This window comes from Lathyrus oleraceus, chromosome 7 (genome assembly GCF_024323335.1).
Source record: "Lathyrus oleraceus cultivar Zhongwan6 chromosome 7, CAAS_Psat_ZW6_1.0, whole genome shotgun sequence".
Lineage (NCBI taxonomy): Eukaryota > Viridiplantae > Streptophyta > Magnoliopsida > Fabales > Fabaceae > Lathyrus > Lathyrus oleraceus.
The window spans coordinates 255156559-255300737 of NC_066585.1; the positions used below are offsets into that span (position 1 = coordinate 255156559).

General features: G+C 40.1%; 1 protein-coding gene across 1 annotated transcript; it reads right to left on the bottom strand.

The window, feature by feature from the left end:
• Positions 1 to 106797: 106797 nt before the first annotated feature.
• Positions 106798 to 107493, bottom strand: LOC127103283 (uncharacterized). The gene has a single exon (XM_051040554.1). The coding sequence runs from the start codon at positions 107491 to 107493 to the stop codon at positions 106798 to 106800; it is 696 nt and encodes a 231-aa protein (XP_050896511.1).
• Positions 107494 to 144179: the final 36686 nt, after the last annotated feature.

Genomic DNA, 144179 nt, shown 5'->3' on the forward strand with positions numbered 1-144179 from the left:
TGTAGATGTAAGGATTATTTATAGTCATAAAATATAATAAATATATAGGTTAGAGTTTTAATGGGTGATTGGACAGTTCATGAAATGCATGCAAAATATTTTTGCAAGGATTCCTGCAAAGAAGAGATTCCCACGCTGATTAGAAATCTCACTGCCCAAAAGCCTGCTTTCAGACTCGTCACTTTGATGGACGAGTTAAGCTTTGGTATGTATGAGCTCGTCCAATGGAATGACGAGATAATTCATTTGCCGTATGGGCTCGTCCAATGGAATGACGAGTTTATTCTTTTAGGGTTATGGCTCGCCCAATGAATGGACGAGCTAGTACAACCTAGGGATCACGCTTTCTCTCTCTTCCTATTGAATGAATATCTGCATGTGATTTGTATAAGGTTTGGTTTCCTATAAATACCATTAACATCTTCATTCATTCTCACCAAACCAAATCTACTACATTTATATCTTTACTTCTTTTTATCAAACAAAATATTCTACATTCATATCTCCTAAATCAAATCAAATATTCCACATTCATGGTTCAAAGAAATTTAATTGTGTCTATCCATTCCGAAGGGTTCCTTTTCACATATCCAAGTGAGGGATTCTCATTTTGCAATACGAATTTGCATATGTTCAAAATCCACATCAACTCCGACTTCCATCATTTAAAAGACCGTATTGAAAAAAGTTACAATGTTATGTTGAAGACATCATTTATCGCCATCCATTATTTAATGGAGATGATAATACCGTCTTTTACATAATGACACCCATTGAGACCGACAAAGATGTCAAGTCGATGTTTCAATGTCATGTAACATTGTCTCAATTACCCACCATTGAGATATATGTTCGTCTAGTCGAAAATCTTGAAGAACAACTGAGTCACAATGAAAATGTTGAAGAACAACCGACTCACAACGAAAATCTCTATTATCCAACGCAATATGTACAGTCACACGACCATGGAATGAGTCAAGCCATTGACGAAGAACCGACTCAAAATAATGAACCTTTCATACCAAATGAAGAGGTAGGCGAGAATAGTGAGGATGATCTTGAGGAGGTTCAATTTGAAGATCTATTTGGTGTTAGCGATGACGATGGCAATGAAGACATATTCGACACACCGACCGTTGCATTAAGAGCGCAACCAATTAGTTTGTACAACCCACCTGTGCACATGCAAAACATAAGTTTGGATGATGTTGAACCAATCTCCATTTTCGGAAGTTTCATACCAACTCACAATTCTGACGAAATAGAGGAGGGCATCGAGTATGGAAATAAGGAAGAGTGTGTTCTGGCGTTGCAATAATGGCATATAAAACGTAGTCTAGATTTTTCTGTGGTTAAATCTGACAATGTACATTTTGTCATCAAATGTAGAAATTCAACATGCAATTTCAAATGCAGGGTCTCTTTGCGTAAGGGCAACTCAAGGTGGAGAGTTGGTAAGTCTGGTGGGCCTCATACGTGCACAACCACTTCCATGTCACAAGACCATACAAAACTCAGTTCAGAAATGATTAGTAAGAGCATAATGGAGATAGTAAATCGGGACGCTTCTCTTAAGGTGAAGGTTATCATCGCTCATGTTGCTGAGAAATACAGGTATATCATATCCTACAAAAAGGCATGGATTGCAAAGTGTAAGGCAATTGAGTCGTTGTATGGAAATTGGGAGACATCTTACAACGATCTGCCGCAATGGATACTGGTAATGAAAACATATCTACCAGGTACCATTATAAAATTACAATCCTTACCTATGATTTCAAATGATGGTTCATACTTGGGTGACCAAAGGATATTTCATCGTCTGTTTTGGGCGTTTCGACCATGTATACGTGGTTTCGCGTATTGTAAACCAATTGTGCAGGTTGATGGAACATGGTTGTATGGAAAGTACAGAGGGACTCTGTTGATGGCTATGGCATAGGATGGGAACGGGAACATATTTCCGATAGCGTTCGCATTGGTTGAAAGTGAGACAAAGGAAGCTTGGAGTTTATTTCTTAAGAATTTAAGAATACACGTTACCCCCTAAGCAAATCTATGCCTAATATCAGATAGGCATGAATCGATAAAGAGTGCATACAACAATCCGGAAAATGGATGGCAGTATCCTCCATCATCACACGTCTATTGCATTAGACACATCGCGCAAAACTTCATGCGCGAGATTAAAGACAAGGATCTGCGCAAAATAGTTGTTAACATGGGTTATGCGTTAACAGAGGCAAAATTTAACTACTATCGGGGGGAAATCCGAAGAACAAACAAAGATGCTTTATCATGGATAGACAACATCCCTCGGGAGAAGTGGGCAAGGGCATTTGACGGAGGGCAACGCTGGGGTCACATGACAACAAACCTAGCAGAAGCAATGAACTCGATGCTAAAAGAAACCCGGAACCTTCCAATCACTGCATTGGTCAAATCTACGTACTATCGTTTAGGATCACTATTTGGTAGAAGAGGCCATCAATGGACAAAAATGTTAGCCTCTGGGCAGGTTTTCACTGATAACTGCAACAAGGGGATGACTGAGGAAGTCATCAAAGCTAACACGCACAACGTCATGCAGTTCGATCGAGAGAGATTTTATTTCATGGTCCAAGAGAAGATTAATCATAATGACGGTCGACCAACCGGAACATTCAGCGTTGATCTGAGGAAACAACACTGTGACTGTGGGAAATTTCAGGCATTTCAGGCATTTCACTTACCTTGCTCCCATGTAATCGCAACATGTTCGAGCATACGCCAGGACTTCTTCATTCACATTCCAGACGTCTTCAAAATTCTTAACGTCTTTGTCATACGGTGAACTGACTTGGGGTATTTTGCTTTTTATCGCAATGTCGCGGATAGCAAGAGTCGCCACCGACTTTTCTTTTATCCAATAAGGAAAGGTGGAAAAGAACAGGAAAGACCTCAATAGATTTTGGGTTCGGGAGGTACATTATACAAAGGGAAGGTATTAGCACCCTTTGTATCCATGGTTATCCATGGGCTCTTAATTGCTGGATCACTTATATTTTTGTCTGGAAAAAGTGTTGGTGAATTGCTTAAAAAATGTTTGAAAGAGAGTTTAACTTTGTAATGATTCTCGTATGAATGTGTCATACCCCAAAATTTGCCCGTTGATATTACAAAGCATTTTCCAAGACCCTCTGACTTGTTCTGCAAGGCACTGATATCAAATGGACAAAAGCCCACTCACAACAGGCCCAATCCACAGGCGGCCCAAAATAACTGGCTCGCTAGGCGAGCAGCTCCTTCGCCTAGCGAACATTGCCTCATGCCACTCGCCCAGCGAAGAGTTGGACCCAGGAAAAAGCCCAGACCTAGTTTGCTCGCTAGGCGAGCAATTCCTTCGCCTAGCGAAGCTCGCGAAAGTTTGAAGTTTTGGACCTCATTCTAAGCCCATTAGGTCACCACTACCACTACTATAAGTACCTACTCCTCTGCCACGAAAAAGAACACACACAGACGGACAGAGACGGACTCACCCACACGGAGACATTCACACAGAGACCCGGAGGAAACCCTAGCGCCAAAACCCTGCTGATCCAAAGAGTTCAGAAGGCGGAAACCCTGAAGGCCGCTTACCCGCTCCGAAGCTACCGCCGCCCAACTCAATCCGGCTCGCCAATTCAAGGTTGCAACCCGATTTGCAAACAGGTTTGCATCACTATTATCGCTTTAGTTTCTTACTTGGCATATGATTTAGGATTCTTAATCTACATATGATTATCACTTTGTGTCCTTATTTTGCATGTGGTACCACTTTAGTGTCTTAATTTGCATATGATATCGTTTTGTACTCTCATTTGGCATATGGTACCACTTCATGTTCTTAATTTGTGGAGGATATTATAATTGAATTCATAAACATTTTGAAGTTTTGCATGAGAATTTAAATGTGCTTGAATATTGTGAAACTGAACCATATAATTATGTGTCGGATGCCATAAGCCATGCTGCAGGTTGAGGTCATAATGTTCTCAAATTTCAAACCCGTGGCCGCTCGCTAGCTCATCGCTAGGCGAGCCCGCAGCGAGCCTTCGCTGAGCCTTCGCTAGGCGAAGCAGAGGCGACCGGACCAGGGGCTGCTTTGCCTTTTTGCTGCCCATTTCATGTTTACCTGATGATGATTCTGCATTATTTGGCTTAAATTTCTGACTGTTATATTTATTTTATGGGGCAATTTCCAATTGTATTTTGCCCCAATGCTCTAATCCGTGTGTTGCATGATGTAAAGGCCAACATACTTCCAAAGAAATAACCGGCTAGCCGCTTTAGGTGTGGACATTCTTGAGGAGATGGCTTTTGGATGACCTAAGTTTAATATGGGGATTCATCTTGAATCACCAAGCTTGATTTTTAATGTATTGATTTCATTGATTTCCTGCGGACCTAATTACCTAACTGATTACGGCTATTTAATTAATTGTTAAAATCCGGACTTTAAATAAATAACATCGGACCTCTCTTTATTACCCCACGATTACAATATTACGGTCATGTCCCGCGAATATGGGGATATCCTTAGCAAAGACCCTTCGGTTAAATCATCATAGTCCCTCGGATGTTGCCTTCGAAAATACGATTTTGTCCCTCGATGACCCTTCGGTGTAGCCTACGGTTAAATGATGATCGTCCCTTCGAATGCTAAGGTATCCTCACTACTGTTGCCTTCAATGACCTATCAATGACCCTACGATGACCCTTCTACATCCCAAGGATAAAACTACTTACTTCTCAATAGTCAGGACAGTTTTACCCTCATAAGGATAGGAAATGCCCGGAAAGACCTCGGACAGGTATAACCTTAATTGCTCATTCATAACAAAAAAATACTTTTCACACCTCACACCTTTCAAACATCTTTTGGAAAATCATCACTTAGCATACATCCGTACTAGGATCATTGCCGAGTTATATTTTTCTAAACTACTCTCAAAAACTATACGAGATAACCACTTTGTATACATTCATGCAAGAATCATTACAAAGTTAAATTCTCATTTTCAAAACATTTTTCACACATTTCTCAACCACCTTTTTCAAACAAGGAAAACATAAATGATTGAGCAATTAAGAGCCCATGGATAACCATGGATACAAAGGGTGCTAATACCTTCCCTTTGTATAAAGTACCTCCCGAACCTAAGAATTTAAAATTAAGGTCTTTCCTGTTCTTTTCCACCTTTCCTTATGGGATAAAAGAAAAGTCGGTGGCGACTCTTGCTAACCGCGACATTGCGATTAAAAATCCAATAAAGTCCAGTTCACCGTATGACAGAACTGGCGACTCTGCTGGGGACATACAAAGAGAGGTCCATCTTAAAAAAAAAAAAAAAAATCATTTATGTTTTATTGTTCCTTCTTTTAAGGGGGCTTTGAGTGAAAGATCCTACACCCGGATCTAGTGTACCTTAGGTAAGTAGCAATAGATCATCGCGACTATCCGGCGTATACTGGAATGGTTAAAATGATAGCTACGGTTAATGTGACACTTTGGTTGTCCTGATGTTCCTCATGTTACTTGAGGAAAAATTTGGCTTCCGCGTGGTGTCATCAAAGCATTAACCAGACCTTTAGAACCCTAATTGACTCATCCTAGCCATTAGAAAGTAGTGAGATAACTGGCTTCGGTTCCGACTGAGGTTGGTTGATACTCGATACTACGCTCTTTGAGATTGGACTTTAGGGAAGCTTCGGTCAACCACTTGGCGTTGCACTGAAGTGGACTTAAAGAAAGGTCGATGATCTGAGATCCTTCTAGAACCCGGTTACTATTCTAGGACAGGTTGAACCAACCAAACTTCAGTGGGGAGGGTACTTACCTATGGAACTCATGCAAGCCTTAAAACCTAGGAATAATTGTTGTGTGACATGCTTGCGCTTGCATAACATCATAACATCATAACATCATAACATCATAACATCATAACATCATAACATCATGGCATCATACTAACCATTTCAAGGACTTAGGATTTTAGCTTTGCTCTGTTGAACAGGTTATGGCTTCCAGGAAGACTATCCGGATCAATCTTGTAACGATCTCTCCTCAACTCAAGGATTTGGTGTTAGAACTTCCCGATCATGCTCAGTTCAACAAGAAACATGGTCATCTTCTCAACTTAGTTACCACTGGTTTCAAAGAAGATATGATGAGAGTCCTATTCCAGTTCTTCGATCCTAAACATCATTGCTTCACTTTCCCAGATTATCAGTTGGTACCCACATTAGAAGAATTCTCCCAGCTGCTCGGGATACCTATCCTGGACCAAATACCTTTCAGTGGTTTAGAAAAGATGCCAAAGTCTGAAGAAGTTGCCGCAGCTTTATGCATGACAAAATCTGACATTGAGACCAATTGGGTAACAAGGAGTGGAACGAAAGGTCTACTTGCCAAATTTCTGATAAGTAAGGCCCGAGAATTCCTAAAAGTTGTGAATGTCCATGCTTTTGAAGATGTTTTAGCATTGCTAATCTATGGTTTGGTGCTATTCCCTAATCCGGACCAATTCATAGATGTGAATGCTATTAAGATATTCCTCACACATAATCCTGTGCCTACCTTGCTTGGAGACGTCTTGCATTCCCTTCACACTCGTACTATGAGGAGGCAAGGGACTCTCATGTGCTGCGTACCTTTGTTGTCTAGGTGGTTTATTTCGCACCTCCCTCAATCAGTCTTGAAGAATGATCAAAATCTGAAATGGTCTCAAAGGACAATGGCACTCTCCCATTCAGACATCCGTTGGTGTTCCAATCTCAGAGAAAACGTCACCCTCATCGACCGTTGTGGAGAATTCCCTAATGTACCACTCCTGGGGATAAGGGGGGGTATCACTTATAATCCTGCCTTAGCCCTACGTCAGTTTGGGCATGCTCGAAGAGATGGTCCACATGAAATGATTATTCAAGGTACAGTGTTTGACTATGACAATGACTCTCAAGGTCTCTGCCAAAGGTTTGTACGAGCTTGGGGCATGGTGAAAAGAAGCAATTTAGGAAAGAAAAATTCTATTCCTATGGAGCCTTATCTCAGATGGGTGCGCGCCAGAGCTCGCGAACTTGTCATGCCATATCTTGCAGTCGGACCATTGACTGTTGAATCAGAGGCCGAAGGAGCTACTTCCCAGATCATTCCTTATCCAGATATGCCTACTGATGTTGAGGAATTGAAAAGATCCTGGACCCAGTTGAGAGAAGAGAGAGATACTTTCGAAGCTCAGTTCAATGCAGAAAGGAAGAAAGTGTTAGAGCTCACCAGTCAGCTTAATGAGGAACGAAGACTCAATGCATATCTTCGCCCGAAAAGAAGTCGCCCCTGGGAGACTTGAGCTTTGTATTTTTACTATTATTCCTTTTGTAATGAACATTGATCAAAAAAAGTAGCAATAAAACATTTCCCTCTTGTTGGGGATTTATGCGGAGTTAAATTCCAAAAGTCCTTGAAAACATTTCATACATTGCATCGCATAACATAACATTGCATAACAGGTGTTCTAAAGGACCATATTCTCACGGTCTGCCTCTTAAACAGAAAAATGGATCTCGAACAGACTGTCAAAGATCTCCAGACTCAGAATGCTCAATTCAAGGAGATGATGCTAAGCTTGTCCAAGGGGCAGGAGGAGCTGAAGGCTCTTTTGGCTGAAAAGAAGAAGGACAAGAAAGCTGTGAGCTTCATTAACCCGGGCAGAAGGCGTAAAGGACAGGCTACGGGAATCAAATTTGGAATCCCGAATGGCCCAGAAGAGGGGGCGGAAAATGATTCAGAGGAGGAGAATGTTGATTTCTCTAACCCTGAGGATGATGATGAGGAGTATGAAAATGAACAGTACTCTCCAAGAGATGATAAGTACAAATTGCTGGAAGAACGCATGCTAGCCATGGAGGGTCAGAAGACACCTGGTCTGGATTTCGAAAGTTTGGGTCTGGTCTCCGATGTGACCATTCCTCGCAAATTCAAAATCCCCACTTTCAATAAGTACGATGGTGCGTCTTGTCCTCAGATGCATCTAAGGGCTTATGTGAGAAAGATCCAGCCGCATACCACTGATAAGAAACTGTGGATCCATTTCTTCCAAGAGAGTCTATCTGGCACTCAGTTGGAATGGTATTATCAGCTCGAGAGCTCTGACATCCGCACCTGGACTGATCTAGCAACGGCTTTCTACAAGCAGTACCAGTACAATTCTGAATTAGCACCTACTCGGCTACAGTTGCAGAATATGGCCATGGGATCTAAAGAAAGCTTCAAAGAGTATGCTCAGAAATGGAGAGATTTGGCTGGCAGAGTCAAACCCCCTATGACGGACCGAGAATTAGTAGACCTGTTCATGGGTACCCTGACTGGCCCATTCTACAGCCATCTACTGGGAAGTTCTTCATCAGGTTTCACTGAACTTATACTGACAGGTGAACGGGTGGAGAGCGGCATTCGAAGTGGAAAGTTACAGGTGGCTACTTCTACAAGCAGTAAAAAGTCCTATCATGGGAAGAATGAATCGAATGCTGTGTATAGTCAAAAGAATCATAACAAGAAAAATGGTGACCATGCCATTGGAGCAGTGACGATCGCAGCCCCGCCAGCTCAAAACTTCCAGCAAAGACAAGACAGACCAAGAAGGCGGTTTACCAAGCTCAATATGACTTTAGCACAAGCACTGCAAAGTATGCTGAAGGTAAACCTAATCACTCTCAGAGGTCCTCCTGCAAATGTCAACACTGCTTCGCCTCGTTATAATCCCAATGCCAGGTGTGCATATCACTCCGATAGCCCCGGGCATGATACAAATGATTGTTAGCTGTTGAAGAATAAGATTCAGGATATGATCGATGCTGGGGAAATTGAGTTCGAGCCTCCGGAGACTCCTAATGTCATCAATGCACCTATGCCTAATCATGACAAGGTTGTTAATGCTCTCAATGACGATTCTCTCATCACTACTGTAGCGGACTTAACATCTCCTCTCCCGATCATAAAGCGGAATTTATCGCAAGCTGGTTTATTTCCAGGTTGTACTGAAGATTGCAATCTCTGCACACTTTGGCCCGAGGACTGCTTGAAATTGAAAAATGGCATTCAACGGCTGATGGACGACCGTACAATTCTCTTTGAAAGGGTTTCTAAAACGGAAAACCCTATTGAAGAAATATCTATGATTGCAAGGTCCAAAGTTCCGGTTAAGATTACCGCTCCCAGGGTACCTGTGAAGATCATTGCTGAGCCCAAGGTAGCTCCCCTGATCATTACTGCACCTGGCCCAATGCCGTACTCCTCAAGCAAGGCCATTCCGTGGAATTATGGAGGTGAGGTTTACATCCATGGCGTAAAGCAAGTTGGTGACTCTGCTAATCCTAATGACATTGTTGGGACTAGTAAAGTTACTCGAAGTGGAAGGATCTTCTCTCCAGAAATCTCACCCCCAGCTCCTGAGACTCGAGGAAAGGAACCAGTCAATCCTTCTCAGTCAGAGACACCTGTCGAAGATACTACTGAAGACGTTGCCAAACGAGAAATGGAAGAAGTGTTGAAAATCATCCGCAAGAGTGATTTTGATGTGGTAGAGCAGTTGGGGCACACTCCTTCCAAAATCTCGATGTTGTCCTTGTTGTTGTCTTCTGAATCTCATGCCAATGCCTTGATAAAATTCCTGAAGACTGCCCATGTACCTCAGGAGACCTCCGTCGATCAGTTCGAAAATTATGTTGCTAATCTGACTGTCGACGGTGGCCTAGGTTTTTCCAATGCTGACCTGACACCAGCGGGAAAGGACCATAATAAGGCTCTGCATATCTCCATTGAGTGTAAAGGGATCACCCTGTCTCATGTGCTGATCGATAATGGCTCTTCTTTGAATGTGTTACCAAAAACCGTGCTTGAGAAACTTGACTGCAAGAGCGTTGAACTGAAGCCTAGTGACATTGTGGTGCGGGCTTACGATGGTGCAAAGAGTGTTGTCCACGGTGAAGTTGTTCTCCCTATCAAGATAGGACCTCAAGTTTTCAACACTACCTTTTATGTAATGAACATTCGACCTGCCTACTCCTGCCTACTGGGGCGCCCTTGGATTCATGAGGCAGGTGCCGTGGCTTCGTCCCTCCATCAAAAGCTGAGGTATCCAATAGAGGGCAAGATCGTCACTGTGTGTGGGGAGGAAGAATACATTGTCAGTAGTGTGCATACCTTCAGATACGTTGAGATGGATGGTGAATTCTTCGAGACTCCAACTCAGTCATTTGAAGTGGTTTCTCCGCCCGATCCTGTCCTTAAGCCAACTCCCTGTGTGCCCAAGGTTACTCGTGCTCCTCCTGCTATGATTTCTCTGAAAGATGCTCAAGCTGTGGTTGAAGATGGTGGCTGTACTGGCTGGGGTCAACTGATCAACGTACCGTACAAGTCTGACAAAGCTGGTCTGGGATTCAACTCTGAGAAGACGGTCAAAGATCAAATCAATGTTGTAGAAGATGCTGACAGTGATTGCGACCTGGATAGTTGGATCTACCCAACAATTGGCGACGGACTCAATAATTGGAAGGCTGAAGACACTATCCCGATCTCCTTTAGTCAGGAGTAATTGTTATTGTCTATTTAGCATTGCAAATTCTAATTGAACTTCTTAAAGCATTGTGTCTATACCCAGGGCACAATAGCTAATTTGTTAAGGGTTTTGTCATTTCATAAGCATATTTTCATATTCAATAAATCAATGGACATTTTCGCATTCAAATGTTGCGCTCTTTATTTTTCCTGTCGTCTTTCAAACAAGCTATGCTTTCTTACACACACTCACGTAACAAATTGCAGATCCGTACTCACTCTGGATCCTATTGATAATAATTCCGCTACTGTTCATTATGACTTTGAAAATCCAATCTACCAAGCCGAAGATGGAAGTGAGGAAGATTGTGAAGTCCCTGGAGAGCTTGCCAGATTGTTACTGCAAGAGGAAAGGACTATACAGCCGCATGAAGAGTCCCTCGAAATTGTAAATCTGGGTACTGAGGTAGACAGAAAAGAAGTCAAAATAGGAGCAGGATTGGAAAGCAGTGTCAAGGAAAGATTGGTTCGGATGTTGCATGACTATGTAGAGGTTTTCGCCTGGTCTTATGAAGACATGCCTGGGTTGGATACTAATATAGTGGTGCATCGGCTGCCTACGAAGGAAGACTGCCGTCCTGTCAAGCAAAAGGTTCGCCGCATGCGTCCCGAAATGTCTGAGAAAATCAAAGTCGAGGTTATGAAACAATTCAATGCCGGTTTCCTAGCCGTTACTTCCTATCCTCAATGGGTTGCTAATGTGGTGCCAGTGCCAAAGAAGGATGGCAAGGTGCGAATGTGCGTAGATTACCGAGACCTGAATAAAGCAAGTCCCAAAGACGACTTTCCACTCCCGCACATTGATGTTCTGGTAGATAACACCGCTCAACACAAAGTATTCTCATTCATGGATGGATTCTCGGGTTATAACCAGATTAAGATGGCACCTGAGGACATGGAGAAAACTACGTTTGTGACGCAATGGGGCACTTTCTGTTACAAAGTAATGCCGTTCGGTCTAAAGAACGCCGGGGCAACATACCAGCGTGCTATGGTGGTTTTGTTCCATGATATGATTCATCATGAGATAGAGGTATATGTGGATGACATGATAGCTAGATCTCATACTGAAGAAGAGCATCTCGATCATTTATACAAACTGTTCGAGAGGCTGAAGAAGTACAAGTTGAGATTGAATCCGAACAAATGCACTTTTGGAGTAAGATCCAGTAAACTCTTAGGCTTTATTGTCAGTGGTAAAGGAATTGAGGTTGACCCGGCTAAAGTGAGAGCTATTCAAGAAATGACAGTTCCCCGTACGGAGAAAGAAGTCAGAGGTTTCTTGGGACGCTTGAACTACATTGCTCGATTTATCTCCCACTTGACCGCTACCTGCAAACCCATCTTCAAATTACTGAGGAAAAATCAAGAGATGACATGGAATGATGAATGCCAAGAAGCTTTTGACAAAATCAAGAACTACCTCCAGGAACCTCCAATTCTGATACCACCAGTTGAAGGAAGACCTCTAATCATGTATTTGACCGTGTTAGAAAATTCAATGGGGTGCGTATTGGGGCAACATGACGAGTCTGGTCGAAAAGAGCATGCCATATACTACCTGAGCAAAAAGTTTACCGACTGTGAAACAAGATACTCACTGCTCGAGAGAACTTGCTGTGCTTTGGCCTGGGCTGCTCGCCGACTAAGACAGTATATGTTGAATCATACCACTTTGTTGATTTCTAGGATGTATCCCATCAAATACATGTTCGAGAAGCCCGCTCTCTCCGGAAGAATAGCGAGATGGCAGATGATCTTAACAGAGTACGATATCCAGTACATTTCCCAGAAAGCAATCAAAGGAAGCGTGCTGGCTGATCATTTGGCTCATCAAGCGGTGGATGATTACCAATCTATGAATTTTGAGTTCCCAGATGAGGATGTCATGTTTGTTGCTGATAATGAAAAACCTAAACCAGATGAGGGATCCGAATGGGGATCCCGATGGACTATGGTCTTTGATGGATCTTCTAATGCATTGGGCCATGGTGTTGGGGTTGTACTCATTTCTCCCAAGGGTTACCATACGCCTTTCACAGCTAGACTATGTTTTCATTGTACCAATAATATGGCTGAGTATGAAGCATGTATTTTTGGGCTCAAAGCTGCTATAGATTGGCGAATCAAGTTTTTGAGTGTGTACGGAGATTCGGCCTTGGTAATCAGTCAGATCAAAGGAGAATGGGATACTAAACATCCAAATCTCATCCCTTATCGAGAGCAGGTAATGACATTAATCCCATACTTTGAAGAGATTACATTTGAACATATTCCACGAGAAGAGAATCAGTTGGCAGACGCATTAGCTACCATGTCATCTATGTTTAGAGTCAGATGGGACGGTGAAGCTCCCAGGATTACCATTGAGCGACTAGATGAACCGGCATACTGTTATGAACTTAACACTGAGGGAGTACGGGAAAAACCTTGGTTCCACGACGTAAAAAGATACTTAGAAGCTCAGGAATACCCTGAAGGGGCATCCATCAATGACAGAAAATTCCTGAGGAAGTTCTCCGCTAAATTCTTTCTGAGTAATGGAGTGTTATACAAACGTAATCATGACTTGACTTTGCTTCGCTGTGTGGATAAAAAGGAAGCGGAAAAGATTATGGAAGACATGCATGACGGTATTTTTGGGACTCATCCTAATGGACATACCATGGCCAAGAAGATTCTGAGATCAGGGTATTATTGGTCTACCATGGAAGCTGATTGCCACCATCACTCCAGAACCTGCCACAAGTGTCAGATCTATGCGGATAAAGTACATGTACCTCCTGCTCCATTGAACGTGTTGACAGCTCCTTGGCCCTTTGCAATGTGGGGCATCGATATGATCGGGGAGATTAAACCTACGGCTTCTAATGGACATCGCTTCATTCTCGTCGCTATTGATTACTTCACAAAGTGGGTAGAGGCAGCCTCATTCGCTTCTGTCACCAAGAATGTGGTGGCACGGTTCATCAAGAATAGTCTTATTTGTCGATATGGCATCCCTGAAAGAATTATCACTGATAATGGTACTAATTTGAACAACAAGATGATTACTGAACTCTGCACGCAGTTCAAAATTAAGCACCATAACTCCTCTCCGTACCGGCCAAAGATGAATGGCGCCGTAGAGGCTGCTAATAAGAACATCAAGAAGATCATACAAAAGATGACAGTAACGTACAAAGACTGGCATGAGATGTTACCATTTGCTCTTCACGGTTATCGCACTTCAGTACGCACTTCGACGGGGGCAACTCCTTTCTCTTTAGTCTACGGAACGGAGGCCGTTTTACCGGTGGAAGTTCAGATTCCCTCTCTAAGAATCATGAAAGAGGCGGGCTTAGATGAAGATGAATGGATTCAGACTCGGCTCGACCAAATAAACTTGATTGATGAGAAGAGACTTGCGGCTGTTTGTCACGGGCAGATATACCAGAAGCGCATGACCCAAGCATTTAACAAAAGGGTCAAGAGACAGGTGTATCAGGTAGGCGACTTGGTGATCAAGCGTATCACTCTACCACAAGGTGACCCCAGAGGCAAGTGGACTCCCACATACGAAGGACCATTTGTGGTTAAGAAGGTATTCTCCGGTGGAGCCATGATGCTTGCTACAATGGATGGCGAAGAGTTCCCGCATCCTGTGAACGCTGACATAGTTAAAAAATACTACGCATAAAAGAGACCCGCTAGGTCGACGTACCTAGGCAAAAGTAAGGGCATCCCGGCGAACCAAAAGGGTTCGGGCAAAAGTTAGGGATAAATATATAAAGACGTATACCCGGCAAGTCGAAAACCTGAAAAGGCGGCTTGGGCAAAAAGGGGTATCCCGGTGGACTGAAAACCTGGAAAGGCGGTCCAGGCAAAAATTAGGGATTAATGCGTATGACTATGTCCCGTTCTCTGCCACTTTCACCCAAGTTCAAGGGGCTGAACAAGCCAATCACCTCTATCCGACAGCAGGAGATGAGATGCTTGAAGACATAATGACAGTAATGGAGTCAAAATCAATAGGGCTTATTCTGCATAGCTTTCTTTTTGTTATCTTGACAACTTCCTCTTACTAGGATTTCTGTCTCCTTGTACACAAATTTCCTGTTTATAGGCCCTCTTTCAAAATCAATACAATTTCATTTCCAAAAAGATGCTTTTGTTTTTACCTTTTCTGTTTTGTTTGCGTAAACGTCCATTAATTTAACTTGAATTGACTTATGCACTTGAATATGACCCATGTTTACAAAAATGCATGCCTAAAATAGCAATAGCAATTACGACACGACTTCAGGATCGAGGAGAAGGTCTAACCACGCTTTCCAAGGAGGCTGTTACTAATTCGATTCCCCGGCAACGCCAATTATTCCCCAGAAGAGGTCGGCATCGCCCTACCGAAAGGTCATCCCTTCTATCCCCAGCCAGGCCCCGTTGGACAGAACCCGAATCCCCAGCTAAGGAAGGGCCATCAATACCAATGTCTCCGACCAGCAGACTGGGATCTATCTCCCCAGTAGAGTCCCCTGGAAGAATGTTTCAGACGCCTAATGCATTCATTACATCATTTCATATTACATACCTGCATACAACGCTCACATTTACTTCATTCCGCGTCATACACTTTACATCATTTCATGATATATACATGCATACACATGCATACCAGGTTTGCGAGCATAAAACATCTCATGCATCATGACAGTGCATAAAACTAACTTTATTTTTCAGGTCAATTATCCTCCTGACATAGCCAAAACAAAGGTCCATTCAGACGGACATCCTCATCAATTACATTCAAAATTCAACTATATCCCTCAGATACTGCCTAGCGTACGGTATATTCCGAGGTGTAGTCTAGCCCCATCCCAGATATTCATTGCAAATACAGCATACACAAATACAGCCCAACGTACGGCTCATTCTGCAACTCCAATACGGTCTAACGTGCGACCCATTTGGACCTCCAGCTCAGATACGATCTAGCGTACGATCCCTTCTGATCTTCAACAACTCAAGTATGGTTTAATGTACGACCAAGTTAAACCTCCATCTTCTCAGGTGCTACCTTCGGACAGGTACATTCCTGAATGGTAGTCTAGTATACGGCTACTCCCTTTCTCAGGTGCTACCTTCGGACAGGTACATTCCTGAATGGTAGTCTAGTATACGACTACTCCCTTTCTCAGGTGCTACCTTCGGACAGGTACATTCCTGAATGGTAGTCTAGTATACGGCTACTCCCTTTCTCAGGTGCTACCTTCGGACAGGTACATTCCTGAATGGTAGTCTAGTATACGGCTACTCCCTTTCTCAGGTGCTACCTTCGGACAGGTACATTCCTGAATGGTAGTCTAGTATACGGCTACTCCCTTTCTCAGGTGCTACCTTCGGACAGGTACATTCCTGAATGGTAGTCTAGTATACGGCTACTCCCTTTCTCAGGTGCTACCTTCGGACAGGTACATTCCTGAATGGTAGTCTAGTATACGGCTACTCCCTTTCTCAGGTGCTACCTTCGGACAGGTACATTCCTAAATGGTAGTCTAGTATACGGCTACTCCCTTTCTCAGGTGCTACCTTCGGACAGGTACATTCCTGAATGGTAGTCTAGTATACGGCTACTCCCTTTCTCAGGTGCTACCTTCGGACAGGTACATTCCTGAATGGTAGTCTAGTATACGGCTACTCCCTTTCTCAGGTGCTACCTTCGGACAGGTACATTCCTGAATGGTAGTCTAGTATACGACTACTCCCTTTCTCAGGTGCTACCTTCGGACAGGTACATTCCTGAATGGTAGTCTAGTATACGGCTACTCCCTTTCTCAGGTGCTACCTTCGGACAGGTACATTCCTGAATGGTAGTCTAGTATACGGCTACTCCCTTGCTCAGGTGCTACCTTCGGACAGGTACATTCCTGAATGGTGGTCTGGCATACGACTACTCCCTTTTCAGCAGATTCAGCCTAATGGACGGCTCATTCTGCTCAGATATGGTTTAATGTACGACCAAGTTAAACCTTCATCTTCTCAGATGCTACCTAGTGTACGGTACATTTCTGAAGTGTAGTCTAGTGCACGACTACCCCCTTTTATCATCAGATTCAGCCTAATGGACGGCTCATCCAATACAGTCTATCATAAGGCCCATTTGGATCTTCAACTCAGATACGATCTAACGTACGATCCATTCTGATCTTTCATCCCCAGCAAAGTCATCCGCCTAATGAATAACTCACTCTGGTATTCAGACACGGTCTAATATACGATCCATTCTGATCCCTCATCCCCAGCAGTGTATAGCATACTCTGACTCCCCAGCGAAGTCGACGGCATAATGGATGACTCACCATACGGTCGGATGTATGACCCGATGTGACACCCATGTCTCTAGATATCGTCTAACGTACGACACCATCTGGAAATCTCCTCGGCAAGTTTCTTGGATGGCATCTCTAAGCCCATCTCCGTCAAGACTGATGGACAAGCGCAAATTTTCGGGGCATTCTAGTGTTCAATAATCTTTCACCTCCAGACCACGAACGGCACATACCATTCTACTCTCTCGGTTCAAGAGTATTGAACAGGGGCAGCTGTCATACCCCAAAATTTGCCCGTTGATATTACAAAGCATTTTCCAAGACCCTCTGACTTGTTCTGCAAGGCACTGATATCAAATGGACAAAAGCCCACTCACAACAGGCCCAATCCACAGGCGGCCCAAAATAACTGGCTCGCTAGGCGAGCAGCTCCTTCGCCTAGCGAACATTGCCTCATGCCACTCGCCCAGCGAAGAGTTGGACCCAGGAAAAAGCCCAGACCTAGTTTGCTCGCTAGGCGAGCAATTCCTTCGCCTAGCGAAGCTCGCGAAAGTTTGAAGTTTTGGACCTCATTCTAAGCCCATTAGGTCACCACTACCACTACTATAAATACCTACTCCTCTGCCACGAAAAAGAACACACACAGACGGACAGAGACGGACTCACCCACACGGAGACATTCACACAGAGACCCGGAGGAAACCCTAGCGCCAAAACCCTGCTGATCCAAAGAGTTCAGAAGGCGGAAACCCTGAAGGCCGCTTACCCGCTCCGAAGCTACCGCCGCCCAACTCAATCCGGCTCGCCAATTCAAGGTTGCAACCCGATTTGCAAACAGGTTTGCATCACTATTATCGCTTTAGTTTCTTACTTGGCATATGATTTAGGATTCTTAATCTACATATGATTATCACTTTGTGTCCTTATTTTGCATGTGGTACCACTTTAGTGTCTTAATTTGCATATGATATCGTTTTGTACTCTCATTTGGCATATGGTACCACTTCATGTTCTTAATTTGTGGAGGATATTATAATTGAATTCATAAACATTTTGAAGTTTTGCATGAGAATTTAAATGTGCTTGAATATTGTGAAACTGAACCATATAATTATGTGTCGGATGCCATAAGCCATGCTGCAGGTTGAGGTCATAATGTTCTCAAATTTCAAACCCGTGGCCGCTCGCTAGCTCATCGCTAGGCGAGCCCGCAGCGAGCCTTCGCTGAGCCTTCGCTAGGCGAAGCAGAGGCGACCGGACCAGGGGCTGCTTTGCCTTTTTGCTGCCCATTTCATGTTTACCTGATGATGATTCTGCATTATTTGGCTTAAATTTCTGACTGTTATATTTATTTTATGGGGCAATTTCCAATTGTATTTTGCCTCAATGCTCTAATCCGTGTGTTGCATGATGTAAAGGCCAACATACTTCCAAAGAAATAACCGGCTAGCCGCTTTAGGTGTGGACATTCTTGAGGAGATGGCTTTTGGATGACCTAAGTTTAATATGGGGATTCATCTTGAATCACCAAGCTTGATTTTTAATGTATTGATTTCATTGATTTCCTGCGGACCTAATTACCTAACTGATTACGGCTATTTAATTAATTGTTAAAATCCGGACTTTAAATAAATAACATCGGACCTCTCTTTATTACCCCACGATTACAATATTACGGTCATGTCCCGCGAATATGGGGATATCCTTAGCAAAGACCCTTCGGTTAAATCATCATAGTCCCTCGGATGTTGCCTTCGAAAATACGATTTTGTCCCTCGATGACCCTTCGGTGTAGCCTACGGTTAAATGATGATCGTCCCTTCGAATGCTAAGGTATCCTCACTACTGTTGCCTTCAATGACCTATCAATGACCCTACGATGACCCTTCTACATCCCAAGGATAAAACTACTTACTTCTCAATAGTCAGGACAGTTTTACCCTCATAAGGATAGGAAATGCCCGGAAAGACCTCGGACAGGTATAACCTTAATTGCTCATTCATAACAAAAAAATACTTTTCACACCTCACACCTTTCAAACATCTTTTGGAAAATCATCACTTAGCATACATCCGTACTAGGATCATTGCCGAGTTATATTTTTCTAAACTACTCTCAAAAACTATACGAGATAACCACTTTGTATACATTCATGCAAGAATCATTACAAAGTTAAATTCTCATTTTCAAAACATTTTTCACACATTTCTCAACCACCTTTTTCAAACAAGGAAAACATAAATGATTGAGCAATTAAGAGCCCATGGATAACCATGGATACAAAGGGTGCTAATACCTTCCCTTTGTATAAAGTACCTCCCGAACCTAAGAATTTAAAATTAAGGTCTTTCCTGTTCTTTTCCACCTTTCCTTATGGGATAAAAGAAAAGTCGGTGGCGACTCTTGCTAACCGCGACATTGCGATTAAAAATCCAATAAAGTCCAGTTCACCGTATGACAGAATGTATACAAAGTATTTATCTCGTTTGATTTTGAAAGCGGTTTAGAAAAGGTTTTGAAAAGAGAGTTTAACTTTGTAATGATTCTCGTATGAATGTATACAAAGTGTTTATCTCGTTTGGTTTTGAAAACGGTTTAGAAAAATGTAACTTGGTAATGATTCTAGTATGAATGTATACCAAGTGGTGATTTTCTAGGATTTGCAAAGTGTGAGGGGTGGGAAATGTTTTAGGTTATGATCCAGCAATTGAGAGTTATACCTTCCTAAGGTCGTTATGAACGTTTCCTATCCTTATGAGGGTAAAACTGTCCTTACTATTGAGAAGTAAGTAATTTTACCCTTTGGATGTTTAAGGGTCATCGTAGGGTCATCGATAGGTCATTGAAGGCAACCGTTGTAAGGATACCTTAGCATTCGAAGGGACGATCATCATTTAACCGTAGGCTACACCGAAGGGTCATCGAGGGACAAAATCGTATTTTCGAAGGCAACATCCGAGGGACCATGATTTATTTTATGATGATTTAATCGAAGGGTCTTTGCTAAGTGTATCCCTACATTCGCGGGACATGACCGTAATACCGTAATATCATAAGGCAAAAGAGGGGTCCAAGATCACATATTTAAAGGCCACATTTTAAAGTTAATTAGGTGATTATGATGAAGCTCCACATTAAAATCAATACATTAAAAATAATACATTAAAATTAATACATTAAAATTAATTATTAGAATTAACACATTAAAATTAATTATTAAAATTTAGGGTGAGCCTCCACAAGGGTATCCCGCAAATAAAGTGGAAGACCTAACGGCGGTCTTTTTTTCTGGGACATATGAACCTTTGCAAAATTCAACAAACGGGTTAGCATACCAAATCAGGGTGCAATCGAGGATTACACCACAAAGGAAATCACAACAGTAATAGGATCAGATAAACAATGCCTGGCTATGATAAAACATGAATGAAGAGTCAGAACAGAAAAGTTGGCTACTGTCAGGTTCGCGCCTGCCTCGCCTAGCGAAGGCTTAGCGAATACTCGCTGCATGCTCGCTTAGCGATGTGCTAGCGAGCGGCTGCGGATTCCGGTTTTAATAACGATATAATGGCAGCAAGCTTCACACTTTATAGCATTCATTACAGAGATTATGTGGTTAGACATTCAAGTGTTCATGCATACTTAAATTCATATGTAAAACTTAAGATAGTTTCATAAATTCAATCATGATATCATATGCAAATTAAGAACATAAGGTAGTAATAGCAATGCCAACCTGTTTGTAATCGAATTGTAACCTTGAGTTGGCCGATCGGATCGAATTGAGCGGAAGTGACCTTGCTGCCGCCGGCTTTTCCTTCAGGGCTTCCTTTAGGGTTTTCCGTCTGTGAGCGCTAGGGTTTGCTTGCTAGAGTTCTCCTTTCCTCCTTTTTTCGTTCCCTTTTCATTACTGAAGTGCTGGTATTTATAATGCCCTTTTTCATGACCTAATGGGCTCAGAACGAAGCCCGAAATTTTTTGTTGTCTGTCAGCTTCGCTAGGCGAGCTGGTAGCGAACGTTTGCTTCGCTAGGCGAGCGTGTAGCGAACGTTCGCTAGGCGAGCGTGTAGCGAACGTAACGTTCGCTAGGCGAGCGTGTAGCGAACAGGCCAGTTTGGGCCATTTTCTGGATTGGGCCATTCGTGAGCTGGGCCTTTGTCCCTTTAAGATCAGTGCCATAAAATGAGTCAGAATGCCCCTGAAAAATGTCTTGAACTATTGATGGGCAAATTTTTGGGTATGACAGCTGCCCCTGTTCAATACTCTTGAACCGAGAGAGTTAGGATGGTATGTACGCCATTCGTGGTCTGGAGGTGGAAGATTATTGAACACTTAGAACGCCCCAAAAATTTGCATTCGTCAATTAGTTAGTCTTGATGGAGATGGGCTTAAAGATGCCATCTAGGAAGTTTGATGATGAGAGCTTCAGAGTGCGTCGTACGTTAGACGATATCCGAAGTCATGGGTGTCGCTGGGTCATACGCCAGACCGTATAGTGAGTCATTCATTATGCTGTCGACTTCGCCGGGGAGTCAGAGTGTGTTATACGCTGCTGGGGATAAAGAAATCAGAATGGATCACATGCTAGACCGTATCTGAATACCAGAGTGAGTTGTTCATTAGGCGGATGACCTTGCTGGGGAGGAAAGATCAGAATGGGTCGTACACTAGATCTTATCCAAGTTGCGGAATGAGCCGTTCGTTAGGCTGTGCTTGGGGATGAGAGGTCAGAATGGATCGTACGCTAGATCGCATACTAGGTAGCACCTGAGGACTTGAAGGTCTAATTGGGTCGTACATTAGACTGTATGTGAGCAGAATCAGCCGTCCGTTAGGCTGGATCTGATGATGAAAAGGGGGTAGTCGTACGCTAGACTACAATTCAGAAATGTACCGTACACTAGGTAGCATCTGAGGAGATGAAGGTCTAACTTGGTCGTACATTAGACTGTATTCGAGCAGCATCTGGTCTAACTTGGTCGTACATTAGACTGTATTCGGGCAGCATCCGAGGACTTGACGGTCTAACTTGGTCGTACATTAGACTGTCACTGAGCAGAATCTGGTCTAACTTGGTCGCACATTAGACTGTATCTGGGCAGAATCCGAGGACTTGACGGTCTAACTTGGTCGTACATTAGACTGTCACTGAGCAGAATCTGGTCTAACTTGGTCGCACATTAGACTGTATCTGGGCAGAATCCGAGGACTTGACGGTCTAACTTGGTCGTACATTAGACGGTATTTGAGCGGCATCTGGTCTAACTTGGTCGTACATTAGACTGTATTTGAGCAGCTTCTAGTCTAACTTGGTCGTACATTAGACTGTATTTGAGCAGCTTCTAGTCTAACTTGGTCATACATTAGACTGTATTTGATGACTGGAAGGTCTAACTTGGTCGTACATTAGACTGTATTTGATGACTGGAAGGTCTAACTTGGTCGTACATTAGACTGTATTTGCAGAATCTGACTTGAAGGTCTAACTTGGTCGTACATTAGACTGTATTTGCAGAATCTGACTTGAAGGTCTAACTTGGTCGTACATTAGACTGTATTTGATGACTGGAAGGTCTAACTTGGTCGTACATTAGACTGTATTTGATGACTGGAAGGTCTAACTTGGTCGTACATTAGACTGTATTTGCAAAATCTGACTTGAAGGTCTAACTTGGTCGTACATTAGACTGTATTTGCAGAATCTGACTTGAAGGTCTAACTTGGTCGTACATTAGACTGTATTTGATGACTGGAAGGTCTAACTTGGTCGTACATTAGACTGTATTTGATGACTGGAAGGTCTAACTTGGTCGTACATTAGACTGTATTTGCAGAATCTGACTTGAAGGTCTAACTTGGTCGTACATTAGACTGTATTTGCAGAATCTGACTTGAAGGTCTAACTTGGTCGTACATTAGACTGTATTTGATGACTGGAAGGTCTAACTTGGTCGTACATTAGACTGTAGTTGATGACTGGAATGAGCCGTCCGTTAGGCTGAATCTGGTGCTGAAAGGGGTAGTCGTACGCTAGACTACGCTTCAGAAATGTAAGGTCTAACTTGGTCGTACATTAGACCGTATTTGAGTTGTTGAAGGTCAGAATGGATCGTACGTTAGATCGCATCTGAGTTGTTGAAGGTCAAAATGGATCGTACGCTAGATCACATCTGAGTTGTTGAAGGTCAGAATGGATCGTACGCTAGATCGTATCTGAGTTGAAGGAGTCATATGTTGAGCTGAATCAGAATGAACCGTACGCTAGGCTATATCTGCTAGTATTTGTATATGTTGTATTGGCAATGAATGTCTGGGATGAGCTTATAGATGCCATCGTTAGGAGGATGTCAGAATGAATAGTGACATGAAGTATATCTGAAAGATGTATCTGAAGAAGAAAGTAGTCGTACGCTAGACCACACCTCAGAATGTACCGTACGCTAGGCAGTATCTGAGGGATATAGTTGCATCTTGAACGTAATTGATAAAGATGTCTGTCTGAATGGACCTTTGTTTTGACTATGTCAGGAGGATAATTGACCTGAAAAATAAAGTTAGCTTCATGCCATGTCATGATGCATGAGATGCAAATGTCGTATGCATGCGTATGCTGTGAAATGATGTAATGAGTGAATTATGCGTCTGGAATAAATGAGAGCATTGTATACATGTATATGTTATGAAATGATGTAATGTATATGATGCGGAACGAAAATTGTATGTAGGTATGTGATGTGAAATGATGTAATGAATGCACTATGTGTCTGAAACGTTCTTCCAGGGGACTCTACTGGGAAAATAAGTCTCATTCTTCTGGTTGGAGACATTTGTATTGATGACCCTTCCTTAGCTAGGGGTATTTGACTTTTATCTGATGGCAGGGATATTTAACCGAGCCTGGCTGAGGGTAGAAGAGATGACCAGTATGTCTGATGATGCCGACCTTTGCTGGGAAATAGCTGGTTCTTGTTGGGGAATAGGATTAGCAACGGATTCATTGGAAAGCATGATTAGCCCTTCTCCTCGATCCTGAAGTCTAGTAGTAATTGCTATTGTTATTTTATGCATGTATTTTGATAAACATTGATCATATTCAAATGCATATATCAATTCAAGTTAAATCAATGGACGTTTACGCAAACAAAACAGAGAAAGTAAAACGAAAGCATCTTTTTGGAAATGAAATTGTATTGATTTTGAAAGAGGGCCTATAAATAGGCAATTTGAGTACAAGGAGACAGAAATCCTAGTAAGAGGAAATTGTCCGACAAACAAAGAGAAAGCTATGCAGAAAAAGTCCTATCGATTCCAATTCCACCACTGTCATTATGTCTTCAAGCATCTCATCTCCTGCTGTCGGATAGAAGTGATTGGCTTGTTCAGTCCCTTGAACTTGGTTGAAGCAGACAGAGAACGGGGCATAGTCATACGCTTTAATCCCTAATTTTTGCCTGGACCGCCTTTTCAGGTTTTCAATCCACCAGGATACCCCTTTTTGCCCAAGCCGCCTTTTCAGGTTTTCGACTTGCCGGGTGCACATTTTTTATGTTTATCCCTAATTTTTGCCCGAACCTTTTTGGTTCGCCGGGATGCCTTTACTTTTGCCTAGGTACGTCGACCTAGCGGGTCTCTTTTATGCGTAGTATTTTTTTACTATGTCTGCGTTCACGGGATGCGGGAAGTCTTCGCCGTCCATTGTAGCTAGTATCATGGCTCCACCAGAGAATACTTTCTTAACTACAAATGGCCCTTCGTATGTGGGAGTCCATTTGCCCCTGGGATCACCTTGTGGTAGAATGATGCGCTTTACCACCAAGTCGCCAATTTGATACACCTGTCTCTTGACTCTTTTGTTAAATGCCTGGGTCATGCGCTTCTGATATATCTGTCCATGACAAACATCCGCAAGTCTCTTCTCATCGATCAAGTTTATCTGGTCGAGTCGAGTCTGAATCCATTCATCTTCATCTAAGCCCGCCTCTTTCATGATTCTTAGAGAGGGAATCTGGATTTCCACTGGTAAAACGGCTTCCATTCCATAGACTAAAGAGAAAGGAGTTGCCCCTGTCGAAGTGCGTATTGAAGTGCGATAACCGTGAAGAGCAAACGGTAACATCTCATGCCAGTCTTTGTACGTCACCGTCATCTTTTGTATGATTTTCTTGATATTCTTATTAGCAGCTTCCACGGCGCCGTTCATCTTTGGCCGGTACGGAGAAGAGTTATGGTGTCGTATCTTGAACTGCGTGCAGAGTTCAGTAATCATCTTGTTGTTCAAATTAGTACCATTGTCAGTAATAATTCTTTCAGGGATACCATACCGACAAATAAGATTATTCTTGATGAATCGTGCCACCACATTCTTGGTGACAGAAGCAAATGAGGCGGCCTCTACCCACTTTGTAAAGTAATCAATAGCGACAAGGATGAAGCGATGTCCATTAGAAGCAGTAGGTTTAATCTCCCCAATCATATCAATGCCCCACATTGCAAAGGGCCAAGGTGCAGTCAACACGTTCAATGGAACAGGAGGTGCATGTACTTTATCCGCATATATCTGGCACTTGTGACAGGTTCTGGAGTGATGGTGGCAATCAGCTTCCATGGTAGACCAATAATACCCTGATCTCAGAATCTTCTTGGCCATCGTATGTCCACTAGAATGAGTCCCAAAAATACCGTCGTGCATATCTCCCATAATCTTTTCTGCTTCCTCTTTATCCACACAGCGAAGTAAAGTCGAATCATGATTACGTTTGTATAATACTCCATTACTCAAAAAGAATTTAGCAGAGAACTTCCTCGGGAATTTTTTATCATTGATGGATGCCCCTTCAGGGTATTCCTGAGCTTCTAAATATCTTTTTACTTCGTGGAACCAAGGTTTTTCCCGTACTCCCTCGGTGTTAAGTTCATAACAGTATGCCGGTTCATCTAGTCGCTCAATGGTGATCCTGGGAGCTTCATGGTCCCATCTGACTCTGAACATAGATGACATGGTAGCTAATGCGTCTGCCAACTGATTCTCTTCTCGTGGGATATGTTCGAATGTAATCTCTTCAAAGTATGGGATTAATGTCATCACCCGTTCTCGGTAAGGGATGAGATTCGGATGCTTAGTGTCCCATTCTCCTCTGATCTGACTGATTACTAATGCTGAGTCTCCGTACACACTCAAAAACTTGACCTGCCGGTCTATAGCAGCCTTGAGTCCCAAAATACATGCTTCATACTCAGCCATATTATTGGTACAATGAAAACATAGTCTAGCAGTGAAAGGCGTATGGTAACCCTCGGGAGAAATGATTACCACACCAATACCATGGCCCAATGCGTTAGAAGATCCATCAAAAACCATAGTCCATCGGGATCCCCATTTGGGTCCTTCATCCGGTCTAGGTTTTTCATAATCAGTGACAAGCATGACATCCTCATCTGGAAACTCAAAATTCATAGATTGGTAATCGTCCACTGCTTGATGAGCCAAATGATCAGCTAGCACGCTTCCTTTGATTGCTTTCTGGGTAGTATACTGGATATCGTACTCTGTTAAGATCATCTGCCATCTCGCTATTCTTCCGGAGAGGGCAGGTTTCTCGAATATGTATTTGATGGGATCCATCTTAGAAATCAACAAAGTGGTATGATTCAACATATACTGTCTTAGTCGGCGAGCAGCCCAGGCCAAAGCACAGCAAGTTCTCTCGAGCAGTGAGTATCTTGTTTCACAGTCGGTAAACTTTTTGCTAAGGTAGTATATGGCATGCTCTTTTCGACCAGACTCGTCATGTTGCCCCAATACACACCCCATTGAATTTTCTAACACGGTCAAATACATGATTAGAGGTCTTCCTTCAACGGGCGGTACCAGAATCGGAGGTTCCTGGAGATACTTCTTGATTTTGTCAAAAGCTTCTTGACATTCGTCATTCCATATCATCTCTTGATTCTTCCTCAGTAGTTTGAAGAGGGGTTTGCAGGTGGCGGTCAAATGGGAGATAAATCGGGCAATGTAATTCAAGCGTCCCAAGAAACCTCTGACTTCTTTATCTGTACTGGGAACTGGCATTTCTTGAATAGCTCTCACCTTGGCCGGGTCAACCTCAATCCCTTTACCACTGACAATAAAGCCCAAGAGTTTACCGGATCTTACTCCAAAGGTGCATTTGTTCGGGTTCAATCTCAACTTGTACTTCTTCAACCTCTCAAACAGTTTGTATAAATGATCGAGATGTTCTTCTTCAGTATGAGATCTGGCTATCATGTCATCCACATATACTTCTATTTCATGATGGATCATATCATGGAACAAAACCACCATAGCACGCTGGTACGTTGCCCCGGCGTTCTTTAAACCAAATGGCATTACTTTATAACAGAACGTGCCCCAGTGCGTCACAAACGTAGTTTTCTCCATGTCCTCAGGCGCCATCTTAATCTGGTTGTAACCTGAGAATCCATCCATGAATGAGAACACCTTGTGTTGAGCGGTGTTATCTACCAGAACATCAATGTGCGGGAGTGGAAAGTCATCCTTGGGACTCGTTTTATTCAGGTCTCGGTAATCTACACACATTCGCACCTTACCATCCTTCTTTGGCACTGGTACCACATTAGCAACCCATTGAGGGTAAGAAGTAACAGCCAGAAAACCTGCATCAAATTGTTTCATCACCTCGACTTTGATTTTCTCAGACATTTCAGGACGCATGCGACGAACCTTTTGCTTAACAGGACGACATTCTTCCCTCGTTGGCAGTCGATGCACTACTATATCGGTATCCAGTCCTGGCATGTCTTCATAAGACCAAGCAAAAATCTCTACATAGTCATGCAACATCTGAATCAACCTTCTCTTGACACTGTTTTCCAAGCCTGCTCCTATTTTGACTTCTTTCTTGTTTACCTCAGTACCCAGATTTACAGTCTCAACTGACTCCTCGTGTGGCTGCATAGTCCTTTCTTCCTGCAGTAACAGTCTGGCAAATTCTCCAGGTACTTCACAATCTTCCTCACTTCCATCCTCGGCTTGGTAGATCGGATTTTCAAAGTCATAATGAACAGTAGTAGAACTATTGTCAACAGGATCCAGAGTGGGTATGGATCTGCAATTCGTTACGTGAGTGTGTGTGAGAAAACGTAGCTTGTTTGGAAGATGACAGAAAAGACAAAGAGCGCAATATTTGAATGCAAAAAGTCCATTGATTTATTGAATATGAATATGCTTATGAAGATGACAAAACCCTTAACAAATTAGCTATTGTGCCCCGGGCATAGACACAACGCTTGGAGAAGTTCAATAAAACACAAAAATTTGCAACACTAAAATAGACAATAACAATTACTCCTGACTAAAGGTAATCGGGATAGTGTCTTCAGCCTTCCAATTATTGAGTCTGTCACCAATTGTTGGGAAAATCCAGCTATCCAGGTCGCAATTGTTGTCAGCATCTTCTACAGCATTAATAGTCTCATCTTGATTAGGCAGAGGAGCAGTGATGACATTAGGAGTCTCAGGCGGATCAGATTCAAATTCTCCAGCGTCGATCATATCCTGAATTTTGTTCTTCAACGACCAACAATTGTTTGTATCATGCCCGGGGCTATCGGAGTGATATGCACACCTGGCATTGGGATTATAACGAGGAGAAGTAGTGTTGGGTTTTGCAGGAGGATCTCTGAGAGTAATTAAATTTGCTTTTAGCATACCCTGCAGTGCTTGTGCTAAAGTCATATTGATCTTCGTAAACTGCCTTCTTCCCGGGTTAATGTGACTCACATGTTTCTTGTCTTTTTTCTTTTCGAGCAAGAGAGCCTTCAGTTCCTCCTGCCCCCTGGATAAGTTCAAGATCATCTTCTGGAGTTGAGCATTCTGAGCCTGGAGATCTTTGACAACTTGTTCGAGGTCCATTTTTCTGTGTGGAGGAAAACCGTGAGAACGTTGATCCCTTTAGAGTACCTGTTATGCAATGTTATGTCATGCTATGCAATGTATGAAATGTTTTCAAGGCCTTTTGGAATTTAAATTTGTATAGACTACCAAAAAAAGGAGACTTTTTTTTTTTTTTTTTTTTTTTTTTTTTTTTTTTTTTTACAAAACAGAGCAAAGTTAAATCCCTAAGTCCTTGAAATGGTCAGTACAATGTTATGATGTCATGATGTTATGATGTTATGAGGTTAAATAAATAACAAGCACAAGCAAGTCACACAACCATCATTCCTAGGTTTTAAGGCTTGCATGAGTTCTATAGGTAAGTACCCTCCCCACTGAAGTTTAGTTGGTTCAACCTGTCCTAGAATAGTAACCGGGTTCTAAAAGGATCTCAGATCATCGACCTTCCTTTAAGTCCACTTCAGTGCAACACCAAGTGGTTGACCGAAGCTTCCCTAAAGTCCAATCTCAAAGAGTGTAGTATCGAGTCTCAACCAACCCCAGTCGGAACCGAAGTCAGTTATCTCACTACTTTCTAATGGCCAGGATGAGTCAATTAGGGTTCTAAAGGTCTGGTTAATGCTTTGACGACACCACACGGAAGCCAAATTTTTCCTCAAGTAACATGAGGAACATCAGGACAACCAAAGTGTCACATTAACCGTAGCCATCATTTTAACCATTCCAGTATACGCCGGATAGTCGCGATGATCTATTGCTACTTACCTAAGGTACACTAGATCCGGGTGTAGGATCTTTCACTCAAGAATACCCAAGCAATCCCTTAAAAGTAAATCAGACAATTTTAAATAAGTGATCTTGTTTTTAAGGTAACCTCTCTTTTTAAGTATCCCCAGCAGAGTCGCCAGTTCTGTCATACGGTGAACTGACTTGGGGTATTTTGCTTTTTATCGCAATGTCGCGGATAGCAAGAGTCGCCACCGACTTTTCTTTTATCCAATAAGGAAAGGTGGAAAAGAACAGGAAAGACCTCAATAGATTTTGGGTTCGGGAGGTACATTATACAAAGGGAAGGTATTAGCACCCTTTGTATCCATGGTTATCCATGGGCTCTTAATTGCTGGATCACTTATATTTTTGTCTGGAAAAAGTGTTGGTGAATTGCTTAAAAAATGTTTGAAAGAGAGTTTAACTTTGTAATGATTCTCGTATGAATGTATACAAAGTATTTATCTCGTTTGATTTTGAAAGCGGTTTAGAAAAGGTTTTGAAAAGAGAGTTTAACTTTGTAATGATTCTCGTATGAATGTATACAAAGTGTTTATCTCGTTTGGTTTTGAAAACGGTTTAGAAAAATGTAACTTGGTAATGATTCTAGTATGAATGTATACCAAGTGGTGATTTTCTAGGATTTGCAAAGTGTGAGGGGTGGGAAATGTTTTAGGTTATGATCCAGCAATTGAGAGTTATACCTTCCTAAGGTCGTTATGAACGTTTCCTATCCTTATGAGGGTAAAACTGTCCTTACTATTGAGAAGTAAGTAATTTTACCCTTTGGATGTTTAAGGGTCATCGTAGGGTCATCGATAGGTCATTGAAGGCAACCGTTGTAAGGATACCTTAGCATTCGAAGGGACGATCATCATTTAACCGTAGGCTACACCGAAGGGTCATCGAGGGACAAAATCGTATTTTCGAAGGCAACATCCGAGGGACCATGATTTATTTTATGATGATTTAATCGAAGGGTCTTTGCTAAGTGTATCCCTACATTCGCGGGACATGACCGTAATACCGTAATATCATAAGGCAAAAGAGGGGTCCAAGATCACATATTTAAAGGCCACATTTTAAAGTTAATTAGGTGATTATGATGAAGCTCCACATTAAAATCAATACATTAAAAATAATACATTAAAATTAATACATTAAAATTAATTATTAGAATTAACACATTAAAATTAATTATTAAAATTTAGGGTGAGCCTCCACAAGGGTATCCCGCAAATAAAGTGGAAGACCTAACGGCGGTCTTTTTTTCTGGGACATATGAACCTTTGCAAAATTCAACAAACGGGTTAGCATACCAAATCAGGGTGCAATCGAGGATTACACCACAAAGGAAATCACAACAGTAATAGGATCAGATAAACAATGCCTGGCTATGATAAAACATGAATGAAGAGTCAGAACAGAAAAGTTGGCTACTGTCAGGTTCGCGCCTGCCTCGCCTAGCGAAGGCTTAGCGAATACTCGCTGCATGCTCGCTTAGCGATGTGCTAGCGAGCGGCTGCGGATTCCGGTTTTAATAACGATATAATGGCAGCAAGCTTCACACTTTATAGCATTCATTACAGAGATTATGTGGTTAGACATTCAAGTGTTCATGCATACTTAAATTCATATGTAAAACTTAAGATAGTTTCATAAATTCAATCATGATATCATATGCAAATTAAGAACATAAGGTAGTAATAGCAATGCCAACCTGTTTGTAATCGAATTGTAACCTTGAGTTGGCCGATCGGATCGAATTGAGCGGAAGTGACCTTGCTGCCGCCGGCTTTTCCTTCAGGGCTTCCTTTAGGGTTTTCCGTCTGTGAGCGCTAGGGTTTGCTTGCTAGAGTTCTCCTTTCCTCCTTTTTTCGTTCCCTTTTCATTGCTGAAGTGCTGGTATTTATAATGCCCTTTTTCATGACCTAATGGGCTCAGAACGAAGCCCGAAATTTTTTGTTGTCTGTCAGCTTCGCTAGGCGAGCTGGTAGCGAACGTTTGCTTCGCTAGGCGAGCGTGTAGCGAACGTAACGTTCGCTAGGCGAGCGTGTAGCGAACAGGCCAGTTTGGGCCATTTTCTGGATTGGGCCATTCGTGAGCTGGGCCTTTGTCCCTTTAAGATCAGTGCCATAAAATGAGTCAGAATGCCCCTGAAAAATGTCTTGAACTATTGATGGGCAAATTTTGGGGTATGACAGTCTTCAAGGTCTATAACAAGAGTTTCCTAGGACTTCCCCATGAGGAGAATTGGCCACAATATGAAGGATTTACTCTTTGCCACGACGACTCTATGAGAAGGAGGAAGAAAGGGTGCCCAAACAGCACCAGGATTAGAACCGAGATGGACGGCGTTGAGATGGAAAAGAGAAGGTGTGGAATTTGCCGTGAAATAGGACACATGCGTAGGAAATGTCCTAATGTTGCAGGACCATCCCAGCGACCATCCAGATGATTATGTTGTTATTTTAAATATTCGTCCAGATGATTATGTTGTTTTTTTTAATTATTAACTACTATGCATGTAATATATATAAACCATTGTGTATTTCTAATGTCTTTTGGGAACAAACAATTATGAAATACATTTGATAATCAAAGGCTTCTGGTTACAAAGTACGACCACATTAACTAAACAACAACAACAACAACCAACACAAATGGTAATTAAAAAACTAATCAACAACAACAACCAACACAAGTGGACCTTCAACTCCTCTATTAACTTCACCACTATGTGCCGAAAACATACACTGAACATCTTCATCATTTTCTATACGATCCAGGTAATACATGTACGTACCATCGGGGCTTGCATCAGTCAACGTTATGTATGGACAACGATACTCTACTTTCCTCACCTTCATACGATGCCCGCCCAACTGTCGGAAACCAGTGTGGATGGCTGAAATCAGTGTTCTGAAATTCCATTGTGGATCAAGGCAAACACTGATTTTTTCACCTTGTCCATAAAGTACAAGACCCCAAACAGACATTTTGACCAAAAGAAATGATTTTGTGATCTGAGTAACATTTCTACAAGTTCTGCTATTTATAGAAAATTAATACTTGAATACTCGGCCAATCATTGGCCGAGACAGTACAAACACAAAGCAATTGCTCGGTCATTGAAATTTTGGAGGGAAACATATCATTCCCAAAAAATTATTGAAATTTTGGAGGGAAACATATCATTTTTATTATTAATATATAAGAAAATAATTATTTTTATTATTAATATTATAAAAAATAATCATTTTTATTATTAATATTTTAATAAAACAATATTAGAAAACTATTATTTGTATTTTATAAAAATATTATTATTATTTAAAAAAAAATCAATTATATTAATTAAATATAGAATTAATTAGAAAACTATTTAATAATAATTTTAATAAATATATTTAATTATATAATATTTTTTGAAATAATAAATAAATAAAAACTTCCTTCACTAGTTCGGCCAATGAATGGCCGAGCCTACCCAACGCAAAATGGACTTCACAAACTCGCCCAATGAATGGACGAGCCCAATAAAGAAAAGGGGGTAGATTGGGATTTTTTTTTTAAACTGGTGTATTATGGGATATTTATTTCAACTTTGGGGCATTTTGAGAAAAAAGTCTCCAAATTCTCAATCTTCTTAATCTCACAATCTTACTTCTCCCCATTCTTTTATTTTTCTTCTTTTTTTCTTTTACACTAAACACTAACACGAACCATAATTATATACAATAGTTGAGATTTAACAAGGATAACTTAACTCAACTACTTTAAATAAACTACAAGTACCTTTTTTTATCTAAAAAGGTAATAAGAGGAAAACTTTAAATTGAGTTTCATAATTCATCATAGGCCAACTTTAAATCAATCAAAGTTCAATTTTCAATACCCAAATCTGACACAAAAGTTATGCTAATCTAACTTAAATTACTTTTTGTAATAAAAAAATAATTTAATCAAATTAATCGAGGTTAGAGTCATGAACGCATTCACTTTTTTCCTTATAAGTATTTCAAGTATTCTCAAATGTCTTAGAGTTGGAACGCAGCAATACCCAAGATAATTCAACTTATACTCGAGTTTGCACAAGACCTATGAAAACTCAAATGTAATGAAGAGTATCTGAAATTTTAGTGAAGACGATGTATGTTTTTGTTATGGTTTTTTTCTGAATTCATAATGAATTATCTACCGGTCATATTGGTGGTGTTTCACAAGCTTGCGACTCTTGGTGAAACAACTTCTTTTTACCAAGGGTTACAAGCTTTTGCCAAAAACTACGTATTTTTACTTTCATTATGCAACACTTCACGAAATGTTGTCTATTTCTGAATTCAAACCTACTGCAACACTTCACGAAGTGTTATCTATTTCTGAATTCATACCCAATGCAACACTTCACAAGTGTTGCCTATTTATGAATTCAAAATTAATCTTCACTTGCATATTTTCTTGTCATTTTGGAACATACTTAAGATTATTAATTCTTAATAATTTACAACAATCCTCCACTTGTTCTAATAATGACAAGATCAATTTCAAAAAAAGAGAAATAAAGAATGTTAATACAATTAAGTATCTTTCGATTTAAAACTTAACCTTAGTGATGATAACGCAAAGTCTAATCGGAATGTTAGGTAGCGATACTTTTAAACCATTAATCCATATGGTTAGGCAGGCGTTAACTTACACATATTCTTTAAGGATTCTTCCCCTACATATCTCTCCTATCACTTATTTATGGCCATATGCTTTCCTGTTTCATGAATTTTTCGTGAGAGAAACTCCAACTATCACCTTGAGACGACACCATCTCGAAATTCACATAGGTGAAGTTTATATTGTATCCTTTTCCATGAGACACATACCCTCGGTATTGAAATTCATTAAGAGTTTAAATAAAAACTCAACCCTCGTTTTAAAGGTCAACATTATCACGAAATGTTCGACAAACATCCAAATCAATAACTTGTTGTTACCCATTGAATCTTGAGGTTACTATTCTGTTAACATAAGATTGGGTTGCCGCCGTTGTCGGAACTCTTACTCAAGGAGTTTCAACCCCATGTCTCTCGAGGTTATATTTACTAAGTCTCTCGTCAGTGACTTAGTAAATGGATCAAGCAAATTATAATTGAATGAAATGATTACATCCTTAATCAATTTTCTCACGCAAGAATGTCTAAGTCCTACTTGCCTAGACTTTATGCTATACATTTTTTGTACGCTTTAGGTAAAGTGGTTTGACTATCGCAATGTATCAACACCTTTGAAACATTCTCTTTAGCTAATGGAACTTCTAACAGAAGGTCCCTCAACCACTCAGCTTCTTCATCAACGTAAATATCCACATAAATACATATTTATGATATTCAACACTTGATATAAAACTCGTATATGTATATCTTTCTAATATGACAAGAAATCTACCATAATGAAGACCAAAATATTTTGTTTTCATAGGATAGTAAAAAATCCTAATTATGGCATTCTAGTGCCCACCATTTGGATTGTTAGTAAAATCTACTCATTTTACTAATTCAAAATGTCATATCGGATCTAGTACATTGCATGCACTTGTATATTCCAATTGAGTCACAACTCTTCCATCATTCTTTTGAAGTTTGACACTAGAATCAAATGGAGTACTTAATTTCTCGAAATGTAAGTGTTTGAACTTGTCAAGTAATTTTTCAACATAATGTGTTTGACTAAGTTCATAACCCCCATTATTTCACTTTACTTTGATCCCCAAAAGTGTGTCAACTAGTTCAAGATCATTCATCTTGAATGTGGAAGTTAGAAACCTTTTAGTTTCTAAAATTCCATTCATCTAGTTGCTAATGATCAATCATATAATCAATATGGAGACAAATGAATATCACAATATTCTCACACAACTTTGTATACACACACTTGTAATAAGAATTAGGTGAAGAAGATTTTTAGGTAATCATGCATGCTGATGCAAGAAGGTTTTAGATGAAGTGAGAGATGAAATTATGAGCAATTTAAAGTAGTATAGTATAAATTGAAATGAGCATCTTAGTTATGTTCATTGTCTCAAATCTTCACTTGAATTTTGATGTTAAACCTTCTTGATCGACTTCATCATTGACATGCATGACACTTTTGATCTTTTTCTTCTTTGATATTTTTGTCTTTATCAAAATTGAATCAGATATAAGATGTATTCCGGATAATCTCCCCCTTTTGATGATGACAAAATATTGTCTTCCCATAAACCTCCTCATTGAGATCTCCATTTTGGAATATCATTTTGACATCCATTTGATGAACTATAAAGTCATTCAAAGAAACTAATGCAAACAATATTTTATATGTCGTCGTCCTTGCTACCATTGCATATGTGTTGAAATAGTAAACATTTTTTTTGAAACCCATGACTACTAATCTAGTCTTGTAGGTGTTTAATGTCTCCTCACTATGATATTTTTTATAAGCACCCACTTGCATTTAATGGTTCTTGATCATTTAGGTAGATCAACATATTTCCATGTATGGTTTGATATTATTAAATCCATTTTATCTTGGATAACATCATTCCAAGAGAGGTAGATCCCTTGAAGTTACTCCTTCCTTGTAAATCTTATGATCATCTTCTACTTGAAGAATAATAAGAATCTTACTCACAAAATTCTCATTATTTTCTTCGGACCCTTATTAAATTTTGAAATTATTTTCAAACAAATATAGCATCGTGAAGCATAATAGTGCTTTTCCTCAGTAAGTAGAAAAAGTAAGTAGCAAGTAAAACCAGGACCGGCCTTGTAGCTGTGCAACCAGAGCAACAGCACAGGGCCTCATATTTATGGGGTTTCTACACACTTTAAAGTAACAACTACTGAATAAAATAATGGGTCCCAAAATAATTTACTTCATTATTTAACAAATATTACCGGGTGGTTGCTTTTACTTTGCTTATACATTGCTATATCATTAAAGTTTGGTTTATATTATATATTAATATTGAAACTTATCTCTCCAATGTTTGCCAACGTGACGTGGGACTTAAATATATCTATATATTATTACTACTAGTTACTATTGGTACATGATTTGGATAGAAAAAGAATGAGTTTTTAAATATTATACTCAATATTTTATCATCATTCTCAGAATATTATAGAATAAAAATTTTAATTTCATTTTTGGTTAACATATGATAGGTTAGACACCATAGAATAACAACAAGCTAGTTTAATTGAATTATGGTGAACTTTTTTTATTGCGAGTCTTAGTTTATTTATCTTAATTTAATTACTATTATTATTAATTATGGATACATATATCAGAAAGCTACATGACATTAGCTAAATAGAACATTGTTAGACTACATGTGCATAATAATTCCAACAATAAAATAGATGTAAAATATAAAATCAACAACGAACTTATATTACATTTCATTTATTTCCCGATCTTTTATCTAAGAACATGTATAATAATAAAAATTTCACTTATTTCTCGATCTTTTATCAAAGATTAAATATAATAATTTTAACAAATATATTTTTATTTATAACAAGTTCAATTTTTAAATTCGTCCAGGGTCTCCGAATTATTTGGGCCGGCGAGTAAAACATTCCCAAAGCTGCACAAACACTAAAGGAGACATTCATGTATGTATAACTTGTTCACCTACTGGAAACAATTTGATATCAAGTAAATCACTAAATCACATGACACAACCACTTCCTATTCCACTTATATTTGTATTTGTGTAGGTCATGTAGGAACAGTGATACAAGCATTTGTATCTACATTGTTCCAAACTAATATTCTCGTCCAAGCGGGTATTTGTACTATCTAGAACTTTGAACTTTCAAGCTTTTCATAGAAACAAATCCATCACTAGTGCAGTTCAATGGAGGATTTCTACCACACCCATGGGTCAGTCCATTGAATTCCTTTTCTTTTTCCTAGTATGTTTCATTCATAGCTTTTCATTTCAAATTAATTTAAACTTAATAATAATCCATGAACAGAAACTTTATGTGAAGCATCATTTTTTTTATACATCTATAATTATGAATCTATGATACTATGAAGTAATAAAAAACATAGCAAACCAATCTAAAATTCAATTAGATTATTGTTACCGATATGTTGTCATATGCGATATGGAGTATGTTATCGACATGGATGCATATACGGTCAATAATTGATTGCACCATTTTGTAGTTACTTGAAACTATATTTCCCATATGCATCATACAACGTTGACATTAAATATTCTCAAACCATACATTTATATACAAAAGTTATCAAACATAATTAATATTCAGCTAACAATGAATTATATGAATATAAACCATACTTTACTTTTAACATTATTGAATTTATATTAGAAACTAATTATCAACGACGTGTGTCATAGAAATACATATGCGTCCATATCAAATAAGGATAATGTTAACTTGTGTCCTAGGGGCACAAGTTAAGAACTAAAGAAAGTAATATTACGTTGAAAATTGTGTATTGATTTAAATAAACCATACTTTACTTTAACATTAGTTACTAAATTTATATTAAAAATTAATTATCAACTACGTACACCACACACATGCCATATAAATACATATGCACCCATATCAAATAAGGGTAATGCTAACTTGTGCCCTAGGGGCACAAGTTAAAAACTAAGGAAAGTAATGTTAAAATTAATTTTTAAATTGTTTTTTCCAATACAAATATTTTATAAATTGATTTCTTATCTTGTGCCCATAGAACACAAGTTAGCATTACCCATCAAATAATAATGCAAACAAAACTCAAATCCTATGAAAATAATTCCAAAAACAAATATAAGACCAATATAATTTTATGTCACATAATCACCGAAAGACATAATATTAGTATCATTACTCTAATACCAAATGCAAATATAATTTTATTTATGATTTTGACATTATGATTTCCACAATTCTATAAATTATTTACAGAAGAGTAATAAAACATCCCCGAATCAATGATTTTCAATCTCGTTAGATTTTTGATTTTGAATTTTTTTTCATTCTTCTATTTGATACTTGAAACAGAAGTTTCAGTGATCATTATTTGTATATACTTATAAGATTGTTAGAAAAAATTAATTTAATCAAATGGATCGAGACTAGAATCGTGAACAAAATCACCTTCCTTATAAATATTTCAAGCACTCTCAAATGTCTTAGAGTTGGAACGCAGGAATACCCAGGATAATTCAGCTTATACTCGAGTTTGCACAAGACCGATGAAAACTCAAATGTAGTGAAGAATATCTGAAATTTTAGTGAAGAAGATGTATGTTTTTGTTATTATTTTTTTTCTTCTGAAATCGGAATGAATTATTCATAGACCATATTGGTGTTGTTTTACAAGGTTGTGACCCTAGGTGAAACAACTTCTTTTTACCAAGAGTTACAAGCTTTTGCCAAACGTTACATATTTTTATCAAAAATTATATTGTTTCGCCTACTACAATATTCTTCAAGAGTTGCATACTTTTATTCTGCAACACTTCACGAAGTGTTGTCTATTTCTGAATTCAAACTTACTGCAACACTTCACGAAGTATTGTCTGTTTCCGAATTCAAACTCAATGCAACACTTCACAAGTGTTGCCTATTTCTGAATTCAAAATTAATCTTCACTTACATATTTTCTTGTCATTTTGAAACACACTTGAGATTATTAATTCTTAATAATTTACAACACTTTTAAATGAAATATAACATCTATCAGTGTAAACTTTGTATTCAGAATTCGTAAGAATTGGTTAACATAAAAATTAACCAATTACTTTTACCATTCTAAGCCCAATAGGTGCATAACATATATATGACAATTTCTAATAATACAAGCATGCAAAACCATTAAGCAATAACATTCAGACCAGGGATACCTCCAGAGCATGCCACACATTAACAAAGTTATGTGTTAATGCTTATACCGAGATCATTAAGCAATAACATGAGTAGATAAGAAATAAGAAATAAGAATTTTCTATAAGAATTCTGCAGAAATTTCATCACATCAACTTTCACCATTAATCAAGGTACAAGTACGTTAATAACAAATAAGATTTTTCTATAAAATATATGAGTAGATAACTAAATTGTTAGGTTCATAACAAAACACCACTACAAAAATTTGAAAAAATAAAAAATAATGTAAGGATACAATAACAAAAAAATTAAAACACATAAATATACTATATTGATATTTGAGAAAACCACAAATTTCATTCAAAACCCAATAATGAGAAAAAGTGTTAATATAGAATTGTGCAAAGTTGGTGTGGTTAAATTCTGCAGAAAACTGGTGTCTGGCTGGTTCACCCCTGTTTCGTCGGACGAGCTCGCCCCGAGGTCGCTCTGTCTCGTCAAACGAGCTTTGCAAATTCTGACCAGTTTTATTTACCACAATTGTTTTAAGTAAAATTTTATTTTTTCTTGTGGGCTTTTGTGTGTGCATGGACCATAGAAGAATATTTATGTGTGCTTAGTGTTTTCATTTGTTTCATTTCCCTCTCACTCACTCTATTCTACTCTAAACCCTAACTCAAGAGAATCCCAAAACATTTCACTTGCACAAGTTCTTGAAGCTTCAATCTAATTCCACTTGTGTTTTGTTTGATTCACTCATCTAACTAGGTATGTATTTGTTATGCTTTTCTCTTTGATAAATAATTTCTGCAAATTGGTAGTTTGGGTGTTAGAAAATTAGAAAGGTTTAGAAATTTCTAGGATTAGATTGATAGTTGATTGTTATACTTTATACTTCATGAATTTTATCTTTGGGGTTTCTAAATGGTAGAATGTATGTTTAGGTTTTGGGGATTTGGTTGTTTGTCTACCTGGCTTCTCACCTGGAGAAGACAGAATTTCGTGCCTTCGCCCCAGCTTCGTTGGGCGAGTTTGCCCTAGGTTCGTCGGGCGAGCATGGCAGAACTTATGAAAATTGTGATTTTTGTTGATGCATGATTGTTGCTTTGTTGTCTATTGCCTTCCCTATATTCCTAACAATTGTGTTTGCTATTACCGGTTGTTGTTCTTGTTTTGTAAATGGTACCTCTAAAAGTTCGCAGAGCCTCAAAGAAGCAAAAGACGGGAGGGAGCACCTCTAGTCAACCTAGGCCATTTGATTCGATCCGCTTCAAGGGGGTTGAACAGGCTAAGAGGTATAAGGAGCTTGAGAAAAGGAAGATATGGGCTGAGAAACTGTTTAATATTAATCGGCAAAAGACATATAGAGCGGTGGCAAATATTTTTGAGACAAAGAAGTGGGACGAGTTGATAAGCCCTCCAGAGCGTATTAACTTTGACTTGGTAAGGGAGTTATATGCGAACGTCCTTCCAAACGATGGGGAAACTTTCACTTGGACCACTTATGTGCGAGGAAGAGGTTTGCAGTTTGATAGAGACGCTATAAATGCGTTTTTAGGCAATCATCTCAATTTGGAACCTAGAGAGATTCATGAACACCATCTCTTGCTAAGCAGGCCTAAAAACATTGAGGTGATGTCCAGTTCTCTCTTGCTAGAAGGGTGTAGTGTACAATACAACGCATCTGGGGTTGGTGTGAGATTTTTGAGGAAGGATATGAGGCCCGAGGCTCAGATTATCTTACTCCTCTTCCTGCACAACATTAAGCCTATTATGCATATATCATCTGCTCCCTTAGACACTACACACTTGGTTCACACCATTCTCAGAGGTGGACAAGTAGATGTGGTTTGAAATATTGCTAACGAGTTCAAATTGGTGGCAGAGAGTGGAAGACAACGGGGGGCTAAATCTAATGGCCCTTTGGTTTTTCCCACTTTTATCAGAGTCATATGTGCTCATGGCCGTATTAATATCTCTTTGCAGGTTCATGATACTCTTTCAGGTACCATAGATGATCTGTATGTCACGAGACATTACGGGCCAAAGAAGAAGAAAGTTGCAACTGAAGCTTCTAGTTTTGGAAACTTAGATTTCTAGAATTAGGACTCAAGACAGAAGGCGGTTTGCAACTACACTTGGGACATGTTAGAGGCGAACCAGAGGGCCTTCATGTATATGCACGACTTGATGCAGCAGTTGCAACTGCAAGTGAGGGAGCCTACTGGTGACTATTCGATTGGTACGCGCGATCAATTCATTGCTCAGGCGAGTTGGCATGAGGGCAGACCATTTTCGAGGGAGGAGGTAGGAGTTGCTGCCAAACATGATGAGGATGATGGTGATAATGGTGTTTTTTTCTAATGAGGAGTATAATTTTTTATTTGATATGATCAAAAAGCTTGTTGGACAAAGTGAAGAATCTTTATAGATTTTGGTCATTATTATTATTATTATGATATGTTGTAGTTTAGATTTTAATGTAGTTTGGATAGTGTTATTATTTTAGTTGTAGTTTCAAACTTTTGGGATTTGTACTACTTTTGTTGGTGTTTACACCATAACATTTGTTAATTTGGTTGAATACATTATGTTTGAATGTTTTAATTAGTTTGTTTAAATTGTTTCTATAGTTTGCTTCTACAGTGAATTGATAGATGTTGTCTTCAAGATTGGTTGATATTTTGTTCAAAAAGTATCCAATGAAGATTCATTCAAGTTTGGATGATAATGATATAATTTTTGATATGTTGTACGCAAGAAAGGTACATGGTTACCACTTTCTAGAATGTTAGCATGCCTTAGAAATGTGTGCTTTACGCAAATGTCAATTCTTGCTCCATTTTGCGAATTTGTTTCAAATTCTTGAATCGCTTAGGTCTAAACCATAAATTGTGAGAAATTTTCCATTATTCACTATATTGCTTTGGATGACTTGTGACTTTGTTTTAACTCGGATAATCCATGTTTAATCATGTAATTGTTGTGAATTTGTGAAACCATAGAAATGATCAAGGCACTTTGTTGATTTTGAGCATAACCATAACAAAAAATAACTTACCTTATGAGTAGTGAGTATTTGATTAACCCCCATTTGAGCCTTAAAAGTTAGGACCCATCTTGATGATGAACTATGAATATATACATAAAAATTGGTTCATCATTAAATTTTATGGGATTCTAATTTTTTTTTATTGAAACATTTAACCTTGAAAATTATGTTGAAATTTTATCCCTTGCCATGAAAATCTAGGAGCATTCACATAAGATTGATTGTATTCAAGTTGGGGAGAAGGAAAAAATGGTAGGTTGTTAAGGAATGAAAAAGAAAGAAAAATTATGAATAAGAACATGAAAAAAAAGAGATTTTTGGAAAGAAAAGATGAAAAATAATTATGCAAAGGAAGTTTAAAAGGGTGGATGAATTGAGCAAAAGAAAAAGGTGAATAATGTTATGAAGTCTATAGAACTTGTTTAGTGAATGCTCTTTTTGAGTTGGTATTTTCGTTTCAAAAACCTCATATATGACCCTTTTTATGAAACCTGGCCAAGCTACAACCTTGAAAAGCCCTTAGTGAACTATGCTTCCATGTTTTCTTATATGATTGTTTAGATGAATGTATGAATTGATTAGGATATTAACAATGTTATCAGGTGAGAGTAAATGTCCCGCATATTCAAATTGCGTAAATATCTTCATTCATTTTATGAAGAGGAGAGTTAGAATGACTCAAGTATGAGAATTTAATTTCTTGAGAATGCATTGCATGATATTTGTGTTTAGAACTTAATTCTTAGTCATGAGTTTATTCTTGTAATACCCCAAAATTTACCCTTCATTTTTCCTGAAAAAAAAAAGTTAAAAATAAATAAATAAATAAAATTAATGAAATAAATAAATAAAATATAACAAATTTTTTTGGACTTGGGTCTCCCTCATTTGAGCCCACTACCCACAAAGCCATGGAATTCAGTCTATAAATACCAAGGCTTCACTTGAGAAAAGGAAGAGGAGAAAAATACTCTGAGGTTTCCTTGGAACAAAACCCTGAGGAAAAAGATAGTGAGAGAAGAACTAACAGAGTTCAGAGCAGCCTCAAAACCCTGAAGGGAACTCAACTGCACAGAATCACCTCTGCCTCACATAAACCCTAAAGATTGTTTTGTAAACCTCACGGGTGCAACTCAATTTCAATCAAGCTCCCAAATTAGGTTTGCCCTATATCCATCATCTTTATGCCTTTAATTTGAATGCTCTAAATGTATGAGGTATTATGGGTGAATTTGATTCCCTTTTGATGCATGTGTTTGACAAGAGGTTTAGGCCTCCTACCCTTGGTTGCTTTTTGTGAGCTTTTTGTGAATTGAAAGGGCATGATTCATGTGGTTACATTTTGATTTGGGGGGGCAACCCTTGATTACCCTATTATTTTTGTCTCTAACCTGTTTGTTGAGTTTTTGTGAGGGCTCACATGACGTTTGCAGGGATAACTTGCGTGGTTTCCCACTTTATTTATGGGATACCCCCTGGAGGTTCATTCCGATTACCTGTACTGACCCACTTTCTTTGATGGTGTTTAGCTTGGAAGGATCCCTGGGTTTCTCATTCCTCTAATTGCTGTTACTTCGGATCTTTATCCTCGTGGTACTTTTACATTTTTCCCGCATTTTACTGCTTTCTTAGCTGGAAGACCTCGATAGGAGGCAATGTTTGAGCCCCTTGGTGGCATTTTACTTTGAGATACATGTTTTGTGTTTTGTATTCATATCCCCACATGTAGCGCGGTTCCTTCGTCAAGGACTGCCTGTTTGCCCTCGAGCATCCCAAACCCTAAAACCCATAACACACGTTTACTCCTTCTACTACAGGCGAGTAAGTCTCCAAAGGTCGAGCATCCGGTAGATTGCGTAGTAATGTTGTTCGCCCAAAACCCAATCCATAACCCCGTAGTTAGCCGAACTACGGCTTGCTCTGATTCTCATTCCAGATGAGATACGTAGGCATAAGACGCGATGTCTTAGCGAGCACACATCCCCTCAACCCATAGGTCAGCCGAGCTACGAAGACTCTGATTCTCATATTCAGATGAGATACGTATGCAGTGGATGCGACATCCGCGCGAGTCATTTCTCTTAACCTTTTTAGTAAATAAACACATTAGGTAAACCCACACCCTTTAGACAAAAACCACAAAAGTGGATCCCGTAGAGTACTATGGATGCGTAGGGGTGCTAATACCTTCCCTTCGCATAACCGACTCCCGAACCCAAGATTTGGTTACGAGACCCCGTCTTGTCCTTTCCTTTTTCAGGTTTACTTCGAGCGTTTCCTTTCCCTCCTTTGGGATGAATAACGCACGGTGGCGACTCTTCTGTCTTTTTCTTTCGCCGATTGTTTTTTTCGCGCACTGTATTTTTCAGGTTGCGACAGCTGGCGACTCTGCTGGGGAGAAGAAGTTGACCTCTTGCTGGTCCATCTTCCCTAAGCGAGTCCCTCCTAGCTTTTGTGATTTCTTGTTCATTGGGTGTTCATGCTTTTGTACATTTATTTACTTACTTGCTTGCATTCATCTGCTGTATCTGTTGGAGCTGTTGTTTGTTTGTTGGGATGGGATGTTCTACGAGAGATAAGCCCATTACCCAGGCTTGAGTGTATACACAGGTTTTAGAGTGGATAATCATGAGGCTTGCGTGGCATGTTGCTACGTTAAGTCGTTCGTGAAGAACCACACCCAGACGAGGTTTCTTTTAGATATATTATGTCCTACGGATGTTCCGTAACGACATGATTTTCCTTTAGAAATCGTCGACTCTGGTGACCATTTCCCGAGAACTCAGTCGAGGCCTCTCCTCCGAGACGTGATTATGTTAGCTCTGGTGGGCGCATTCTCGCTGATCAATCCGAGGACCCCGAGACTGGGAACTTGCTATTAGGATGTCCTGTTGAGGGGAGTCAATGGAGGTCTTTTGTCTCGTAATAATGCCAAACCTTCAGTGGTAAACGTATTATTCGCGACTGAAGGGCTGAAGTTGACGAACTTCTGTTCTTAGAACCTACCAGTGAGGGGCGGGCTAAATTCAGGAAACCTTAACCTCCAACCAACCCGGTTTTCTGGAGAAGAGCTTTGATCTTGTATTATATTCCTCAGTGGTTTTCTCTTCAGACAGTGTAACCCAACAGATATTCAAGCAGATACAGCAATCCTGATTGACATGCCACTGCATTGCATTCACATCATCACATCATTTGCATTCATATCATTTAACACATGTTTATCCTTTTCAAGGGGGTTTAAATCTTCTTCTTGATTCTAGTCGGGGTTTTCTTCTTACACTGTTTATCAAATGTGAGACTGGAATCAAGGGGGTAGAATGCCTTTTGGAATTGATAAACATGTCATTGCATTTGCATAGTCATCCGCATGTCTTGCATAACAGGTACCGCCAGAGTGTTCTCAGTTTGTTTGGTGTCCCACTAGCAGGATAGCTGACTCAGGCATTCACCGATACGGTACCCGAAGGAATCAACAGATAGCGATGGAGAGCCTACAAGCAGAGCTCGCCGAGATGAAGATTCGCATGAATCAATTCATGGATTTGGTTCAAGGGGTGGCTCAAGGACAGCAGGAGCTTAGATTGTTGCTACAAAGGGATCCCCCTATTACTCAACCGCAAACGTTGGCTGATCCTCCAACTGGAGAGGCTAATGGTCCCAATGGACCGGGGCCTATCCCGACCCCGCATGTCAACCTAGATCAACAACCCATTCAGGATGGTCAGGATGATCAGTTCCCCTTGCTTCAGGAAGACTTTGGCATGGACCCCATGTTTAGAAGATTGGAAGAGAGGTTCAAAGCAGTGGAAGGACAGAATCTTCTAGGAGTAGATGTTGCTGACTTGGGGCTGGTCCCAGGTGTGAGAGTGCCACCGAAATTCAAGGTCCCGATATTTGAAAAATACAATGACAGCTCTTGCCCCAAAACTCACGTGCAAGCTTATTTCCGTAAAATGGTTGCATACTCTGATGACGAGAAGCTACTTATGTACTTCTTCCAGGATAGCCTAGCTGGGGCATCCTTGGAATGGTATATGAGGCTGGACAGAGCCCACATCCGTTGCTGGAGGGATTTGGCAGAGGCTTTCGTGAAGCAGTATCAGTATAATGCAGACATGGCTCCAGACAGAACTCAACTTCAGAATCTGTCTCTTAAAAGCAATGAGTGCTTTAGGGAATACGCTCAACGCTGGAGGGATACAACTTCCCGTGTCCAGCCTCCTATGTTGGAAAAGGAAATGGCCAACATGTTCATGAATACGCTGCCTGGACCTTATCTGGAGCGTCTGGTGGGTTGCAATGCCTCCAACTTTGCTGATGTAGTCTCTACTGGAGAAAGGGTGGAGAATTACCTAAAGACCTATAAGAGCCAGAGTGGAGGTGGATCCTCATCAGGGGTGAAGAAGTCGTTCATTCAGGGACAGAAGAGGAGAGAAGGGGATGCAAATGCCATATCTTCTTATCAGAACAGGGATAACCGGAGGAATAATTTTCAGAATTATCATCAGCAACCGTATGTTGCGGCTGTGACCATTCCAGCTGCAGCGCCACTACAACAACAACAATCACAACGTCAACCAGCTCAGTATCAACAGCAGCAGCAACCGGGTAACAGACCCGCTTATCAACAGAGGCAAAGGATGATGGACCAGTGTTTCGACACCCTTCCAATGTCGTACGCTTAGTTGCTTTCTAGTCTTCAACAACTACAACTTGTGCAACTGCGCACTCTGGCTCCTCCTATTGGTAGACTTCCGGTGGGTTACGACGCCAACGCTAGGTGTAGCTTCCACTCTGGGGCACCTGGCCACAATATTGAGAACTGCAAAGCTTTTAAGCACGTAGTTCAAGACCTCATAGATTCAAAGGCCATCGACCTTGCACCGGCTCCTAATGTCGTTAACAATCCCATGCCGCAGCATGGTGGTGCAAACATTAATATGACGGAAGGGGAAGCCAGACCCGTCAAAGATGTGTTGAAGTTGAAGACTCCATTGTTGGATATCAAAGGATGCTTGCTGAAGGCCGATGTTTTCCCCCGGTTGTGGGAAGGGTTGTTTGGATTGTGCCACTCAGAGTGGAGGTTGTTTGAAGCTACAGCAGGGTATCCAGGCCTTGCTCGACAAAGGTATCCTCCAGGTTGAAGATTTGTCTGTCCAAGAGTCTGTGAAAGAGGTTAAAGCGGGTGCCTCTATCTCATCCTTTAAGCAGGCACGGGCCGTGGTGGATTCGGGTGTTGCTCCCGGTTGGGGGCGTCTGTTGGAATTACCAGTGAAAGAAGATAAGTTCGGGATTGGGTATCAGCCAGTTTTGACTTCTACAACACTTCAGGGGCCGATCACTTTCTCCAATGCTGGCATCATTCAGTATGGCCAAGTCTCTGCGGTCAACGAAGGAGATGGGGATAGTGATTGTGACATTGACAACTGGGTGCGTCCGAGGATCCCGGGTGAAGTCATCAACAATTGGTCTTCTGAAGAGATTATCCAAGTCACTCTTCTTGAAGAGTAATTTTCTTTGTTTATTCATACATATTCAAGTCTTACGTTCCGCCCAGGGCGTAATGACTCATTGTAGGGCCCGTCTATGTGACACTTGCATTTTTATCATAAATAAAGGACGTATTTTTGCATTCAAATATTTCGTTCCCTGTCTTTCTATTTTTGCAGTTTTTCAAAATAAAAAAAATGGCAATGTTTTGTTTAGTTTTCACTTCTTGTTCACACTCATAAGCACATACCATCACTCATGCAGATGCACATCACCGGATCCTATTGATAACGGTTCTGCTATGGCTCGCTTCGACTTTGAAAATCCAATCTTTCAAGCTGAAGAAGAGGGTGATGAAGACTGTGAACTCCCTGAAGAGCTTACCAGGTTATTAAAACAAGAGGAAAGGGTTATTCAACCGCATCAAGAGTCTGTTGAAGTGATTAATCTCGGCACCGAGGACGCCAAGAGAGAAATCAAGATAGGGGCTGCTTTAGAAGACAATGTGAAGAAAGGGCTGATTGAATTGCTGCAAGAATACGTTGACATCTTCGCCTGGTCTTATCAGGACATGCCTGGGTTGGACACAGACATCGTGGTACACCGCTTGCCTCTCAAAGAAGGTTGTCCTCCGGTCAAGCAGAAGCTCAGAAGAACAAGACCAGAGATGGCTGTCAAGATAAAGGAAGAAGTGCAAAAGCAGTTGGATGCAGGGTTTCTAGCAGTCACCAATTATCCGCCATGGGTTGCAAACATCGTCCCAGTACCTAAGAAGGATGGAAAGGTACGGATATGTGTCGACTACCGGGATCTTAACAGAGCTAGCCCTAAAGATGATTTCCCATTACCTCACATCGACGTTTTGGTGGATAATACAACTCAGATCTCGGTATTCTCCTTCATGGATGGCTTTTCTGGCTATAACCAAATCAAGATGGCACCAGAAGACATGGAAAAGACAACTTTCATAACCCCATGGGGCACCTTCTGCTACAAGGTGATGCCGTTTGGTCTGAAAAATGCCGGAGCAACATATCAACGAGCTATGGTGACTCTGTTCCATGATATGATTCATCATGAAATCGAGGTTTATATGGACGATATGATTGCCAAATCTCAGACAGAAGAAGAACATTTGGTGAATTTGCAGAAACTGTTTGAGCGGGAAAATTGATGGGTTTTATCGTTAGCGGAAAAGGGATTGAGGTGGATCCTGACAAAGTAAAAGCGATACAGGAAATGCCAGAGCCAAGAACAGAGAAGCAAGTCCGTAGTTTCTTAGGGAGGTTGAACTACATTGCAAGGTTCATCTCTCACCTAACAACCACGTGTGAGCCAATTTTCAAATTGCTGAAGAAAGATCAGGCTATCAGGTGGAATGAAGATTGTCAAAGGGCTTTCGAGAAGATAAAAGAGTATCTACAGAAACCTCCGATCCTTATACCTCCAGTTCCTGGGAGACCTCTGATAATGTACCTATCAGTGACTGAGAACTCGATGGGGTGTGTATTGGGACAGCATGACGAGTCTGGTCGAAAAGAGCATGCCATATACTACCTTAGCAAAAAGTTTACCGACTGTGAAGTCAAATATTTGCAGCTTGAGAAAACTTGTTGTGCTTTGGCCTGGACTGCTCGCCGACTGAGGCAGTATATGTTGAACCATACTACCTTGTTGATTTCTAAGATGGATCCAGTGAAATACATATTCGAGAAGCCAGCTCTCACCAGAAGGGTCGCTCGTTGGCAAATGATTTTAACAGAGTATGATATTCAGTACACGTCACAGAAGGCCATCAAAGGTAGTATTCTGTCAGACTACCTTGCCGAGCAGCCGATTGATGATTATGAGCCGATGAAGTTTGAATTCCCTGATGAAGACATCATGTTCCTCAAGATGAAAGACTGTGAAGAGCCAGTTGTTGAGGAGGGACCTGATCCAAACGAAAAGTGGACTTTGTTGTTTGATGGGGCTGTCAATGCTAGAGGAAGTGGAATTGGCGCTGTCATTACTACTCCGAAAGGTGCCCACATACCTTTCACCGCTCGTTTGACTTTTGAGTGCACAAATAATGAAGCTGAGTACGAGGCCTGTATCTTGGGTATTAAGCAAGCCATTGATTTGAGAATCAAGACTTTGGACATCTTCGGAGACTCAGCTCTGGTGATCAATCAAGTGAATGGTGATTGGAATACTCTCCAGCCCACTCTGGTCCCCTACAGAGACTACACGAGAAGACTGTTGACTTTCTTCACAACAGTAAAATTGTATCATATACCTCGTAATGAGAACCAGATGGCAGACGCACTTGCTACTCTATCCTCCATGATCAAGGTAATTCGCAGGAACCATGCTCCCAGGATCGATGTGATGCGCCTTGATAGGGCCGCATATGTGTTTGCTGCTGAACTGGTAGTCGATGACAAGCCCTGGTATCACGATATCAAGTGCTTTCTGAAGAATCGAGAGTACCCTGCAGGGGTACCCAACAACGACAGAAAGACTTTGAGAAGATTGGCAGGAAGTTTCTTCTTGAACAAAGACAATGTGCTGTATAAGAGGAACTTCGACATGGTTTTGCTCAGATGCGTGGACAGACACGAGGCGGACATGTTAATGCAGGAAGTTCATGAAGGTTCCTTCGGTACTCATGCCGGCGGACATGCAATGGCTAAGAAATTGTTGAGAGCGGGTTATTATTGGATGACCATGGAGTCAGATTGCTTCAAATATGCTCGGAAGTGTCATAAATGCCAGATTTATGCTGATAAGGTGCATGTACCGCCAAATCCTCTGATTGTGATGACTTCGCCGTGGCCGTTTTCTATGTGGGGCATTGACATGATTGGAAAGATTGAGCCGACTGCTTCCAATGGGCATCGCTTCATCCTTGTTGCCATCGACTATTTCACCAAGTGGGTCGAGGCAGCGTCGTTCGCGAATGTCACCAGACATGTGGTTGCCCGTTTCATCAAGAAAGAAATCATTTGTCGCTATGGGATTCCCGAAAGAATCATTACTGATAATGATTCTAATCTCAACAACAAAATGATGAAGGAGTTGTGTCAGAACTTCAACATTCAGCATCACAATTCTTCCCCTTACACCCCCTAAGATGAACGGCGCTGTTGAGGCGGCAAATAAGAACATAAAGAAGATTGTGCAGAAGATGGTCGTCACGTACAGAGATTGGCATGAGATGCTACCCTTCACCTTGCATGGGTACCGCACTTCAGTACGTACATCGACCGGGGAAACCCCTTACTCCCTGGTGTATGGTATGGAAGCAGTCCTACCTGTTGAAGTGGAGATTCCTTCTCTAAGAGTCCTGTTGGATGTCAAGTTAGACGAAGCCGAATGGATTCGGACAAGGTTCAATAAGTTGAGTCTTATCGAAGAGAAGCGAATGGCAGCCATTTGTCATGGGCAGTTGTATCAGAGTCGGATGAAGATAGCCTTTGATCAGAAAGTGCGTCCTCGTTGTTTCCAAGTCGGAGATTTAGTGTTGAAAATGATCCTTCCTCCTCAGACAGATCACAGGGGCAAGTGGACTCCTAACTATGATGGACCGTATATTGTCACCAAGGTTTTTGATGGTGGGGCTTTAATGCTTGCAACTATGGATGGTGAAAACTTCACTTCCCCTGTGAACTCAGACGCAGTTAAAAAATACTTCGCATAAAATATACCCGTTGGACAGTAAAAAGAATAGTCCAGGCAAAAATGGGCATCCCGACGAATCAAGAAAATGAAAAGGTTCGGGCAAAAATTAGGGATTAAAAATGAAAAGATCGTACACCCGGTAAGTTGAAAACCTGAAAAGGCAACTTAGGCAAAAATGGGTATCCCGGTGGATTGAAAACCCGAAAAGGGCGATCCAGGCAAAAGTTAGGGATTAAGCGAATGACTGCGTTCTGAGTTAGTTCTGAATCTCATCTCATGTCGATGACTGGAAATTTTTGAAAGGTAGGAAACAGTCCAATCACATTTTCAGAAGGCTGATCATCTGGAGGATCTTGAAGACGAGCAAGTCATAGCAGAATTGGAACCCAATAGAAATCCATTTCACATTGCCATTAGATTAATTTCTGTTTTTATCTTTTGTGCGATTACCTCTTCCCAGGGATTGCTTCCTGATGTAAATGCCTATTCAGAGGCCATTCAATCAATAAAATCATGTTATTCAGTATATCTCTGTTTTCATTTTCATTTTACTGTTTTGTTTGCAAAAATGACGTCCGAATTTTTTATAAACATTGCATCATGACACATAAGGGCTTTACAGGTACATGCTCAATAAACATTTAAAACTGCTGTAAATTTTAAGTGCTTTGGATCGTCTATTCAGAACAGATACCCTCGGGGCATTTCCTTAAAATCCCCTGCAGATGACCGTGAATATCTTCCCCAGTGAAGTCACCAACAGACGAATTCGGTGTCTTATCCCTGCAGAGCTGATCAGAGTGTTAGATTCTTCAATCCCCAGCAGTTTCTCACCACCGTACTTCCCCAAGCGTTTGTTTCAGGACATACACTCCCCAGTAGAATTGACAGTGCCAGATTGTATACCCCCAGCGGAGTTGACAGTGCCAGACTGTATCTTCCCAGCAGAAGTGGCTGCTCCTTAGAGTTCGAGGCCAGATCGATAATCCCAATGCCAGATCCATGGTTTCTTTCCTTGAAGCAGAACCTCGGTACCGTATCGTTGTTTGCTTCCCTTGCTGAGTCATCTCTCGCAAATCGTGGTTGCCAAAACCACTATCGCTTTCCCCAACAGCAGGTTTTCAGTGTCGTTCTCTCCCAAGTCAGAGTCTCGGTATTTCGTCATTGCTAGAACACCGTGTGGCGGGTCATTTCCCCACAGAATTCTTTGCGTTGTGCATCTCCAACAGCCTTGCCAGGGTCCAGAAGATGGTGATCATTTCCCCAGTAGATCCCCTTGCCTCAGCTTGGCATTCTACCCAACATTTCGCATCCCTGCATGTAGAATCATATTGCATTGCATCCTCCCAAATCGCGTAGCATTTCCATTTTCATGGAGCATTACGCCATTGAAAAATTCAAACATATGCATGTAAGCATAAAACATTCTCGGTATCCCAAGTAATAAGCTAGAAGTTGTTTCCAGTACTCAGACTGAAGATTGTTCATGACTCACCTTGGTTATCCCCAGCAAGTGTCATTGGCCCATGCGTCGCCTTTATTATCATTCCCTATTTCTGCCAATGCTGACAGGCATGAAGTTTTCCGATGTTCAGATCGAAGAAGTTTTCGACGTTCAGGTCGATGCAACTTGTGGCGTTCAGGCCAGTTTTCCGATATTCAGATCGAAGTGGCGTTCAGGCCAATTTTCCGGTATCCAGACCGAAGTGGCATTCAGGCCAGTGTTCAGATCGAAGAAGTTTCCGACGGTCAGGTCGATGCGACTTGTGGCATTCAGGCCAGTGTTCCGATATTCAGATCGAAGTGGCATTCAAGCCAGTGTTCCGATATTCAGATCGAAGTGGCGTTCAGGCCAATTTCCGATATTCAGATCGAAGTGGCGTTCAGGCCAATTTCCGATATTCAGATCGAAGTGGCGTTCAGGCCAATTTCCGATATTCAGATCGAAGTGGCGTTCAGGCCAGTTTCTGGTATTCAGACCGAAGTGGCGTTCAGGCCAGTTTTCCGATGTCCAGATCGAAGAAGTTTCCGACGTTCAGGTCGATGCAACTTGTGGCATTCAGGTCAATTTTCCGATGTTCAGATCGAAGAAGTTTCCGACGTTCAGGTCGATGCAACTTGTGGCGTTCAGGCCAATTTTCCGATGTTCAGATCGAAGAAGTTTCCGACGTTCAGGTCGACGCAACTTGTGGCATTCAGGCCAACCTCTCGGTGTTCAGACCGATATTAATAATCTCATATCTCCCGATGTTCAGATCGAAGTCATTTCCAGTATTCAGACTGATGAGCGGCATTCAGGCCATGGTTATTTTTGTGTTACCATTTATTTTGGTATCCAAGTTAACATTCTTTTTCGGTATTCAGACTGACTCTCACCATACCAGACGGATTCTTCTTTCAAGGCCACCTCTTTGCCGATTCTGACAGACATTGTTACTTCACTTTACTTCAGTGCAAATTTTTGGGCTTTTATTGTATTCAATCCCTTGATACCTCGAAAGTACGAAAGCAGCTGCCATCTTCTTTCCGGGTCTCCAGTTGATTGAATAGGGGCAACTGTAATACCCCAAAATTTACCCTTCATTTTTCCTGAAAAAAAAAAAGTTAAAAATAAATAAATAAATAAAATTAATGAAATAAATAAATAAAATATAACAAATTTTTTTGGACTTGGGTCTCCCTCATTTGAGCCCACTACCCACAAAGCCATGGAATTCAGTCTATAAATACCAAGGCTTCACTTGAGAAAAGGAAGAGGAGCAAAATACTCTGAGGTTTCCTTGGAACAAAACCCTGAGGAAAAAGATAGTGAGAGAAGAACTAACAGAGTTCAGAGCAGCCTCCAAACCCTGAAGGGAACTCAATTGCACAGAATCACCTCTGCCTCACATAAACCCTAAAGATTGTTTTGTAAACCTCACGGGTGCAACTCAATTTCAATCAAGCTCCCCAATCAGGTTTGCCCTATATCCATCATCTTTATGCCTTTAATTTGAATGCTCTAAATGTATGAGGTATTATGGGTGAATTTGATACCCTTTTGATGGATGTGTTTGACAAGAGGTTTAGGCCTCCTACCCTTGGTTGCTTTTTGTGAGCTTTTTGTGAATTTAAAGGGCATGATTCATGTGGTTACATTTTGATTTGGGGGGGCAACCCTTGATTACCCTATTTTTTTTGTCTCTAACCTGTTTGTTGAGTTTTTGTGAGGGCTCACATGACGTTTACAGGGATAACTTGCATGGTTTCCCACTTTATTTGTGGGATACCCCCTAGAGGTTCATTCCGATTACCTGTACTGACCCACTTTCTTTGATGGTGTTTAGCTTGGAAGGATCCCTGAGTTTCTCATTCCTCTAATTGCTGTTACTTCGGATCTTTATCCTCGTGGTACTTTTACATTTTTCCCGCATTTTACTGCTTTCTTAGCTGGAAGACCTCGATAGGAGGCAATGTTTGAGCCCCTTGGTGGCATTTTACTTTGAGATACATGTTTTGTGTTTTGTATTCATATCCCCACATGTAGCGCGGTTCCTTCGTCAAGGACTGCCTGTTTGCCCTCGAGCATCCCAAACCCTAAAACCCATAACACACGTTTACTCCTTCTACTACAGGCGAGTAAGTCTCCAAAGGTCGAGCATCCGGTAGATTGCGTAGTAACGTTGTTCGCCCAAAACCCAATCCATAACCCCGTAGTTAGCCGAACTACGACTTGCTCTGATTCTCATTCCAGATGAGATACGTAGGCATAAGACGCGATGTCTTAGCGAGCACACATCCCCCCAACCCATAGGCCAGCCGAGCTACGAAGACTCTGATTCTCATATTCAGATGAGATACGTATGCAGTGGATGCGACATCCGCGCGAGTCATTTCTCTTAACCTTTTTAGTAAATAAACACATTAGGTAAACCCACACCCTTTAGACAAAAACCACAAAAGTGGATCCCGTAGAGTACTATGGATGCGTAGGGGTGCTAATACCTTCCCTTCGCATAACCGACTCCCGAACCCAAGATTTGGTTGCGAGACCCCGTCTTGTCCTTTCCTTTTTCAGGTTTACTTCGAGCGTTTCCTTTCCCTCCTTTGGGATGAATAACGCACGGTGGCGACTCTTCTGTCTTTTTCTTTCGCCGGTTGTTTTTTTCGCGCACTGTATTTTTCAGGTTGCGACAATTCTAGGAAGTGTTGAGCACTATTTGTATACGTTTATCTCTTGAATTTGAATCGTTTATTTCTCTCTTGTTGAATTTTACGCTTGAGCAATTCTTCTTGTTTTAATGAGAAGCATACTTTGCTTGAGGATAAACAATGATTTGAGTTGTGGAGAGTTTGTTGAATTCCAATCTTGACTAAATATTCACATTAAAACGTGGTATTTTTTGAACTATTTTGCATTTTTTATTGTTGAATTCCTTAAGTTTGTGTAAAATGTCATAATATTTGCATGTGACTTTGATATCCTTTATGTGTGTGCTGGTATGCAGGAAAATTGTCAAGAAACCAAAGAAAAAGGGCATAAAACCAAGAAAGTGGAGCAAAACCAAAGATGTGGAAAATCAGCATGTTCGTCCGGCGAGAGATGGTGAGCGAGAAGCGAGCTCTCCCAACGAGAGGTGGCGAGATTGGGACAAGGAGAATTAATCAAAATCCAGTAGCAAAAACCGTGTCATGGTCGCCCAGCGGAGGTTTGAGAATTTGAGTTCCCTGGACGAGACATGATATTTTGTCAAGGACGGTTTGATGACCAGCAGGTAGTTGGAAGTGCCAAAAAGTGAGGTTCGTTAGGCGAAGCCTATCTCGCCGGGCGAGACATGACATATTGAAAAAAAAATATTTATAGAATCCCATGTTGATTGGTGTGCACAATCTCACATTCTCTTCAACACAAAAACTCTAAAAACTTAGTTTTGGAACAAAAGAAGTCAAAATCATTTAATCGGAGTTGGATTCGTATCATTTGTCGATTATTCAACTTGGATTCTCGTTCATCTTCATTTATTTCTTGTAAAGCAAACTACCATGGTTTTAGGTAGCTAAACACTTTGTATCAATATTAGAGGTAGTTAACCTAACTAGTATGTATTTATTTTGATCTTTTGTATGTGAACAATTTTATGATCAATGTAGATTATAATATTTAATTCTATTTTATATTTATGATTTTAATCATTGTTGAGAAAGCATCTTTTGATTCTTGACCTAAGTTTATCATCTATCAAAGACCAAGTCTAGACATGGAAGTGGAATTTGATATTCACTTGTATCAGATCACTAATGTTATTTGTATTGTTTAATAGGTTGAGACATCGTCGATTAAACAATACGGTAAAAAATCGCAATATCGTCTTAGACATGAGCGGTATAGATGAGCGATGTGTGGTTATGTTGATTATAAATGAAGTTCACATGCTTGATTAATTGAATACATATAAAATAGGTTGATGAAATCTAGTCTTGACATGTCTTTGAAAACGTCAAATTTTCTAAACTTTTATCATTGCTACAAACTCTTATGAATGTTACTTTCGCCAAACGAAAACCAATCGGAACAATTACTTAAGACATTGTAAACTGTAGAATGACGGTAATATCGCATCAATCCCTGTGGTGACGATAAAACAAATACTCACTGAAAAACACTTTCAACAATTATATGCGAGAAATAAAAAGAAAATCAACAATCCATAAGAGATATTAGAGTTATCAAAACAATAAAGGGTTACAAAATACACACAACAACTTAATGTCATCTTCACAACCGAGGTCATCACCATATATTGTGTATTTAGGTATTGGTTTTTCTCTTTCCTCTCCTTTTATTTTTATCAATATAAGGAACCATATTGAAACTATGAACACATTTCCCTTGTCGATTATAAGCAAATGAGGGAGAAAGAAGTGAAAGTACATTGTTATCATTCCACAATACGAAAGAGATCGCTTGTAGATGAGAAAGAAAATAAAACATGCATCAAACATAGAAACATTAAAATAAAACTTACTGGTAGAAAGCTTGGAGGAATTCGAAAATGGATGAAACACTTCGAGGGAGAATAAACCAACAATGGAGAGCAAGAAGAAAATGAGAAGTCAAAGAGATAAAAAATATTTTTTTTATTATAATATATAATCTCTCCTTGGAAGAATCGAAGACAAATGGGCAAACATCAAATAGTTGAAAATCAAATGTTCATAGAGTCACACATTCCCCTATGACGAATGTCATGTTAACAAAGATTATGTCATCAAAGTTATAATGATATTTATGATTTCCAAACAACAATCATGCCACACCCATCAAAATGTCATCACCATATGAACCATGAACAACATGTGGCATAAAATGAAGGTGACAAATCATGTAAAATCCTATCACCTTCTAATAAAGCGTGAACAATAATACCAAAAGACTAACAAAAACAAAATGAGTTTGGAGAATAAATTATTCATTGAAAACCTAAGGACATAAAGATTAACATATTATCATATGAACGACTTAAATTGCAACTTGCAAGTCCCAACCCGACTATGTTAGACTATGAGGCTATTGTTCCCGCTTTGGTCGACGAGTCTAATGAATGGTCTAATAAGGTTGTTGGCCCATAATGAAGAAGATCCAAAACAACCTCTAAGCGTCAATAATAATTGAATTAGGACAAAAGATCAATGATCAAAAAGCATTCAAAGATAAGTGTCTCGGGATAGAAAGTTATAGAAACTTGAATCAAAAGAGAACATTTTTCTTGTGTATACAATTTTGAACCTTAAAATATATCTCATCTCTGATAATCATTCACTTAGACATTTGAGTATTTGAAGATATCACTCAATAGATACACCATTATATCTGAGTCCACCTCCTAATTGGTAAACACTTTATATCTTTACGAGATCAATTTTAAAACAATTGAAATACTCATATCATCCAAATTATAAATTATTTTGAACATCATATAAATTAAAAAATATAATTAATTTTATATGAAAAAATTACTTCTCAAAATTACATTTTATTAGTAATATAAGAAAAATAAAGAAAAATAACAATTGATATATACTAGGTTGTAAAATTATTAATATCATAATTATATTATAAAGTAATTTATAATTTAAAATAATTTTTATAAAATCTATCTGCGATAAAATTGTAATCCCATATTTGATCTCGGCTAGATTAACCCCATAAATATGTACATTTTCGTAAACCGGCAGCAATTGTTAACTTTTGAAGTTCTGTCCTAAAGATAATTTTGAGTAATTTCGAGCAGTTTTCTTATCTTGACTTCGGGGTTATGCGCACAGAGTAAGGATCTAATATTTATCACGCGCTCTACACGCCCGTTCCAATCACTTTCACATCGTGTGAAGTACAGAAGCGCGTGGTTCTGCACGAGACAAACAGCGTCACTGAAAAGTGTCTCTAAAGTGACACACTCACACGCGGTGTTTCGTTATTTAACGGGAGCTAGAAGAGAGATAGCGACGCGATGCGGGTGCGGTTGGCAGGCACCGAAACAAAAATGATGAGAAGGACTTGTTTCTAAATTTCAACAATAAATAAAAAGGACGCGTCAAGTACTAGAAAGTGACGCGTGTACACTTTACTGTCCTGTTTACCAAACAAACTGTTTTTTTTATACAAAGAAAAAAAAAAGAGAACGATTCAAGAAAAATAAGACTGTTGAAACTTAGAAAGAAAAAAAATAAGACACATGGTATTAGTATAAGAATTTGTATTATTTAATTATGTTTAGACTTGGTCATGCTGTCTAAAAATTCAATATACTGTAGTAGTAAGTATAACTTGCTTTTTTCTGTCAATTCAATTCTATCCAAAAACGCGTTACAACAATCACTTTCACCTTTCTTTATTAATCAGCTATTACTTCACTAAAACATTTTTTTTATGTATGTCTTTGTGATAACATTTTTATAAGATCAAAATTTTTTAGTTGTTATATTTAAAAACGAGATATGAGACTATGTATATTTTTATCTTTCGCATATTTTTCTTTCTATTTTGGTAACATTAAAAAAAATCATACTAGCAAGTGTTATAACTTGCTATAAGGTATGCTAAGAAACTTATCATTTTCTTTAAACAAAGCTGAGGTGAGCAGGAGGTAAAGTGAAATGAAATTTGTTGAAACAAAATTGTTGGGGAGTTACTAAAGTAGTTATAGGAGTAGTTCTGTTTGTCATGCACCTAGTGATGTTATTTTGGTCTTTTCTCACCCAAAACCGTCGAGACCACGAATGGAAACATGTTACATAAGCTTGGACTATTTTTGTGATGAAGTGGTGAACATTAACCCGTTGTTTAACAATGAAAAAAGGATAAAAGTATTACGTAAGGACTTGTATATATCATACGCTGATAATAAAGATAACTTTTTGTTGGATCCTTGTATAGGAGTGAGAAGGCTTGTATGAGGTGTCTTTAAAGGGTGGAAGGCGGATATTTCTTTATGTACATATGTGTTATAGCTAATATGGGGATAGGGATTCCATTCGCCATCTTTGAGGTCGACGTTTCAAAAGCAATCAACATCGCCCTCTTGCAATTCCTCCCAAATCGTCAAGCCTTCGTGAGAGAATTAAAAATCTTATGCGACACCCTTGGAATCATGCGTATTATGGAGATATTATTTATGTTTTACGCCACGAAGGGAGTTGACAAAGGGAGATGGATTTCTATAAGCTCTTTTCCTAATAGGGGATACTTACTTTCTCTTTAATCACCAAACTGTAAAAACTGGAAATACATATTCCTTTTAGTGCAAAGTGGTATTGATTATCCCGAGGTAATTTTTAGGGACAATGGAGCTCACTGATTTCCTTGTCATTATTGGATTTTGACTATGATAAACTAACCATCACAAAGAAAGACGAGGTTGTTGTTTTTATAATAATTATGTGTTTTAAACGTTAAGGAGCTGATGAAGTTTAAGGGGAACAAGGTGGAGATTGACGAATATTTGCATAAGTTTGTCTTGTTCATTTGTATTTATTCTGGTTTATGTATTTCTATCATCACTTCTCAATATTGTGTTAATTGCCCTTAATCTTTGTTAGAGAGGAAAGCGTACTTGGAGAGGAATAAAGCAAAGAAAGGTGAGGTAGGATCCTCAAGTAAAAAGATTCATCCATATGGGATGCTTATTCGTGCCCCAATAAGAGGAAATCGACATGTGGAAGTAAAGTCATATGTGTCAATCTTATCTCTATTGTGAGGAATTCCCCATCTAGTAAAATCAAATTATCGCATAAGGCCAAAAATATAAGATTGACTTGGGTAAGGTCTATATTGACTTGGAGGCGGATGCCTCCATAGACATGGAAAATAGGGCCTCACAAGTCAAAGGTGCAATGGATTATTCTCATATAATCTCTATTACGACACCTTTTGGAGGCCAAAAGGTGTCCTTATTTTGGGATAAGAGTTTCAATGTTAGTTGTTTCATTTACGGTTACCTTGAGACACCAAACAAATTACAAAAGGTGAGGAAGATGGGTTCAGAGTATTTATTTTCTAGATGATACAGATATACATGCTCATAAGTGCTCTTATAGCCAAAGATATGTTTTATGATTTCAACTAAATGGAGAAAAGAGGAGGTAAATCAAAATTCGACCATTAAGCGAGAAATGGAGGTTTCAATATGGATAATACATTGTTGGGCCTAAATGAATGAAGGTATCTCTTCCATGAAGGAGAAGTATAAAAAGGCTCAATGTTATATGGAGAAGCTGGCAGCGGAGAAACTGGTGCAGCTGTGGGAATAAGAGAATGTAAGTATTAGAATGTGCAGTCTAAGAGGAGAGATGAATAAAACTTGTTAGATAATAGTTGATTTTTAAGCAAGTTCTTTTTCTTTTTAATTTTCTGATTTAGAATAAGATGCAATGGTTGTTTTGAATGATGAATAACATAAAATTAAAGTGCAGAAAGTAAATGACAGAAAGATGTATACTAGTTTTCATTTCCAACCAAGGGTACATCTAGTCCCCTCACACCCCGTGAGAGATTTTACTATGTTAGAATCTGTACAAACCTCACATTAAGGTCACTCATACTCTCATCTAACATAAACAAGAAAACACAACACTTTCTTTTACACTTGAATAGAAAGCACACCACTTTCAATGTTAAACAATGATCACTTAACACTTTGTGATCACAAATAGAATTTGAATAATGTAAGTAGAAGTTTTTGCTCTTGAATCAATTATATAGAAATTGATCTTCTCTTTCTCTTGATCATAATCCAAACATATGTACTTAAGTGCTCAGAATGATATAAATGAAACTCTTTTCAATGAAATGAAAGCTATGAACAATGTTTCATTTTTGATAGAAAATATGAACACTTGAAAAACTTGTTTAGATTATGTAAAAATGATGTATGCAAGAGGTAATTTCTAATTCTAATGTATGAACCTTTATATACATAATAAAATACCTCTATGAATTGATGCATATAAACAATTCCATGAAGGTTTGCAACCTTGTAGACTGATGTTGGTTCGGAAAAAGTAATGTTGATTCAGTGGTAATTGGTTACCATAATGTTGTAACTGGTTACAACTGTAGTTGTTAAAAGTAAATTTGAAAATTTTGTGGTTGTAACCTGCTACAGGTTTTGGTTAACCGGTTACAATTGTAGCTGTTAAAAATAAAAAATAGTTGTTGAAAGTAATTTATGCATGTAACCGGTTATAGGTTTTGGTTAACCAGTTACAACCGTTTGAAAATGTGAAAAACAACTTTGTAATAGCATGGTTAGGTTCCAAAACATTTTGAAAGATGCATAAAAGGTTTTAGATGAATATACATGATATATTCTGAGCCATTGAGATATATAATATGAATTGTAATGTATACTCTAACCATCTTAAATATTTCCTTTAATTTCCAAAGCTTTATGTTCATTTGAGCTTGATTGTGCTATCCTTCAAGCTTTATCTTCTTTTTGTTGATGTGTTTGTCTTCCTGAAAAATATAACCAAGATCAAGAAGAACTTTTCTTCAAATTCTCCTCCTTTTTGATAATGACAAAAATCCTTTAAATTTTCTTGTTCATCATTGAGTTGCAATTTAAGACTTTCTCCCCTGAAAATATTGTGAACAAGAACAAGTACAATACCTACTATTTTCCCCCATTTTGACATCATTAAAAAGATAAAAAGTATATAGGAAAGTGGTAACATAGGAAAAATATATCATGATAGATGAAAATTAATAGCACATAATTTAGACATTTATCTCTTCATAAAGATTTGATGTCTAAGTTGATAATTTTGTTGATGCTTCTTCAAAAAATATTTTCATTCAATAAAACTTTTAGAACTACCATATCACATGGTCTTGTATCTTGAAGGACCAATCATGATTTGACAATACTAACATATCATCTTCAAGTACCTACGAAACATTTAGCAATACTTAGGTTCCCAATTTTCTTTGGGTCCTCTTGGGTTAGATACATTTGTCACCCATACATACTCACCATAAGGAATACCATAATTTCTTATGTAGCAAACATTATAACTATGGTCTTTTGCATTACAATAAAAATAAGTGGGTCTAAAAATATTGTTCCATTTATCAACATAAAAGTTATTTCTATAAGGCATTTTATGATGATTTATAACATGTTATTTTTTTATTCTTCATTGTTGAATTTGCTAGTAGCCTTTACGAAGATGGTTTGACCTATACTAGGATTATCAAAATTAGTAAAGTCAAGTCCACGTTTATTATTTGAAAATATTTGATTACTTAACATATTTTCTAAACCAATTTGACCTTTTTCATATTTCATGATCACTTGGTTTAATTCAACAATTTTAGACTCACGAGATGAACAATTATTGCATGCTGAATTTTTGATTAAGTATAACTCCATTTTAGTGTTACTAGCCTCGCTTTCTAGATTTAAAATAGTTTTCTTTTGTTTTGAATATTTTATAGAAAGTTTCAAAAATTCATCATGTAATTCCTTAAAATCACTTTGTAATTCATCATATGAGGGACGATCATCAATTTCAGAATCACAAACCTCATGTTCTTCACCACTTGAATGATATGATGTCATCAATGTCATGTTTGCATGATCTTCATCTAAAGATGAACTTATTTCATTGTCATCCCATGCTACATATGTTTTCTTTGGCCTTTTGTACTTCTTGCTTTTTAATTTATCTCTATTTTCAAGTCTAGGGAATTTACTCTTGACATGCTCTCTGTTTCCACATTCAAAACATGTAACCTTCAGTATTGGTGCTTCTTTCTTAATGATCTCCTTTTTCCTTTCTCTTCTTAAGAAATTTTCAAACTTTTTGATAAGATCATCATTATCATAAGTGGACTCATTATCTTGATTGCTATCATGATTTTTGAATCTCGTCTTTAAGGCAATATCTTTTGAATCTTTTACTTGAATTCCATGCTTCTCCAATCTTTCAAGTTCTATTTCATGCTCTTAGAGTTTTCTGAACAATGTTGCGGAAGTCGTGTTGGATAGACTCTTAATTTCTGATATCATTGTCACATTTGGTTGACATTCTCTAGTCAAAGATCTAAATACTTTAAGATTAAGTTAATTGTTAGAAAAAGCCTTACCAAGAGCGATCAAGTGATTGGTAAAGTGCATAAATCTTTTATGCAAGTCAAGTATTGATTCTCGGAGTTGTATTCTGAATAATTCATACTCTTGAAATAGATTATTGAATCTTGACCTTTTTACTTAGTGGTACCTTCATGAGTGACTACTAATGTATAAGTCTCAGGTCCTTGAAAGGTAGCTTCAATAACACATTGAAGCAATTATATTCTAAGACTCTTAAAAAAGTGGAAGAAGTGGAAAGCAGTTACCACTCAACATGAATTGCAAGCAGATAACGTCTAGAAGACACGTAAGCGCACTGATGGTAACTTGAAGGATTGGACGTGGAGCAAATACAACAAATCTGCTAGTGGTCATAATCGTCGTCAATGGTTACTATGCAAATGTAATAAATAGCATACTCATACATGGGACCAGGGTCACAAAATTTCATACATACTCTCCATACCACTGGAGTAACCAAGTCAAAGAGCGAAACAGTTAAGCGAGAAACATGTATGCGTTTGCGTCCACCCTCTTTTTCTTAGTATTTTTTGTCTCCTTAAACGGAAAATGTACTTTTTCCTTTACTTTATTTAATGTTATTTACTGCATTTTACCTTATTATTTATCACAACTTGACTTCATTTAAAGTTTTTTGCTACTGTGCATTCAATTCACATGCATGTGTGTTCACATAAATTATTTGCACAAATTGCTTTGGAGATTTTTCGAGTTAATCTCATAGACTTTCAAACTCGTGATTATTCACCAAAAACATTGGTAAAGAAGCTCCTCCTACTCAAAATGCTCCAATATTCCCAAATTTTTGTTTCCTTACTGAAGCTCTTGCTGAAAAATACCTCATGGTCAAGAACTACAATATGGTGAAAATAAGAGATTTTTATGTGGAGAATTTAGAAGAGAGGGTTGGGTGATGCTTAATGGTCTGATCAAACAAATCAACAAATCAATTGGGCTTGAGTTTTTTTCAAATTCCAATTTGCATTCATTCAAGGACTACACGTCATATGTGCGGGGAAAGAGTATTGACTATAATGCTTCTAGAATTAATGCTCTTCTTCACATCCTACCTCCCCATAGATGTAAAGTCTAAAATAGAAGGGTGCAAGCGTGACCCCAATAGTATATGAGATGATGTTGTAAGAGTTTTGTCAACCGAAGCTCGATTGGTGAATGTTAATGAGAAGCCTATGAGGTTGTGTAATATGGATATGTGCCTAATACCAAGGGCACGAGCCTCCTTTATTGTCCAAACTTTAGAGGTTGCATCCAACCAATTTATGTTTATAGTGAAGAGGTGGCACACTCTAATGGTCATTCTTAATGAGGAGCCTATTGATGTGGGGTTCTTAATCGCTGATAATATTAAATTCATGCCTGACGTACCTGAAGCTAGCGAAAATATACCCGAACGTATCGCACGCTCGAACATACAACAGAGTCGCCATCGAACTTTATTTATCCCCAAGGGGAACGGAAAACATTGATAAAACCCGGGGGAAAGAGATATAATGGGTAAGGAAGTTAGTTATGCAAGGGGTAAGTATTAGCACCCCAAACATCCATGGTACTCCATGGAAACCGTTTTGATTGTTCTCGCTCGAATAGGTGTGATCTAAGGATACTCGCAAAAGAATGGGAAAAGGAAAGGAAATAGATAAAGTGCTCGATGAGGATTGGGGCCCTCATGCCTACGTCTCCTCATAGTGCAATGAGGAATTCAAATCTTCGTAGTTCAAGGAACTAGAGGCAGGAGGTGAAAATAAGTGTGATAGAAGGTATGACTTGAGCCAAAGAATAATGTTGTTTGAACTCCAACAAGGGGTGAAAATGTGAACCCAAGAGTAAAATTGGTGTGAACCAACAAGTGATGGAGTATATCACTTGTATCACTGCATTGGAATAACCAAAAAGAAAGGGTTGCCTAAGTACGGCTGCAAAGTAAGTAAGGAGATGTTCGTCTAAGCTACAGGGTCTGACAAGACGAACAAATCGGCTCTTGGTTCACCGAAAGGGGTACAAGGTGGAGCAAAAAGGTATATTGTATTTGGCTCAAAAAATAGGTATATCACATGGAGTGAATGAAGGTAGAGTATGAAGGTATCATGGAAATGAATTGAGTGAAGTGACCGAAGTCACAAAATAGAATATCTGGTGGTAAGTGACTGAAGAAATATTGTTTGAAATCGAAAGGTGAAAGTGTATTGGAATACATAAGAGGAATGAGATTTCTACCATAGAGGGAAACAGAGTTAACCGATACGTGGACTAGCAGGCCGCCACTGTAGGGTTTTGGCTAAAAAAGAATGAATTAAGTGTTTGGGGTTGTTTGCCCAAACAACTCTAGGTAGAAATGCAGACTACATCAGGTGTCCTAAAAGGATGTATATGGAATTCCAAAGAAAGTGCATCTCAATGTCAAAAAGACAGTATGTCACCGGGTGAATGATTTATGATCGAAGGGTAGATAATGGATAATGAAAGATATGAATGATGCCCTAAGGCAAAGGAGGAATAATTACAGTATGCTCGCCAAGGATTCGCATCCTCGTGCCTACGTAGTCTCATTGTGTAATGAGAAAGTCAGAGCAATCATAGTTCGGAACTACGAGAATAAAGGGAGAGATATGTTTGTCTAAGCAACAGGGACTCACAAGACAAACACCAAGTCAAGGAATGATTGTAGTACTGGAGTTGCAAGGAGTGGTGTATCACTTGCTGAGGAATCGACAATTTGAGATCAAATAAGGATAGTATCTTGGATCCGATAGGAGGACAAATTCTTAATCGAAGAGCAAGATATGCATTTACCAATACGTGGACTAGCAGGCCGCCACTATAAGGTAAAGCCAAAAAGAAAGACTGAATTAAGTGTTTGGGGTTGTTTACCCAAACAACTCTTGATTGAAGAGATGGACTGTCATCGGGACGTCCTAAAAGGATGGACAAGGAGTTCAAGGAGAAGTATAATTGATCTCAAAAGATGGTATAGATTGCATTAATGGAGTAGCAATATATTAGGTAGATTGATAAATAAGATAGCTCGTGAAGAAACTGGATTCTCCTGCCTACGTACCCTCATTGTGCAATGAGGAAATCAGAGCTTTCGTAGTTCAGCCCACTAGGGATGAAAAGAAATTGATTGGAAGCAGGAGGAAATGGATGATTGAGATTGAAATGATTTGAATGGAATAATAAAGAATGGATAGACTTGATAGTTACTGGATGATGAGAATCACACTAACTTTCGAGTGGAAGGAGAAAAGTCTTTGTAGTTGTTTCTTGCAATGATGATGACGAAGACCTTATCAATCGTTCGATCGAATCGTACTAAAGTCTATGAATGGAGGTGAATACGACGAGCGCTGGGTCATACGTCACATACCCAAAGATACTCAGAATGGGGGTAGGAATACTCCAGTCCCACTCTTTCTCCATTACTTAAGGCTCGTATCATACAACTTGATTCATGATTGATAAGTTGTTGATTGTTGTCCTTGCTTTTGTTGTTTTTTCTTCATGAAGATAGACTTGTTAATCGTATGATTAGAATTGTGCTAAAGTCTATGAATAGAGGTGAATACGATGAGCGCTGGGTCATACGTCCCATACCCAAAGATACTCAAAATGGGGGTAGGAATACTCCAGTATCACTCCTTCTTTATTACTTAAGGCTCATGTCACACTCTTCTAACTTTGATTTAACAAGTGTTGGAGACGCCACCTTTGATGTGCTTGAAAGTTGAAGACGCCACCTTTGATGGGCTTGAATAATCCGCTGCTTGATATAACTGAGGATGCCTTGATTGAAGATCTTGTCTTGAGGTCTTGAGCTCCACAGCGTGAAAGAAAAGTCTTACTAAGTGACCAAGGGTCTTTTGGTCACTCAATTTAGACTGGGGGATTATACAAGTTCAAGGGATTTAATTAATCAAAATTGCTTTTGATCAATTTAATCGGGGGTTTGGTTTTAGTTTTGAAGGGAACTAATTCTGGATCTAATTGAAGTTAGTACTTGTTAGAAACTATCCTAAGGGATCATACATTAGGAGTTGATTGAATATTCTAAATTAGAAGTTAGAAATTCTAAGGGATCATGCATTAGAAGTTGATTGAATATTCTAAATTAGAAGTTAGAAAACCTAAGGGAGTATGTCAAAATACTGATAAAAATCATGATTAAAATTCTATGTTAAGTCCTACAATTATTAGGAAATGATTGAATTCTAATCCTAAGGGGAACATGCAATATTAACACAAAATTACCAAAATAAGCCCATAAGGGGCAAAATGGTCAATTATGAAAATATGTCTAATTTTAATCATGGCCCTAAAGTTGAGAAATTAACCTAATGTTGAGAAAATGAGGTAATTCTAAATTTGATCAAACCTAAGTGTCTCTAATCAAAATCTAATTAAAAGTCCTGATTAAAATTCTAATGAAAAGTCCTAATTAAATTCTAAAATGTGAATTAATCCTAATTATATTCTAAAATATGAATTAATCCTAATTATATTCTAAAATGTGAATTAATCCTAATTATATTCTAAAATGTGGATTAATCCTAATTATATTCTAATTATATTGCAAGAAAAACAATTAAGAAAACAAAATAAAATGAGGTGTGAAACTGGAAATGGAGGTGCAAAACAGAATTGGGTTGATGGGCTTCAGAATGAGCCCAAAACAGTTTTTGTTCCACTGGCGAAAACAAAAAAACCGGGGGGTGCGAACAGTAGAAGCGTGACTGGGCCTTTGGAGCCCAAACACTCCCAACACTCCAAACAGGGGGTGCGCTAGCAGAACCGCGCGTATAAGGAGTAACTCAGTGGGCCTAAAACGTTAAGCCCAGACTCACTTTCCTTTATAAACGCTAGGGGGTGTATTAGGAATGGCAGGGTATGAAAGGAAATTCACTGGGCTTGAAGTGTTAAGCCCAACTATCCACCCTGTTGACTTATTCAAGTCAACAGATTCAAACTGATTCCATCGCGCGCTCAAACTCTCAACCTTGTCTCACCGTTCTTCCACCACGGACCACCGCGCCGACGGCCATCGCCGACGGTGGTGGCATCCAAAACCTAAACTCCCATTGCCAAATTATGTGCAAAGACGCGTTGGTGACAAGAATGGGGTCCATTTGGGGGAAAGATTCATGGATCAACCAAATCAAGAGGATCTTGGGAAGAACCCTAGAATTCTAAGTGCAAATTAAATGGCGTTGGTGATCAATTAGACTCCTACGCTATGGGGCTTCTGTTTCTCTTACCAAAATCTCCTAACAGGTGAACTCGGCGCAAGTAAATACAAGTGAAGCAAAACTACATACCGGAGAAGACGATCGGAATGGTTCGCCGGTGAGTTATTGACTTTGCCTTGCACGCTTTCTTTCTTCCTCTTTTTCCTTCTTCTTCCTTTGAACTTGAGAAACGTGAGTACGGAAGTAGAATGTCAGTGGTTAAGCTCAAGCAATATTGAAGCTTCAATGTGAAACTTCAATGGCTTTTCTGTGAGAGAGTGAGAGAGCTTTGGTGAGGGTGAGGAAAAAAGTTGCAAAGAGAGTGTGCACAAATTCACAGGGTTCCAAGGGTCCTGAAAATGAGAGAGGTGCATTGTTTAAATAGGTTTTAGGTTTGGGAATTTGGTAGCTTCTGACTCGGGTTTGGAGTTAGTTAGGGTTGGCTTGGAATTGGTTAGAATGAACTTACTAAGTTAACTCCAAACTCAGTTAGTTAGGGAGTTAGTTAATGAATCCAAATTAGTTGGTTAGCTCATTGAGTGTTAAATCCAATTATGCTTCTGACTGGCTATTACAGGTTACATTAGGATTGGGGTTGGCCTTGCAACTCGGTTAGTGACTTGTAGAACAGGTTCCCACTTGGTTAGTGAATTGGATTAGGCAAGTGTTATGTTATTAGTTTGGCTGGTATACATTGCAAGCCCATACAGGTTTAGGTCTCTACTATTTTTCATATGCTTGTTTTTGTTTCCTTTGAACTACATTGGATTGTGGTGACTTGTTTAGACATTGTGTTATGGGTTTTGTTGTGCATGACTTGTATTCAGTTTGGTGTAATGTCATGACCAATGTACATTTTTGAAACACAAGCAAATTCATTGCAAGTTCACTGTGTTGGTTTGTGAAATTGTTGCTGGCATTGCTTGATGACAGGTTTTGGTGGCTTGATGCAAGCTTCACATTGTTGCAGGAGGTCGTTGTTTGGCACTGATACATGTTTGAACCGATGATCTTTAGGTAGGATTTGTGATGAACTGATGTATACATGTTGTGGTCTGCTGGTCCATTGTCATACTACAGTGGTTGGCTCCTCAGGGCTGCATATTTCTGTCATGGCTTTGCAGAAAGACAACATATAGTGTGACATGATTGACATGGTATTGCAGAATTTGGAACAATGTTGTTGGATTATGATGCCTTACAAATTTTGAGGCCCAGTTGGCATGTATATCATGGTGTGTGACCTGATGTAGGCAGTTTTGCACAACTCTGTTTGCTGCAGTATTTGGGCTTGTGTACTGGTGTTGTTTGTCATGAGCTGCCAGGCTAGGATTGAATAGGATTGTGGTTGCAAGCTTATGGTGGTTCTGCTGCAGGTTGATATTTTGCTCCACTACTGCAGGTGATGTACTCAAACTGATCCAAGAAGGGCATTGCAAAATCTGGTATCCATGTTGCATAACAAATGATGGATCCTAGCCAATTGATATGGTGTTGCCTGGTCTTGCTGCCAGCCTTTATTGCAAGGTATTGTTGGACTTGGATTGGTCAACAAGTGTAGATTGATTGGTCTTCTTGCAGGTAAATTGTTGGTTGCTGATCCATACAATAGTCCTGGTTTGCATCATGTTGTAGGACCACCTTGTTTGGCTCTAATTTGAAATAGGTTTGTGGTATGCTGGCATGATGCAGTCCAGTTGTGGATTTTGCATTGCAGGATGTTCATGGAACAAATCTGTAAGGTAAGCTTACCATATCATGGTATTGAGGTAACTACTAGGCCCAAGGTGCATTTCTTGGTAGATTGATGTGTGTTACACTTAATCTACTCCTGTCTAAGTTGATGTAGGTGCGAGCATGTTATGATGTCAGTCCCAATGGTTTGGACATGGTTCTGCAACATATTCCAATTGGTATGAACCTGGCAGGTAAAGCAATGTTGTCAATTTATGTGTGTGTAGTTACTTGATGTCAGATCTGCCTTGAACTTGGGCAGTGGTTAAGCGAGGGTTCTTGGGCTTGTAATGGTCATGTCATGGAGCCATGTTTGGATGAGTGGACTCTATGGCTTACTTCTATTTTAGAATGAAAAGTAATGTGCTAATTTGTTTTTGTTTGAAGTTCATGACAACATGCTAGTTTGTATGGTAATGATATTGATTGACTTTGTAGGCATGGCATGGACATGAACATGGTTGGTCAAAGATAAACTAGCAAATGAAGAAATCATGATGGAATCAAGCAAGCATGAACATTGGAATGATGGATTAGAGTTTAAGATGGGAATTTAGGTTTCTGGGGGACTTGGGTTGACTTTGGTCAAAGTTGACCAAAAAGTCAACTATTAACCAAAGTCAACATTTGGTCAAACTTTCCTAATTTTATAATTTTTTCATATTTTGGATATTTTATGACCATGTAATGAATGAGCTTGGTATGTCTTGAATGAATTGGATTGAAAATGGGTTGAAAGTGTTTTTTCAAATTGTTTTTTATTTGTACATGTATGCTTGAATTTGGAATGAGATGATCATGACTTGGCTTATAAATGGTATGAACCTGTTAACATGGTTTATGAATAAAGCTATGACTTGATGTAGTAAGGTTAAGGCTTGAATGACACCCCATCCATGAATTAGTAGACATAACCTCCAATTGGATTGTGATATAATAGGTTTTAGTTGTTTGGACAGACAAAACCATGAATGCACCAACAATCCATGTATAAAACAACAAGACATTGAGACTAAGATGGATTAGATTCAAGACCAATGGCCAAGTGAAACCAAACCAACATGGACCAAGTGCTTGAAGTGATCAAGTGAAATGACAAGGGTGGATCCAAGCATGGAAGCTATGGGACCATAGGCTTGAGCTAAGACAAAAGGACAAGGATCAAGATGATACCAATCAATCAATGGGTGAAAAGTGGATGAAATTAGGGTTTTGGATGTCACAAAATGAAAAGTCAAGCCACCAAGTTGTAGCGGTGTATTCGTTACCATTGGAGATATTGACTAAATCCAAGGTAAATCATACAAAGTCGAGTCGCCACCGCACTTCTATTTATCCAAAGGAATGGTTAGAAAGCGAACAAAAACCTATAAAGTTTTACAAACAAAACTAGTAAAAGAGGGTCAGAGATCTGGTAAGGGGGTTGGTTATGCAATGGGAAGGTGTTAGGCACCAAATGCATCCTAGGTACTCCTAGGGAGCCCTTTTCACGCTTATTGTAAAGGTTATTTGTTTATGAAATTTATTTTTGTGCAAACATGATTGAAGAGATGAGAAAAGAATATACAAGTTTATTTACATTTTTTTGTGTTTGGATGGATAAAACCCATTGCTTACGTACCTTCTCATGAAAGATAAGGATCAAAACCCCGTAGTTCGGGTAAAAAAATTCAAAACAAATGAGTTGATTGATTGGTCCAAAAGCCTTAAGGTCTTTTGTTATCAAAGGGAGAAAACTCGACCTGAAAAACCACAAGTCCACCATGTGAGGATAGCTTCGACATGGAAGACTTATTGTCCATCACTAAGGACATAGGTGAGTATTATATCTACCACAAAGATAACTCAAACCTAATAGCTAAAGGTTATGCAAATTTTGATTAAGAAGTGGACATTGGAACCACAAAGAAACACATTTGAGTGGGTTAGATTAACCAATTAGAAGTATGTACAAAATGGTCAAAGTTGACTTAAAGATTCAATTCAAAGTGAGTATTATGAAAAGAAAGCTTGAAGATCAAAAGCCTAAGGCTTAGGTTTCTAATGTTGAAAACAAGTCAAATGTTTGCACAAAAGTTTTGGTTTAAGGTTAAGATGGAGATGAAGGTTAACACAAAAAGGTGAGGGTTAAGGGATGCAACCACAATAGGGGTTCCTTTCTCGAGATCATAAAGATGATCCAAGTAAGTTCCTTTGGAATAAGAAAGCTCAAGCAAAAGCAAAAGTCTCAATAAGAGAACCACAAAAACAGGAAACAGAATGCCAATCAATGGACTTACATCCAACTCCAGCCACGAACAGGAAACAGAATGCCAATAAATGGACTTAGATCCGACTCCACACCACAAACAGAAAACATAATGCCAATATATGGACTTACATCCAACTCCAAACAACAAATAGGAAACAGAATGCCAATATATGGACTTACATCCAACTCCAAACAACAAATAGGAAACAGAATGCCAATATATGGACTTACATCCAACTCCAAACAACAAATAGGAAACAGAATGCCAATATATGGACTTACATCCAACTCCAAACAACAAATAGGAAACAAAATGCCAATATATGGACTTACATCCAACTCCTAAACACAACAAATGAACATCAAAAGCAAACACATGCAAAAGCAATCAAGCAAACAATGCATCACACACTATATACAAACAAGAGGCTCAATCAAATAGGTGGGCTTTAGTCAAGAGGGGTCATATCAACCTCGACAAACAAGCCAGACTGTAATGGGTAATCTGTGAGCTCTTAACCACTAACATTGAGAGTTAGGGTGAAGTTGATCAAATATGGAAATAAGGATGAGACCTCATGCTCTTAACCCTGGCCTGGGTGAGCTTATGATAAAGAAAGCGTGGGGATCCAGAAAGAGGGATCCTATTCCACTTGACAGACTCTATACAAAGATCTTGGGTATTTGTTCAAGAGCATCAGCACGTAGGGCGAGCATAATGAACGACTCACCGAATAACGGGGGATTGATTGCTAATCCCTTTTATCCGTCAATTGCCTCTTCACTTAGGAGGACTTATCAAGTAACACTTGCCTCATTTAGAGGTCTTTGGCACAAATGTAAACAAACACAAACAGAGCCTCTTAAGGAGGACTTCAGCCAAATGCCTGCCAAAAAGGTGACAGGACTTCCAGACTACATGGAGTAAGAGAGTAGCTACCTAAGTGGTGTATCAACCATAATCCAAAGCTCGAGCAAGAGCTAAAAGCAAGCAACTAAGGTACCTGTACAAAAGCTAAACAGTTAATATTTCAGTCACACAAACAGAAAACAGACAGTGAAACCAATCAACTGTACACAATTCAATGAGTAATGCTCAAGCAATCAAATGAAGCCATGAGCTCAACACATCAAATTAAATCCCTACAAAACACAAATAAGTCAGAACACAATCCAATTTGCTTCTTAAAAGGTGAGCAACTCAACCATTAATGCTAAGTGTCCAAACCTGAAACACAAGTCAAGGTTAGTTCATGTACAAAACACTAGTACAAAGACTAGGTTCAAAACCAAACCAAATGATCCAAACCGAAGTCAATCTTTTGCACAAAGCAAGTTCAAATATGTAATAAAATGTCCTCAAAAGGACCAGCATCAATTCACAAAGGAAAGGCATCAAATGATCAATGTAAAACAAAGACCAACAAATGAGCATAAATTGGACATCCAGATTAGAAAATCCAAATCAAAACAGAAAAGCAGGCAATGGCTATGAAATTTTTTATGAAAGTTCCTCATGTTATGAATAAGCATAATGAAAAAAATCAAATCCAGAAGAGTTCAAATGATAAGTGAACAAAAATGCACAAATGCAATGCAAAAAATGTGACACAAATTGTCACATCATATCTTCATGTGTCAAAAACAGTGATAACATATTCTAAAAATTCCAAACCAAAGCTCAAAAATCAAATCACATGTGAAGATCAAGCACACAAAAATTCAGATTAATTGGATTAAAGATGAGCATTTCACAAAGCAATGAACATAGCATATCAATTTGGCATAAGGTTCAATCAAAAATCACACATTAAAAATCCAGCAATCAACAAATCATGAAAATAATTCCAAAAAAAACCAGACATTAAAACAAGAACATGAAAAAAAATTGGACTCAATTTGGACATTTTTTCAATTTTTAATGATTTTTCTAAAATGAACAAAAATATATGATATATCAAATGAAATGGAGGGAAAATAAAAATTCAAATTAATTCAGAAAACAAATGCACCACCGCTGGATCGAACACGTGCGCTCAGGATCACACATGTGAAACGCTGCGTTTCACTTAATGACAAGGCACGCTCGGTCAGCAGGTCAGCCATTCGCGTGGCACAGTCAAATGCATCAGGACCAATCATACAGCCAGGAAAGCGCAAACGTGGAAGCCACATCACATAAACCCTAGGAACACACAGGCACGCCGGAGCTAAGCTCCGGTCATCTTCTCCGGCTAGCTCCGGCGGAGATGCATTGGACAAGTGATACACCAATCAAAAGCTCTTTCCATGTAGATCTCAAATATCATATCAAATTCATCTAATTCCTCATGTATCTCATGGATCGAAGCAAAACATTTATGAACTCAAAACTTTCAGTCAACATATCATGCTCAAAACTCAACCAATTTCAGATCTAGTTACATCTACATGCTCCCGGCAATGAAATCTACACATCTATATCATGAAATCAGCAAATAGAGATGATGAAATTTTCACTTACTTGAAATGGCAGTGGTTGAAATCGTGTCCTCAAGCTCTCTCAAGCTCCAGATCTTCTCCTCTATACTTGCTTTGAAGCTTTGAACAAGAATCAACAATTGAAACAGCTTGAATCTAGCTCAATTTCAGAAATCCATAGCCATGAGTTTGCACTTGAACTGCACGAATCTGGACTGAATTGATCAAAGTAATGGTTGAATCTTGATTAATGAAGGATGATGATCAAGATTATGCAATAAAATCTGGTGTTTGAGTGAAGAAATTTGAATTTCGAAGAGAGAGAATTTTTGGAGGGAGTTGGAAAATTCTAGATCTGAAATGCTTCCTCCTCTCAAAACAGTTAGGGTTTGGCTTATATACTCCTCACTAATCACACTGAAATCAAGATTAGGCTTTGGTTAATTAAGATTAGAGAGATATGAGGTGAATTGCAAAATTGCCAAATGCACCTAGCATGACCAATCCACACGTGAACAGTGCTCATGTAAGCTGGGATTTCACTTAAAATCATCCAATAATCAACATGGAATGATCAAATTGCTTGTAGCTTAGGCCAAATTTGAATTATAAATTTTCCCTCCATTTTGCACATGTGTGAACAAGTGATCATATGAGGTTATTTCATGCATGGCAAATGTTGATTTGGAATGTCTTGGTCATAAGGAGCATTTTGCAAAAAGAGTGGACCAATTTGGAGTTTTGAATCAAAAGTTATGCCACTTTGAAATTTCATGCATACTTTGTGATCATATGGCCATAACTTCTCAACCAATTATCATATGATCATGATATAGGACTTTTTGAAAAGAGGAGAGAAAGATCTTCAACTTTCATGTTCACCAAAAATCCATTTGAAGCTTCTTTGATGTTGAAAGGTCAAGTTGAATGTGGACCAAAAACTTGCCATTTTTGGAAACTTGAAATTACAGGTCATTTTCCATTTTTGGAAACTTTTGCCATGACTTCAAAATCTTTAAGATAGATGTTTGACATGATGAATATGCCTTGTTTGAACATGATAGAAGTATTTAAACTCATTTCCCCAACTCATAGCCCTCAGTTGACTGCCACAGTTGACTTTCTTGGTCCTCAAATGACCTTGACATGCTTTGATGAACTTGAGCCTTTACCACTTGGGGATATTGCTTCAAAATGAACCCTAGCTCATATAAGCTCCATATAATGATCATGTGATCCTCATCTCAAGAAAATACCTCAACTCAATGCACAAAGGAATTCCTTGAAGATCTTGACCTGATGACTGCTTCAAGCTACAAGACAAATGTTAGTGACATATTTTTGTGCTTTTAGTTAGTGATTAAACAAGAAGAGCAATGATATATAATGCAAGCATGCATGGTGACCTCAAACACTCACAAGAGATCCCAACCCAAAGGAAAGGGAAACCAAGATGCTTAAAGATCCTTGAGGCTATACAATGCTATGCTATGATGCCATGAGGGATCTTAGGGACAAAATTAGGGTCTTACAGATGCCCCTATTTAAGGTCATTCTAGCCGGCGAAGTGAAGGTTAAAATCTTCGTCTCGACGTGATAGAATGGGCTTAAATAATAACAAAGAGACAAATTTTGGTCCCTGAGAGACCTCATGATGCAAATGTATGTATGAAAAAACAAGCAAACTCTGTGTGGATAGGGTCCACAAAGAAGAAAAGAAATCAGGAGAAATGGACAATCCATAGGAGTAATACACTCTATGGGGACAGAGGCTCTAACAGGGACTCTTGTGGGGAACAAGAAGAAATGTGTGAGCAGGACACGACTTGAAACTGGGGAGAAAGAATTCCAAAGGGACAAATCCAATGGAAAGACTAAGCGGAAACTGACAACTCTCATGGATAATTCAATCCATGGAGCAGAGACCCTACTGGGGAATGAAGGGATAAAAAAAACGTGAGCCAGGTCACGACTCAAAACTGGGAAGCAGAATTCCAAAGGGAAAATAAATCCGCTGGAAAGACTCAAGCTGACTCAAAAATGCATGTATTAGGGAAAACGCCAACACAGCACAACTATCCGTAATGGATACCTCAGATAAAAATCCGGACTCAGACTGGGGAAAGATCTGAACAAAACATCCCTGCCGGGAAAAATGCATGTATTGGGGAAAAACGCCAACACAACGAAACTATCCACAAAGGATACTTCGGATAAAAATCCGGACAAAACAATCCACCAAGGGACTTCGCTGACAACTTCGCTGGGGAAGTCTAAAAAGACTCTCCAGGGGAAGCAGCGAGAATGAGGTGTTACCGGTTACTGGGTAACAAGCTCAAGGAAGAATGAATATCTAAGACCGATATAAGGGTGAGAGATATCAATCAACCAAAACATATGAGGAAAACCTGAAAAAGGTATATTTCAACTCAGGAAAATATGACTCCACAGGGGACCAAGGTCATAATAGGGAGCAGAAAGGAAGGAACACCGGGGATACCGGTTACTGGGTATATAATAGGTGACCGACCAAGGCGTGAATTGGTTTTATGCCAAAACACTCATCATCTTGAAGGGAGGGCTAAAAAAGCAAACTCGACTTACAGGATGGACATTCGATTCCAAAAGGGAATACGAATCTTACTCGACTGGGGAAGAACAAAACTTCAACCGAAGAGTGCATGAGATATACTATCTATTACCGTCAGGACGTAGATAACATACTCGCATGGAAGAGACACCAGGGATACCGGTTACTGGGTATATAATAGGTGACCGACCGAAAAAAGAAAGGACATCGGGATACCGGTTACTGGGTATATAATGATGACCAATCCAGGGGAGAAACAATCATTATCAACAAAGGATAAATGAGAGATGACTCACAGGGGATAAATTGCAAGCATACGACAATTATCCAAGAGACATATCACCGGTTATTGAGAGATATGCTCAAAAAAGGGGTAGAAATGAATATTCGATTCCGCAAAGGGACAAACGAATCTTACTCAACTGGGGAAACACAACAGGCTTCGACTGAAGAGTGCATGAGATATATTATCTATTACCGTCAAAACGTAGATAATATACTCGCATGGAAGATTATCCACAACCGGCTACGGGGTTAATAAAGGATAGATCCACCGAAAAGAGAAAGACATTGGGATACCAAAACTAGGTATATAATGATGACCAGTCAAAGGGAACAACAAACATTACCGACAAATGGTAAATGAAAGAGGACCCGCTGAGGATAAAATTGCTTACTCAGAGCAATTATCCACAAAAGGAGGGAATATCAATACCGAATACCGGATAATGATAACCAACAAAGAGGGGATTACATCTACCGAATACTGGGTAGAAAACCACAGAAGAGTAACCGTCATCAAACAGGATGAACAACAAGGTTAACTCTGCAAAGGGGAGAAATAGGATTTACAACTACCGGATACTAGGTAGAAGACCAAAGACTCTGATGAGGATAAGGATAGGGTTTACAACTATCGAATACTGGGTAGAAAACCACAAATTCCACTGGGGATAAGATGAATGATTGCCGATTACTGAGCAGTTATTCATTTATACCACGGGGAAGCACAAACTCTGATGGGGAGGGAGAAACATAGGATTTACAACTACCGAATACTGGGTAGAAGACCACAAAAAACCCGCCATCGACCAGAATGAACCACAAAGGTTACCTCTGATAGGGGACGAAAGATAGGATTTACAACTATCGGTTACTGGGTAGAAAACCACAAAGATAGGACTTACAACTACCGGTTACTGGGTAGAAGCCACAAAAATCCACTGAGGATAAGGTGAATAATATTGGCAACCTTACTAGGGAACACCAAAAAACAGTCTCAAAGGGCCAATTTAGGATCAAACCAAAAAGGCAAACTGAATCAAGACTCATCCTAATGAGGATATAACTCAATAGGGAAATCCATCCCAATATATGTGTTGGGAGGAAACGGAAACAACCGTCGTCCACTAGGATAGAACTCAGTGGGGAAATGGCAGGAAAGATAAACACTTTCTGCTTAAGGGGCTGACTCTACATTTGAAGGATCAGACACACCCATCTGCTTGGGGATATATATATATATATATATATATATATATATATATATATATATATATATATATATATATATATATATATATATATATATATATATATATATATATATATATATATATATATATATATATATATATATATATATATATATATATATATATATATATATATATATATATATATATATATATATATATATATATATATATATATATATATATATATATATCACCAACTAGCAGGAGACAACAACGAAAGATATATGGCAAAAAATGCAACATGAATATCTGGATGTTAATGATTATGCATGTATATGCGTGTTTTATGTATGATGAATGCTGACAAATAAACATATCTAACACAAACAGGTCCAGGAAAAGGCACACAGTCACCCGGTACTACATCTCAAAAGAGAAATCCAGGATCACCAAATGGAGAGTATCCAATCTACTGGAGATCCCGATGCTAGGAAGCAAAGACCTTGCAGAAGAATCAGAGATATCAGGAAATCACAAAATCTCTGGGATGAATCATCAAACAATCCGGCTAGGGAAAAGAGTATATTGCACAGGCAGAAACTGCCACAAAAGCAACTCTACTGGAGAATCCAACAGCAACTCTACTGGGGAATCCACCCGAGGGATACAAGAAGAATCTGGTGATCAGCCACCAAGATACCAAACTCACCAAGGAGATCACACCTGCTGAGGAGACAAGATCGGGATAAACCATCAGTCTCAGCTGGGGAGAAGTGCTCAATGCACAAGTGGACTCTGCCAGACAAGCAACACTGGTCGGGGAAACTGTTAACACATATAAGATCCACCACACCAGCAACTCTACTTGGGATGAACTATCACTGATAAAATCTACCACCCAAAAACTCTGTTGTGGATCATAGATACCAGGGAACAGCAATATCTCTGAAGGGGATAACACCATCAAAGATAAGATCCAACACACCAACAACACCGCTGGGGATCTATCTGAGGAAATGCAGGAATTCTGGGGATCAACCACCAAAACAAATCTTCCAGAGATAACACATCCGAGGAGAGAAAAATACTGCTCTGCTGAAGTGAAAAGGGGTGAATACTGGGAATCATACCACCCTTGGGAGAGCACTAAGGATCTCCTAAGTATCTTTTGATCATTGTGAATGTTCACTTTGTTTAAAAACAATTTGTGAAAAATTCTGTTTATTAAAACAATGATATTTTTATCAATTAAAACATGCAAAACATTTGTTGAATAGAAACAAATAAGAGTGTAAATAATTGGATAAAGGTTCAAAATTTTTTGATGGAATGGTAGTCTGCAAATGGCAAGACTCCATAGATCTTTACAAGTTTGAAATTGGTGATATCAATTGGAAAAGGGCTACATTGAACATAATGATCATTTCTCCACCAATTCCGGATTCGATGTATTCAAAGCTTTAGTTGACGACGAATGAACAGGAATCTCTGATAGATGATAGATGTAGAACAACAGTCTTGTCAGGATGCAGTTACTTGCCAAATCCCTAATTTTTGCCTAGATTGCCCCAGGATGAGGTACTCAATCTAGCGGGATACAAATATTCATTTTTTTTTCATGTCTCTAACTTTTTCCTGGATCGCCCTTTCGGGTCTAATCCACCGAAACGCTCATTTTTGCCTAAGCCGCCCTTTCGGGTTTTCAACTTAGCGAGCTATTCTGTTTTTCTTTTAGGCAAATTATTTCTTGACTGCATCTGAATTCACAGGACGAGTGAAATCCTCCCCATCCATAGTTGTAAGCATCAAAGCACCGCCTGAAAAGGCTCTCTTGACAACATATGGACCTTCGTAGTTTGGAGTCCACTTTGTTGGTGTAAGCCCTAGAGGCCAATACTTTTGGTACTTGTATCGAATTATTTAAAGGCATTTTCCTTTATTATGGTTGATTAATAAAATCCCTGGAATAGATAGTCTATTTAATGTATTAAGTGTGACTTAATCATGAGAACACATTAAACATAAAGACACTATTCTTAAAGTATCCATAGTCGAGCTTTAATGTGAAGTGGGATAACATTAAAAGCATTAAGACTATTATATTTGTAGACTGATGATCACATCTCATGGATCATGGATAAAGAGTTATCAAGTCTTAAACATAGGTATGAATATTAGGAGTAATATTTATACCGGATTGACCCGCTATGAGAATACTATATAGAAAGTTATGCAAAGTGTCATAAGTTATTCTCATGGTGATAATAGTGTATACCACTCTTCGACCTAAAACCACTATGGATCCTAGATATAGAGTTGAGTGCTTTGTTGCTGATCTAACGTTGTCCGTAACTGGATAACCATAAAGGCAGTTGATGGGTACTCCACAAAGCATGTTGAGGGACATGAGTGTCCTAGATGGAATTTGCCAATCCTGTGTAACAGGATAAATGTCTATGGGCCCAATATTGAACTGGACAAGGGTGACACGGTCTATACCTTGTGTTCAATATAGACATAAGGGCAAAGGGGTAATTATACACATAATTATTATCATAGGAGGTTTTGTCAGATCACATGACATTTTCGTGACTTGGGTAGCAGTGATGTGTTGCTAGATACCGCTCACTGTTTATTATGTTAAATGCGTGATTTAATATAATTGCCAACGCCGCGAAAACCTATAGGGTCACACACAAAGGACGGATTGATGAGAGATAGAATAATTAAGGAACATCGTAAGGTACGGTGTACTTAAGCAGAATACGAAATATGGTAAGGTACCAAATACTTAAGTGATTTTGGCATATTATGAGATATAGGCCAAAATGCACTTAAGTGGGCTTTTTGGCTTGAAGCCCACACAAGTGGTTCTATAAATAGAGCTCTTGTGCAGAAGCTTTGTATGGGAATACAACACAACTGAAGAGTTGGAACTTCGTATCTTTCTCTCACTCAAAGCCTTCATTCATAACAGCTAGCACTGCGATTGAAGGAATCCGTTCGTGTGGACTGAGTAGAGACGTTGTCATCGTTCAACGTTCGTGATCGCTCCGTGGATCAGTATCAAAGGTTTTGATCATTATCAGAGATCTGCACCAAAGGTTTGAATCGCCACAAGAGGTAACGATTCTATCACTGATCATGCCCATTCGTAAGGATCACTAAATGGAGAAATTTTTAAATTCCGCTGCGCCTTGGATGGCAATTCTCCAACAGTGGTATCAGAGCCACTTACGAAACCATGAATCTGATATTTGTTTTTGTTCTGTAATAATATGATTAAAGACAGAATGAATCAAAGGTTAAATTGAGATCGATCAAGTTACATATATGTGATATATGTAATCCTGATGCAAAATACATTATATATGATATAGTGTTCTTGTTTCGTTCATTCAAACCCTCAATGATTATTTTCCTTTGAGGGATCAATGGTCGTTTGCTTCTTGATCCGACATTAGTATGGTGAAGCAATGACGTGTTGATCAATCATACTGAATTAACAATCGAGATGTGTTTGACGGTCTGAAATTGGTGCATCAGGGTTAGTGACGGCACAAGGGTTGTGTTGTTAGAGAGTTATGCGATTGGGGTTTGAACGCACAAGAGTTGTGCTTCCTAAACACTTTTTGGAACAATGTTAACCGGTTAACGGAATACGAAATAAAAAATTTTGAGTTTTTTAACAGTGTTAACCGGTTAACGCAAGACGGAAAACAGTTTTCCAAGACATTTTCAAACAGTGTTAACCGGTTAACGCATTTGGTTAACCGGTTAACGCAAGGCAGAAAACAATTTTTTTTCAGATTTCAAACAGTGTTAACCGGTTAACGCATATGGTTAATCGGTTTAACGCAAGGAAATTTTCACCCGTTCGGCTAACTCAGTGCTTTAAAAGTGTCAAGTGTTGATACGAAAAGCGACATCAATTTTAAATGAATTGTTCATTAAAATGTGATGATCGGTCGTCGAAATTTAATTTGATTTTAATTAGTTAAAGGAATTAATAATAATAATAATAATAAAGTGTTTATTATTGTCTTGTGGTGATCGGTTATGGCCTTAGTTTTCCTTTGTTTTGTTTTGGGTTTTTAAAATACGACCTGCGTGTCGTGCCTCTCTCTTAATCTCCCAAATGTAACTTCTTTTCTCATCTCACTCCCTCGTATGTAAAACGAGTTTCTTTTATATAATGTAATGATATGAAGAAAGCAAAGAAGTCAGTGCCAAAGGAGGACAACCTTGAAGATCTTGCTTGGAGAAGCTTAGATCGTTGTAGGTTAGCTTAGGTTCTCTCATTGGCTTGGGAGAACAATGCGCTAGGGGCCATAACTGTTTCATTTTGTTTGTATGTATGTTGATGCATGTGAATGTATGTTGATGCATGTGAGAGACGGTTTATATGATAAACAAGCCGGTGAGATCAGAAAAATTGCAATTCCCTCAAATTAAATATTAAGTTTATGCTTTCCAAGTTTTAACACTCATCAAGACTAGTAATGGATAATGTAGGTTTCGCCTACGTGAGGTGCATGATCTATATATTAGTAAGGTGCGATGGGATAATTGTAATATCCAACTGTTAAAACAATGGGTCAAACTTAACTAAACAAATTATAATAAGATTATATATGTTTAGAAGCAAGAGTTGGGAATAATCCATATGATGGATTAGAATAAGGAGTTATTCTCCCAACTGAAATTTTCGAGAGTTGTATGAGATACAATTGGAAGGAGTTCCTACCTAAAATAACCTAGTTTTGTGTAATCCTCCTACGCGGACTTAGAACGAAGTGAAATATGGATCTCGACCCACTAGAAAATCTTCCAACGGGATTTTCCGAATCAAATGATGAGGGTCATTTGTTTTGAGTAAAATAGTGGGAGCATATTTAATTAAAGGCCTAATTGAATATGTCAATGATACTTATATTTTCATTAATCCTTATATAGATTACCATGACAGCAAACACCTCTAACAACCTCCTGCGATCAATCCTTGATAAGGAAAAATTGTCTGGGACAAATTTTCTGGATTGGCACCGAAACCTGAGGATTGTCCTCAAACATGATAAAAAGCTGTATGTCTTGGAGACACCTGTTCCTGAAGAGGAACCTCCTAGTTCTGCACCTAAGGCAGAAAGAGATGCTTATAAGAAGCATGTCGATGATGCCAATGAAACTGCTTGTCTCATGCTGGCTACCATGAACTCAGAATTGCAAAAGCAACATGAGAACATGTCAGCGTTCGATATGATCGAACACCTGAAGTTGCTCTATCAAGAGCAAGCAAGGCATGAGAGGTTTGAAGTTTCAAAAGCCCTTTTTCAAAGCAAGTTAGCTGAGGGAGCCCCTGTAGGTCCCCATGTACTCAAGATGATTGGGTATATGGAAAACCTTGAGAGATTGGGTTTTCCCCTCGAAAAGGAACTTGCAACTGATTTGATCTTGCAATCGTTGCCAGATAGTTTCAGTCAATTTGTCCTAAATTTCAATATGATTGATATGGACAAATCTCTTCCTGAACTGCTCGCCATGTTAAGAACTGCCGAGCAGAATCTGAAGTCAAAAGGGAAGTCCATTCTGATGATCGGAAATGGAAAGAGACAAAACAAAAGGCCCACTAAGCAGAGTGATAAGGGGAAAGGCAAGGAAGTTGCCAATCCCAGACCCACTGCTGCTTTGAAGCCTAGTGGAGGCATAGCAAAAGAAGGCACCTGCTTCCATTGCGGTAAGACCGGACACTGGAAGAGGAACTGCCCAAAGTATCTGGAAGATAAGAAGAATGGAGTAGAGACTTCAACTTCATGTATTTTTGTTATTAATTTATCTACTTCTGCATCATGGGTATTAGATACTGGATGCAGTTCTCACATTTGTACAAATGTGCAGGAACTAAAAAGGAGTAGAGATTTGGCAAAAGGTGAAGTCGACCTATGAGTTGGCTATGGAGCAAAGGTTGCTGCTTTAGCCGTAGGAACTTTTGTATTGACTTTACCTAGTGGTTTAATAATTCAGTTAGAGAACTGTTATTATGTACCTGCGATTAGCAGGAATATTATTTCCATTGCTTGTTTGGACAAGTTTGGTTTTTCATTTATAATAAAGAACAATTGTTGCTCAATTTATTTGAATGATATATTCTATGCTACTGCACAAATGAACAATGGACTATATGTCCTTGATCTTGAAATGCCTATTAATAACATTAATACAAAAGGGTGAAACCTAACGAGTTAAAACCAACTAGGTAAGAATATTAAAACTCTTCGATCAGATCGAAGTGGTGAGTATTTAATCGTAGAGTTTGATGACCATCTGAAAGAGTGTGGGATCCTATCCCAACTTACTCCTCCTGGCACATCCCAATGGAAGGGTGTATCTGAGAGAAGAAATCGAACCCTGTTGGACATGGTCCGATCCATGATGAGTCACACCAATCTTCCAAACTCCTTTTGAGGACATACACCATTGACATCAGCTTACACACTTAACCGTGTTCCATCCAAAAGGTTGAAAAGACACCATATGAGATATGGAGTGGTAAGAGACCACATATGTCTTACATGAAGATTTGGGGTTGCGAAGTTTATGTGAAACGACAAATTTCAACCAAGCTTGAGCCCAAATCTGACAAATGCTTATTTGTGGGGTATCCTAAAGAAACAAGAGGATATTATTTCTACAATCCTTCTGAGGGCAAAGTGTTTGTCGCTCGAACTTGAGTTTTCCTAGAAATGGATTTTATTTCCAAAGGAATCAGTGGGAGGAAAGTAGAACTTGAAGGAATTCAAGAATCAGAAAGCATCGATACACCTATGGAGGAATTAGAGCATGAAACACAAGTAGTTGTGTAAGAGCAACCTGCTCAAGTAGAACAAGACCAGCGTAGGTCAGGCAGGATACGTCACCTACCTGAGATATATGGATATCTGATCAAGGTGATGTATTACTCATGGATCAAGATGAGCCTGTGACCTACTCATGGAATCTTCGTTTTGATGAAACAGTAAAACTGTATGGATTCATCAAGAACAAAGATGAGCCTTGTGTCTACAAGAAGGTTAGTGGGAGCATGATCGTATTCCTGGTATTATATGTAGATGACATATTACTCATTGGAATCGATATCCCTACCCTGCAACAAGTAAAGTCTTGGTTGGGGAAATGCTTTTCTATGAAGGACCTAGGCGAAGCAGCCTATATATTAGGAATCAGAATCTATAGAGATAGATCACAAAACTGCTTGGCCTAAGTCAGAGTACATACATAGACAAAGTGCTGAGACGCTTTAATATGAATGATTCCAATCTGGTTATGTGTTTTGCTTAAATGGTGGCACTGTGAGCTTGAAAAGTTCAACGCAAGATGCAGTTGCTGATTCTACAACTGAGGCCGAGTATATTGCTGCCTTAAGTGCAGCAAAGGAAGCTGTTTGGATCAACAAACTTGGCATAGTCCCTAGCATTGTGGATCTCATTGGTCTCTACTATGATAACAATGGTGTTATCGCACAAGCTAAGGAGCCTAGATCTCACCAACGATCCAAACACATACTTAGGCGTTGTGCAAAAATATGTAAAGTACCTACACTTGACAATATAGTTGACCCACTGACAAAGCCTCTTGCGCAGCAGAAGCATGATGGCCATACTAGATCAATGGGCATACGGGGTATGTCTGATTGGCTCTAGTGCTAGTGGGAGATTGTTGGTGTAAGCCCTAGAGGCCAATACTTTGGGTACTTGTATCGAATTATTTAAAGGCATTTTCCTTTATTATGGTTGATTAATAAAGTCCCTGGAATAGATAGTCTGTTTAATGTATTAAGTGTAACTTAATCATGAGAACACATTAAACATAAAGACATTATTCTTAAAGTATCCGTAGTCGAGCTTTAATGTGAAGTGGGATAACATTAAAAGCATTAAGACTATTATGTTTGTAGACTGATGATCACATCTCATGGATCATGGATAAAGAGTTATCAAGTCTTAAACATAGGTATGAATATTAGGAGTAATATTTATACCGGATTGACCCGCTATGAGAATACTATATAGAAAGTTATGCAAAGTGTCATAAGTTATTCTCATGGTGATAATAGTGTATACCACTCTTCGACCTGAAACCACTATGGATCCTAGATGTAGAGTCGAGTGCTTTGTTGCTGATCTAACATTGTCCGTAACTGGATAACCATAAAGGCAGTTGATGGGTACTCCACAAAGCATGCTGAGGGACATGAGTGTCCTAGATGGAATTTGCCAATCCTGCGTAACAGGATAAATGTCTATGGGCCCAATATTGAACTGGACAAGGGTGACACGGTTTATACCTTGTGTTCAATATAGACATAAGGGCAAAGGGGTAATTATACACATAATTATTATCACAGGAGGTTTTGTCAGATCACATGACATTTTCGTGACTTGGGTAGCAGTGATGTGTTGCTAGATACCGCTCACTGTTTATTATGTTAAATGTGTGATTTAATATAATTGCCAACGCCGCGAAAACCTATAGGGTCACACACAAAGGACGGATTGATGAGAGATAGAATAATTAAGGAACATCGTAAGGTACGGTGTACTTAAGCAGAATACGAAATATGGTAAGGTACCAAATACTTAAGTGATTTTGGCATATTATGAGATATAGGCCAAAATGCACTTAAGTGGGCTTTTTGGCTTGAAGCCCACACAAGTGGTTCTATAAATAAAGCTCTTGTGCAGAAGCTTTGTATGGGAATACAACACAACTGAAGAGTTGGAATTTCGTATCTTTCTCTCACTCAAAGCCTTCATTCATAACAGCTAGCACTGCGATTGAAGGAATTCGTTCGTGTGGACTGAGTAGAGACGTTGTCATCGTTCAACGTTCGTGATCGCCCCGTGGATTTGTATCAAAGGTTTTGATCATTATCAGAGATCTGCACCAAAGGTTTGAATCGCCACAAGAGGTAACGATTCTATCACTGATCATGCCCATTCGTAAGGACCACTAAATGGAGAAATTTTTAAATTCCGTTGCGCCTTGGATGGCAATTCTCCAACACACTTGCCCCTGGAATCGGGCGCGAAAGACAAGACTTTCTTGAGCACGAGGTCACCTTCTCGGAACACACGAGGCTTGACCTTCTTATCGAATGCTTTCTTCATTCTCTGTTGATATAACTGACCATGGCACATGGCAGTCAATCTCTTCTCTTCGATCAAATTCAGCTAGTCATAACGACTCTGAATCCATTCAGCATCAGTCAACTTGGCCTCCATCAAGACTCTCATTGATGGGATCTCCACCTCTACTGGGAGTACGGCCTCCATGCCATAAACAAGAGAGAAAGGGGTTGCCCCTGTTGAAGTGCGGACAGATGTACGATATCCATGCAAAGCAAATGGCAACATCTCATGCCAATCTTTGTACGTAACAACCATCTTCTGGATAATCTTCTTGATATTCTTATTAGCAGCTTCAACAACCCCATTCATCTTGGGTCTATAAGGAGAAGAATTATGGTGTGCGATCTTGAATTCGCTACACAGCTCTTTCATCATTTTGTTATTCAGATTAGATCCATTATCAGTAATGATCTTGTCTGGCACACCATAACGGCATATGAGTTGGTTCTTGATAAACTTCACGACCACCTGCTTGGTCACATTTGCATATGACGATGCTTGAACCCACTTCGTGAAGTAATCAATTGCTACGAGAATAAACCTATGTCCGTTGGACGCTTTAGGCTCAATCATGCCAATCATGTCAATTCCCCACATAGAGAAAGGCCATGGTGATGAAATCACATTCAGAAGTGTCGGAGGAATATGAATCTTATCCGCATAAATCTGACACTTATGGCATTTCTTCACATATTTGCAGCAGTCAGACTCTATTGTCAGCCAATAGTAGCCCGCTCTCAACATCTTTCTAGCTATGGCATGTCCATTGGAATGAGTACCAAATGAACCCTCATGGACCTCAGTCATTAACAGGTCTGCTTCGTGTCTATCCACGCATCTGAGCAGAACCATGTCAAAATTTCTCTTATAAAGCACTTCGCCATTGAGGTAGAAACTACCTCACAATCTTCTCAAAGTTTTCCTATCTTTCACAGATGCCCCAGGCGGGTAGACCTGGTTCTGGAGGAAACACTTGATGTCATAATACCATGGTTTATCATCTTTCGCTTCTTCAACTACAAACACGTGAGCTGGTCTATCCAAGCGCATCACGGTGATATTGGGAACTTCATTCCAATATTTAACCACAATCATTGAAGCAAGCGTAGCAAGAGCATCTGCCATTCGATTATCCTCTCGAGGAATATGATGGAAGTCAACCTCAGTAAAGAACGTTGAAATCCTCCTCGCATAATCTCTGTATGGAATAAGACCAGGCTGATTCGTCTCCCATTCACCCTTGATCTGATTGACAACCAGGGCCGAATCACCATACACATCGAGATGTTTGATCCTCAGATCAATGCATTCTTCCAATCCCATAATACAAGCCTCATACTCAGTCATATTATTCGTGCATTTGAAAGTTAGCCTTGCTGTAAAAGGAATATGTGTGCCCTGAGGAGTAATGATTACTGCCCCAATACCATTTCCGTACTGATTTACAGCGCCATCAAATACCATACTCCATCTGGAACCAGGCTCTGGCCCTTCATCGAGTGTAGGCTCATCACAATCTTTCATTTTCAAATACAGAATCTCCTCATCTGGGAAGTCATATTGAACTGACTGATGATCTTCAATCGGCTGATGTGCCAAGTGGTCAGCCAAGATACTACCTTTAATAGCCTTCTGAGCTCGATACTCAATATCATACTCAGATAACAACATCTGCCAACGGGCAATCCTCCCGGTTAAAGCAGGCTTCTCAAAGATATACTTGATTGGATCCATTCTGGATATCAACCAAGTTGTATGATTTATCATATACTGGCGTAAACGCTTAGCGGACCAAGCCAAAGCACAGCATGTCTTCTCAAGCATTAAGTATCGAGACTCACAATCAGTGAACTTCTTACTCAGGTAGTAAATAGCATACTCTTTCTTTCCTGATTCGTCTTGCTGACCAAGCACACAACCCATCGAGTCTTCAAGAACTGTCAGATACATGATCAAAGGTCTTCCTTCTACGGGCGGAGACAGGATTGGAGGTTCAGACAGATACTTTTTGATACTGTCGAAAGCTTTCTGGCAATCCTCGGTCCAATCATGAGACTGATCTTTTTGGAGGAGCTTGAATATCGGCGCAGATGTGGCAGTCATGTGGGATATGAATCTGGAAATATAATTCAAGCGGCCAAGAAAACCTCGGACTTGCTTCTCAGTTTTGGGCGCAGGCATCTCTTGTATTGATTTGACCTTTGCAGGATCAACCTCAATACCTCTTTTGCTGACAATAAAGCCCAATAACTTGCCAGAACGGACTCCAAATGTACACTTGTTTGGATTCAGATGAAGCTTGTACTTCCTCAAACACTGAAAAAGCTTCAACAAATGCTCTACATGTTCAACCTCCGTTCTTGACTTAGCAATCATATCATCAACATAAACCTCTATCTCCTTGTGCATCATATCATGAAACAAGGTAGTCATAGCTCGTTGATACGTGGCTCCGGCGTTCTTCAAACCGAAGGGCATCACTCGATAACAGAATGTTCCCCAAGGTGTGATGAATGTTGTCTTCTCCATATCCTCGGGTGCCATCTTGATCTGATTATATCCGGAAAATCCGTCCATAAATGAGAAGACATTGAATTTAGTTGTATTGTCTACCAACATATCAATGTGTGGTAGAGGGAAATCATCTTTCGGACTAGCTTTATTCAAATCACGGTAATCCACACACATTCGGACTTTTCCGTCTTTCTTAGGCATGGGCACAATATTGGCCACCCATTGAGGATACGTAGAAGACACCAGAAACCCCGCATCAATTTGCTTCTGAACTTCTTCTTTGATCTTTACTGCCATATCAGGATGAGTTCTTCTGAGCTTCTGCTTCACAGGCACGCACTCAGGCTTCAGAGGCAGGAAATGTTTCACAATATCTGTATCCAGACCTGGCATGTCTTCATACGACCAAGCAAAGATATCGGAATATTCTCGTAGCAATTCGATCAACCCCTTCTTAACAAACTCTTCCAGGAGTGCCCTAATCTTCGCTATTCGAACACAATCTTCAGACCCCAAGTTGACTGTTTCCAGATTCTCAAGATGCGGCTGAATGATCTTCTCTTCGTGCTCAAGAAGACGGGTAATCTCATCGGGAATCTCTTCAACATCATCTTCCTCTGCCTCAAATACAGGGAACTCAAAATTGGGAGATGGCGTTGGATCATTATGTTCAATGGGTTTAGAAATCAACCTGCATAATGATTTTGGATATGAAAAGCTTTTTAGAAATCAAACAAGGCAATCATTATGCAGATGAAAAGATTGATTTTATTCCATTTTTAGGGTTTTTTGTGATCACCAATTTCATGCAAAAAGCAAAAAGTGAAAATAATTGGAAAAGCAAACATTTAACATGAATTTATTGAATGAAAATATCATTGTATTAATGTTGCCAACAATGTCATCACTTCTCCTTTTGGCATGGGAGAAGGGTTTTTAAAAAAAGTGATCATTACTCTGACTTGTGGATAACTGTAGGAACATCCACAACGACCCAATTGTTGCAGATCCCTCCAGGGATGACAAAATTGTCAGAATCCTCTGCATCCTCTTCCAAGACAGCAGCAGCTTCTTCCTGACCGGTGCGGATGAAACCTCCACTCTTGAACAGTCCTCTCTCGTTGAAGACCCCAGAAGAAAAGCCAATACCAGCCCGGGACTTGTTGTCTTCCAGCTCAATCATCTTTCCTAGACCAGCAACTGCACCACATTCAATGGCCAGTTTCGCATCTCTATAGGAAGCAAATGAAGGAGTTCTTTTCTCAACAGGCTCAGTTATAGATAAAGCTTGGAAAGGAGTTCCAACTTCATCCTCAGCATCTATGTATGAGACGGAAGACAAGTGGCTAACTAGGAGAGCCTTTTCTCCTGAGTTCACGGTTCCCTTGCTCTAGATGATCCATCAATCTAGAAGAGTTAGCTCTGGTGTAGTACTGGTGAGTCAGCTTGTCTTCAAAATAAATGAAGAGCACAGAGTTAGACCATAAGACCAGAAGCTGAGAACAACACCTGCTTATGCAAATGATGCATGCAATGCTCGTGCATATGATTTGTTTTTATTTCAAAGGACTTTAGGGTTTTATTTGCAAATTTTGGAAATATTAAGCATTTTATCGCATATGGAAATATCTCATCAAATATATCAGAGAAAAGAAGTACAACATTGTCAATTATTTACAAGAGAAAAGGAAAATAATCATCCTATGGATCCCTAGAAGCTCGGGACGCAGGAAGATAAGCTGCACGAAGCCTTTTCACCTCTCTCTCGTACGCTGCTTCCATATCTGCCTTATCCTTGGCGAGTCGGTCATACCTCCTTTTCCAAAACTTGGAAGACTGAGGAAGTAGAGAAGTCCATGCATCATCAGGATCATCGATGACCTGATGCTCGATGAACTCAATCAAAGCATCTTTCTCCTTAATCTGTTGAAGCAACTCTTCCCTTTCACGGATCCAGGCACGTGAAAGGTCTTCGTCTCTCAACTCCTCTACTCCTCGGTTAGGGAGGGTTGAAGGCCCAGCCACAACCAAAGGTGTAGGTCTCGGATAATCGTAAGGCATGAGATACTCAGATCCTCTCTTCCTTACCCAAGCAGTGCAAGGCTCCAAAGCAATGCAATTCTTAGGACCTAACTCCTTCCTGTCTTTCTTATGGACCTTACGCCAAGCGCGAACCATTCTGCCCTTCAAGCCTTGGGGATCTTTACCCTCCTGAAAGAACACACCTTCTAACAGAATGTTATTAGGTTTATCCTTTAGGGGGAACCCAAGCTGACGACGTGCCAAAACAGGGTTGTAGCTAATCCCACCACATGTACCAAGAAAAGGCGCATTGGAGAATTCACCACAAGAGTCGATAATCTGCACACCATTATATACACGGTTATACCAAGAGATATCATCATTAGTGAGAGACATAAGCCTCGTGGACCACCGTAGACATCCCTTGTTCTCCTTGAAGGCGACCGTCTGAGGTAAGTGAGAAATAAACCACTTATACAACAGAGGCAAACAGCACACAATAGCGCCACCACCCTTTGCATTCCTCATATGCAAAGAGAAATAGGTATCACCCAACAGAGTCGAAACGGGATTAAGAGCAGAGAAGATCCTAATAGCGTTCACATCCACAAACTTGTCGATATTGGGGAACAATACCAACCCATAGATGAGAAGTACAAATATGGCTTCAAAGGCATCCTCACTCATGGCCTTCCCATAAACAGTAGCTTGAGCAATGAGGAACTCAGAAGGGAGACCTTGAATTCCACCTTTGGTAGTCATATGAGCATGAACCAGAGATTCATCTATGTGCAACAAGTCTGCTATCTCTTGATAAGTGGGAATACTCTCCAGGCCACTAAACGGCACCTGATCCAGAATCGGTATACCCATCAGATAAGCATACTCCTCAAGGGTAGGCAACAACTGAAAGTCCGGAAAAGAGAAGCAACGGTACAGAGGATCATAAAACTGCACCAACGTACTCATCAACCCTTCATCAACCTGAGTAGTCAGAAGAGGAAGAAGTTTCCCAAAACGAGCTTTGAACCCCAAGGGATCTAGTACATAGGATGTCATATTCCTTAACTCTTTCAGATCGGGATGTCTGAAGCTGTACTTCTTTGTATTCCTTCTTTGTCTTTCCATGTCTGAAAATTTTGCAAATAAACCCCTTAAGTTCCTTGAAAATTTTCTTGTTTTTTTTATCTGATGACATGGATGCAGATGAATGCATGAATGCATGAATGCACAATCACACTCAAGGATCAAGCAAAGCACACCAGATAAAGGTCATGGGATGGCTCATATTGTCCTTAATACCAATCATCCATTTTGGTGGATTATGGTTTGCACCTTATCGACACCCAAGTTCCATTGATATTAAGGCCATATGAACAGATCGACCATGAATCAAGGGTTTGTTGCGAGTCACGAGCATAGAGTCTCGGTTAAGAACCACCCAAAGGGAGTGTACTAGGGTTTAAACCTGCCAAGCATATTCTACCAGAGGTTCCCATAGTCATCATCCCATCTTTCGAATATTATCGGAGAAACGACTACTCGTATTCCAAAAATATTCTCAAGAGAGACTCTTATGAGTGTAGTAACGCGTAACAATCGTATCAAATCTTACATTTGAACGACCTCAGCACTACATCCTAGAAAATATGCCAAGATGGGTTTGGTAAACTAAGGTCCTTTGCTTCTAAGGTCTATATTGGAAAGAGTAATGTCGAACCACAACTTACTTGTGTGACATTATTGATCCCAACATGACCTCCACCAAGTGAATGGACTCGCAAGTCAACTTGCTAAGGAATAACTCCACACAAGTCGACGAGACTACGCCATTCTCCTATCCTAAGTGCACTCGAGTTCGGGTATAGAACTCATCTCACAAAGATCACCAAGCACACAAGCAATTGATATATCAAGCAATTCAATCATTACAAACAATACAGTAATCCCAAATTGCACAAAAATATGTCATAAACAATATAATACAACAAGTGTGAAAAGTTGGCAAAACCCACTAGGCATATTCCCCAGCAGAGTCGCCACTTTTCTGTAGCAGTGTATTCGTTACCATTGGAGATATTGACTAAATCCAAGGTAAATCATACAAAGTCGAGTCGCCACCGCACTTCTATTTATCCAAAGGAATGGTTAGAAAGCGAACAAAAACCTATAAAGTTTTACAAACAAAACTAGTAAAAGAGGGTCAGAGATCTGGGTAAGGGGGTTGGTTATGCAATGGGAAGGTGTTAGGCACCCAATGCATCCTAGGTACTCCTAGGGAGCCCTTTTCACGCTTGTTGTAAAGGTTATTTATTTATGAAATTTATTTTTGTGCAAACATGATTGAAGAGATGAGAAAAGAATATACAAGTTTATTTACATTTTTTTGTGTTTGGATGGATAAAACTCATTGCCTACGTACCTTCTCCTGAAAGATAAGGATCAAAACCCCGTAGTTCGGGTAAAATATTTGAAAATAAATGACTGGATTGATTGGTCCAAAAGCCTTAAGGTCTTTTGTTATCAAAGGGAGAAAACTCGACCTGAAAAACCACAAGTCCACCATGTGAGGATAGCTTCGACATGCTAGTGAGGGATTATGCCCTATAATAAGCATGGAAAACTTATTGTCCATCACTAAGGACATAGGTGAGTATTATATCTACCACAAAGATAACTCAAACCTAATAGTTAAAGGTTATGAAAAATTTGATTAAGAAGTGGACATTGGAACCACAAAGAAACACATTTGAGTGGGTTAGATTAACCAATTAGAAGTATGTACAAAATGGTCAAAGTTGACTTAAAGATTCAATTCAAAGTGAGTATTATGAAAATAAAGCTTGAAGATCAAAAGCCTAAGGCTTAGGTTTCTAATGTTGAAAACAAGTCAAATGTTTGCACAAAAGTTTTGGTTTAAGGTTAAGATGGAGATGAAGGTTAACACAAAAAGGTGAGGGTTAAGGGATGCAACCACAATAGGAGTTCCTTTCTCGAGATCATAAAGATGATCCAAGTAAGTTCCTTTGGAATAAGCAAGCTCAAGCAAAAGCAAAAGTCTCAATAAGAGAACCACAAGAACAGGAAACAGAATGCCAATCAATGGACTTACATCCAACTCCAACCACGAACAGGAAACAGAATGCCAATAAATGGACTTAGATCCGACTCCACACCACAAACAGGAAACAGAATGCCAATATATGGACTTACATCCAACTCCAAACAACAAATAGGAAACAGAATGCCAATATATGGACTTACATCCAACTCCAAACAACAAATAGGAAACAGAATGCCAATATATGGACTTACATCCAACTCCAAACAACAAATAGGAAACAGAATGCCAATATATGGACTTACATCCAACTCCTAAACACAACAAATGAACATCAAAAGCAAACACATGCAAAAGCAATCAAGCAAACAATGCATCACACACTATATACAAACAAGAGGCTCAATCAAATAGGTGGACTTTAGTCAAGAGGGGTTATATCAACCTCGACAAACAAGCCAGACTGTAATGGGTAATCCGTGAGCTCTTAACCACTAACATTGAGAGTTAGGGTGAAGCTGATCAAATATGGAAATGAGGATGAGACCTCATGCTCTTAACCCTGGCCTGGGTGAGCTTATGATAAAGAAAGCGTGGGGAACCAGAAAGAGGGATCCTATTCCACCTGACAGACTCTATACAAAGATCTTGGGTATTTGTTCAAGAGCATCAGCACGTAGGGCGAGCATAATGAACGACTCACTGAATAACGGGGGATTGATTGCTAATCCCTTTTATCCGTCAATTGCCTCTTCACTTAGGAGGACTTATCAAGTAACACTTTCCTCATTTAGAGGTCTTTGGCACAAATGTAAACAAACACAAACAGAGCCTCTTAAGGAGGACTTCAGCCAAATGCCTGCCAAAAAGGTGACAGGACTTCCAGACTACATGGAGTAAGATAGTAGCTACCTAAGTGGTGTATCAACCACAATCCAAAGCTCAAGCAAGAGCTAAAAGCAAGCAACTAAGGTACCTGTACAAAAGCTAAACAGTTAATATTTCAGTCACACAAACAGAAAACAGACAGTGAAACCAATCAACTGTACACAATTCAATGAGTAATGCTCAAGCAATCAAATGAAGCCATGAGCTCAACACATCAAATTAAATACCTACAAAACACAAATAAGTCAGAACACAATCCAATTTTCATCTCAAAAGGTGAGCAACTCAACCATTAATGCTAAGTGTCCAAACCTGAAACACAAGTCAAGGTTAGTTCATGTACAAAACACTAGTACAAAGACTAGGTTCAAAACCAAACCAAATGATCCAAACAGAAGTCAATCTTTTGCACAAAGCAAGTTCAAATATGTAATAAAATGTCCTCAAAAGGACCAGCATCAATTCACAAAGGAAAGGCATCAAATGATCAATGTAAAACAAAGACCAACAAATGAGCATAAATTGGACATCCAGATTAGAAAATCCAAATCAAAACAGAAAAGCAGGCAATGGCTATGAAATTTTTTATGAAAGTTCCTCATGTTATGAATAAGCATCATGCAAAAAATCAAATCCAGAAGAGTTCAAATGATAAGTGAACAAAAATGCACAAATGCAATGCAAAAAATGTGACACAAATTGTCACATCATATCTTTATGTGTCAAAAACAGTGATAACATATGATAAAAATTCTAAACCAAATCTCAAAAATCAAATCACATGTGAAGATCAAGCACACAAAAATTCAGATCAATTGGATTAAAGATGAGCATTTCACAAAGCATATCAGTTTGGCATAAGGTTCAATCAAAAATCACACATTAAAAATCCAGCAATCAACAAATCATGAAAATAATTCCAAAAAAAAACTAGACATTAAAACAAGAACATGAAAAAAAAATTGGACTCAATTTGGACATTTTTTCAATTTTTAATGATTTTTCTAAAATGAACAAAAATATATGATATATCAAATGAAATAGAGGGAAAATAAAAATTCAAATTAATTCAGAAAACAAATGCACCACCACTGGATCGAACACGCGCGCTCAGGATCACACATGTGAAACGCTGCGTTTCACTTAATGACAAGGCACGCTCAGTCAGCAGATCAGCCATTCGCGTGGCACAGTCAAATGCATCAGGACCAATCATACGGCCAGGCAAGCGCAAACGTGGAAGCCACATCACATAAACCCTAGGAACACGCAGGCACGCCGGAGCTAAGCTCCAGTCATCTTCTCCGGCTAGCTCCGGCGGAGATGCAACAAATTTTTTTGCAGAATTGGACAAGTGATACACCAATCGAAAGCTCTTTCCATGTAGATCTCAAATATCATATCAAATTCATCTAATTCCTCATGTATCTCATGGATCGAAGCAAAACATTTATGAACTCAAAACTTTCAGCCAACATATCATGCTTAAAACTCAACCAATTTCAGATCTAATTACATCTACATGCTCCCGGCAATGAAATCTACACATCTATATCATGAAATAAGCAAATAGAGATGATGAAATTTTCACTTACTTGAAATGGCAGTGGTTGAAATCGTGTCCTCAAGCTCTCTCAAGCTCCAGATCTTCTCCTATATACTTGCTTTGAAGCTTTGAACAAGAATCAACAATTGAAACAACTTGAATCTAGCTCAATTTCAGAAATCCATAGCCATGAGTTTGCACTTGAACTGCACGAATATGGACTGAATTGATCAAAGTAATGGTTGAATCTTGATCAATGAAGGATGATGATCAAGATTATGCAATAAAATCTGGTGTTTGAGTGAAGAAATTTGAATTTCGAAGAGAGAGAATTTTTGGAGGGAGTTGGAAAATTCTAGATCTGAAATGCTTCCTCCTCTCAAAACAGTTAGGGTTTGGCTTATATACTCCTCACTAATCACACTGAAATCAAGATTAGGCTTTGGTTAATTAAGATTAGAGAGATATGAGGTGAATTGCAAAATTGCCAAATGCACCTAGCATGACCAATCCACACGTGAACAGTGCTCATGTAAGCTGGGATTTCACTTAAAATCATCCAATAATCAACATGGAATGATCAAATTGCTTGTAGCTTAGGCCAAATTTGAATTATAAAATTTCCCTCCATTTTGCACATGTGTGAACAAGTGATCATATGAGCTTATTTCATGCATGGCAAATGTTGATTTGGAATGTCTTGGTCATAAGGAGCATTTTGCAAAAAGAGTGGACCAATTTGGAGTTTTGAAAAAAATAAAAAGTTATGCCACTTTGAAATTTCATGCATACTTTGTGATCATATGGCTATAACTTCTCAACCAATTATCATATGATCATGATATAGGACTTTTTGAAAAGAGGAGAGAAAGATCTTCAACTTTCATGTTCACGAAAAATCCATTTGAAGCTTCTTTGATGTTGAAAGGTCAAGTTGAATGTGGACCAAAAACTTGCCATTTTTGGAAACTTGAAATTACAGGTCATTTTCCATTTTTGGAAACTTTTGCCATGACTTCAAAATCTTCAAGATAGATGTTTGACATGATGAATATGCCTTGTTTGAACATGATAGAAGTATTTAAACTCATTTCCCCAACTCATAGCCCTCAGTTGACTGCACAGTTGACTTTCTTGGTCCTCAAATGACCTTGACATGCTTTGATGAACTTGAGCCTTTACCACTTGGGGATATTGCTTCAAAATGAACCCTAGCTCATATAAGCTCCATATAATGATCATGTGATCCTCATCTCAAGAAAATACCTCAACTCAATGCACAAAGGAATTCCTTGAAGATCTTGACCTGATGACTGCTTCAAGCTACAAGACAAATGTTAGTGACATATTTTTGTGCTTTTGGTTAGTGATTAAACAAGAAGAGCAATGATATATAATGCAAGCATGCTGTAACACCTCAAAATTTGCCCTCCTCTCTTGGGACTAGCTTAGCATATTGCATTTCATTTTTTAGGGCATTAGGCATTTGCATATTGCATATCATGTGAGAATAAACAAGTTATCCTCTAAAAGTCTTTCTCAGAAGATAGAGAGGTTAAGAGATGCAAGCCTGAGGGTCTCATAAATTGATCACTAGCCATCTGAGGGTTTGTGCTTCAATTAGGGTTTTTTGGTCCTTTAAGGAGTTTGAGCATTATCTTATTGGCAATGGTACATCATCATCATCATGGTTATGTCATCCTCAAGGGGCTCATTGTTCATGCTCAGATTCTTTGGGATTAGGGTTTTGACCTCTGGTCAACCCTAATCAGTTGCATTCTACCAGTCAGGGATTTTCAAGGAGATGAGGTCTTTCTTGAGAAGGAGATCATCATATGATTTTATTGAGCTTACAAGAGCTAGGGGTTCATTTTGGAGCCAATTCCTCAGGTGGTTGAGGCTCAAGCTGATCAGAGCATGGCTAGGTCATCCGAGGACCTAGAAAGTCAACAAAAAGTCAACTGAGGGCTAGGAGGTGGAGAAATGAGTTTCAACATCTCATTCATGTTCAAAAGGGGCTTATTAATCATGTAAAATGCTTATCTTGAAGAATTTGAGGCCAGATCAAAACTTTCCAAAAATGGAAAGTGACCTGTAATTGAAAGTTTCCAAAAATGGAAAGTTTTTGGTTCAAATTCAACTTGATCTTGCATCATCAAAGAAGCTTCAAATGAAATTTTGTCCAACATGAAAGTTGAATATCTCTCTCTCCCATTTCCAAAAAGTCTAAGATCATGAATTTATGATGAATGGTTGAGGAGATATGATCAAATCATTGCCGAGTGTGCTTGAAACTTCAAAAGGGAATATCTTTTGACTCATAACTCCAAATTGAGTGGTTCTTTTTGCAAAGTTCTTCTCATGACATGAACTTTCCAAATCATTCATCACATTGCATGAAAATTCATCACATGATCATATGCATATTCATGCTTATTTTGGAGGGAAAATGGCAAATTTGAAATTGGTGCATCATGGGAACAAATCACCATTGACATTGTGTTCATTAGAAGTTTTTAAGTGAAATTGATCAAGCATATGGCACTGTTCACATTCATTTACTCCATGCACCATGCAATTTTCATTTTTTGGCCAAACACCTTATTTTTGCTAATTCCAAGTTAACTTTGCTTAATTGTGATTAGAAGGTGATTAGGACATCATATATATTCATAATCATAACAGAATTGGGGAGGATTCTAGATCTAGATCTCAAAATTCTCTCTCCCTCCAAAATTTTCTCCTAATCAAAATTCAAATTTCTTCCACATAGCACATTGATTTTCTTCCATATTCTTGTTCACTGACCTTCATTTAGTGTAGATCAAGCATTGGTTTGGAAGATTCGAGCATAAATTATGCATAATTCAAGGAAGAACATGAAGATGGAAATTGATTGTTAAGCAAGATCTAAGCTTCTCCAAGTCTCAATTTCAACTTCAAACTTCATAACAGTGATATAGGAGTGTATTTACACGCTTGCCAAGTCCTGGATCTGCCACTGCCATTGTTGGATCTTCAAGAGGTGCTTTAGCTGCTTTAACTCATTATTTGAGTTGCTTTGCTTTGCTTGTGGTTGGCATACCACTTAGGTAACTTCCTTGATCTCCATGTAGTCTGGAAGACCTGTCATGTTACTTTGGCAGGCACCTGTCTGAAGCCCTCCATAAGAGGCAATGTTTGTGTTTGTTTATCTTTGTGCCTTGTACATATAAAGACCTCCTAAATGAAGAGGCATTGGCAGATAAAAGGGATGTGCAATCCATCCCCTGCTATTCAGTTGTGTCTTTCATCTTGCTCACACCATGTGTTGATGCACTTTGAATAAAAACCCAAAATCTTGTTGTGTCAGTCATGTGGAATAGAGTCCCACATTCTGGACTCCCACACCTTCATTGATCAAAGTTCTCCCAGGCCAGGGATAAGAGCTATGAGGTCTGATCCTCATTTCCCATGTCATCTACTTCACCCTAACTCTCAATGTTAGGGTTAAGAGCAAACAACACCCCTTTCCAGTTGGCTTGTTTGTCGAGGTTGATGTGACCCCTTGACTAAAGCCCAGGCTTGTATGAGCCACTTATTTGCATATAGTGTGTGTGTTTGCTCTTGTGATTGCTTATTCGCTGTTTATCTGCTGTTTCAACTTGCTGCCTGTGCGAGTTAGGATATGTTCAGATACCTCAACCTAGGACTATTGTGGATTGCATGACAACTTTTAGGCTAGAGTCAGTCTCCCTTTTAGTTGTTATTTCCCGGTCTCTGGTTTAGGAGAAAGTTTCTCCCCTGTTAAGGGGAACTACGTTGCCCTGATCCTCATACCAGATGAGGTACGTAGGCAGGAGATCGTGCGAGATCTCTCCGGGCACCCTTTTTCTTTTGCACCATTTTCCTTTTTGTGTGTGTTTGCTTGACAGTTATTAGGCTCGAGTTCCAGACTCCCTATTAGCTTGTCTGTTTGTTAACCTCTCGTTTGTGTGGAGTCTGACGTAAGTCCAGCGATTGGCAGTCGGTTTCTTGCGTTTGTTTGTTTGTTTGTGTGGAGTCTGACGTAAGTCCAGCGATTGGCAGTCGGTTTCCTCTGTGTGTGTGCTTGGAGTCTGATGTAAGTCCAGCGATTGGCATTCGGTTTCCTTGTTTGTTTGTTTTGTGTGGAGTTGGACGTAAGACCAGCCATTGGCAGTCTGTTTCCAGTTGCGTGTTTTCTTCTGACGTCTCAGCGTCTTTGTGCGTGTGTTTTGTTTCGGCGTGGGTGAGCCGAACTACGGTAGCTCTGATTCTCATTCCAGATGAGATACGTAGGCATAGGATGTGATATCCTATCGAGCCCGTTTCCCCTATCCCCAAACTACGTCGACTCTGATGTTTGTTTCTGACAAACTACGTAGGCCCAGGATGCGATATCCTGCCGAGTCCTCTTCCTCCATCCTCTCCCGCCTGTTTATTCCAGTGTGTGTGCATTCTTTGAGCAGTTATTCAGCAACCTTATTCTATTCTTTTTGAGCGTGGATCCCGTCGAGTACGACGGACGTCAGGGGTGCTAATACCTTCCCCTTGCGTAACCGACTCCCGATCCTTGTAATCTTCGATCGTAAGACCATTTCCTTTCCAGGTTTACTTCGAGCGTTTCCTTTCCCTCTTTTGGGATAAATAACGCACGGTGGCAGCTCTGTTTGTTTGTTTTTCTCGCCGGTTGTTTTTCGCAGATGCGACACATGCCTGGTGACCTCAAACACTCACAAGAGATCCCAACCCAAAGGAAAGGGAAGCCAAGATGCTCAAAGATCCTTGAGGCTATACAATGATATGATGTGATGCCATGAGGGATCTTAGGGACAAAATTGGGGTCTTACATAAGTCCATTAGATTCATCACCTCCTTGATTAGGGTTTTGGAGACCAAGATAAGGCCTGGGGGAAGCTCCATGAAGTCATGCCTTGAGGAATTAGGGCTTTGAAGGCCCTAGACTGACTGGCTACACCTTTGTTGAAATCACCTTCACCACCATCATTAAGGTTTCACATCCCCTATGTTGATGATGTGATCAAACCATGCCTTTTGACTTTGATATCTGTGTAAACCTTAGCTTTATGAGCCCAAGTTTCATCTGAATCCATGATGGATAATGCATGTGGATGAATTATGAATGTATGCAAGTCATCTCCTGATCTAGTGATTGGATGCATAGGTGAGAAAGGGGAGGGCTAATTTAGGGGTACAACAGCTGCCCCTATTTAATCTTCTTGGACCTGAATACAGGAATTGTGGAAGCTTTTCAGGTATTCAAGGTAGAAGAGGATTAAATACCTACGTGCCCGAAATTTGTCGGACCGGGTGATTGGCTTTATTACTAGTGTGGAGGATATGTTTTATGCAGTGCATGAAGTATGCTTATTATTTTTTTATGATGCTTGTTTTTTCCTTGCTTGTCGTATGTAGGGGTGAGTCTTTATTGTGGTGTGAACTCCGACTCATCATCGAGGATTAGAACATGATTGCCAAGAAGTTTTAATTGGTGCCAATGCTGCCATCACGGAATCCCCTGCCTATTAAGGAACACTGAAAGGCTAGAGTACCCATGGTGCCCTAGTCGATTGAATGTCACAGGTATTCAAGTAACATTACTGTTGAGTCATCGATCACCTACCAGGTTTATCGGGTTCCAACGGCAATGCAAAGTGTTTCTCTTTAATGTAGCTTTTTATTGTTCCCCGAAATTTTAAAGCATTATGTGAGTAAGGCAAGCCAGTTATTTTGCATACAAAACATAGAACAAACACGTTTGATAGAATAAACTGAATTTTATTGATATAGAATCTGTACATATGTTGAGTACAAGGATGCAGACGCCCTTAATGAGGACGTTGCAAAAATTGAAAAAATAATTGAAATGGCAATGGGAAATACTTTTGTGTGATTTTCTCCATTGATTACAAAATTGGCCTTAGTCTACCATATAATCTGAATCCCAAGACCTTGCTTCGGTTGACGGTGATTGGATCGGTCCTTGACCCTCTGGTATCCAGCTTGTAGTGTGTAGACTCAAGGATCATAGTCAATGCCTTTATCCCTAACTTTTGCCTGGATCTTTCAATTCTTTTTGTCCACCGGGATGCTCCTTCTTGCCTAAGCCTCCCTTTCGAGTTTTCGGCTTAGCGAGCTTCACATATATTCCCTAACTTTTGCATGGACAAATCATTTTTTGGTCCATCGGGATAGCCATTTTTGCCTTGGTTCACCTTGCGGGGGTTGATCTAGCGGGTTTTCATCATTTCTTTTTAGGCATAATATTTTTTGACTATGTTTGCATTCACTGGCGAAGGCAAATCTTGCCCATCCATTGTTGTGAGGATTAGAGACCCACCTGAGAAGGCCTTTTTGACTACGAAAGGTCCCTCATAGTTGGGAGTCCATTTGCCTCGCGGGTCTGAGTGAATAGCAGAATACCTCTTGAGCACGAGTTCTCCTACGTTGTATGCACGAGGAAGAACCTTCTTATCAAAAGCTTGCTTGAGACGTCTTTGGTATAACTGACCATGATAAACGGAAGTCAAACGCTTCTCTTCAACTAGATTCAGTTGGTCATACCGAGATTGAACCCATTCGACTTCATCAAGATCTACTTCCATGATGACCCTGAGTGAAGGAATCTCAACTTCGATCGGTAGGATGGCCTCCATCCCATAAACCAGAGAGTATGGAGTTTCCCCAGTGGATGTGCGGACTGAGGTTCTGTAACCATGCAAAGCGAAAGGTAACATCTCGTGCGAGTCCTTGTATGTCTTGACCATCTTCTGGACGATTCTCTTGATATTTTTGTTAGCTGCTTCTACGGCGCCATTCATCTTGGGCCGATATGGTGAAGAGTTGTGGTGCTCTATCTTAAATTATTTGCATAACTCCCTCATCATAGTGTTGTTGAGGTTACTGGCGTTGTCAGTGATGATCTTGCTAGGTATCCCATAGCGGAAGATTATCTCTTTCTTGATGAAACGGGTAACCACTTGTCGAGTGACATTAACATATGAAGCAACCTCGACCCATTTCGTGAAGTAATCAATAGCGACTAGGATGAATCGATGTCCATTGGAAGCTTTGGGCTTTATAATCCCAATCATATCGATGCCCCACATGGAAAAGGGCCATGGAGAAGTTAGACATTCAACGAAGTTGGTGGCACAAATATTTTATCACCATATATCTGGCACTTATGGCATCTTTTCACAAAGTTGTAGCAATCAACCTCCATTGTCGTCCAATAATAACCATCCCGGAGAATCTTCTTGACCATAGCAGGACCCTTCGCATGTACACCCTCGCATCCCTCGTGTATAGAGTTTATGATTGTACTAGCTTCGTGTCTATCCACGCATCTGAGCAGTACGAAATCATAATTCCTCTTTTATAGTACATCGTGGTTTAGGAAGAACTTGGAAGAGAGTCTTCTTAGAGCTTTCTTATCAGTAATGGATATACCCTCGGGATATTACTGTTTTTCCAGAAAAATCTTTATGTCGTAGAACCAAGGCTTATCGTCACGATCGGCCTCAATTGCTAGACAATGTGCTGGTTCATCTAAGTGGTTGATCTGGATGGATGGTGCTTCATTCTTCCATTTGAGTTTGAACATAGATGTCAGCGTGGCTAGAGCGTCTGCTAACTGGTTTTGTTCCCTAGAAATATGGTGAAAAGAGATTTCATCAAAATAGGGTATCAGTTTTCTGATGTGCTCTTTATAGGGTATCAACTTGCTATCCCGAGTTTCCCAATCGCCTTTCACCTGACTAATTACCAGAGTTGAATCACTGAATACCTTGAGGATTTTGATTCTCAAGTCGATTGCCGCCTCTAGACCGTAGATACATGCTTCATATTCTGCCATGTTGTTGGTGTAGTCAAAACACAATCTAGCAGTAAAGGGAATGTGGAAACTAGTTGGAGAAGGGATAACAACACATATACCATGACCTCGGGCATTGGAAGCACCGTCGAACACGAGCGTCCATCTCGATCCTAGTTCGGGGCCTTCTTCAGGGCTTACCTCGAAGCCTGGCATAGTAAAATCTCTGATAAACATGATGTCCTCATCTGGAAAGTCAAACCTCAACAGTTTATAACCTTCGACAGGCAGGTGAGCGAGATAGTCAGACAAAACACTCCCTTTTATTGCTTTTTGAGTCATGTACTGTATATAATACTCGGTTAGCAGCATTTGCCACCGGGCAATTCTACTAGTAACAACAGGCTTTTCAAATATGTACTTTATCGGATCCATCTGGATATCAATAAAGTAGTGTGGCAGATCATATATTGTCTCAGGCGTCGAGCAGCCCAAGTCAAAGCACAACAAGTCTTCTCCAAAAGCGAGTATCGGATCTCACATTCAGTGAATTTCTTGCTGAGATAGTAGATAGCATGTTCTTTCTTTCCTGTGTCGTCGTGTTGACCCAAAATGCAACCCATGGATTCATCAAGCACTGTGAGATACATAATAAGCGGCCTACCAGGAACCGGCGGTACCAGGATTGGTGGTTCTTGCAAGTACTTTTTTATTTTATCAAATGCTCCTTGGCAATCGTTGTTCCACACAATCGATTGGTTCTTTCTCAACAATTTGAATATCGGTTCGCAGGTAGCAGTCAGGTGAGATATGAATCTGGAGATGTAATTTAGTCGCCCAAGGAAGCCTCTGACTTCTTTTTCTGTTCGGGGAGCTGGAATATCTTGAATGGCTCGAACTTTGTCGGGATCAACCTCGATACACTTCTGACTGACTATGAAACCTAAAAGTTTACCTGGTCGGACCCCAAAAGTACATTTAGCCGGATTCAGACGTAGTTTAAACTTTCGGAGCCTGACAAACAACTTTCTCAGATTTACGAAGTGATCTTCCTCAGTTCTAGATTTGGCAATCATGTCGTCCATATAAACCTCAATCTCTTCATGAATCATGTCGTGAAAGAGTGTTACCATGGCGCGCTGATATGTTGCCCCTGCATTCTTCAAGCCGAATGGCATGACTTTGTAGCAGTAAGTTCCCCAAGGCGTGATAAAAGTTGTCTTCTCCATATCGTCTAGTGACATCTTTATCTGATTGTACCCGGAGAACCCATCCATGAAAGAAAAGACAGAGAATTGAGTTGTGTTGTCGACCAAAACTCAATATGAGTCAAAGGGAAGTCATCTTTTGGGCTGGCTCTATTGAGGTCTCGATAGTCTACACACATTCTGACTTTACCATCCTTCTTTGGAACTGGAACGATATTAGCAACCCACTGCGGATACTCAGAAATGTCTAAGAAGCCATCATCTAGCTACTTTTTAACCTCTTCCTTGATCTTGAGTGCCATATCGGGTCTGGTCCTTCTGAGCTTCTGCTTTACTGGAGGACATTCGGGCTTGAGCGGTAGGTGATGTTCAACAGTGTTGGTGTCTAACCCTAGCATATCTTGATACGACCAAGCGAAGACGTCAACATATTCACGTAACAATTCTACCAACTCGGAGTGTACATGCTTGGCAAGAGATGCCCCAACTTTTACCTCTTTTTTGTCAGTTTCAGAACCCAAGTTAATGACATCCACTGGTTCTTTTGATGGCTGAATCTCTTTCTCTTCGTGCTCAAGGAGTCGTGCTAGTTCAGCTGGTAATTCGCAACCTTCCTCACTGTAGTCTTCAGCTTGGTTGATTGGAAGTCCATATTCATAGTTGATTTTAGCCATGTCATAATCAATGGTTTTATTTGCTCTGCATATGATGAGCTTATTTTAGTATGCTTCTTTTTTTGAGAAAAAAGTGGAAAAAAGGAAAAAAAAACTTTTGCCATTTCGTTGTTTTTAGTGAAAACGGAAAATAACTGAAAGAAAAGGGAACACAAGTTTCGCATGCAAAAAAGTACTTTTTATTTATTCACATAATACTTTTAAACATGGGGGCCCTTACAAGCTATCCTCTCGTCTCGGGCGAGGACGAGGGATGGAGAAAACAAAATGCATTACGTTTTTTCCGAGTACACCATAGGGATCACGGTGGTCGTCCAGTTAGGAAGCTTGAATCCTGGAGGACATCTGCGGACGAGGCTGGGTGCCCCTGGCTTGTTACCACTGGACTCTCCAATGACCGCCACGGTATGCTCACTTTGATAGCCGGCGCTGCTGAACTTGACCGGGTTGAATTGCTTTTTCTTCGGACTCACCTTGCGGGTTGTCGGGTGATAACCGATACCAAATCTGTCGCGCTTTTCTGCCACATTGACAACCTTACCCCAACCGGGAAGCGGGCCTTTCTCCAATGTCTGCTTGGCACTCTTCACTGAGGATAGGATGGTAGCGGATGATTGATTGTTGTTGGCGGAGGCGGAACTGACATCTTCAAATTCTAGACAGTGGAGCGGAACCTCGACGATCCCCTCATCTGTTTCAACATATCTAAAGGAGGAGAGTTCACTGACCAACAAATCTTCTTCCCCACGCAAAATTACCAGTTTGTCATCTATCAAGTACTTCAACTTCTGGTGCAAAGTAGAAGTGACTGCCCCAGCGGCATGAATCCATGGTCTACCCAATAGACAACTGTAGGCTAGGTTGATGTCCATGACTTGGAATGTGATATCGAACTGGCGTGGTCCAACATAGATAGGCAAATCGAACTCCCCAATTACCTGCCTTCGGGAACCGTCGAAAGCTATAACGATCAAAGCACTGGTCCTCATTTCAGGCCCCTTGAATTGTAACTAGCTTAATGTGGACTTTGGTAGTACATTAAGCGAGGATCCAGTATCAACAAGGACTCAGGATAAGAGAGAGTTAGTACATGTGACCGAAATATGTAGTGCTTTGTTGTGGGCCTTTCCCTCAGGAGGTAACTCTGCTTCATTAAATCCCAAATACCTACTGGCAGTGATGTTGGCAACCACGTCGTCAAATTGATCAACCGTGATATCTTGCATCACGTGAGCGGTATTTAGAACTTTTAGCAATGCTTTACGGTGAGCCTCAGAACTCAACAGCAAAGACAAAATTGATATTTTGGAGGGTGTTTGGTTCAACTGTTCAATAATCTTGAAGTCACTCTTCTTGATCAGTTTGAGGAATTCCTGACTTTCCTCAAAGGTGATACTCTTCTTGTGATCATGAGACTGTTCTTTTTCAACCATCGGCCCTTTACCCTTGGATGCTTCGGCCTCAGCAGCTTTATTGTTGTTAATAACCTTCGTCAACACTGGAGCAATCGTCATGGTCGGAGTGGCGGGTACAATTGCCCCTGCCTGCGGAGTCGGCGTAGGAGTTGCCTTCTCTTTAGGCGAGACAACTGTGGGTGCTAGAGACACCCTAGGAGTGTATTTAGGAGCGAATACACGACCGCTTCGAGTCATGCCTCCCACTCCAGCGATGTTGACGATTTCCGTATCAGGAATGCATATTTCTTTCCCTCCCAAATACGCTGTGGTTTCATAATTCCAAGGCACTGCCGTAGTATTCTGATACAGAAACGGAGTTGGAACACGAAAATGAATCGGCTGAATCCTCTGGGGAGGAGCTTCAACCTTCTTCTTCCTATATACAATTGTTATTGGTTCAATCACGGCCACTTATTCTGCTACTTGAGATTTGGAGAACTGTATTAACCCTTGGTCCATTAGTGCATGCACGCACCCTTTCAACTGCTCGCAAATATCTGGATCAAACTCGTATATTGTGCAATCATTATGCACCTCTTCTAAAAACCCAAACTGTTCAAGCTTCTGTAATACAACTGACATTTGAGTCTTCGCCTCTTCGACTTTCAGTATGACTTCGGTATTTGCCTCTTCAATCACGGCGTTGATTGACGCGCCACTATAATTTGGCAATGGATTTGTCTTTACATTCGGTTTTTCTTCGGAGAAGGTCAGGATGTTCTTGTTGATTAAGTCTTGAATTTTGTATTTAAGTGCCCAACAATTTTCTGTAGAGTGCCCTATGAATCCGGCATGATACGCGGACGAAGCATTAGGATCGTGGTTGACGTGGAATGGAAGAGTGACCGCGGGCAATTCTTTTGGTATGATCGCCTCTACATGAATTAGATAGGGGACTAACTCGGAGTACGGCACCGGGATCTTGTCAACTTGGGGTCGGTTCCCAAAATTATTTCCTCGGTTCTCTACTCGATTGTATTGTTGGTTTGGATTTTTCTGAGCGGGTGTTGATTATCGATTGTCTTTCTACAGTTGATACTGTAAAGGCGGCTGTTGGTATTGAGTTGCGGCAACATAAGGATATGGGTAATACGGCATAGGGGCTGTCGGAAATTGATATCGGAGGCGAGCCCTCGCCGTTACAGCGTTTGCTTCCCCCTCCTTCTTTTTAGCGAAGCCCCCATGCGGCCTCTTGTTGATTGTCTGCTATGTGGTCGTGTCTGTTATTTTCCTAGATTTTAGCTCACTCTCAACACGTTCCCCGATAGTAACCATGTCAGCAAAATTTGTTGATGAATTACCAATTATTTTTTCAAAATACAGCCCTTGCAACGTACCCATGAAGATGTCTACCAACTCATTGTCAGATAATGCTGGTCGAACCCTAGATGCTATTTCACGCCAACGTTGAGCATATTCCTTGAAGGTTTTATTAGATCTCTGCGACTGATTCTGTAATTGAAGCCTTGTTGGAGCCATGTCAAGGTTGTAGTTATATTGTTTCAAGAATGCCTCGGAGAGGTCCCTCCATGACTGGATCTTCGAACGCTCCAAACTTATGTACCAATCCAAGGAAGCCCCAATCAGGCTATCTTGGAAGCAATGAATCAAGAGGTTGTCGTTATCAATGTGCGAAGCCATCTTCCTACAGTACATAGTGAGATGATTGCGGGGACAGTTAAGGCCTTTATATTTGGGAAGGTCAGGCACCTTGAATTTCTGGGGTAACACCACATTCGGGACCAAGCAAAGGTCTCGAGCATCTATGCCAAAGGAAGAGAAACCCTCGATGGCCCTTATTTTGTCGTCCAAGAGCTGGTAATCCGCAGGTCGGGCCGGATCAACAGCGGGAGGAGCGACCTGACTGGCCGGTCGGGAGGCATAGGGAGCGATTGGTGCGGGCATGTTTGGGGTGAACCACATCTGTGGTGGGTAGGAGAAACCTGGTGGCACAGTATGAGCAACAGTAGTGGGTTGAAAGTATTGCATTCCAGGTTAAGCAATAGGGGCCTGAGGTGCCCCTGCTTGCACGTACTAGGATGCAGGGTACGTCATCATGGGCACAGAGTTTGCCCTTGGGTAACCAAAGGGAATGGTCGGGACCTGACCAGTGCTCACAGCTTGAGCAGTCCGATTGGGAAGTTGAAAGTGGAGGCGTGGGCCTCGGTAGTCTTCTTCGTCATTAGGGAGGTCATTAGGGACCTGACCCTAGTTGTCATCCGGATCAGCAGCATTGACCAGAGTAGTTTGGTGAGTGGGGATAACCCATGAGAAACCAGCGTTTCCAGCAGCAGCAGCAAGAGTCGGGGTGAGGGAAGAAGGATCCCCCACTAGCGAGACTAGCAGCAAGATGTGGGGGCATTCCCCATGGGTAGGCAGCAGCAAGCCTAACAGGGTCTGTGGGAACCACCTGACGGTTCCCAGAGTTAGGCACCACAATTTCCGCCGGAGTGTCGACAGTAGTGCCAGCAGCAGTATCAGGAATGGTCACCCCAACAGCACGGGTGACGTTGGCAGCAGTAGAGACAAGGTTCCTCTGAGACTGGAGGATCTCGAGGATGGTCTCCATGTTACCCCTGAATAGATTCATCTCTCCTTGCAACTGGGAAAGGGATTCACGGACAACAATGTTGTTGGCTTCGTATTCGGCCATGATTCTGGATTTGCTGGAACATGTGTAGTACGGATGACGAGTCGTCGTTGTTGCTGCGACAAAACGGCGAGTGTAAGCATTTTGTTTTCTTACGGCTTTTGGCAAGTAAATGCATGGATGCATGTATGTATGCAAATAGATTTGATATGTGCATTCAACATTATTATAATTATATTTTTTTTATAAAGGAAACAATTCCAGGGAATCCGCGAGTTTATTTAACACAAGCAATTATGAAGCGAATAAAGAGAGACAGTTTATGAAGCCAATAATCGAGAAACTCTTTTATTCAATGTCAATAAAACAGAATACAAATACATCAAATAAATGCCCATCGGCTACAAGAAAGTCACATTAGTCCTATCAGACCTCAATCTAGTGAGTTACAAGTGACTAGAAACAATTGGATAACAACTTTTCATAGTAAGCCTGAGATTTGGGGGACAGGCAAACACCCCATTTCCCCAACATTGCACTCCCTTCAGGTGGGGGGTTGTGATCTGGCTTGCTTGGAATGTTATTCACAACTGTCTTTCCTCGGTCGGAGGGGTCTTTAGGATGCTTGTTCAACTATATGTTGTTGTCCTTCAGGTTCCCATGTGATTGCTCCTTCACCTCTTGGATCTCTTCTAGCCGCTGATTCAGCTCATAGTGGTTTTGGCGAAGGGCGACTTCTAGCTGTTTGTTGTGGCTTTTCTCATCCTTCAAATCTTTCTTTCAAGCTTCTAGCAGGCTTTGAAGTTTCTTCATTTTCTCCATGTGTTCTAGTTCTGCTTTGCCGACTCGGTATTGGGCTTCGGCTAACTGCTTCTTTATGGTTGTCAAGCTGGCATAAGTCCCTTTGAGGGTGTCACCCACTTTGAGTCTTTTGAAAACCTCTGTCTGTACCTCATCATCTGCTTGACGAACTCGGTCTCTCTTCTGATTCAGATTGAATTTCAAGGTTTCTTTCTCCAATGAGATCTTAGCAAGCTTAGATTTGAGATCGACATTCTCTTTCTCTAGAGTCTTGATAACCTTATTCAATTCATCTACTTCAGAATTTGGCTGGTTCTCTGTCTCAGGAGGTTGGAGGTTCATGGATGGTTCGGGTGGGAACGACAACAAGACCTCACTAACTCTGCTCTTGACCTAACTGGTGTAAGCTTCCTTGGCAATACAGTTCTTCTTATCCATCTTTGCTCTTCCTTGAGGACAAATCGACCCCCAAGCCTTGACAATCTTCTTGATCAACTCTGGCTCTTCGACCCCTTCATATAAAACAAAACCCTCTACAATTTCGAGATCAAGTTTGTCCACCATAGGGTATCCAAGTTGTCGTAATGCTAACCTCGAGTTGTAAATGATCCCTCCCTTTGTACCAAGAAGAGGTTGTCATACCCCAAAATTTGCCCATTAATCTTGCCAAACATTCTCGAGGCACCCCAACTTATTTTGCAAGGCCCTGACATTTAAGGAACAAAAGCCCAGCCCACAACAGGCCCAATCCAGAAAATGGCCCAAACTAGCTCGCTCGCTAGGCGAGCAATTCCTTCGCCTAGCGAACCCTTCGTTATGACACTCGCCCCAGCGAAGCACCAGATCCAGTAAAAGCCCAAACTAGCTCGCTCGCTAGGCGAGCAACTCCTTCGCCTAGCGAAGCTTGCGAATATCAGAATTTCTGGGCTTCATTCTGAGCCCATTAGGTCACAACATGAGCACTATAAATAGCCAAGCTTCAGTCACGAAAAGGGAAGAAGGAGAGTGGACGGAAACCCTGGCACAGAAATCCTGGAGCTCAACTTAGAGTATTCCGAATAAAGAAACCCTGAAGGCCGCTCATCCGCTCCGAAGCTACCGCCACCCAACTCCATCCGATACCAAAAGTGATCAGTCTCTCCAACATAGCAGCTTAGTTGCAAACAGGTTTGCGCATCACTATTGTTTTATGCTTTTAATCGGTAATCTCTATATACATAAAGCATCATGATTGAAGTTTCGAATATGTAATTTGATTCCACATGCGAATTTAAATATGCTTGAATATCATGAATGTTTGTCCATGCTATGCCTGTAATCAAATGCCATAAAAGTTCAGGTTTTCGGAGGTCATGCTGCTGTCAAACTCCAAACCCGTGGCCGCTCGCTAGCACATCGCTAAGCGAGCCTGGAGCGAGCCCTCGCTAAGCCTTCGCTAGGCGAAGCAGGGGCGAACGGGACAGTGGCTGTTCTGTTTCTTTGTTGTTCTGCCTTATGTTTATCTGATCAATACTCATTATAATTCTGTATGATTTGGCCTGACTTTATGACTGTTGTGTTTATTTTGTGGTGCAATTTTCAATTATCCTTTACCTCGATGCTCTAACCCATGTGCTGAATTGTGTAAAGGTTTACATATTCCTGAGGAAAAGGCCGACTAGGTATCCCACTTTATGTGTGGGCTACCCTTATGGAGATTCACCTTACATCACTTAACTGATTTTGAAGTGTCAATTTTAATGTGGAGATCCATCCTAATTGCCTAATTAATTTTAATGTATTGATTGCATCGATTTTAATGTGGACCTAATCACCTAATTAATTACGGCTATATAATTAATTGTAAAACTTTGCCTTTTAATAAGTGATCTTTGACCTCTCTTTGTTACCCTACGATATTACGATATTACGGTATTACGGTCATGTCCCGCGAATGTGGGGATGCACTTAGCAAAGACCCTTCGGTTAAATCATCATAGTCCCTCGAATGTTGCCTTTGTCCCTCGATGACCCTTCGGTGTAGCCTATGGTTAAATGATGATAGTCCCTTCGAATGCTAAGGTATCCTCACAACTGTTGCCTTCGATGACCGATCAATGACCCTACGATGACCCTTTTACATCCAAAGGATAAAACTACTTACTTCTCAATAGTAAGGACAGTCTTACCCTCATAAGGATAGGAAATGCCCGGAAAGACCTCGGACAGGTATAACCCTTAATTGCTCATTCATAACCCAAAATACTTTTCACACCTCACACTTTTCAAAACATCCTTTTTAGAAAATCACCACTTAGCATACATCCGTACTAGGATCATTGCCGAGTTATATTTTTCTAAACAACGTTCAAAAATAAACGAGATAACCACTTTGTATACCTTCATTCAAGAATCATTACAAAGTTAAATTCTCCTTTTCAAAACATTTTCTAAACATTTCTCAAACACTTTTTCAAACAAGAAAAACATAAATGATTGAGCAATTAAGAGCCCATGGATAACCATGGATACAAAGGGTGCTAACACCTTCCCTTTGTATAATGTACCTCCCGAATCCAAAATCTAAACTAAGGTCTTTCCTGTTCTTTTCCACCTTTCCTTATTGGATAAAAGAAAAGTCGGTGGCGACTCTTGCTAACCGCGACATTGCGATAAAAACACAAAAAAAAGTCAGTTCACCGTATGACAGAACTGGCGACTCTGCTGGGGACTACAAAGAGAGGTCACCTTAAGAAAAAATCATTTATGTTTTCAATTGTTCCTTCTTTTAAGGGTATTTTTGAGTGAAAGATCCTACACCCGGATCTAGTGTACCTTACGTAATGTAGCACCTCAAATTTGCACCTATCATTGTACATACATTCTCATATTAGGTCATAGCATAACATAGTCCACGGCATAGCATTGCATTGTCCTTTGCCTCAAGTGCAAGCCAGTCAGAAGAATTAGGTCAAACTGATCAGGAGATCAGTCAACCAAGCAAGCAAGTGTGTTTCTCATTGAGCCAAGGCCATAGGGTTGGTCCATCATGTTCACATGACCTAGGGGTCCTCTTGAAGTGTTTAGGTCAAAGATTGGATGTTCAGAGGTCATCAGTCCATGCACAATCAGTCAGAAACCCTAAAAAGTCAAACTTGGTCAACTGTGGTTGATTTTATGGGTTTGATGGATGGATTTGGTTTGAGAGAGCTTATTAATGTCCAAATAGGCTTCATATATCATGGCAAACATCATCATTGAAGAATTTGAAGCCAAATCAGAAATTTCCAAAAATAGAAACTGGACCTGTAATTTTGACTGCCAAAAATGGAAACTTCTTGAGCCTAAACTTACATCATGATACAAGCTTCAAATGAATTTTTGCCCAACATGAAAGTTGAAGATCTTGTTCTCCCATTTCCAAAAAGTCCAAGAACTCTCAATTCCCATGTATGGTTGGCAAGATATGATCAATTCATTTTCAAAAATTCTTGAACTTCAAAAGGCCATATCTCTCAAACCATTTGGCCAAATTTGGTGAAGTTTTTTCCAACAAGTCATATTTAACCTCCTCTTTCCAAAAATGTGACCTTCATGTGCCAAAACCTTATGGATCAAAATGGCATTTTTTGACTTACTTGAATTATTTTTAAGTGAGGCATAAAAGTGAACTTTTGATTTATGCATTTCCAACCATTTTGGCTATTCAAAATTAATCTGAAATGTCATTTGGGACTTGTGGAAGGCCCAAATTTCGTGCCCTAGCCAATACACCTCACCATAAGAACCAAAATGGCCAATTAGCAATTTGACTCATTAAACTCAATTGTGATTAGCTCTCATTAAACCAACCTTAAACAGAAGTATATAACTCATTTTTCTGTCATTCTAAACCCTAGCAGCCAACATTACACAAACAGAAACTCATCCTCTCAAAAAAGTCTCAAATTATTCATTTTGGATTTCTGATCAAAACACCAAAGAAGCACGAATTTGCTTGTTTGTTCCCTCCTTAACCAACACATTGGAAGCATTTTATGGCCATGAATCCCAACTGGAAGCTCATTTCGAGTTCTGTTTTCTCCAAGCTCCATCAATGGTGATTTTCGATTTGAGCATTTTCAAAGGCTGTTGAGCTACAAGTCACTCTCCATTCATCATTTCCAACCACAAGGAGCATCTGTTTTGGCCTCTTGCAACCAGAAAACCACAATCCAACTCAGCTCTTCAAATCTGGTAGGTATTTCGAATCTCTCATTTCTTGAAATGATGCTATGCACTGTGTAGATCTTACTTAGCTGGTTGTTTTAAGCTTTGAATCATGTCAAATGGTTGCCTATGCTAAAAGATATGTTGACTTGAAATCTGATGTGTGAATGTGTTTATCTTCGATTCATGATTGTTAGTGTGTTTTAAGGAAAATGAATGATGGATTCTTGATGTGTGTGGTGTACTGGTTCTAGTGATATGTTGGATTCCAATTTCTGGGCATTTCGAATTTCACGAGTTTGGGGAAGGAGATGATGATAGCACTGTACATGATGAACCCTAGAATTTCCAGATTTTCTTTCCCTGTTCACGTGCTGCATGAGCCTCACTACTGTTTCATTGGCATGGGCCAATCAGAACATTCCATTGTTCTGCCTTAAACGCGGCGTTTTATTAAGTTGTCCAAGATATTACAAAAATGCCATCGGTCCTATTATTTTAAATTAATTCATTTATTTGTTTCAATGTTTATTTCATTTTGGTTCAACAACTTACAAAAATCATATCATCATCATCTTTGATCCAAATTTCATGAAATTTTTTGTATCATACTCTGCTTGATCTCTATTTTTTTATCACATTTTTTTCAGAATTTTTGGATGGTTGGTTTTTATTTGGCATTAGGGTTTGTGACATGTATCAATATTGTACACATTTTACCAAAACCTTTGTGAAATAGTCATGACTTATCCTATGGGCTTGAAACTTTTTGAGCACAAACTAGACACATTCATGTTCATTTTGATGTAGAGTTTGTGAATTTATCTTATCTGGATTGTGAGTTGTGAATTTTTGAAGTAGGGTGTGACAATTTGTGTCACACCATTGATGTGCAACTTGTTGATTTCTATAGCCATGCCTATTGACCTCCAAATGGATTGATTTTTTGCATGAACCTACTCTTATATGTCTAGTTTGTATGTGATTTTTTGTGGAATTGTTCATGGCATTTTCCATTTGATTGAGATTTTTGTCCCCTGCTTGGTCTTATGTTGACTTTTGTGACACTTGTGCCCATTTGTTTTGTGAAATGCTCATACTTTATTAGATGGACATGAAATTTTACATGAGATAACTAGACATCCTAAGCTTTTCCATGGTTTTAGTCCCATTCATTTATCATATCCCATCACTGATTTATGATTTTTTCAAGTTGATGCATGTTTGGTTGACTTCTTTGAGCATGTTCAAAATTGCCTTGCCTTTCTGATTTTCATTGATTGCCTTCCACCTGTCCAAATGAGATGAAATTTGACATGCTTACCATGCTGTGGGTTGTGATTGATCATGATTTATTTGGTGATTTTTGGAAATGTTTGAGATTGATTTTGATTCAAGTCTTGCTGTTGACTTCTATGAGCTTCTAAATGCCATGCTTTGACCTAACTTGTTCATGAAATGATGATGATGTTTGATATGAATGTGAAACCAATTGGTATTATTTCTTGATTGTTTGAACATGATTTTGGATACTTTCCCTTTGCTGTTTTAACTTTTTCATTCTCTTTTGACCCTAGGCTTGCCCTAGTGGTCCTGTTACTCACCTTTGAGCTCATGTTTTCAGGTTGACCAACAAATGACCAATGAGACCAATTCCTTTTGATTGAGCTTGCTTGAATATCATTGATTAACTTGTTTGTTTTATAGGTGGCTTGGTTCATATGCCTTGAACCTTGTGCCTTGCACATTCACTTGCTTATGATTAACTGTTGATATGTTTCCTTTTGCTTTAATTTTGAAGTTGTATACTAATGTCTGTTTGACTATTTCAGGTGCTTTTAGTTGCTCAGTTCCTTGTGAACTTTTGCTTTGCTTTGCTTGATAAGCAATTTGCATTGAGGTATACCTTTCTATCTTCATGTAGTCTGGAAGACCTGGCCTGTTACTTGGCCAGGCAACTGTCTGAAGTCCTCCTTAAGAGGCAATGTTTGTGACTGTTTACATTTGTCCCTGTACATATTCAAAGACCTCCTAAGTGAAGAGGCAATTGGCAGAACCCAAGGGATATGCAACCTATCCCCTGCTATTCTGTGTGTCATCTGCTTTGCTCACACCACTGTGTTGATGCATTGCAGATACAAACCCAAGATCTTGTACAATTGTACAGTTGAGTCAGTATCAAATGTGTAGAAGGGTTCCCACTTTCTGAACCCACACATTCTTGTCTTAAGCTCTCCCAGGCCAGGGATAAGAGCTGTGAAGTCTTATCTTCACTTACCTTTCATCTGCTTCACCTTAGCCCCTCAATGGCAAGGTTAAGAGCAACATCCGCCCAATTCCAGAGGTTTGTTTGTTGAGGTTGATATGACCCCTCGACTAAAACCTAGCCTTGATGTTTGAGCCCCTTGTTGGTGTGTTTATTTCATGCTGTATGTGCTTGTGTGGTGTGATTGTATCCCCTAGGTTTGTTAGACTCCGCGTAGTCTCGTTTGCATGTCAATTAAGGTAGCACGGTTCCTTCGTATAGGACTTCCTTTCTTGCTTGAGCTTTCTTAAAACACAAACACATTATCCCCTCTAAAGGATACGTCCACTCCTTCTACTACAGGTGAGTAAGTCTCCAAAGGTCGAGCATCAGGTAGATTGCGCAGTGACGTTGTCCACTTAAAAAACACAAACCAACGGGAATAGTTTAGCCGAACTACGGCAACTCTGATTCTCATGTCCAGATGAGATACGTAGGCACGAGATGCGATGTCTTGTCGAGTTTGACTAACAACTAACACTAATTCTCTTCTCTCGCCCTCGTTGCGATTGAGACTTCCCCTTTCTCTTGCCCTAGTTGCAATCGAGACCCTTGCTTCCTGTGCAAGTTAGGTTTGGTGTGGCTTGCTTCCTGTGCAAGTCATGTTTAGGATAGGCTTGCTTCCTGTGCAAGTTAGCTAGAAACCTTAACTTAGGGACGACTTTGCATGACAACATCTAGGCTCGAGTCGTAGTCTCCCTAGTGTTGTGTCTCCCTCTGTTATCTGGTTAGGCTAGTCCTTTTTCCCTGCGTAGGGGAACTACATCGCCCTGATCTTCATACCAGATGAAGTATGTAGGCAGGAGATTGAGCTGATCTCTCCGGGCGCCCTTTTTCTTTTTTAACCCTTTGTGTCTTAACCACCCTTGTGTGTGTTCTGGTTGGAGTCCGACATAAGTCCAGCGATTGGCAGTTGGTTTCCTGTGTGTGTTTTCCGGTTCGGATGCTGATGTAAGTCCAGTGATTGGCATTCAGGCTCCATGTTTGCCTTTGCCTGTGTTTGTTTGTGTGCGTGTCAGCCGAGCTACGAATGCTCTGATTCTCCTTCGTCCAAGGAGATACGTATGCATAGGATGCGATATCCTAGCGAGCATGTGTTTTCCCTAGTCCGAACTACTTCGACTCTGATGTCTATGCCTGATAGACTAAGTAGGCCCAGGATACGATATCCTGCCGAGTCAGTTTCAGTCTTGTCTGTTTTCTTGTGTCTCTTTCAGCCAGTGTGTGTGTGTGTTTTGAGCAGTGTTTAGCAACCATTTTCCTTCCTTTTGTGCGTGGATCCCGTCGAGTACGACGGATGCGTAGGGGTGCTAATACCTTCCCTTCGCATAACCGACTCCCGATCCCATTCTCTTTGGTCGCGAGACCATGTCTTTTCCAGGTTTACTCTGAGCGTTTCCTTTCCCTCTTTTGGGATAAATAACGCACGGTGGCGGCTCTGTTGTTCTTGTTTTCCCGCCGGTTTTTCGCGTAATGCGACAGCTGGCGACTCTGCTGGGGATAAAGTGAAGTTGACCTCTTGCTGGTCCATCTTCCCTAAGCGAGTCTCTCCTAGCGCTCTCTAGGTTAGGGCTTTGGTTGCTTTGTGCTGTTATTTATTGCATTCATTGTATATATTTGCATTTACTGTTTGCATTTATTGTTTGCATTAATGTTTGCATTCATTCATATTCATCTGCTGGTTGTGCTGTTTCTCTCTGTTTGGGGTGGGAGTTACTCGAGGTAAAAGGCCCAATACCCAGGCTATAAGTGAAATCTAGGAAACCTAGGAATAGAGTGATTCATGGGAAGCGGGTGGTGTACGCCACTTAGCGGAACATTGATATCACGAGCAGTTCAGACCCTGGTAGGATATTATCGGTGCATACATCGGGTGTGCACAGGATGATATTCTGCGAAAGGTTATTTATGCTGCGTTTCTCTCGACCTTACCCTGGCCTAGACGACACCCGTGAGTGGGGAAGGGTTTGATCATTTTAACAGGTACAGTTGGTGACTCCTGGTACTGATGGTGGCTATGGATTATGGGCATTTATTTCTGGGACGCCAGAGTTCTGTCCGTGGTTTATCAGCGGGTTCCGTTTATTTCGGATTCCCGGGTTGAATTTGAGAGTACCTGTTCAGAGGAGCTGGTTGTCATCCGTTCAGTGGATGTTCCTGTGATGATAGTGATGTAATCTCCAGTTTCGTTTATTTCGGAACTCCCCAAGTCGGATTTATGGTGACTTGGTTCCTCAGATTGGTTTCAGATGCCAGTTGATCAGATTGACTTTGGATTTCAGATGAATTGCGACTCCGAGTTCAAGCCGAAGCTTTGACCCTGTGCCTTGAGACGCACAGCCTGACCAGTCATGTTGCATCATTTGCATCATAGCATGTTTATTTTCAAAAAAAATAATAACGCATGAAAACCGAAAAAAGTTAACTCGCATGCGCATTTTCTTTATCAGGATCATTCATGACAAAATAGTATCCATATCATGCATATCATGCACATAGCATCCTTGCATTGCAGACATGTTTGGGGACACGACTTCTCACTTTGGGTTTTGACTGAGACAAGATTGTTGATCGTCGTCCGCACCGCGACCAGACTCAATCAACAAAGAAGTATGGATCAGGTTCAGACAGAGTTGGCTGAGATGAGGGCAAACATGGCCCAGTTTATGACGACGATGCAAGGGGTTGTTCAGGGGCAAGAGGAGCTGCGTGCCTTAGCCCAGAGACTGGAAGCCATGATTCCACCAGTCCACCGTGCTTCACCAGTGGGTGTACCCGTTCATGAGAATGCCGTTGTCACTATTCTCGTCAATGATCATGCCGTGGGCGATGAATTGAAGGGGATCAGAATCAGTGAACAGCCTCTTGCTGCAGAGACTGTTAATGTCAAAGCAACCCGCGCTCCGGTTCGCCATCCTGGCTCTTCAAGTTCTTCCGGTTCTAAGAGGACATACTCTGGGGCACCCAGAAGGGGAGAGGATGAAACAAATGTTGTGCACCGTCGGAGGAGTGCCAACAGAGGACAGTATCGTCAGGCTGCTGCTGTGACTATCCCAGCAACTCAAACTCAACAGCAACAGAGAAGACCCACTCAGCAATATCAGCATCAACAACATCGTCCTCAGCAGCAGGCTTCCCAGCAAGCCAGTACGAGTAATGAGAGGAAGAAGTTCATTTTTGATCCAATCCCCATGTCCTACGCCGAACTGTATCCCTCTCTGTTTGAGCGGAACTTGATTACTCCCAGAGACCCGCCGGCTATACCCGTCAACCCTCGGTGGTGGTATAGGCCTGAACAGCATTGTGTGTATCACTCGGGTGCTCCTGGTCATGACGTGGATAGTTGTTTCCAGCTGAAGATGAAGGTTCAAGACCTTGTGAGGTCAGGTATTCTGAACTTTGAAGATTTGGGTCCCCGTGACAATCAAGCCTGAAGGTAGCAAGTCCTGGGCTGGCGCCGACTTTTCTTCAGAAGGATTGTTCAGAAAAACAGAAGATGTTGATGCAAAGGATACTGACAGTTGTCATCCCCGGCGGGATCTATCACAATTGGGTCACTGTGGGCTTTCCTACAGTTGTCCATAAGTCAGAGCAATAATCACTTTGTTTAAAAACCCTTCTCCCATGCCAAAAGGAGAAGTGATGACATTGTTGGCAACATTTTGTGCAATGATATTTTCATTCAAATAAATTCATGTTAAACATTTATTTTTCATTTGTTTTCCCTTTTCGCTTTTTGCATGAAATTGGTGATCACAAAAAACCCTAAAAAACAAGAATAAAAGCAATCTTTTCATCTGCATAACGATTGTCTTGTTTGATTTTCAAAGAGCTTTTCATATCAAAATCTTTATGCAGGTTGTTTCTCAAACCCATTGAACATAATGATCGGACGTCATCTCCCAATTTTGAATTCCCTATATTCGAAGCGGAAGAAGATGATGCTTGAGGGGATTCCTGACGGTATTTCCCGACTTCTTGAGCAAGAAAAGAAGATCACACTCAGCTGCATCTTGAGAATCAGCAGAACAGCCAACTGGGGCATTAATAATAAAAAAAAAAAAGAAGAAAAAAAAAGAAAAAAATCAATCAAAAAACAAACAAAAAAGAGGAGGGTGCAAAATAAGAAAAAAATCAAAATCAAAATCAAAAGAAAGAAAAAGAAAGAAAGAAACAAAAGAAAAATAGCACCCTCAAAGTCCCAAGTTGACTGATGCTGAATGGATTCAGAGTCACTACGACCAAGTGAATCCGATCGAAAGAAAGAGATCAACTGCCATGTGTCATGGTCAGTTACATCAGCAGAGAGTGAAAAAAGCATTCGACAAAAAGGTTAAATCTCGTGTGTTCCGAAAAATGACCCTGTGCTCAAGAAAGTCTTGTCTTTCGTGCCCGATTCCAGGGGCAAGTGGACTCCAAGCTAGGAACGTCCATATGTTTTCAAGAGAGCCTTTTCAGGCAGTGTTCTGACACTTACAACAATGGATGAAGAAGTTCACTCGTCCTGTGAATCCCGATGCAGTCAAGAAATACTTCGCCTACAAATAAAAAAAAAAAAAAAGTAAAAAGCTCGCTAAGTCGAACACCCCAAAGGGCGACTTAGGCAAAAAGGAGCGTCTCGGTGGATTGAAAACCCGAAAGGGCGATCCAGGCAAAAGTTAGAGACATTGGAAAAAAAAAAGAGAATTCGCATCCCGCTAGATTGAGCACCTCACACTGGGGCAATCTAGGCAAAAATTAGGGATTTGGCAAGTAACTGCATCTTGACAAGACTGTGCTGTACATCTGTCATCCGTCAGGAATTCTCGATTCGTCGTCGACTGAAGCTCCGAATACATCGAAAATTCAGAACGGTAGAGGAAAGGTCATTATGTTCAATGTAACCCTCTCCAATATATATCACCGATTTCAAACTTGTACATATCTATGGAGTCTCGCCCTTTGCAGACTACCATTCCATTACATCAATTTGAGCTTTTATCCAATTGTTTGCACTCTTATTTGTTTCAACTCAACGAATGTTTTGCATGTTTTTAATTGATAAAGTATCATTGTTTTCAAAATAAACAAAAAATTTCAAAAAAAATTGTTCTTAAGCAAAGTGAACGTTCACAATGATGGAAGGATACTTAGGAGATCCGCAGTGCTCTCCCGAGGGTGGTATGATTACCAACAGGTAAGACATTTGTTCGTATCTCGAGCATAACTGTATCTTTTTTCTGTCAAACCTCTTTTGGTTTCTCCTCAGCAAGGTTGCTCAGTGCAGTGTTGGTTGAAGTTGTTTATCTTCATGTTCTCGGCAGTACAACATTCTTCCTCCAAGTCCCTCTTAGCCCTATTGTGGGGCATCTCCAGTAGAGGTTTGTTTGAGCCCTACCGTGGGGCATTCCCAGCAAGGTTGCTTTTGAAATACTTTTGTGGAGCAGTTCCCCTAGCAGAGTGTTTACTGAAGACTTCAACTTTCGCCTCTCCAGCAGAGCAATCTTCCTTTCCCCCCGGCGTGGGTGCTTTTCTGCAAAGATTCGGTATTTCGTGGATTGACACCCAGCACTCCATCATGTCCTCAGGTAGATCCCCGAGCGGAGTTGTTGGCATGATGAGCTTTCTCTATGCCTATCTATCCTCATCAGAGATCGAGTTGCTTCCTGGTATATCTGATTTTCAGCACGAGTTGTTCTGGCACGTCCGCCTGTGTATTAAACGCTACTCTCCGGTTGTGACCGACGATCCCTCCGGAAACCTCTTGTGGCTCTTCCTCCCCTGCAGGATGATGACTTTGGTTTTCCCTCTGAAGAGTGGTGCCGGATGGTTGATTCCCGGATCTGTGTATTGAGCATGTCTGTTTGTCAGCATTCATCATACATTTTAGGTAGAATGCATACATGCATAATCATAGCATTTGGATCCTCATGTTGCAGCTGTTGCCGTGTATCTGTTGATTGTTGTCTCTTGCTGTTTGGTGATAAGAATCTCTCCAGTAGATTTTCCCCTAGCAGATATGGGTGTGTCTGATCTCTCCATGTAGAGCCAACCCCTTAAGCAGAAAGTGTCTATCCTTTCCTGCCATTTCCCCACTGAGATACATCCTCGTGGATGACGGTTGTTTCCGCTCCCTCCCAACACACATTGGGATGGGTTTTCCCTATTGAGTTCTTTCCTCATTAGGATGAGTCTTGTTTCAGTCTGCCTTTTGGGTCGATCCTAAACTGGCTCCCCGTCGACTGTTTCTTGTGCTTCCCTGGGGCATAAATGAATAGTTGCTCACTAACCGGCACTCATTCATCTTATCCTCAGCGGAATTTGTGGGCCTCTACCTACAAACCGGTAGTTGTAAGTCCTATTGTCGTGGTTTTCTACCTACAAGCTGGTAGTTGTAAAATCCCACTTTCACCCCCTAGCAGAGGTAACCTTTGTGGTTCATTCTTTTTGTTGGCTTCTACCTACAAACCGGTAGTTGTAAGTCCTATCTTCGTGGTTTTCTACCTACAAACCGGTAGTTGTAAAATCCCACTTTCATCCCCTTGTTGGAGTTAACCCTTTGTGCTCATCCTATCGATGACTGGTTACTTTTCCGTGGTTTTCTGCCTACAAACCGGTAGATGTAATCCCCTCTTTGCGGCATTGATATTGTTTTCCCCTTTGGATACTTGCCTTGATCAAGCAGTATTGTCCCCATTGGGTCTTCCCCTTCTTTTTGGATACTTGCTCCGAGTAAGCAACTTTATCCCCTTTTGATTGGTCATCTTTTGCATACCTAGTCCTGGTACCCTGATGCCTTTGTTTTCGGTCGTTTATCCATTTAACAACCTACAACCCGGTTATGGATAATCTTCCATGCGAGTGTATTATCTACGTTTTGACGGCTATAGATAATATATCTCATGCACTCTCTGGTCAATCTTTTGATTGTTTTCTCCAGCAGAGTAAGATTCGTATTCCTTGTGGAATCGAATGTTCATCCTTTAACAAGTTTGCTTTCGCTCTCTTCAGGATGTTTTCGGTCGTTTATCCATTTAACAACCTACAACCCGGTTATGGATAATCTTCCATGCGAGTGTATTATCTACGTTTTGACGGCTATAGATAATATGTCTCATGTTTTTTCCGGTATTCAGACCGAAGAAGTTTCCGACGATCAGGTCGATGTACTTATGGCACTCAGGCCAATTTTCTGGTATTCAGACCGAAGAAGTTTCCGACGATCAGGTCGATGTACTTATGGCACTCAGGCCAATTTTCCGGTATTCAGACCGAAGAAGTTTCCGAGATCAGGTCGATGTACTTATGGCACTCAGGCCAATTTTCCGGTATTCAGACCGAAGAAGTTTCCGACGATCAGGTCGATGTACTTATGGCACTCAGGCCAATTTTCCGGTATTCAGACCGAAGAAGTTTCCGACGATCAGGTCGATGTACTTATGGCACTCAGGCCAATTTTCCGGTATTCAGACCGAAGAAGTTTCCGACGATCAGGTCGATGTACTTATGGCACTCAGGCCAATTTTCCGGTATTCAGACCGAAGAAGTTTCCGACGATCAGGTCGATGTACTTATGGCACTCAGGCCAATTTTCCGGTATTCAGACCGAAGAAGTTTCCGACGATCAGGTCGATGTACTTATGGCACTCAGGCCAATTTTCCGGTATTCAGACCGAAGAAGTTTCCGACGATCAGGTCGAGGTACTTATGGCACTCAGGCCAATTTTCCGGTATTCAGACCGAAGAAGTTTCCGACGATCAGGTCGATGTACTTATGGCACTCAGGCCAATTTTCCGGTATTCAGACCGAAGAAGTTTCCGACGATCAGGTCGATGTACTTATGGCACTCAGGCCAATTTTCCGGTATTCAGACCGAAGTGGCGTTCAGGCCAACTTCCGATTTTCAGATCGAAGAAGTATTCCTCCTCTCCGTTGGTGTCGATAAACGTCGAGTTTTTCCCAATCATCCGTTGATGATTTGGTTGTGTTCACTCTCCCCAGTAGAGTTTCCTCCTCTCCGTTGGTGTCGATAAACGTCGAGTTTTTCCTAGTCATCCGATGATGTCTGGTTGTACCCCTCTCCATGCAGAGTTACCTCTCCGTTGGTGTCGATAAACGTCGAGTTTTTCCTAGTCATCCGATGATGTCTAGTTGTACCCCTCTTCATGCAGAGTTACCTCTCCGTTGGTTTCGATAAACGTCGAGTTTTTCCCGATCATCCGTTGATGATTTGGTTGTGTTCACTCTCCCCAGTAGAGTTTCCTCCTCTCCGTTGGTGTCGATAAACGTCGAGTTTTTCCTAGTCATCCGATGATGTCTAGTTGTACCCCTCTCCATGCAGAGTTACCTCTCCGTTGGTTTCGATAAACGTCGAGTTTTTCCCAATCATCCGTTGATGATTTGGTTATTTCATGCTGTATGTGCTTGTGTGGTGTGATTGTATCCCCTAGGTTTGTTAGACTCCGCGTAGTCTCGTTTGCATGTCAATTAAGGTAGCACGGTTCCTTCGTATAGGACTTCCTTTCTTGCTTGAGCTTTCTTAAAACACAAACACATTATCCCCTCTAAAGGATACGTCCACTCCTTCTACTACAGGTGAGTAAGTCTCCAAAGGTCGAGCATCAGGTAGATTGCGCAGTGACGTTGTCCACTTAAAAAACACAAACCAACGGGAATAGTTTAGCCGAACTACGGCAACTCTGATTCTCATGTCCAGATGAGATACGTAGGCACGAGATGCGATGTCTTGTCGAGTTTGACTAACAACTAACACTAATTCTCTTCTCTCGCCCTCGTTGCAATTGAGACTTCCCCTTTCTCTTGCCCTAGTTGCAATCGAGACCCTTGCTTCCTGTGCAAGTTAGGTTTGGTGTGGCTTGCTTCCTGTGCAAGTCATGTTTAGGATAGGCTTGCTTCCTGTGCAAGTTAGCTAGAAACCTTAACTTAGGGACGACTTTGCATGACAACATCTAGGCTCGAGTCGTAGTCTCCCTAGTGTTGTGTCTCCCTCTGTTATCTGGTTAGGCTAGTCCTTTTTCCCTGCGTAGGGAAACTACATCGCCCTGATCTTCATACCAGATGAAGTATGTAGGCAGGAGATTGAGCTGATCTCTCCGGGCGCCCTTTTTCTTTTTTAACCCTTTGTGTCTTAACCACCCTTGTGTGTGTTCTGGTTGGAGTCCGACATAAGTCCAGCGATTGGCAGTTGGTTTCCTGTGTGTGTTTTCCGGTTCGGATGCTGATGTAAGTCCAGTGATTGGCATTCAGGCTCCATGTTTGCCTTTGCCTGTGTTTGTTTGTGTGCGTGTCAGCCGAGCTACGAATGCTCTGATTCTCCTTCGTCCAAGGAGATACGTATGCATAGGATGCGATATCCTAGCGAGCATGTGTTTTCCCTAGTCCGAACTACTTCGACTCTGATGTCTATGCCTGATAGACTAAGTAGGCCCAGGATACGATATCCTGCCGAGTCAGTTTCAGTCTTGTCTGTTTTCTTGTGTCTCTTTCAGCCAGTGTGTGTGTGTGTTTTGAGCAGTGTTTAGCAACCATTTTCCTTCCTTTTGTGCGTGGATCCCGTCGAGTACGACGGATGCGTAGGGGTGCTAATACCTTCCCTTCGTATAACCGACTCCCGATCCCATTCTCTTTGGTCGCGAGACCATGTCTTTTCCAGGTTTACTCTGAGCGTTTCCTTTCCCTCTTTTGGGATAAATAACGCACGGTGGTGGCTCTGTTGTTCTTGTTTTCCCGCCGGTTTTTCGCGTAATGCGACAGGTAAGTAGCAATAGATCATCGCGACTATCCGGCGTATACTGGAATGGTTAAAATGATGGCTACGGTTAATGTGACACTTTGGATGTCCTGATGTTCCTCATGTTTACTTGAGGAAAAATTTGGCATTCGCGTGGTGTCATCAAAGCATTGACCAGACCTTTAGAACCCTAATTGACTCATCCTAGCCATTAGAAAGTAGTGAGATAACTGACTTCGGTTCCGACTGGGGTTGGTTGATACTCGATACTACACTCCTTGAGATTGGACTTTAGGGAAGCTTTGGTCAACCACTTGGTGTTGCACTAAAGTGGACTTAAAGGAAGGTCAATGATTGGAGATCCTTCTAGAACCCGGTTACTATTCTAGGACAGGTTGGACCAACCCAAACTTCAGTGGGGAGGGTACTTACCTATGGAACTCATGCAAGCCATAAAACCTAGGAATGATTGTTGTGTGACTTGCTTGTGCTTGTTATTTATTTAACATCATCATAACATCATAACATCATAACATCATAACATTGTACTAACCATTTCAAGGACTTAGGGATTTAGCTTTGTTCTGTTAAACAGGTTATGGCTTCCAGGAAGACCATCCAGATTAATCTTGTAGCAATCTCTCCTCAACTCAAGGATTTAGTGTCAGAACTTCCCGATCATGCTCAGTTCATCAAGAGACATGGTTCTATCCTCAATTTGGTTACCGCTGGTTTCAAAGAAGATATGATGAGAGTTTTATTCCAGTTCTTTGATCCTAAACATCATTGCTTCACATTCCCAGATTATCAGTTGGTACCCACATTAGAAGAATTCTCTAAGCTGCTTGGGATACCTATTCTTGACCAAACACCTTTCAGTGGTTTAGAAAAGATTCCAAAGTATGAAGAAGTTGCCGCAGCTTTACACATGACAAAGTCCGACATTGAAACTAATTGGGTAACAAGAAGTGGAGTTAAGGGTTTGCTTGCCAAATTTCTGATAAGTAAGGCCCGAGAATTCCTAAAAGCTATGAATGTACATGCTTTCGAAGATGTCCTAGCATTACTAATCTATGGTTTGGTGTTATTCCCTAATCCGGACCAATTCATAGACGTGAATGCTCTTAAGATATTCCTCACTCATAACCCTGTGCCTACCTTGCTCGGAGATATTTTGCATTCCCTTCACACTCGTACTATGAAAAGGCAAGGGACTCTCATGTGCTGCGTACCCTTATTGTCTAGGTGGTTTATTTTGCACCTTCCTCAATCAGTCTTGAAGAATGATCGAAATCCGAAATGGTCTCAAAGGATAATGGCACTCTCCCATTCAGACATCCGCTGGTGTTCTAATCTCAGAGAAAATGTTACCCTCATCGACCGTTGTGGAGAATTCCCTAATGTACCACTCATGGGGACAAGAGGAGGTATTACTTATAATCCTGCTTTAGCCCTACGTCAGTTTGGTTGTGCTCGGAGAGATGGTCCACATGAAATGATTATTCAAGGTACAGTGTTTGACTATGACAATGACTCTCAAGATCTCCGTCAAAGGTTTGTACGAGCTTGGGGCATGGTGAAAAGAAGCACTTTAGGACAGAAAAATTCTATTCCTATGGAGCCTTATCTCAGATGGGTACGAGCCAGAGCTCGTGAACTTGTCATGCCATATCTTGCAGTCGGGCCATTGATTGTTGAACCAGGTGTTGAAGGAAGTACTTCTCAGATCATTCCTTATCCAGATATGCCTACCGATGTTGAGGAATTGAAAAGATCCTGGACCCAGTTGAGAGAGGAAAGAGATACTTTCGAGGCTCAGTTCAATGCAGAAAGGAAGAAAGTACTAGAGCTCACCAGCCAGCTTAATGAGGAACGAAGACTCAATGCATATCTTCGCCCAAAAAGAAGCCGTCCTTGGGAGGCTTGAGCTTTTATTTTTGTAATGAACATTGATTAAAGAAATTATTAATAAAAGTTCCTCTCTTTTTGGTAGGTTACGCAAAGTTAAATTCCAAAAGTCCCTGAAAACATTTCATCCATTGCATAGCATGACATAACATTGCATAACAGGTATTCCAAAAGACCATATTCTCACGGTCTGCCTCTTGAACAGAAAAATGGCCCTCGAACAAACTGTCAAAGATCTCCAGACTCAGAATGCTCAATTCCAGGAGATGATGCTGAGCTTATCCAAGGGGCAGGAAGAACTGAAGGCTCTCTTGCTCGAGAAGAAGAAAGACCCGAAACCTGTGAGTTACATTAACCCGGGAAGGAGGCGTAAAGGACAGGCTGCAGGAATCAAGATTAGAATTCCGAATGGTCCAGAAGAGGGGACGGATTCAGAAGATGAGAATTTTGATCCTTCCAACCCTGAGGATGACGATGAAGACTATGAAAATGAACAGTACTCTCCAAGAGATGATAAATACAAGTTGCTGGAAGAACGTATGCTAGCCATGGAGGGTCAGAAGGCGCCCGGTCTGGATTTCGAAAGTTTGGGTTTGGTCTCCGATGTGACCATTCCTCGCAAATTCAAAATCCCCACTTTCACTAAGTACGATGGTGCGTCCTGTCCTCAGATGCATCTGAGGGCTTATGTGAGAAAGATTCAGCCGCATACCACTGATAGGAAGCTATGGATCCATTTCTTCCAAGAGAGTCTGTCTGGCACTCAGCTGGAATGGTATTATCAGCTAGAAAGTTCTAACATCCGCACCTGGACTGATTTAGCGACAGCTTTCTACAAGCACTACCAGTATAATTCTGAACTAGCACCTACTCGGCTACAGTTGCAGAATATGACTATGGGATCTAAAGAAAGCTTCAAAGAATATGCTCAGAAATGGAGAGATTTGGCTGGTGTTGAATAGTATATCTTCGGCAAATATTTTTGTATCGTATCCACAGAGATTGGTTGATATTACCGCCGTTCTATAATTCAAATGTTATAAGTTTAGAAAGTAACAGGGTTGTTTTGTTTGGAAAACTATTTTGTGAGTGAATGTTAACAAAAACTATGAAATGGTTTTAGTCAAATATAAAAGCTTGGCAAGATTGGAGTTCACTATTTCAAATGTTTATGATCCCTTATGATAAATAAATAGATTCAAGATTATTGATGATGTTCAAGTATCCTCTCAAAGTCATTTATGTCTAAATGATATCGTGATAATCACTATATTGATCCTTAGACGATCTCTCCACCTAACTATCAATATAGCAATCTTTAATGTTTAATACCAAAGAAGAGTAATGAATAAATCTATCTCTACAACTTATTCACTACTTGAAAATCTGTTTGATGTCTAAACTCAAGTAATCTCTCTCGACAACTACTCAAATCTGGTTTTCAAAGTAAAGCAAAAACAGTATTCAATACATCAACAATCTTTATCAAATATATAAATCAAAGTGAATACATAAACAAATGAGAATAGCTACTACCTCCAATCTTGAAAAAAGGGAGTTTAGCTCCTCATCACCATTGTTACAAAGCAGAATGTTAAAGAAGAGAAAACTCTGTTTTCTCCCTTACAAAAATCTGAATGTGTGAATGATAATGAATGCCCTAGAATAATGTATTTATCTAACAAAAAGGTTGACATTTCCCTAATTGGTCATTATCATCTAAAGCAGGAAAGCAATTCCCAGGCAGACATCAAAATAGCAATACCAGCTGGCCTTCAAAACAGCACTTTTGACCCAAAAATCAGTTTGCTGGATTCGCAGGGTTCGCGGGGCGAACTATGTTCACGGCTCGAACTGACACTGTCATTCAGTTCGCGGGGCGAACTTTGTTCGCGGGGCGAACTGAAGCTGCCTTAGTTTCCTTGCTTTGCAAGCTTCATCCAAAATCTTCTAAATTATGATGCTGCAATCCAAAGCTTTCTCATCCAAAAATTCTACAAAACTAACAAATATGTGAAATAACTATTCAAAACAAAATAAATTAAACCTAATTGCATTTATACAAAATAGTGAGAATAAAAGTGTGTAATTACATCAAAACTTGGTAAAAGGAACCAATAAAATGATATAAAAAGTAGTACCAATTGGTCCCTAACAACTCTCCCCAACTTAGCATTTTGTTTGTCCCTAAACAAAAGTTTCCACCCTTACAACCAAAGCAATGACACAAAAGATTGAAACAAGGATTTACCAAGGACATTCAAATGGTTCAAAAGCGTTTGGCATTTTCTCAATTCACCTATCTCAATTCTAGACAAAACATGAATAAGGGAAATGGTTGAGTGCAAAAATCATTTCAAGGAATTCAAAGCCATATATGTCAAAATTGAATCAAACTTACACACACATCATATTGATGATGAATAACATGAAGGGTTACTTTCACTCATCCAAGCAATTAAATCAACAACAACTCAAATCATACGGTTATCACAACAAATACCAAATTATGTGAAAAATGTGAATCAAGAGGTCTTTCAAAGGTTGTAATGTGGCTTAGGTTACAAGAAAGGATATGATTAAGAGAATTCAACCAAATTGCCTATCCTAAGGGAGCATTCCCAAATATTCAACCCTACACAATTTCCCTTTCTTTGATCCCAATCTTTTTCTTTTTCTTTTTCTTTTAAAATCCACACAACCATGAGCATTTTCTTTGCTTTTCTTTTTCTAATTTTTTTTTTATATGCTCTATGGTTTCAATGGTGATTTCTTTTTCTTGTTTCTTTTCAAATTTTCACCCTTTCATAAGAAACTCACTTTTCCAAGTTTCTAATCACTTCTCATTTTACTCTCCCCAACTTTAGATTCCAAAACCAAATTTATTCAATAATGCTCCCTACTTAAACATAAGCAAAAGGCAAAATTTTGCAAACAACTCGGTTTGAGGTTTCAACTGATACGAAAGAAATTAGGATTCATTTATTCCACAATTTTCAATTGATTTTACAATGATCAATCAAATGAATCCTAAAATAAGCTCAAAGGGGTTTAACTAAGGATTATTCCTCACAAGGTTAGTTGATTCAAACTTTTTGGTCAAGTGGTTTTTCTCACAAACAATGCCTCTATCATTTTCAAAAATTTTACACAAAAATGGATTGATGCATGATTTAGCATGATAAGAATGAGTTAAAATAATGCTCGGTTTCCCGCTTTTTAGTGTATAATGGAAAGCTTCCTCACAAATGGTTAAGTCCTATTTTGATTCAAAGATGACATACATTTCAATGAGTTTATGATATGAAATTTGCACAAACCATCAAACTACTCATGTTAAGTCTAGAAAGCGATAAAGTGTACCTTGAAATGTCGACACTAATTCTTATCATCACCACTCGAAGTGTCCTATGCTTCTTTCTTTGCGATCATTTCTCGGTTGCTTTAAGCTTGACTTAAGAGTAAGAACAATTAAAACAAAAATGTTGGTAAACCAATTTGATTGTAACACACTTAAATCTCAAAAAGTATTCATGCAATTATCAAGCCAAACTCTAAAGTTCAACAAACTCCTCAATCTTCCTTCAACTCATAGCCATGGGTTACACCACCTCCTGCACCCCCCAAAAAAAAATTGGCTTGCCCTCAAGCCACTTAGCATAATCAACAAAATCCTCTTAGGAAGGGAATGGAGAGGAGAAATTTTGAAATGTAGAGGTTTGGAAGTGGAGCAACGAGATTGTTGAAAGAATCTCCTAAGTTTGTGAAAATAGGAATGAAACGAAAATGACATAAAACAAAGTTTTTTTTTTTTTTCAGTTCGCGGGGCGAACTGAAGGAAATTTCAAAAAAAATTAGTTCTGCCATTCACTGTTCGCGGGGCGAACTTCGTTCGCGGCGCGAACTGAAGCTGTGAATTCAGTTCGCGGGGCGAACTGTGTTCGCGAGGCGAACGGTAAAAAACAGAATCCAATTTTTTCAAAATTTAACACAGCAGAAACTCACACAGCAGGAAAGAAATGAAAATGTAGACTTACAACGTTGGGTTGCCTCCCAACAAGCGCTTTGTTTAACGTCGTTTAGAGCTCGACGGTCCACTGATTAGCCTGGTTTAAATAGAGACACGACACCCACATCACGATTTAAGTCGCCACTAAGGTAGACTTTGAGTCTTTTACCATTAACAGTCCAGCTTTCTTGTGACTTTGGATCCTCGATCACAATGGCTCCATAATTGCGCACCTCTTTGACAACGAACGGTCCTGGCCATTTTGACTTCGACTTACCAGGGAATAACTTCAACCTTGATTTGAAAAGCAATACCATTTGTCCAACATGAAACTCCTTGTGACGACCCTTTCCATCATGGAATTTCTCTTCAATTGCATCATTTCGGAGAGAATCATGCTTGTCATTTGGATGCTTCATAGCTTCAAAAAGATTAAAGGTCACCTCTTTGTCTTGCACTCTCACCTTCATTAGTCCATCATCTACGTCAATCATCATCCGGGCTGTTTTCATAAAAGGTCTTCCAAGAATTAGGGGCACATCACGGTCCTCATCCATCTCTACTATTACGAAGTCTACCGGAAATAAGAATTTGTCCACTTTCACTAACATGTCTTTAGCAATTCCGTATGGTGAGGTGGTGGACTTGTCGGCTAGTTGCAGAGTCATCCTTGTCGATTTGATCTCCATATTTCCCAATCTTTTCACAATGGAGAGGGGGATTAAATTTATACTAGAGCCCAAGTCAATCAAACCATTTCCAACGTATGTGCTTCCAATGGTTACCGGTAGAACAACCCGGCCCGGATCAGACTCCTTTCTTGGTAGAGTCTTTTGGATGATGGCACTACACCGTGCATCAAGCAGTATGGTTTCGTCTTCCACGTGTCTCCTTTTCTTTGTAAGAATGTCCTTCATGAACTTAGCATACCGTGGCATTTGTTCTAATGCATCAGCAAATGGAATGTTGATTTGGAGTTGCTTGAAGATGTCCATGAACCGTGCATAATGCCTAGCATTGTCCTTCTTTGACGGTGCGTGCGGATATGGTAGATGTTGAACTGGAATGACATTCACTCCTTTGTCTCCTTTTTTCTTCTTCCTTGGTTCGATTTCCTTATTCATTTCCACTTCACACTGTTGTTCCTCCATCAATTGCTGGTTCTGCTGTCTTCGCGGCGCGAAGGGCGATCGCGGCGTGAACTGAACAGTTTTTGCCACTTTCTCCTTCCCACAAGCCACATCCTCCTTTTCCAGCACAGCATCCATATCATTCTCAACTGTAATTTCCTCACCTTTTTTACTTGTCAACTCTCTACCGCTTCTAGTAAAAATTGCTTTACAATGCTCCTTTGGATTGGGTTGAGTGTTAGCGGAGAAAGAAGATCCTGCGTTTTGTTCCGACAGTTGCTTTGCAAGTTGGCCTACTTGAGTTTCCAAATTTTTAATTGCTGCTTCGTTACTCTTCTGATTTGCCATGGAAGCTTGCATGAATTGTTGAAGAGTATCCTCTAGCTTGGAACTTCCTCCTTGCGACTGCTGTCCTTGAGAATTTGGATGTTGGTAAGGACTTTGCTGCTGAAAATTTTGATTGTTGAACCTTGATGGTTGATAACCTTGATTGTTCCTTTGATAGCCTTGATTTTGATTGTTTACATAGCTTACTTCTTCTAGTGGAGGACAAAAACCAGTAGGGTGATCTCCTTGACATAACTCGCAACATGCTACTTGATGTCGAACTTGAGAACTTTGAATCTCCTTCATTTGCTGTGGAAGCTTGGCCATTTGTTGAGTAAGCAACTCCACTTGTTGAGAGAGTAGCTTGTTTTGAGCAAGAATGGCGTCATTGGTATTTAACTCAAGAACTCCCGGTTTACGTTGTGAAGGGCTACGGTCATGTTGACTTTGGCGATCATTGAGTGCCATCCGATCAATAATGACTTTAGCTTCTTCCGCATTCTTTGACATAAGAGAGCCACCCGCGGTAGCATCCAAAAGTGTTCTGTGAGTTGATTGGAGCCCATTTAGAAAAATATGGACTTGAGTGAGCTCATCAAAACCGTGACCCTTGCATTTTCTCAACATTGACTTGAATCTTTCCCAAGCCTCATTTAAAGACTCGTTACCTCCTTGAATGAATACCGCAATAGCCGTTTTGGCTTCCGTGAATCGGGATTGAGGAAAATATCTTTCTAAGAACTTTTCTTCTAGCAAATTCCAATCCGTCATCACTCTTGGTGCTTGATCAAGGTACCACTCTTTTGCCTTTCCCACTAAGGAGTGTGGGAACATCCTCTTGAATAATGCTTCTTCACCCGCTTCATCAATTCCCGTCGAACCCGCAATCTCATAGAATTTGATGAGATGGGAGTACGGATCTTCATGGTCCATTCCGGTGAATGGATTTGCATAGAGAAGTTGGAGGATTCCGGTCTTCATCTCCGTATTTCTTCCTCCACGGGCAAATTGAGCATTCCTTCTTGGACTATTAGCGGACATTTCGGTACGATTGTCATCCGCCATGTTTCCTTCACAAGCTTCTACAACCACTTCTTCGATTTGAACAAGTGCGGAAGTAGATGCTTCTTCTCTCCGGTTCCTCTCTTCGGCTAGTTTCCTTCTTCTTTGTGTTTTGCTATTGAGCTTCCGAAGTGTTCTTTCAATTTCAGGATCGAATTGAAGTTGCTCCTCGGTAGCTTTTCCTCGCATGCACTAGAATCTACACAACTAACAAACCAAGTGAAACAAAAGAGGGATAGTAATAAAAGTAACAAAACTTAAAACAGAGAATTATTGCAATGCTTGTAGTATCGACACCAATCCCCGGCAACGGCGCCAATTTGTTGAATAGTATATCTTCGGCAAATATTTTTGTATCGTATCCACAGAGATTGGTTGATATTACCGCCGTTCTATAATTCAAATGTTATAAGTTTAGAAAGTAACAGGGTTGTTTTGTTTGGAAAACTATTTTGTGAGTGAATGTTAACAAAAACTATGAAATGGTTTTAGTCAAATATAAAAGCTTGGCAAGATTGGAGTTCACTATTTCAAATGTTTATGATCCCTTATGATAAATAAATAGATTCAAGATTATTGATGATGTTCAAGTATCCTCTCAAAGTCATTTATGTCTAAATGATATCGTGATAATCACTATATTGATCCTTAGACGATCTCTCCACCTAACTATCAATATAGCAATCTTTAATGTTTAATACCAAAGAAGAGTAATGAATAAATCTATCTCTACAACTTATTCACTACTTGAAAATCTGTTTGATGTCTAAACTCAAGTAATCTCTCTCGACAACTACTCAAATCTGGTTTTCAAAGTAAAGCAAAAACAGTATTCAATACATCAACAATCTTTATCAAATATATAAATCAAAGTGAATACATAAACAAATGAGAATAGCTACTACCTCCAATCTTGAAAAAAGGGAGTTTAGCTCCTCATCACCATTGTTACAAAGCAGAATGTTAAAGAAGAGAAAACTCTGTTTTCTCCCTTACAAAAATCTGAATGTGTGAATGATAATGAATGCCCTAGAATAATGTATTTATCTAACAAAAAGGTTGACATTTCCCTAATTGGTCATTATCATCTAAAGCAGGAAAGCAATTCCCAGGCAGACATCAAAATAGCAATACCAGTTGGCCTTCAAAACAGCACTTTTGACCCAAAAATCAGTTTGCTGGATTCCCAGGGTTCGCGGGGCGAACTATGTTCGCGGCTCGAACTGACACTGTCATTCAGTTCGCGGGGCGAACTGAAGCTGCCTCAGTTTCCTTGCTTTGCAAGCTTCATCCAAAATCTTCTAAATTATGATGCTGCAATCCAAAGCTTTCTCATCCAAAAATTCTACAAAACTAACAAATATGTGAAATAACTATTCAAAACAAAATAAATTAAACCTAATTGCATTTATACAAAATAGTGAGAATAAAAGTGTGTAATTACATCAAAACTTGGTAAAAGGAACCAATAAAATGATATAAAAAGTAGTACCAATTGGTCCCTAACAGCTGGCAGAGTCAAACCCCCTATGACTGACCGAGAATTAGTAGACATGTTCATGGGTACTCTGACTGGCCCATTCTACAACCATCTGCTGGGAAGTTCTTCATCAGGTTTCACTGAACTTATACTGACAGGTGAACGGGTGGAGAGCGGCATTCGAAGTGGAAAGATACAGGCGGCTACCTCTGCAAGTAGCAAAAGGTCCTATCAGGGGAAGAATGAATCAAATGCTGTGTACGGTCAAAGGAGTCGTAATAAGAAAAATAGTGACCATGCCGTTGGAGCAGTTACAATTGCAGCCCCGCCAGCTCAATATTTCCAGCATAGACAAGACAAACCAAGAAGGCAGTTTACCAAGATCAATATGACTTTAGCACAAGCACTGAAAAGTATGCTAAAGGCAAACTTAATCACTCTCAGAGGTCCTCCTGCAAATGTCAACACTACTTCGCCTCATTATAATCCCAATGCCAGGTGTGCATATCACTCCGAGAGCCCCGGGCATGATACAAACGATTGTTGGTTGTTGAAGAACAAAATTCAGGATATGATCGATGCTGGGGAAATTGAATTCGAGCCTCCGGAGACTCCTAATGTCATCACTGCACCTATGCCTAATCATGACAAGGTTGTTAATGCCGTCGATGACGATTCTCTCATTACTATTGTAGCGGATTTAACATCTTCTCTCCTGATCGTCAAGAAGAATTTATTGCAAGCTGGTTTATTTCCAGGTTGTGCTGAAAATTGCGATCTCTATCTACTCCGACCCAAGGATTGCTTGAAGTTGAGAATTGGTATTCAACGGCTGATAGATGATCGTACGATTCTCTTCGAAAGGATTCCTAAGGCGGGAAGCACTGTTGAAGAAATATCTGTGATTGCAAGGTCCAAAGTTCCGGTGAAGATTACTGCTCCTAGAGTACCCGTGAAGATTACTGCGGAACCCAAGGTAGCTCCCCTAATCATTACTGCACCTGGCCCAGTACCGTATTCCTCAAGCAAAGCCATTCCGTGGAATTATGGAGGGGATGTCTATATCCAAGGCGTGAAGCAAGTTGGTAATTCTGCTAATCCTAATAACATTGTGGGGACTAGTAAAATTACTCGAAGTGGAAGGATCTTCTCTCCAGAAATCTCACCTCCTGTCCCTGAAATTCGAGGAAAGGAACCGGCAGTCAACCCTTCTCAGTCAGAGACATCGGTCGAAGCTACTACTGAAGATGTTGCCAAACAAGAAATGGAAGAAGTGCTGAAAATCATCCGCAAGAGTGATTTTGATGTGGTAGAACAGTTAGGGCATACCCCGTCTAAGATCTCGATGTTGTCCTTGTTGTTATCTTCTAAATCTCATGCCAATGTCTTGATAAAGTTCTTGAAGACTGCTCATGTACCTCAGGAGACCTCCGTCGATCAGTTCGAGAACTATGTTGCTAACCTGACTGTTGACAACGGCCTAGGTTTTTCCAATGCTGACCTGACACCAGCAGGGAAGAATCACAATAAAGCTCTGCATATCTCCATTGAGTGTAAGGGGATCACCTTGTCTCATGTGTTGATCGATAATGGTTCTTCTTTGAATGTGCTACCGAAAGCCGTGCTCGATAAACTTGATTATAAAGGCATTGAACTGAAGCCTAGTGACATTGTGGTGCGTGCTTACGATGGTGCGAAGGGTGTTGTCCATGGTGAAGTGGTTCTCCCTATCAAGATAGGACCTCAAGTCTTCGACACTACCTTTCATGTAATGAACATTCGTCCTGCCTATTCCTGCTTGCTGGGTCGCCCTTGGATTCACGGGGCAAGTGCTGTAGCTTCGTCTCTCCATCAAAAGCTGAGATATCCAATAGAGGCTAAGATCGTCACTGTGTGTGGGGAAGAAGAGTATATCGTCAGTAGTGTGCATACCTTCAGATACGTTGAGATGGATGGTGAATTCTTTGAGACTCCGTCCCAGTCATTTGAAGTGGTTCCTCCGCCCAGTCCTGTCCTTAAGCCAACTCCCCTTGTGCCCGAGGTTATTCGAGCTCCTCCTGCCATGATTTCTCTGAAAGATGCTCAAGCTGTGGTCGAAAATGGTGGTCGTACTGGTTGGGGTCAACTGATCAACGTGCCCTACAAGTCTGATAAATCCGGTCTGGGATTTAAACCTGAAAAGATGGTCAAAGATCAAATCAATGCTGTAGAAGATGCTGATAGCGATTGCGACCTGGATAGCTGGATTTTCCCAACAATTGGTGACGGACTCAATAATTGGAAGGCTGAAGACACTATCCCGATTACCTTTAGTCAGGAGTAATTGTTATTGTCTGTTCAGTGTTGCAAAATTTTTTAGTTTTTCAATTAAACTTCTTAAGGCATTGTGTCTATGCCCGGGGCACAATAGCTAATTTGTTAAGGGTTTGTCATTTCATAAACATATTCACATTCAATGAATCAATGGACTTTTTGCATTCAAATATTGCGCTCTTTATCTTTCTTGTCATCTTCCAAACAAGCTATGTTTTCTTACACACACTCACGTAATAAATTGCAGATCCATACCCACTCTGGATCCTGTTGATAATAGTTCCACTACTGTTCACTATGACTTTGAAAATCCGATCTACCAAGCCGAGGATGGAAGTGAGGAAGATTGTGAAGTACCTGGAGAACTTGCCAGACTGTTACTGCAAGAAGAAAGGACTATACAGCCGCATGAAGAGTCGATCGAAATTGTGAATCTGGGTACTGAAGTAGACAGAAAAGAAGTCAAAATAGGAGCAGGTTTGGAAAACAGTGTCAGAGAAAGATTGATCCATATGTTACATGACTATGTAGAGATTTTTGCTTGGTCTTATGAAGACATGCCAGGATTGGATACTGACATAGTAGTGCATCGTCTGCCAATGAAGGAAGACTGCCGTCCTGTCAAGCAAAAGGTTCGCCGCATGCGTCCTGAAATGTCTGAGAAAATCAAAGCCGAGGTTATGAAACAATTCAATGCCGGTTTCCTAGCTGTTACTTCTTATCCTCAATGGGTTGCTAATGTGGTACCAGTGCCGAAGAAGGATGGTAAGGTGCGAATGTGCGTAGATTACAGAGATTTGAATAAAGCAAGTCCCAAAGATGACTTTCCACTTCCGCACATTGATGTTCTGGTAGACAATACCGCTCAACACAAAGTATTCTCTTTCATGGATGGATTCTCGGGTTATAACCAGATTAAGATGGCACCTGAAGACATGGAGAAAACTACGTTTGTGACGCAATGGGGCACTTTCTGCTACAAAGTAATGCCATTCGGTTTAAAGAACGCCGGGGCAACGTACCAGCGTGCTATGGTGGTTTTGTTTCATGATATGATTCATCATGAAATAGAAGTATATGTGGATGACATGATAGCCAGATCTCATACTGAAGAAGAACATCTCGACCATTTATACAAACTGTTTGAGAGGTTGAAGAAGTACAAGTTGAGATTAAACCCGAACAAATGCACCTTTGGCGTAAGATCCGGTAAACTCTTGGGCTTTATTGTCAGTGGTAAAGGAATTGAGGTTGACCCGGCTAAGGTGAGAGCTATTCAAGAAATGCCAGTTCCCCGTACAGATAAAGAAGTCAGAGGTTTCTTGGGACGTTTGAATTACATCGCCCGGTTTATCTCCCATTTAACTGCTACCTGCAAACCCATCTTCAAACTACTGAGGAAGAATCAAGAAATGATATGGAATGGCGAATGTCAAGAAGCTTTTGACAAAATCAAGAAGTATCTCCAGGAACCTCCAATTCTGATACCACCAGTTGAAGGAAGACCTCTAATCATGTATTTGACCGTGTTAGAAAGTTCAATGGGGTGCGTGTTGGGGCAACATGACGAGTCTGGTCGAAAAGAGCATGTTATATACTACCTTAGCAAAAAGTTTACCGACTGTGAAACAAGATACTCACTGCTCGAGAAAACTTGCTGCGCTTTGGCCTGGGCTGCTCGCCGACTAAGACAGTATATGTTGAATCATACCACTTTATTGACTTCTAAGATGGATTTTATCTACTTGAGAAACCTGCTGTCTCCTGAGAGAGTTATCACTGATGATGGTACTAAACTGAACTCTACACGCAGTTCAAAATAAAGCACCATAACTCTTCTCCGTA

Coding starts and splice junctions, on each gene's coding strand:
- LOC127103283 (XM_051040554.1), bottom strand. CDS start 107,493: ATGACTCAAAAAGCAATAAAAGGGAGTGTTTTGTCTGACTATCTCGCT.